At 32.6% G+C, this 124,189-nt stretch overlaps 15 protein-coding genes and 1 long non-coding RNA gene across 29 annotated transcripts; 7 read left to right on the top strand and 9 right to left on the bottom strand.

Moving 5' to 3' along the window:
• Nucleotides 1-5,823: 5,823 nt before the first annotated feature.
• On the bottom strand, nucleotides 5,824-9,657 carry LOC108334561 (RNA-binding protein L). Of its 4 annotated transcripts, none has more exons than XM_052869121.1 (10): nucleotides 9,228-9,657; nucleotides 9,079-9,141; nucleotides 8,888-8,972; nucleotides 8,709-8,777; nucleotides 8,423-8,504; nucleotides 8,144-8,195; nucleotides 6,914-7,023; nucleotides 6,750-6,819; nucleotides 6,323-6,408; nucleotides 5,824-6,198 (listed from the first exon to the last, which is right to left on the bottom strand). In XM_052869121.1, exons 1-10 carry the CDS (start codon nucleotides 9,579-9,581, stop codon nucleotides 6,156-6,158), a joined length of 1,014 nt encoding a protein of 337 aa, XP_052725081.1. In that variant the 5' UTR covers nucleotides 9,582-9,657; the 3' UTR covers nucleotides 5,824-6,155. The 4 variants fall into 4 exon arrangements, with proteins under 4 accessions (XP_052725081.1, XP_052725080.1, XP_017425894.1 ...); XM_052869120.1 differs by having other exon boundaries at nucleotides 6,914-7,026; nucleotides 9,228-9,656; XM_017570405.2 differs by having other exon boundaries at nucleotides 6,914-7,026; nucleotides 8,423-8,501; nucleotides 9,228-9,656.
• Nucleotides 9,658-11,981: 2,324 nt separating this feature from the next.
• LOC108335399 (soyasapogenol B glucuronide galactosyltransferase) lies at nucleotides 11,982-13,683 on the top strand. Its single transcript, XM_017571413.2, has one exon. It carries the CDS (start codon nucleotides 12,092-12,094, stop codon nucleotides 13,571-13,573), a length of 1,482 nt encoding a protein of 493 aa, XP_017426902.1. The 5' UTR covers nucleotides 11,982-12,091; the 3' UTR covers nucleotides 13,574-13,683.
• Nucleotides 13,684-20,054: 6,371 nt separating this feature from the next.
• LOC108335142 (soyasapogenol B glucuronide galactosyltransferase) lies at nucleotides 20,055-21,716 on the top strand. Its single transcript, XM_017571084.2, has one exon. The coding sequence runs from the start codon at nucleotides 20,102-20,104 to the stop codon at nucleotides 21,578-21,580; it is 1,479 nt and encodes a 492-aa protein (XP_017426573.1). The 5' UTR covers nucleotides 20,055-20,101; the 3' UTR covers nucleotides 21,581-21,716.
• A 3,459-nt stretch (nucleotides 21,717-25,175) lies between these two features.
• LOC108335914 (SUMO-conjugating enzyme SCE1) lies at nucleotides 25,176-34,707 on the bottom strand. The gene is made up of 6 exons (XM_017572124.2): nucleotides 34,551-34,707; nucleotides 34,350-34,447; nucleotides 34,161-34,244; nucleotides 26,252-26,404; nucleotides 26,027-26,140; nucleotides 25,176-25,513 (listed from the first exon to the last, which is right to left on the bottom strand). The coding sequence occupies exons 2-6, from the start codon at nucleotides 34,413-34,415 to the stop codon at nucleotides 25,451-25,453; spliced, it is 480 nt and encodes a 159-aa protein (XP_017427613.1). The 5' UTR covers nucleotides 34,416-34,447; nucleotides 34,551-34,707; the 3' UTR covers nucleotides 25,176-25,450.
• Nucleotides 34,708-47,311: 12,604 nt separating this feature from the next.
• Nucleotides 47,312-48,743, top strand: LOC108335146 (protein IRX15-LIKE). Its single transcript, XM_017571088.2, has one exon. The coding sequence runs from the start codon at nucleotides 47,614-47,616 to the stop codon at nucleotides 48,541-48,543; it is 930 nt and encodes a 309-aa protein (XP_017426577.1). The 5' UTR covers nucleotides 47,312-47,613; the 3' UTR covers nucleotides 48,544-48,743.
• A 2,737-nt stretch (nucleotides 48,744-51,480) lies between these two features.
• LOC108334601 (probable WRKY transcription factor 15) lies at nucleotides 51,481-53,154 on the bottom strand. 2 transcript variants are annotated; one of them, XM_017570470.2, is made up of 3 exons: nucleotides 52,281-53,154; nucleotides 52,038-52,163; nucleotides 51,481-51,767 (listed from the first exon to the last, which is right to left on the bottom strand). In XM_017570470.2, the coding sequence occupies exons 1-3, from the start codon at nucleotides 52,949-52,951 to the stop codon at nucleotides 51,605-51,607; spliced, it is 960 nt and encodes a 319-aa protein (XP_017425959.1). In that variant the 5' UTR covers nucleotides 52,952-53,154; the 3' UTR covers nucleotides 51,481-51,604. The 2 variants fall into 2 exon arrangements, with proteins under 2 accessions (XP_017425959.1, XP_017425958.1); XM_017570469.2 differs by having other exon boundaries at nucleotides 52,038-52,166; nucleotides 52,281-53,145.
• Nucleotides 53,155-64,446: 11,292 nt separating this feature from the next.
• On the top strand, nucleotides 64,447-68,158 carry LOC108336048 (beta-1,4-xylosyltransferase IRX14). Its single transcript, XM_017572347.2, has 3 exons — nucleotides 64,447-65,365; nucleotides 65,528-66,070; nucleotides 67,574-68,158. The coding sequence occupies exons 1-3, from the start codon at nucleotides 64,665-64,667 to the stop codon at nucleotides 67,803-67,805; spliced, it is 1,476 nt and encodes a 491-aa protein (XP_017427836.1). The 5' UTR covers nucleotides 64,447-64,664; the 3' UTR covers nucleotides 67,806-68,158.
• Nucleotides 68,159-74,328: 6,170 nt separating this feature from the next.
• LOC108335204 (UPF0481 protein At3g47200) lies at nucleotides 74,329-76,597 on the top strand. Its single transcript, XM_017571167.2, has one exon. The coding sequence runs from the start codon at nucleotides 74,690-74,692 to the stop codon at nucleotides 76,292-76,294; it is 1,605 nt and encodes a 534-aa protein (XP_017426656.2). The 5' UTR covers nucleotides 74,329-74,689; the 3' UTR covers nucleotides 76,295-76,597.
• Nucleotides 76,598-77,629: 1,032 nt separating this feature from the next.
• LOC128194206 (uncharacterized) lies at nucleotides 77,630-78,376 on the bottom strand. The gene is made up of 2 exons (XR_008245526.1): nucleotides 78,111-78,376; nucleotides 77,630-78,008 (listed from the first exon to the last, which is right to left on the bottom strand). It is a non-coding gene; the product is annotated as an uncharacterized LOC128194206 (long non-coding RNA).
• Nucleotides 78,377-79,016: 640 nt separating this feature from the next.
• On the bottom strand, nucleotides 79,017-81,057 carry LOC108335080 (protein RER1A). The gene is made up of 3 exons (XM_017571019.2): nucleotides 80,599-81,057; nucleotides 79,701-79,881; nucleotides 79,017-79,568 (listed from the first exon to the last, which is right to left on the bottom strand). Exons 1-3 carry the CDS (start codon nucleotides 80,940-80,942, stop codon nucleotides 79,515-79,517), a joined length of 579 nt encoding a protein of 192 aa, XP_017426508.1. The 5' UTR covers nucleotides 80,943-81,057; the 3' UTR covers nucleotides 79,017-79,514.
• Nucleotides 81,058-83,453: 2,396 nt separating this feature from the next.
• On the bottom strand, nucleotides 83,454-96,888 carry LOC108335036 (F-box protein SKIP2). Of its 7 annotated transcripts, none has more exons than XM_052869115.1 (3): nucleotides 95,194-96,888; nucleotides 90,575-90,690; nucleotides 83,454-83,796 (listed from the first exon to the last, which is right to left on the bottom strand). In XM_052869115.1, the coding sequence occupies exons 1-2, from the start codon at nucleotides 96,792-96,794 to the stop codon at nucleotides 90,609-90,611; spliced, it is 1,683 nt and encodes a 560-aa protein (XP_052725075.1). In that variant the 5' UTR covers nucleotides 96,795-96,888; the 3' UTR covers nucleotides 83,454-83,796; nucleotides 90,575-90,608. The 7 variants fall into 7 exon arrangements, with proteins under 7 accessions (XP_052725075.1, XP_052725074.1, XP_052725079.1 ...); XM_052869114.1 differs by having other exon boundaries at nucleotides 83,454-83,695; XM_052869119.1 differs by lacking the exons at nucleotides 83,454-83,796; nucleotides 90,575-90,690 and adding an exon at nucleotides 93,242-93,381.
• On the top strand, nucleotides 83,598-93,689 carry LOC108335944 (phosphatidylinositol 3,4,5-trisphosphate 3-phosphatase and protein-tyrosine-phosphatase PTEN2A). 2 transcript variants are annotated; one of them, XM_052869112.1, is made up of 14 exons: nucleotides 83,601-83,737; nucleotides 83,882-84,004; nucleotides 84,153-84,594; nucleotides 88,204-88,305; nucleotides 88,397-88,453; nucleotides 89,768-89,833; nucleotides 90,883-91,059; nucleotides 91,156-91,242; nucleotides 91,343-91,407; nucleotides 91,475-91,551; nucleotides 92,266-92,312; nucleotides 92,398-92,528; nucleotides 92,796-92,865; nucleotides 93,000-93,689. In XM_052869112.1, exons 3-14 carry the CDS (start codon nucleotides 84,172-84,174, stop codon nucleotides 93,516-93,518), a joined length of 1,821 nt encoding a protein of 606 aa, XP_052725072.1. In that variant the 5' UTR covers nucleotides 83,601-83,737; nucleotides 83,882-84,004; nucleotides 84,153-84,171; the 3' UTR covers nucleotides 93,519-93,689. The 2 variants fall into 2 exon arrangements, with proteins under 2 accessions (XP_017427667.1, XP_052725072.1); XM_017572178.2 differs by lacking the exon at nucleotides 83,882-84,004 and having other exon boundaries at nucleotides 83,598-83,737.
• Nucleotides 96,889-99,385: 2,497 nt separating the features above from the next.
• Nucleotides 99,386-101,402, top strand: LOC108335218 (cyclin-D3-2). Its single transcript, XM_017571183.2, has 4 exons — nucleotides 99,386-100,059; nucleotides 100,152-100,353; nucleotides 100,466-100,596; nucleotides 100,678-101,402. Exons 1-4 carry the CDS (start codon nucleotides 99,649-99,651, stop codon nucleotides 100,951-100,953), a joined length of 1,020 nt encoding a protein of 339 aa, XP_017426672.1. The 5' UTR covers nucleotides 99,386-99,648; the 3' UTR covers nucleotides 100,954-101,402.
• Nucleotides 101,403-103,728: 2,326 nt separating this feature from the next.
• LOC108335223 (ADP-ribosylation factor 2) lies at nucleotides 103,729-105,488 on the bottom strand. 3 transcript variants are annotated; one of them, XM_017571189.2, is made up of 6 exons: nucleotides 105,365-105,488; nucleotides 105,031-105,220; nucleotides 104,713-104,783; nucleotides 104,413-104,532; nucleotides 104,155-104,273; nucleotides 103,729-103,998 (listed from the first exon to the last, which is right to left on the bottom strand). In XM_017571189.2, the coding sequence occupies exons 2-6, from the start codon at nucleotides 105,176-105,178 to the stop codon at nucleotides 103,908-103,910; spliced, it is 549 nt and encodes a 182-aa protein (XP_017426678.1). In that variant the 5' UTR covers nucleotides 105,179-105,220; nucleotides 105,365-105,488; the 3' UTR covers nucleotides 103,729-103,907. The 3 variants fall into 3 exon arrangements, with proteins under 3 accessions (XP_017426678.1, XP_017426679.1, XP_017426680.1); XM_017571190.2 differs by having other exon boundaries at nucleotides 105,031-105,186; nucleotides 105,279-105,417; XM_017571191.2 differs by having other exon boundaries at nucleotides 105,297-105,401.
• Nucleotides 105,489-105,820: 332 nt separating this feature from the next.
• On the bottom strand, nucleotides 105,821-106,575 carry LOC108335243 (uncharacterized). The gene is made up of 2 exons (XM_017571220.2): nucleotides 106,285-106,575; nucleotides 105,821-106,195 (listed from the first exon to the last, which is right to left on the bottom strand). Exons 1-2 carry the CDS (start codon nucleotides 106,300-106,302, stop codon nucleotides 105,983-105,985), a joined length of 231 nt encoding a protein of 76 aa, XP_017426709.1. The 5' UTR covers nucleotides 106,303-106,575; the 3' UTR covers nucleotides 105,821-105,982.
• Nucleotides 106,576-106,698: 123 nt separating this feature from the next.
• Nucleotides 106,699-108,652, bottom strand: LOC108335242 (microtubule-associated protein RP/EB family member 1C). Its single transcript, XM_017571218.2, has 6 exons — nucleotides 108,431-108,652; nucleotides 108,187-108,342; nucleotides 107,979-108,082; nucleotides 107,510-107,726; nucleotides 107,317-107,430; nucleotides 106,699-107,209 (listed from the first exon to the last, which is right to left on the bottom strand). Exons 1-6 carry the CDS (start codon nucleotides 108,536-108,538, stop codon nucleotides 106,931-106,933), a joined length of 978 nt encoding a protein of 325 aa, XP_017426707.1. The 5' UTR covers nucleotides 108,539-108,652; the 3' UTR covers nucleotides 106,699-106,930.
• Nucleotides 108,653-124,189: the final 15,537 nt, after the last annotated feature.

Raw genomic sequence — 124,189 nt, 5'->3', positions numbered from 1 at the left:
AAATGTGGGTTTATTGTAGTAAAAGAATAAGAGTAATAGTAGATAGTAGGGTAGTAGCTAGGTATCCAGTAAGTAGAAGCTAGAGGCGTGTTCTGACTTTTTCGATGTTTCACAAGAAAAAAAAACAGTGAATTATGCATGCACTTAGCGACACGACCAAACCTGGTAGTTGGAAGAAATGGTAGAAGTGTCGGAAAATGAGGAAACTGATTTAATACAGAAGAAAATAATGAGCAAGTTTTTAGATTTGGGTAGTTTTTGTAGGACACATATCCTATCGTAGGGATGTTAACGTTACTCTTAACCTTAATGTGGCTCGTTGTTTCATTGTTGTAGGAAAAGTCAAATGTCGGTGAAAATTGTCTTTCCGGTATGTCCAATCAATGCTCGTGGGTGATATTAATTAAAATCAACACAGTTAAGGTTGACTTTTTATTTTTGCTCTTTTTTAAAATTACCTTTTTCACATGAGTAGTACATTTACCTACGTCCAAGAGTCTTACTGTAACATTTTAAAAAAGAAATATCAAATTTAGTTCATTTAATTATATTTTATCTGTAATTTAAAAAACATATTTTATAAAACACCTAAGCAAGATTTATTTTTTTAATTTATTTTACTTTGAACTATGTTTACACTTAAAAGGGTACTTTACTGAAGAAAAGGAATTCAATGAAATACATTATTACAAGATAGTTTTACGAGTATTTTAACAATGTTAAAAGGCTGGCAATTTGTTTGATTACGATATAAATTATTTTGATTAGTAATAAGTAAGACACTTCAAATATTTTATTTTAAGAGCTTTACGAATCATTTTAAATAAATTTTAATTTGTAATTTATTTAATTTTTTTTATATTTGAATATATTTCATTATTATCCTTAATTTTTATTTATCTATTATTATTTATAACTGCACACAATGAAGATTGTAAAGAAGAAACTCTATTTTAACAGTATTTTAAATTGATAAATAAATAATAAAAAATAAATAAAAATCAAAGATGATCAATATTGATTAAATTAACTAATTTAAATTAAGTAGTTACCAAATTAAAATAATTTATATAAATTTTAAAAAATGAATAAAACCACCAATTTTTTTTAAAAGATTAAAAAAACTAACATTATAAACTTTGAATATATATATATATATATATATATATATATATATATATATATATATATATATATATATATATATATATATATATATATATATATATATATATACATATATATATATATATTGAGTATTAAGAATGTCTCGTAAAAGACTAACATGTAACCATTAAAAGCGTTTTCTTCTGAAATTCATTTCTATGTTAAGATGGTTAATTATATATATTTTTGTATTAATTTAATATATAAACCTCATTCAACTTTCCATTAGTTAATGTTTTCATATATAAAATTTAAATAATCGTTGAAACCAAAATATTTATTTGATATCCAAAATATATTTTTTCACACACTCATGAAAGAGTTGTAATACACTATTAAATATCACCATATTACATGTATATACAAATTTTAATAAATATGTTAAGTATTCTGGACTAGGATGACAATGAGTTGGGTCGGGTCGGACAAAGATAGTGTTTACTCGTAACCTGACTCGAAAAAAAAAATCTAACCCGCTACCTATTCGCTATTCGTACACGTATCCGTTTAAAAAATATCCGTAAGTATTTTAAAACTCGCGGGTACTCGTGAATAACCGTAAAAAATTAAAAAATCTATTTTATACATTTTTTAAATAAAATTACAATATACATATATATATATAATATAAAATAAATTAAATATAAATTAAAATTTAATTTTAATTAAATTTAACCTAATAAAATATAAATTAATTTTATTTTTAATTAAATCTAATTTTAAAAAATTAATAATTTTTTATTATTTTTTGCGGATAGTGGGTACCCGCAGGACGGATAGTTTAATACTCGCACCTGACCCAATTATAAGCGAGTATTAAAATATCTGCTACCCATTTTCCGCGAGTAATAAATATCCGTGGATAGCAACTACTCATCACGAATTTTATCCATAGATTGTGGATTCTTTTGTCATCTCTAAACTAAATTCATTTAGTTTTACTAACCTAAAGTGGTTAAAAGATATTATAAAATATACTTATTAGTACAAATATTAGTATATGAATTAATACCTGTTTGACATTCATGTGAAAGCTGTGAGAGAAATAAAAGTCTAACAATGCAAAAAAATTATTGTATAATGATTTTAATTTTTCCTACCTATTTTAAACGTCCAAAATAACTTGCATTTGCATCTAAACGAATTCAAATTGTAACTAACCTATCTAGATTCAATTCAATCCAAAACTGACATACAATATTAAACCCTAAACTATCAATTCAATACAAAGGAAACTCAACATCACTCTCCAACATTCATCACATTTTCTACATATATAGTGTAACTTTAACAAACATTACTCAAAGGTTACAGGACAAAGAAAGCTATGTCTCGTGTCTAAAATTACTCAAAAAGTTTATTTAACTTTTAACATTTTAAACTACTTAAATAACACCTCTCTTGAATTATATTGCCACTATATTATCTTATATCATGTAAGTAGGACAAATAGAGATTATCGCTCCCTAATCTCATCAAAGAAAAAGATATTGAATCAAGCATAAAAAATATAACAAATTACTTCAAATAAGATTATGATTTATTTATCTTAATATATCCAATCTTATTTGTTTAAATTGTTGTTAAAATAAAAGACTAGTTAATCTAGAACTTAGAATAAAGGGTACAAATTTTTAACTATATATAAGAAATTAATTTTTACTTGAAATAAATAACAAATAAATTTTAATTTATTTATTATCTTTTTTCAAAAAAACTTTTTTTAATTTTTTTATTCACTTTAATTTTTTTTAATATAATATCTTACAATATTAACCATTTTTTATACGCTAATAATTTATTTCGTATGCACGAAACAGGAGAATGGATGGGAAATATCGCAAAATTCTATCTTTCCTTCAAATTGAAGGAAAATTGAGAGGTGTCTTCTTTTAGATCAATTTAAAGAAATTATTAAAGAAAGTAATTTGTTTGGTTAATTATTAATAAAAAATTAACCTTTATTCAACCACACTATTAGTACTATTTATGTAATGTAAATAATTATTACTTATGGTCTGCAAATAATTGTAAAAAACTAATAAATGAAATGGTCAATCAACTCAAAAAATTATTAGTTAATATGAATTTAAATTAATTAATTAATTATCATAAAACATGTCAATATAAATATCATTATATATACTAGTGAAAATAAATACATTTTAGTTTTTTCTATGATAGTATAAAATAATAAATTTATTATCATTATAATTATAAAAATAATAAATAGTTTTTAAAATTTTATTATAAATAATTTTTTATTTATTTTATAAGTAATTTTTAATTATAAATAACTATTTTAGTTTTAAAAAAAATACTTAAGTTTTAAAAAAATTATCATATTAAAAAATGGTTGAATATTGAAAAATATTTAAAAAATAAAAATGATAAAATAATTATTTAAATTTAAAAAATTAATATTTAAAAGATAAATCAAAAGTATATATATAAAGAAAATGTCATTTATATAATGATATAGATAATGTGAAAAAATTGTAAAATATCGTATGTTTGGTGATGATTCAAAGTCTTGAATATGCTCTGCCACTTCCATATTCCTTGGACCTTCAATTTTCATATTTGATGAGGGACATGCATATTTCAACCATTACTTTATGCAACAATTAGGTTCTCTGTGTTACTACAAGTTTAATTTTTATATATGCAATTTTTTTGTCTTTAATTTTTTTCATCTCTATTTCTTATAAAAATGATGACAAAAAGTAAAATAAAAAATTATTTAAAAATAAATAGTCGGAAATTATACACAGAAACTACAAACAAAATATAATTACATAGTATTTTTAAGTTTAAAATAAAGAAAAAAAAATCTTATTATATGAAGAGTAAGAAAAAAACAAAATCTTAACAAGAGGAATAACTACTAACCATTGAATTGATCACAAATAATCAAATACAATTATTTGGACTAAAAAAACATTTTTTTAGTTACAACACATTTTCTTATTACGCTAGTTCACATAAGATAATTGATTTTCTTAACTTATGTTACTGTCGGAAAAAAGCTTGGGTCCAAAATGACGTAGACAGGTTGAGCATGAATTTAGAAAGAGAGAGTCACTTGTAAAGGATTCTTCATGTAATAATGATTATATTTATTAGCAAAGATGGATAAAAAAAAATATAAGGATAATTGTAAAGGTAAATGACAGAATATTTATTTGATTTATTATTTTTATATATAATTATCAGATTTAATGAGATTAGTAAGATATTATTTTCATAATTGTATTTATTATAATATATTATTTTACGATATTATGAAAATAATTATATTATTTTATTTTATTTTTTAACTCGAATAGAGAGAAAATTAACTCTCATATGTAAATATTTCTCTACTCAATGTATCTGTCACTAAAAGAATATATATATATATATATATATATATATATATATATATATATATATATATATATATATATATATATATATATATATATATATATATATATATGATAATTGTAAAAACTGCAGCTGACCATGGCTTTTCTACGTTGAAGAAGCTCCGCCAATGCAGTAGGAGTGATTAAGAAAACATAATTTTTTTTGGGTGATTAGATTAAGAAGTTTAATCTTGTGGCCTTTCCAAGGAAGATAATAAATGTTTATTAATACAACTCATAAAAGAGTTACTTTTTTATGAGCACTTACATAAAGAATAGAAATATATTGAGGAACAAAATATCAAAATCAGAGAACAATTGTGCATGACTCACTCTTCAAGTTTTCTTTTTGCATCTTCACGTGCTCTCTGCATTTCACTATATAAAATTATAACTGTTTTGGTGGTTCTGAAGAAATATATCCAAGAAATTTAATGAAGTAGTACCATCAGATTAATTATGGCATGTATTATTATTTTGAAAAATGAAATTTCTAATTAAAAAATTTAAAAGAAATGTATATTACCTATCGAGCTATTTGTGTATCAGAAAAATCACCTTTATAATTTGTATATTTATTTTTTCAAATAATAAAACATTAAAGAATGGAAGTTTAGAATCATTGGAATGACATGGCGCTGGTTTTGGCATTATAGTAATCAATCGCACTTAAAAGAAATAAATGTTTTAAGAAATCACTGTTATGCTTATTGCAACCCAAATGCTTACCTCTGTCTTATAGATACTTATCCATAAAGTATCGTAATTGTGTTTCTTAACTATAGTATAATTATTAAATATATATATTTTACACTTTTATTATTTAAGAATATTTTTACATCGGAGGTTTCTTTATTGCTATTTATAACAAAAGAAATAATTATAACGTGCTAAAATTAGGTTAAGTTATAGAATTGTGAAAACGAGAAGATATTTTCAATAAGAAAATTTTAAAACCATTTAGGTTAAACTATAATGAGGTTAAGACATCAATTTTCACTAATTAAAAATTGCTTATTAGAAATTTCATTAGAACTTAAAATAGTATAAAACTAATGTTAAAAATAAGTTAATTTTAATTATATATCTTTAAAAATAAATTAATGTTTTCATTAAATATCCTTTAAATGGCAATGAGTCCATCTCAAATGACGAATGTTTTACCTATTAAATTTCATCATCAAATTTATAAGCTGTATTATACAAATATAAACTACACCAAATAGATTACCCCAAGAACAAAAGATAGAATACAAATAAAATTAATAATATTTTCATCAGGGTTTCCAAGAGCTGTAAAGTAAAAGGTAGTTCTATATAAATTTACAGTAGATAAAAGACACGAGAACAAGATCGATGACTGTTGAACAACAAGCATTTAACTTGTGTCCTATTTTCTATTTTCAAAACAGTGAACAAGTTCTGCAAAATTTGGATTTGGGATGAAGGCAGCAACCCAGCTTCCATTCATTCTCTGTTGTAGCCGCAAATAACAACTCATTGTGCTGCCCGAAGGCATCATGAGTGATTCTCGTGTTTTTTCACCTTTTTCCATTTTATAATTTTCCACCATGTAAGTTACTTTGGCTTCTTTCGCATGCCCATCCGCGATTTTGCATATCTAAGATTCTTATTAAGCAATACCAAACATTGGATCAGTGATAAGATTCGACCACTACCGAAATCACACAAAAAAAAAACAACAGAAGTGAATGAGAACAAAAGCGCAGGTGACCAAAGGATACTCTAAACGCATTCCCTCGCCAGTTTGCGAAGAGTGAAGAATTGTGCCTTGCAAACTGTTTAGAGCTTCAGTTGAGCTAGTGGCATCCTGCACATATACTATGGGCGTTAGCAGTACATACTTTCGTGACTGCTCAGAGTAAAAGAAAATACTCTGACATGGACGGGGGACAGATATGCAACTGTGATGATTACACATTGATTATTGATACGTTCATGTATTAACGAGCAATTTGTAATGCGAATGTCTCTTCAGAAATACTACATATAACTTTTTGTTAAAGCATCTAAACCTTTTCGTACTTTACTATGTTTTACATTCCCCCATATCCCCTGTAATGTATGAGGGCTTTATAGATGCTGCTGAGTGATAAAATACACCCGTTTAGTAGTTATATCCAGAGAAAAAATAAAATAACAAAAAGAAACCTGGAAATCAACAAATGCTACTGGCGCCCCGTATGTGCTCTGCATCTTCAGCTTCAAAAATCCATGGTATCTGATGTAAAATTTTATATAAAAACAAAACCAAATTACACTTCTACAGATTTTAATAATACAAAAACAACTCATATGCGTATATGTCTACCAACCTAGAAAACACTTGCATTAGCTCTTGTTCATTACAAGATGGCCCCAGATTTGCTACAAATAAAGTTGCACACGGGGTTGAGTTTTGAGGAATGTAAGGAGATGAAGACTTCTTCTGTCAACATATAAGATAAGAAACAAAACAATTACTGAGGTAAAATGTGTAGTCCTAGGATTAAATAAGGCACTGTCAAATACATGACATGGAGGAAGACCATGATACTTAAACACGAGAAACACATTGACTTATATATTGCATATTTGCATAAAATCACATTTCATCAATGGCAAACAAATGGCTATATGTGGCTGTGTGAATGAAAGATAGCTTTACGAGATAAGTATCATGCCATCTCCGAAAGTTACTTCTATATTATCATGTAAAGCATTATAATGTTAAGTTGAACAGCCTAATCAAAAAACTAAAGGACCTGAACATTATACAGAAGTTTCAACACAGTCTGGAAACAAAGCTCGTGAAGATTAGGAATAAAAGAGATGAAATTTACACCCAAGGGCATAGCTAGAGTAAGCTCCAATCCCTTGCGGAACTGTTGAACCAGAGAATAGAAACTCTGATTAGCTTACCATCTTACTTCCACACCAGTTTGTACCCCCACTTAAAGCACATTACACCCCAAGGACCATCCACTACTTGGTAGTCAAGAAAACAAGACTAGTGCAAATAACCAAAGAAATTTTCGGTGTTAGGTTTGGAGGGAAAAGAAGAGGCTGGAGTGAAAGGGAATTCTTTTATGAAATTTGCACTGTGTATATACCAAAATGTCCAAAAAATATATTTTACTTTCGTATCCTCTATTAAAATTATAAAAGATAGCCCCTTGTGAACCGGACACACTGTTATTCAATTACCAGAACCAACAATAGAACGATATTGTTTGTATAATAGAGGCAAAAGGGAGCATAATGTATGGAATAATTATAACCATACTTCTATACGTTCTGTATATTGTTACCACATTAAAAAATCAAATAGAATAGAAATGAAAAGCAGACCACTTATTTCCAAAGATAATTACTAAAACAAAAAGATGAAGCATTATTTTAGGAGTAGCTTTTCTCCAAGTCATCTAAAGGGAACAAAAATTTGAAGTCAGTTAAAGAGCAATTTCAGTTTAACAAGGATATATAACCAACTGAATCACATCATACTGGAAATCTTTTTATGGTTATGCTAAAACATATAAATTGTGAGCATTTACAACACTAACCATATTCAGGTATCGACCATCACTCACAGCATTCCCATCAGCACTCCCAAGACTATTACCAAAAAGAAAGAAACAAATAATCAGATGAGATTGCAACAAATACAAAGGGTTAATCTGAAAAGAATTACCCTTACTTAAAACACATTAGTTATTTTCTTCTAATTGGGAGAGTTCTACAGGAAGCTCAAACTAACAGTGTAAGTTTGGAAAATGTGCTTTATCAAAGATAGAAGCAATCAACTTCCACATAATAAACCGTGATTAAGTAGTGCAGATGACCTTTGTGCAGATGGATAACCAAACGTGTTCGTGTTGAAAGCAGGATTACCCATTCCAGGCATGTGAATGCTGCTAACACCTGCTAGTGCCGAAGAGTGCAAAACATGTGCAATGTGAGCTCATAGGCAAGTGTCCTTGGTGTGATCAATAGTTACTGGCCTCAAAGCAACAGAATAAACGATGAACTGAACATAACACAACAACAGTAAACTGGAAAAAAAAACTTCACACAACCTCTACGTATACAGACCACAACGCACCAAGTTTCAAACTAACAACATCTTACCAGAATCGGGAGTGACCCATGATGATGCAAGACTTCTAGCTTTCTTATCGGCACCGGTTCTCTCATCGTCTGTTTGTAAAGGTCAATCAATCAACAAAATTCAACTGGAAGATCTGAAATATATTAAAAATAACAACAAAATTCCTTGAATGGAGTTTAGAACTGATAAAAACACATACCTATCCTAGTGCGTTTGGATCTAGAGTTTGATTTTGCCAGATCAATAAAAAGAGTGGAGCCCTTTTCAAGATCAAACACCATGCCCTGCAAACCACATTAATCAAAACAAGTAAAACCACGAAGAGAAATGCATTTGATGTCAATGAGCAAAACAAGTAACAAACAATTAATGTTACGATAAGATCCTCACATTCAGAGCATGCATTGCCATGATTGCTGACTGCTGACTGGCGAACACAGCAAAAGCAAAAGGCTGCCAAGACACGAAAACCACATCAGTGAAACGATTCACATCAATTCATAAATAAAGATACCCAAGAAATTAAAATTCCAATCAACCTGAGACGAATTGCTGGGACTCCGGAGATGTGAAGACTCGTAGCCGGGAAATTCGCGGAAAAGATTGTAGATTTCGCGGGGCTTTACATCTTCAGGAAGGCCAGCGACGAAGAGGGTGCGAACCTCGTTCGTGGAGGGTTGAGGAGCGCCATAAGAACCGAACACCGCTTGCTGCTGATGCTGAGCCACGTATGGCGGATGCCCGTGGTGCGCCGAAGGGACAACCGCGCCGGGTGGCGGTGGTACCACCGCCAACAACGGAGGAGGTTGCGGAGGCGGCGGTTGATAGTACTGGTGGTAAGTGAGAAGGCCCGCCGGTTGGGGCTGTGAGTAGTAGGCAGCCATGTCGTCCATGGAATTCAGTTCACACGCGACAAGCCCTAGAATTTTGGTTTATTTTTTTCTCAATTGTTTCATTCGGTTTGTGGGCTTTGAAATTTCATTTTATTAGCGTCTTAGTATGCTCAAGTGGGCTTGGCCCATAAACGAAGAGGCATGCGCTGCTACTAGAAATATTTTGCAGGGAAATTTCATCCTACATCCCTCTTTTTTCTTCCTATACCCCCATGAAAAACTGTAATTCTCAAACTACAACTCATTAAAAATATAATAAAAATATTTACATCTCCTTTTCTTTCAATATTTCCAGATTTAGTTTTATGGAAAGTGTTTCTAGATTTGAGAAAAGAGCAATGGTATCATGACACACTTTTATATTCATCTAATACAGAGTACAAGGGTAAAATAGTCATAAAAATATAAATTTTTATATTTTCTCAAGAAATAAGAGAGTAAAAAGTAGAGAAAGATAGTGTCAAATAAATGTAAAAAATTTAGGTGTATCAGAATATTTTTGTTGAGAAAACCTTTGGAAACAACTACTTCGAAATATATTTTTAACTTGCAATATAAGAAAATACCTTATCAAATACTCAATTTCTAAACCAAAACTAGATACAATTGTAGTTTATTAAATTATAACATGTATTCAAACATGAATTTAATTAAAGGAAATACAATGTTAAAAGGTCCATTTGAATTTGAAGGATTCAAACAAATCATTTAAGCCATAAATAACTTAAAATTTCAGACAAATTTTATAAAACTTAAAAAAAATTACTTTGAGAATAAAATACTCAATTTCACATTCATATAATTCCGTTGTTCATCTCCTATTCATAACCAACTATTAAATTATAGAACTAGAATTACAAACTCTCCCAAAGACATGAAAATTACTTTATTCAAACAACTTTTTTCATAGTTGTTTCAAATATAAGATAAATATAAGAAGAAAGGTATGCCATGAGATGTGATTAATAACTTAAAAGGTTACCTAAGTGTAAAATATCTAATAAACGATCTATCATAATTTCACATTTTAATGTTCATATTGAGAAACGGAGTGGGATAACCGATTTCTCCACATGAGTTTTTTTTTCTAATAACGTGAGAAATTGGTTACTGATTACTCAATGAATTATTTTCTATTTTGTAATTTATTTTGAAATAGGTAATTTTGTATTGAAAATTTGATATTGCATTTTAAAATTAGTTTTTATTTTATTTAAAATGTTTGTGCTATGAAAGTTAAATTAAAAATGATTTTAATTATATGAATTTTATAAACGATTTTAGTGGCTTTTAAAATAGCGAAACCAATTTTTAAATACAAAATTAGAAAACAGAGTTTAAGAATAAATTACGAAATAAATAAATGTGCCTGTTGAGAAATCAACAACTAATATAACATATTTCAAAATATAATCTTAAAAAAATTGAATGGTGGGAAACTTTTTCCTCTAACTCATTTTAAGTATGATATTTTGTTCTTTTGTACGTTATACTTCCACACACCTAATCTCCTCGTTTTCCGTTTCCATATATATATATAGATGAAAAAGTTTTTTTAATAATTTCTTTTGACAATATTTTTCCAACCGATAGCTTGTGATTGGTTGATTTTAAATATACGAATCAAGTTGTTAAAAAAATTATTAAATGATCTTAGATGGATTTATGTAAAACCTTTAATTAAATTAAATTATAGTATTTTATGTTAATTAACAGGCACACAACAGAAGTATCTATTTTGTATTTTGAGGGTGCCACCGTTTTCTATATCTACATTATTTACTACTGCACATGGTTATAATATGTTCATTATTCTAATAACGTCGTAATATCCTACTTCCAAATATATATTAAGGAAATAGTTAACAAAGTTGGACTATTACTGTTTAATCTTATTATTTTCTTTATACTACGAGGGATTCTGTACGCTTTTTAATAAGAATTGTATTTACATAATGAATAATTAGTCGAAATTATCAAAAATAATTTTGCACTACTTCACATGAAAGTTATCATTTTTTTATGTATACTATTTATTAGCCATAAATAACAAATTTTAAAGTGCTGTAAATAAATAATATGAATAATATTTAAAAAATAACATTTTAACATGGTGAATATCTATATGCAAAACGTATAATAGCCACGTGACACACGTGGGGAATATTTATATGAATAAAATGTAAAGTTTATTGAAATAATATTTTAAAATAAGGCCTCGATTCACTCGGGCTTCAATGATTAAGCCCACACAAAACATTTTTTGAATTAAATTAAGTCTTAAGTAAAATTCGAATACATTTAAACATTTTTTGTGTGTGTGGATCTTAATGCATATAATAACATATGGAAACTTCTATATCAACAATATTATATCCTCCCAAGTGTTGGCCTGAAGAGTGAAAGTGTGATGTGACAGTATCAGTGGGGAAGAATTGCACTATATATAAGTGCAAGGAAGAAGAATGAAATATTGAAGAAAGCAGAAGTAGCAAAACATTAGCGTAGCAATGGGGAAAGAGAGTGAGCTAAGGTCAATTTTTCTTCCTTTTCTGTCGAATAGTCACATAATTCCTCTGGTGGACATTGCCAGGCTCTTCGCCATGAAAGGAGTAGACGTCACCATAATAACAACCCCAAAAAATGCCACCATTTTCCAGAAGTCCGTAGACCTCGACTCCAGTCGCGGCCGCCCCATCAGAACGCACTTGGTGACCTTCCCCGCCGCCCAAGTGGGGCTTCCACCGGGGATCGAGGCCTTCAACGCCGACACGCCTCGCGAGATGGCCCCCAGAATCTACATGGGTCTCGGCATTCTCCAACCTCAGTTCGAACAACTATTCCACGACCTCCGGCCCGACTTCATCGTCACCGACATGTTCCACCCTTGGACTGCCGAAGCCGCCGCCAAGCTTCGCATTCCCAGGCTCATATTTCACTGCGGAAATTATCTCGCTCGTTCCGCTACGGTCATGGTGCAGCAGTATGCACCCCATCTTGCAGCGAAATCCGACAGTGACCGGTTTGTGATACCTGGGTTGCCCGACAGGTTGGAGATGACGCGGTTGCAGTTGCCGGATTGGCTCAGGTCTCAGAACGAGTACACGGAGTTGATGAAAATGATTGAAGAGTCAGAAAAAAAGAGCTACGGGTCCGTTTTCAACAGTTTCTACGACCTCGAGAGTGCTTACTACGAGCACTACAAGGACGTGATGGGGACCAAGAGTTGGGGAGTTGGACCGGTTTCGTTATGGGCGAACCAGGATGCTTCGGATAAGGCTGTACGAGGGCACGCTAAAAAGGAAGAAGGAGAAGAAGAAGGGTGGCTTAAGTGGATCAACACGAAAGCAGAGAAGTCTGTTTTGTACGTTAGTTTTGGGAGCATGAACAAGTTTCCACACTCCCAGCTTGTTGAAATCGCGCGTGCCCTTGAAGATTCTGGGAAAGATTTCATTTGGGTGGTGAGGAAAAACGATGAGGATGGAGAAGGAGAGAAATTTTTGGAAGAGTTTGAGAAGAGAATGGAGGAAAGCAAGAAAGGGTATCTGATATGGGGTTGGGCGCCGCAGTTGCTGATACTAGAGAATCCTGCGATCGGAGGATTGGTTACTCACTGTGGTTGGAACACGGTGGTGGAAAGCGTGAATGCGGGGTTGCCGATGGTGACGTGGCCTCTGTTTGCGGAGCAATTTTTCATTGAGAAGCTGGTGGTGGATGTGGTGAAAATCGGGGTGGCAGTGGGGGCAAAAGAGTGGAGAAACTGGAAGGAGTTTGGTAGCGAAGTTGTGAAAGCGGAAGACATTGGAAACGCCATTGGTGTGGTGATGAGCGAGAAGGGCGAGGATACGAGGAGAAGAGCGAAGACGCTAAGCGATGCTGCTAAGAGAGCTATAGAGGATGGTGGCTCTTCTCACAACAACTTGAACCAACTGATTCGAGAACTCAACCAGATCAAACTTTCCAAAGCTCAAGAAACCTCACCCGCTCCTTGACACCACTTTTACCCTCGTCGTTTTGAATAAGACTTGTCGTGTTTTATTCCGTTGAAAAATGTTTTTAACAACTTTTTTTTATAATAATTCATGTGGTAGTGCGTGATTAATCCGTTTTTAAATATACAAATTTTTTCGGTTGATATTTTGCGGGACCGAGAGACTAACCTGCTGATGTGTCCGAACCGCTCGCTCGCTTCCAAACTCCTACTATTGGCCGATCGGTGTTGGAATAAACCGATCGGTCTCCTTCTTGACGAGGGAGGATGTACTTGCAAAAGATACTCTGACGCTCAAGTTAGGCGTGTGATTTGAAGAGCCTCGGCTCTTGGTTGAATATTTAGTGAATGGTTATCACTCTTGAGTATTTGAGAGTAACGTAGAGTAAATAATGCGTAAGTGGAACGTACCTGGCTTTCGGCCTTGGCTTTGTACTTATAATTTACCTTATGGATCCTGCTAATACAAGCCCAATAAAATATAAACAGAATAAGATATAAACAGATTACCTGGAAATCCAGTTGGTTGTTTATAACCACTCGGTCAATATTTTATACGATACATTATGCCCCCAAAGTCCGAATTAAGTGTTTGGCTTTAGCCGTGGTTAACTATAGGACTTATGAGTTTAAGGGAGGCTGCATTTGTCGAACTGAGAGCGTTTTACCGCTCGTCCTTCAACATGAACCGAGAGGGATTTACCGCTCGACCTTCAACATTTACCGAGAGGGATTTACCTCTCGTCCTTCAACATTAACAGAGAGGGATTTACCTCTCGACCTTCAACATTAACCGAGAGAGATTTACCTCTCGTCCTTCAACATGAACCGAGAGGGATTTACCGCTCGTCCTTCAACATGAACCGAGAGCGTTTTACCGCTCGTCCTTCAACATGAACCGAGAGGGATTTACCTCTCGTCCTTCAACACGAACCGAGAGCGTTTTACCGCTCGTCCTTCAACATGAACCGAGAAGGATTTACCGCTCGACCTTCAACATTTACCGAGAGGGATTTACCTCTCGTCCTTCAACATTAACCGAGAGGGATTTACCTCTCGACCTTCAACATTAACCGAGAGAGATTTACCGCTCGGTCTTTGACATTAACCGAGAGAGATTTACATCTCGTCCTTCAACATGAACCGAGAGGGATTTACCTCTCGTCCTTCAACATTAACCGAGAGGGATGTACCTCTCGGTCTTCGATTTTGACCTAGAAGCTCTTACTAAGGAACATGCTTTACTGTTCAGCTTTGAGAGGGCTTTACCTCTCTGCTTTGAGCTAGGAGTGTTTCCTAGTGAGCAGGATTTACCGTTCGGTTTTGAGAGGGCTTTACCTCTCTCCCGAGAGGGATTTACCGCTCGGTCTTTGACCTAGGAGTGCTTCCTAGGAAACGGGCTTTACCGTTCAGCTTTGAGAGGGCTTTACCTCTCTGCTTTGAGCTAGGAGTGTTTCCTAGTGAACGGGATTTACCGTTCGGTTTTGAGAGGGCTTTACCTCTCTCCCTAGAGGGATTTACCGCTCGGTCTTTGACCTAGGAGTGCTTCCTAGGGAACGGGCTTTACCGTTCAGCTTTGAGAGGGCTTTACCTATCTGCTTTGAGCTAGGAGTGTTTCCTAGTGAACGTGATTTACCGTTCGGCTTTGAGAGGGCTTTAGTGTTGACTATGAAATTCTTGATCGAAATTGGTAACCGATGATCGAGCGTGAATTGCTAGGTTTTATTTATTTCATAATGAAAGTTTAAGAAAATAACAAAAGTCTAAATCAAGAATTTAAACATGACATTAAATAGAGATTTGGATTCCTCTCTTCAGTTTATAACTCCGCGAACCGATCGTTCACGATGACGACCAGGACTGCGACTATAGTCTCGCCTCTGTTCGTTATTCCGATACGTCCGTTCGAGACTTCTTCTTTTTTCCTGTATGTACTTACGGAGATGTCCTGCCCGAATGAGACATTCTATTTCATTTTTCAGCGTAATGCATTCTTCTGTAGTATGTCCATGATTCTGATGGAAATGACAGTTCTTCCTTTAATCTGCGTTTCTTGGAGATGGTTTCGTTTGGAGTGTGAGAAGTTCAGCGTTTAGTGCTTCTTCAAGAACTTTTGCCCTAGGTGCGTTGAGGGCTGCATAATGATTAAACTTAAATGTTCGAGAAAACTCCCCGCTTTTACCATTGTTGCCAAACGGTCGTTTACCGTCCTTTTTACCTCCACTTGCCTCAGCTTCTTGTTGTCGCTTTCTTTGTGAGATTCGCATATCCTCCATGTGGATGAATTCAGCTACTCGTTCTTGGAGCTCCTCCATAGTTTTTGGCGATCGTGCATACAATTTTTCAGCAAAATACCCTGGTTTTAGACATGAAGGCAAATTAGTGATGATAAAAGATTGACTTACCTCTTTAACCCGTCGTGCAGTTTCCATATACCCTTTCAAAAAGGCCTTCAAAGTTTCTCCCTTTTCTTGTTTAGTATTTACCAATTACGCTGGTGTTACTTCCTGATTACGATTGGAAGCGTATTGCCTTCTAAAAAGGTTTTCCACAGTGGCGAAGCAATCCACTGTGTTTGGGGACCACTCTAATGCTTCGTCCTTGAGTGATAAGGAGAAGGCTCTGCACATAACCGGATCATTGTCCGTGTAGAACACCATTGCATTGGTGAAAATCCTGAGATGATTGTCGGGATCTGTCGAGCCATCATACTTATCTAATACAGGAGGGTTCTTCTCTGGCATTGGAGTTTGCATGATGACCCTCGTAAAAGGGAGTAGACTTGAGGGTCGATTGGTTTGCCGGGGTGACGATTCTCTACTTCCTCGACCGTTCGGGTCAATATGCTGAGATGATTGCCGATTACGACTTCCATCGTTATCATTCTGATGGTTGTTATCCCGATCGGCAGTGGACTCTGAGTGCTGAGCTGACCGTTCGGCACGGCCTCGCTCTGCTCTCAATGTTGCAATCTCCTCAGCGTGCCTTCACTGCATCTCTTGTTGCGCTTGCGTCTGTGCATGTATGGTTCTTGCTTGTGCTTGTATTTGCGCTTGCATCTGCACTATCAAATCTCTGGTGTTCTGTTCTTCCTCCATGATCCTCGTGGTCACCATTGGGTTTGACGCTCGGCCCCACGGTGGGCGCCAAAATGTTTCGGTTGATATTTTGCGGGACCGAGAGACTAACCTGTTGATGTGTCTGAACCGCTCGCTCGCTTCCAAACTCCTGCTATTGGCCGATCGGTGTTGGCATAAACCGATCGGTCTCCTTCTTGACGAGGGAGGATGTACCTGCAAAAGATACTCTGACGCTCAAGTTAGGCGTGTGATTTGAAGAGCCTCGGCTCTTAGTTGAATATTTAGTGAATGGTTATCACTTTTGAGTATTTGAGAGTAACGTAGAGTAAAAAATGCGTAAGTGGAACGTACCTGGCTTTCGGCCTTGACTTTGTATTTATAATTTATCTTATGGATCTTGCTGATACAAGCCCAATAAAATATAAACAGAATAAGATATAAACAGATTACCTGGAAATTCGGTTGGTTGTTTATAACCACTCGGTCAATATTTTATACGATACACAAATCAATAAAACCGACCAATCACAAACACTAGTAGATAGTTTGTTGTTAAAAGGTTGTTAAAAAAAAGTTATTAATATGTCATGATTTTGAATAAAAATTTAATAGTGTAATTTGTATCTATATTTTGTTTGATTGTGTTTTGAATAAGAACTTAATGGTGTAATTTGTATCCCTATTCTGCTTGATATTTCAGTATTGGTATTTCTATTTAATTAAATAAAATTAGTTTACATACTTAAGTGACTTCTTAAAACAGCTATTATCTCGGATTTCAATGAGAGTTCCTCCCTACATCTCATCAACATCATCCTGCACCTCCCTTCTTTTTTTTATTTACAAATCTACCATTTTCAGAAAGTATCTTTTACTTTAAAAAAGTTGACCCATTTAATGATTAAATTGAAGCAACAGCCCTACGCCCCTTTCGCACTCAGTTCAGCCTTAGCGCATTGGAGAATATTTTGTAAACTCTACACCCCTTCCTCCTCCTTGCCTCTCCTTACCGCATTTCATTTTAAGCTCACATTTTTTATCCTCCCTCACTCCTCCCTCCTCCCTCATCACCAACTTTATTTGTTTTTAAGTTTTTTTGGCGGAGTGGTCTTCACTTCCTCCCTTACTATCTGATTTGGTGGTTGTGTGGTGTTTAGTGCAACAGTGCAGATCTTTTTCTTCTCAAAGAGTTAACTTCAAGCTTTGGGCATATTTCCTTAAGGTCATTGTATGATATAACAGAGTGTATGCTGCATTAAGTGTGATAAAATGCTATATCTGTTGTTATTATAGAATATGTGTTTGATGCACGTTGATATGTGCTTGTTTCATTTTTTATCTCTTTGTTTCGTTTTTGATCTGCGTTGATTTGTGATGAGGGAAGAAATTAGGGCCTTAATCGCACTTGAAATTTCGGATCAAGCCCCGCTGCACATGGAAGTGTGGTTGGGAGGGATGGGAACCGCACTTGAAACTGCGGATGAGGCTAGCCGCACTTCGACCTGCGGTTTACGGTGGTCGCACTTGGAGCTGCACCGCTTGCGTTTTTAGGATTTTTTTTATTACTTTATTTTCCTTTATTATATTTAATGAAATTTGTATTTAATTTGTTTTAAATTTATAAATTGTATTTCCTTATATTATTTATTATTTATTGTCGCAACCGGAATCGCGACGGGACGACGATCCAAAAAGTAGAACGGGTTTTGAAAAGAGATTTCGGAGTCGTCACCATAGTTTATTCTGGAAAACTATGGAAAAACCATAAAATGATAAGGCATGGTCTGCGGAAACCGGATTCTGGGTTCGGGAGCCGGTTACGCGTAGGGAATGTATTAGCACCCTACAACGCCTGCCCGAAGACAGTACCTTTAACTAAATACGCGAATATGATGTGGTTTTCAAAATGTTTAACTATGACAAAATATATTTTTTAGTTTTTTGGGCCCGACAAGGATGGACCTTGCTCCTACGTATTCTCATTCAAAATGAGAAATCAGGGTTACGTAGTTCTTTTGGAATCTGTGCTGAAAATTTTGTTTAGGAAATTGTTTGAGAATTTTGTTTAGAAATGATTTTGGATTTTTGGGAAGTAAACCTGACAAGTACTAGCCTTGCTCCTACGTATCTCCACTTTTGATGGAGAATCAAGGATCACGTAGTTCTAGCTAAAAGATTGCTTGTTCAAAAAGGATGTTTTCATGGCTGAAAGATTGTTTATTCAAGATGGATGTTTTTAGTTTTTGAAGGTTTTTTTTATTTTTGGTATTTTTTTTTATAAAAGAAAGAGAAAAAGTTTTTAGCACAAAGACGATGCGAGCGATCATACATGTGTTTAACCTTTAAAATATATTTTTTTGTATTTTTTATAAAAGAAAGAGAAAATGTTTTTAGCACAAGGACAATGCGAGCGATCACACATGTGTTTAACCTTTAAAATATTTTTTGGTATTTTTTTATGAAAGAAAGAGAAAAAGTTTTTAGAACAAGGACGATGCGAGCGATCACACATATGCTTAACCTTTAAAATAGTTTTTGGTATTTTTTATAAAAGAAAGAGAAAAGGTTTTTAGCACAAGGACGTTGCACTCATACCATTATTTAATTTTTACATTATTATTTAATATTTTTATTTTTTTTATTTTGCAATTGTATACTATTAAAATAATATTTTCATAAGTGTTTAAAATAAAATAAAATTGTGAAAACAGTAACTATGCAGTTTTAATATTTTTCTAAGTATTTAAAATAAAACAATAACGTAATAATAATATTCACATAAACAAAAATAAAATAGAAAATAAATTAAAACTATATTCAATTTGAAAAGATATTAAGAGTTAGAAAAATCATTAAATTATTTTTTATATTCTTATAATTTATTCCTTTTTTATACTTTTTCATTTTTTCTTTTGTTCGATAAATTTTTATTGAATATTTTTCATTAGAAAAGTTAATGTATATTGAAGTGTCGCAACTAAAATTAAACATACAAACCCACTGAATAAAAATGAACACAAAACGCAAGCAGTAAAAGAAACCTAATAATCAAGCACATACCAAAACAAAACCATGAAAATAAATCAAGCACAAAAACAAACCAATAAGAGCAGGGGTGCAGGGATATAAACCAATAAGAGTAGGGGTGCACAATAACATTTTAACATGGTGAATATCTATATGCAAAACGTATAATAGCCACGTGACACACGTGGCGAATATTTATATGAATAAAATGTAAAGTTTATTGAAATAATATTTTAAAATAAGGCCTCGATTCACTCGGGCTTCAATTGTGTGGTTCTTAATGCATATATCCTCCCAGTGTTGGCCTGAAGAGTGAAGGTGTGATGTGACAGTTTCAGTGGGGAAGAATTGCACTATATATAAGTGCAAGGAAGAAGATGAAATATTGAAGAAAGCAGAAGTAGCAAAACATTAGCATAGCAATGGGGAAAGACACAGAGCTAAAGTCAATTTTCCTTCCTTTTCTGTCGACTAGTCACATAATTCCTCTGGTGGACGTTGCCAGGCTCTTCGCCATGAATGACGTAGACGTCACCATAATAACCACCCCACAAAACGCCACCGTTTTCCAGAAGTCCGTAGACCTCGACTCCAGTCGAGGCCGCCCCATCAGAACGCACTTGGTGACCTTCCCCGCCGCCGAAGTGGGCCTTCCACCGGGGATCGAAGCCTTCAACGTCGACACGCCTCGCGAGATTGTCCCCAGAATATACATGGGTCTCGCCATTCTCCAACCTCGCTTCGAACAACTATTCCACGACCTCCGACCCGACTTCATCGTCACCGACATGTTCCACCCTTGGACTGTCGAAGCCGCCGCCAAGCTCCGCATTCCCAGGATCATGTTTCACGGCGCAAGTTATCTCGCTCGCTCCGCTGCTCACGCGGTGGAGCAGTACGCACCCCATCTAGAAGCGAAATCCGACAGCGACCGGTTTGCGATACCTGGGTTGCCCGACAAGTTGGAGATGACGCGGTTGCAGTTGCCGGATTGGCTCAGATCTCCGAACCAGTACACGGAGTTGATGAAAACGATTAAAGAGTCAGAAAAAAAGAGCTATGGGTCTATTTTCAACAGTTTCTACGACCTCGAGAGTGCTTACTACGAGCACTACAAGGGCGTGATGGGGACCAAGAGTTGGGGAATTGGACCGGTTTCGTTGTGGGCGAACCAGGATGCTTCGGATAAGGCTGCACGTGGCTACGCTAAAGAGGACGAAGGAGAAGAAGGGTGGCATAAGTGGCTCAACACGAAGGCAGAGAGGTCTGTTTTGTACGTGAGTTTTGGGAGCATGAACAAGTTTCCTTACTCCCAGCTTGTTGAAATCGCGCGTGCGCTTGAAGATTCTGGGAAAGATTTCATTTGGGTGGTGAGGAAAAACGATGAGAGAGGAGAAGGAGAGAAATTTTTGGAAGAGTTTGAGAAGAGAATGAAGGAAAGCAAGAAAGGGTATCTGATATGGGGTTGGGCGCCGCAGTTGCTGATACTAGAGAATCCTGCGATTGGAGGATTGGTTACTCACTGTGGTTGGAACACGGTGGTGGAAAGCGTGAATGCGCGGTTGCCGATGGTGACGTGGCCTCTGTTTGCGGAACATTTTTTCAATGAGAAGCTGGTGGTGGATGTGCTGAAAATCGGGGTGTCAGTGGGGGCAAAAGAGTGGAGAAACTGGAACGATTTTGGTAGCGATGTTGTGAAAGCAGAAGACATTGGAAACGCCATTGGTGTGATGATGAGCGAGAAGGGCGAGGATATGAGGGGAAGAGGGAAGACGCTGAGCGATGCTGCTAAGAGAGCTATAGAGAATGGTGGCTCTTCTCACAACAACTTGAACGAACTCATTCAGGAACTCATCCACATCAAACTTTCCAAAGCTCAAGAAACCACACCCACTCCTTAACACCACTTTTTTCCTTCCTGTTTTAAACAACACTTGTCGTTTTTATTACACCTCCATCAGAACAACTGAATAATGTACTTTGTGTTTGTATTTTGCTTCAGATTTCAAGCTTGATAATAAATTATTTTAAATGAAAGTGACTTGTTAAAATGTCTGGTATGAACAATTTTAACTACTTTACTTTATTTAATTATATTTTCTAAAAATATAACTTTAATTAATGAATGACTTTTGATTACCTTATATTTTTTATTTATTTTCTGAAGATTTTGTTGTAGAAAGAATATTAATGAAATTATTTTTTATTTTTTAAGATAAACAAACAAGGAGGTAGTAATTTACGATAAACATCGTTCGCTGACTCCACTGACCACTGACTTCCAAATTCTTTCCATGCATCCATTCCCTAAGGTGAAAGAAAAATAAATAAAGTAGAATAGTAAATAATGGAGCAAACGAAAAAATATATAGAAAAGTTATCTGGTTTTAAACAATGAGAAAGAGAATGAATAAAATAGAAATAATGTATTGGTGCATTATCTAATCACTTTTTCTTTCGCATAAAATGTTAAGCTTTAAAAACCAATGTTACATATGCTGCCAAGAGACCATGTACACATCAAATAAGAAACAGTAAAATGCAACTCAAACCATCGTGTGACTGACTGCATGAGTAACTTCCGACGGGAATCCATAGCAAAAAATAGACAAATACGAAGAACTGTTTTTTTTTAAATACCTGTGTTTCCTTTTTAAGAATAAGATTGTCATAATTAGAATATATATTAAAAAATAATTTAAATAAAAAGTAAATACGAAATTAACATGTTATTGAAAAATAACTATTTATATTTTTGATGAAATCATCTTCTTCGTGAGAATAAAAATGTAAGAAAATATATAAAGAAAGTTACAGTTTCTGTAATGAAAATATGCTTGTTCTTTATATACTACAGATACACTAACGACTGTGGTGCGAGCAAAGATTAGTTTATGTTTAAAGTAGTCGAATGAGATGTGTGATGATAGGAAGCACATTATAGAGTACTGATTAAAAATTAAAATTTGAAAAATATGTTTTTAAGGTTTCTTAACACGATACTATATGATTAGTAGTAGTAAAAGATTCTTTTAATTCCTCGATCCTGGAAAGATCCTTATTAGAAATATAAGAATAGTTGACTCTTATGGGAATGTTTTTATTTGATGAGATGAATAAAATAAGTAGAGTGTTTGAGGTAGCAGAAGCTGCAACTGGGATTTGATAGCATACAGATTGTCTGTGCGGGAACTACAAGACAAGATGCTTCCGAGAAAGCTGGAGGGTGCCATGCAAAAGGTCAAGGAAAAAAAATGAGAAAAACGTGTTAGAATTTTCTGAGTTTAATTAAGGAATTTAAATGAAAAAATTTATGCCTCGAAACTGTGGGTTTAAAAGTTCTTGTGTCAGAACAAAGGAATTTTAATTTGCGAAAATGGTTGTTTGACACTACTTTTATTTTTTGACGTCCATTTGACACCAAATTTTAATGATAAAAATATTTTCAAACTTCAGTTTATGGAACTTGTAGTGTAATATAGGTCACGTGTATACAAACACGCATATATAACATTAACAATGAGACGAATATGCCATTAAATTAAAAAAATTATAGAAGATGAAAATTTTATCCAATTGGTGGTTAAAAGAAAAATATAGATAACTGGTTTATATATATATATATATATATATATATATATATATATATATATATATATATATATATATATATATATATATATATATAATTACACAAAAGCTTACTAGGGTTTTTTATTTTAATAATTGTGGGATTTATTCAATATGATATCTTATATTATATTCATTTTGACGCCACATAGTAGATTAATTGTTTCTATTTTCACAAATGTACTTAGATTTCAAATTGATATTATTAGTGTTTTTTTTAATTGCTTAGATATTTTTCTTTAAATATACGTTCAACTTTAAGGAAAGGTTTTTGTATAAGAGAATTTGGTGGTTTATGGGAGATTTAAATTTTGAAATACGTACCTTTACTACAAAATGATGTATTGTGGAAGAGGAAATTTCAGTTTTCCAATTTATTCTTTTTGTTATGATAAAACTGCTATATTATTTTATTAGATATTTTTTGTTATGATAAAAATCTATATTATTGATATTAGATAATACGGTGAATTTATAATATCTCTTTTCTCTTAAGATTATATATATTATCTAAAAATATGAATAAATTTAACATATAGAAAAATGCATATCTTATCTCATTAAATTTATTGTGAGATTAAATTATTCTCTTAATGTCGCGAAGTTGTTTCTATTTTCTTCGAACAAAAATAGAGTTATGCACTAAGTGCGTATTTTCCTTTTAATATCTCATGAAAAAAAATCATATATAAAAGCATTATGAAGTAATTTCTTGAATATAAAAAAGTAAAACAATATATCACAAATTTAAAATTGTTTGTGCCCTAATATATTATGATATTTGTTAAAATAATATTAAATTAACTATTCTAATTGGCGTAATAATTTAATATAATGTTATTATTTTTAATATCGGTATAAGCTTTGCAAAAGAGCGTTTTGAGAGTTTAATTTATCTTCTCTCAGTATTGCATTTCAAGTAAGAGTTTAAATTATTATCTTTTGAAAGCAAAATATTTAAATTAAAAAATAAGAAACATTATCGATGTTTGATTCAAATGAGAATAAAAAACCAGTGATTCAAATTAAGAATAAAAAGGAACACAGAATAATATAATTATACAATAAGTTGGGTCAAAAGTGTAAAAAAAAACACAAGTCGATAAAAATTACAATGCACAGCGACCTTTCTCTTCCGTCAAGAATGGAGAGACCTGGTGGAGGTGTGGCTCACTCCACTAGAATGGAAGCGTCGGAGAGCTGTCAAGATTTATAAAGGCACGATATTAGTACATTATTTTTTCTTAATTTTATTATTTTGTTATATTTATTTTTTAATTAAAACACATTCGTCTGTGTCACTTGAACTGCGTCTAAGAACTGGACCATATCCAACCTAATATAGAGTCTCTGGTACTTTTACATCGAAGGCTCTGCTCATATATCTTTCTATAATTTATAAACTGGGAGGCAGCACTCACCAGAAATGGGAAGCTTACTTATTCCAGTTACATTTCAGCATCAATAATAAGCCATTCAAAGCAATAATACAAAAAGGCTAATTGATCTTCAGTAATTAGAATATAAGCATTTCGAGCTAAAAATATAGTAGCCAGGCAATAACATCAATTGTAGCAATTCCACTTCCCTTTCTAAGATTCAAATCACATTCAGGTATCATCGCGTGAATTTACGTCATACATAAGCCATACCTCTCAACACCGTGAATAACTAGCATATAATGAGTCCCCCATTCGGCAAGTGCCGTCACTTAAATAGAAAATTTTCAGTGATAATTTGTACTGCAATTGGACATGGATACAGGTGAAAAATGACAAATCAATTGGCTAATAGGTCTAGATTTGATATCCAGTATAGAAACAACAAATTTTCTGAATAGAAAGTACCACGGTAGGAGTCATAATATCATATAATTCATCACAGTAAATTATCCATTCACATCGAAATGTACCAGCTAACATGAGGCACAGAAAGTGTCGCCAACAAGTATTATTGGTTGACTTTCACATTGTAATATATTAACACGTTATCCAGACCTGAGAGTAAGCAGAAACAATTAAAACCATGGAGTCTGCATATTATGGCAGCTAACAATCACATAACAGTTTCAACACGGAACAATAAATAACTGACAACAACTAACATACTAGAATAGTTTCCTAAAGTGAACAAACATAGAACTAGACAAGAGGTGGATATTGCTTTGCCTGCTGCCGGACTCTTCTCTTATATTCAGTCGCATCCTGCACAAAGAAACATTTATAAGGACTCTACTCTGGTAATGAACGCATAACAAAAACCCCATACGACAGTACGAGGAAGGCGTCAGTACTGCCTCTCCCCATTCTCCGTCGGGGTAATTTAGGTTCCCGTCTCCAACATCGTAAAATAATAATATAAAATAAAAAGTTGAAAGAAAAAATGAATATATGAATTATGTTAAAGAAAGGATTATAAATTCATATACAAATTAATTATAAGAAAATTTTCAAAACATCATTTATGTGTGTATGTGTGCCCACCAAATTGGCAAAGAAGCTCACCCTTTCTCATATTGCGCTATGTTCAACGAAAAAAGATCCGACAAGAAGTGCGAGTATATTAACAATTATTAGTGCATGCGTGAGCATGAACTGCATATTCATAAAGTTAGAAAACTGCCATCCCCCATTTTGCATTGACTAATTATGACAGCCCTTCCTTTACCCTTTGAAAACAAGTATAGGAACAATTCGTGGTGTTTTCAGGTTAGCTACCTGGATGAATAGATGATAACCCTCTGTCTGGGCAGGGTCAGCAGGATTAGGTTGATCAAGCAGGTCTTGGATGCCCACAAGAATCTGCTTCACTGTTATAGCTGGTCTCCACCCCTAAATGTAAAAGAATGATTCTATAAATATATGTGTATACACTGAAAAACATGTAGAATAACTTAATACAAGCTTCAAGATGTCATGCAATTATCAGAGGGATATACTTACACTATCTTCATTAAGTATAGACAAGCAAACAGTTCCAGATGGATACACATTAGGGTGAAAGAAACCTTGAGGGAATTTACACTTTGGAGGCTTGCTAGGGTAATCTTCACTGAAATGCATTGTCAGTGGGAAATATCCACCCTCCCAATCAGTCTGCAACAAATGACATAAAGAATAATTTCAATGAAATAAACAAGTGTCTTGCTCATTCATATGCAAGTCTAATCCAACATACTCGAAGTCATTGAGCATGATTCACTGGCATAAGCTCTAAGGGATTAAATATTTTGAGTAATTTCCATGACCTTGACCATGTTAAATGCAAAAGAATGCAAAAGGTCAATATTAAGCTACCTATAGCAGATAAGAGGTTTTCTTCTATTACAATATAATAGAACAATAACAAAATTTATAACAACTATTCCACTATTAAATTTATTATATATTAATGAACAATCTGTATTTGAAAAGCTACAACAGATTTTAAAATGTGAAAGCCCCGTGATATAAAGGTCCTTAGAGGAGTAGCAGGGTGCTGCAGCACGATATAAAGGTCACTGTTCCTCACAATTGACTACTACGATAAGCATCATTAATAATAATCACCCCCAAAAGAATTATTGGTAGATGATGTGTTGAAACTAGATCTCTTTGGTAGATTTGTTAATATATCACACCCATTTAAACCATACTAGATTTCAAAATCAATGCGTACTAAAATCCATAACACTTAATCTAAACACTTCACTGTCCTACTTCTTGTTTTCTATCCTGCTATCTATATTTTGGTAATAAGTTATATGTTGAAAATTCCTCCAATCACATGCCAAAATATAAAAACCAGGACATCCTAGAAGGCACAGAATGCCACTGTGAACGATCAAGCACATAAAAGTCAAGACAATAAGCAAATATAAGAGCCATAAAATCATATTTCCCATTTAATAGCCCAAATAATGGAAAAAAAAAAACAGCACACAAATCATCTCAGGGGAAATGCTGTTAATCTTTTTCAAGCATAATATGTTGACTATTAACCAATATATAGCTAAATACCCATGTACAGGACTTACGGTGTTTTAAATCTTGGATAGCAATACAGAGAAGCAGACCACACAATCAATATAGTGGGACAGTCCCTATTCAGAAAAATTTCATTTACTATTTCATTTACTATTTCAGTTTACTATATTAATTCAATATTATGTCATGAGCTATTTAGTTTTTAGTACTATTACCGTTAGGATATTTATCCTATTTTATCATCATTATATTGTGTTAATGGTTACCCTATTTATCATGATTATATTGTGTCTAGGATTACCCTATTTATCATGATTATATTGTGTTTAGGATTACCCTATTTATCATGTATCAATTTATTCTTATAAATAGAAGATTGAAAGGGATCAATCAAGCCCTCTAGAATTATTTTACAGTTTAATTCTCAAGTTGGTATCAAAGCGGGTCGATCCCGCTCTGGTTTCTGTCTCATAATATCTGTCCGACGTCACAGTCCGTCGTTGCCCGCCACCGTCCGCCGCTGCCCGTCGCCGGCCACCATACGCCGTCGCCGGTCACCGTCCGGCCACCGTCTGCCGTTGTCGGCTACCGTCGTCCATCGTTGTCACAGTTCCGTTCGTCTAAACCCTTAGGGTTTTCTTGTTCCTCGCTGGTACTATTCGTCTTCTTCAGAAATAGCGTCTGGCAGTACTCTTTCTTTCTCCAGAAGTCCATCAATTACCTCTGAGAAGCTAAATGGAAAAAATTATCTATCATGGTCTGCTGCCGTTGAAATGTGGTTCCTTGGCTAAGGGCATTATGACCACCTTGAGCGAGATGGAAGCCATGTGCCCACTGAAAAAGTTGATCAGTGGAAACAAGCAGATTTCCAATTGTGTGCCCTGTTATGGCAATCAGTGGAACCCAAACTTCTTGTATCTTTGAGGGCTTTCAAAACTTGTCACTCCTTTTGGAAGAAAGCCCAAAGCATTTATGCCAACGATATTCAACGTCTCTATGACACTACGAACAAGCTTGCATCTCTTAAAATGGCAGACCATGATATGGTGTCCTTCATGGCTGAAGCCCAATCTGCTGTAGAAGAACTCAGGATGTTTTTGGAAGTGGACCCATTAGAGGATACCAAAAAGAAACTAGACAAATTTTACATGGTGTTGATCCTCCGTGCCCTACATTTCGATTTTGATCATATCAGAGATCAACTTCTAACTAGTCATGAGGTCCCCCTATGGAAACATTGACCACTCGCCTTCTGCGTGTCCCGGTACCTCAAACTCAAGAAGCGCATGAACTAGTGGAACCATCTGTCATGGTTGCCACACGAGGAAGAGGAGGACGTGGCACTAAAGGAGGAGGACGAGGAGGTCGGGGACGTCCTCAATACACATACTGTAAAAGGATGGGTCATACTCAAGAGAATTGCTACTCCTTACATGGTTTCCCTTCCAAAACCGCCAATATTTCGAAGACTGAAACTTCCACTTCGAAGACGGAAACTTCCACTTCGAAGACGGAAACTTCCACTTCTATGTTTTCTGAGGATGAATATCTATTTAAGGTTAAAGTCTAACAGCAAGGCACAACCATCTCAATCTCCCAGTACATTAACAGCCTGCGTTTCTCAATCTATGAAAGGTCAAAATTCATGGGTAATTGACTCAGGTGCTTCTGATCATATTTCTGGTAATACCTCTTTGTTCTCATCTATTTCCTTTCGAGAAAAACCTCATTTCATAACCCTTGCAAATGGATCTAAAACTTCCTCCAAAAGAGTCGGCCATGTTTCTTTGTCTCCCTCCCTCAATCTCAACTCAGTCCTTTTTGTCCCTAATTGTCCTTTTAATTTAATTTCCCTAAGCCAGTTGACCAAAATGTTAAATTGTTCAATAACCTTTGATCATAAATCTTTTGTTATACAGAAGCGTGGTTCAGCGAGACAGAATGGAGAAGGATATGAAGCTGGCGAATTATACCATTTTGGATCTCGTCCAAGGGTGTCCTGTGTTGCTGCTCCTAATCCTAAAGTGCTACATGATCGACTTGGCCATCCTCATTTGTCCAAATTAAAAAAGATGTGTCCTGAACTTAGTGGTCACCAAACCTTAGAATGTGAATCATGTCAATTAGGAAAACATGTTAGATCTTCCTTTCCTAAAAGGTCTCAATCAATATGTAATTCTAGTTTTTCCATCATCCATTCTGATATATGGGGACCTAGTCGTATCTCCTCATTTGGTTTTAGATATTTTGTTACCTTTATTGATGAATATTCAAGATGTACTTGAGTTTATCTTATGAAAAATCGTTCTGAATTGTTAGCTATCTTTACATCTTTATTGAATGAAATCAAGAATCAATTTGGTCAAGTAATCAAAATATTAAGAAGTGATAATGCAAAAGAGTATTTCTCATCCTCCTTTTCTGCCATCTTGAGTTTCCATGGTATCTTACATCAGTCTACTTGTCCTCACACACCGCAGCAAAATGGTATAGCAGAACGCAAAAATAGACACTTGGTTGAAACTGCTCTTACCCTTTTACTTGGTGCTCATATTCCTGTCCATCACTTAGGGGATGCCATCTTAACTGCATGTTATCTTATTAATAGGATGTCCTCCTCCTCTCTTGATAATAAAGTCCCTTTCTCCATTTTGTTTCCTAATGTTCCTCTTTTTCATACATCTCCCCGAATGTTTGGCTGTGTATGTTTTGTTCATGACATGTCTCCAGGTCTTGACAAACTCTCCGCTCGCGCTCTCAAATGTGTCTTCTTAGGCTATTCTCGACTTCAAAAAAGATATCGGTGTTACTCTCCTGAAACTAAGAAGTATTACATGTTGGCCAATGTCATATTCTTTGAACAGACTCCTTACTTCTCTCCATCTATTCAGGATGTTTCTATCCTCCAGCAGGTCCTTCCTATTCCAATGGTTGAGTCAAATAGCTCCACTGTCTCTGTCATTCCAAGTCTTGATCACAATCCTTCTACACCCGTTTCTCCACATACTGAGATCATCCCACACAGGGTCCCAATGGATAGTCAACCTCCCCAAGACAATGGTGAATCTCATACTTCAGATTCTTCTCCCTCGTCACCTCCTCCCACGCCTCCTGGTGCAAATGATTCAACATGGCCTATTGCCCTCAGAAAAGGTACTCGTTCCACTCGAAACCCTCATCCCATTTATAATTTTCTAAGCTATCATCGATTGTCGCCCTCCTATTTTTCTCTTTTATCCTCAGTGTCCTCTGTTGTTATACCCAAGAATGTGAAAGAAGCACTTGATCATCCTGGATGGCGACAAGCTATGATTGCAGAAATGCAGGCTCTTGACCACAGTAATACTTAGGAGTTGGTGCCTCTTCCCCCAAGCAAAAAGGCGGTTGGTTGTCGATGGGTATATGCAGTTAAAGTCGGCCCTGATGGTGAAATTGATCGGCTCAAAACTCGGCTTGTTGCAAAAGGTTACACTCAGGTTTATGGTCTTGATTATTGTGACACTTTCTCTCCTGTAGCCAAGATAACTACTATTCGCCTCTTCTTTGTCATGGCAGCCATTCGTCATTGGCCACTTCATCAATTGGATATCAAGAATGCCTTCCTACATGGTGATCTTGAGGAAGAAGTTTATATGGAGCAACCTCCTGGGTTTGTTGCTCAGGGGGAGTCTGGTATGGTATGCAAATTGCATCGATCTATATATGGCCTCAAGCAATCCCCACGTGCTTGGTTTGGAAAGTTTAGCTCCATTGTTCAAAAATTTGGGCTAAAACGCAGTGAAGCAGACCATTCAGTTTTTTACTGTCATTCTTCTCTTGAGAAATGTGTTTACTTAATAGTATATGTTGATGATATTGTCATTACAGGAAATGATGTTGTTGGAATATCTCAACTAAAAGAGTACTTGTGTAGACATTTTCAAACCAAGGATCTTGGAAGTCTCAAATACTTCTTAGGCATTGAAGTAGCGCAATCAAGAGATGGAGTTGTAATCTCCCAGAGGAAGTATGCTCTTGATATATTACAAGAAACAGGCATGATTTATTGTAGACCGGTAAACAGTCCCATGGACCCAAACCAGAAATTAAGGACAGAAGAAGGTGAATTATTCTCCGATCCAGAGAGGTATAAGAGGCTGGTTGGAAAACTGATTTATCTCACTATTACAAGGCCAAATCTATCCTTTGCAGTTGGAGTGGTTAGTGGTTAGTCAGTTCATGCAGGCTCCATGTGTTGACCATTGGAATGCTCTCATTCTCATTCTAAGGTATGTAAAGAAGGTTCTCGGGCAAAGATTGATATATGAAGATAAAGGAAGCATTCAAGTCTCTGGGTATTGTGATGCAGATTGGGCAGGTTCACCCATTGATAGACGGTCTACTACAGGATATTGTGTTTTTCTGGGAGGAAACATTATTTCATGGAAAAGTAAGAAACAGAATGTAGTAGCTAGATCAACCGCGGAAGCCGAGTATAGGGCAATGACATCACTAACATGTGAACTTATATGGGTGAAACAATTCCTTCAAGAGGTTAAATTTTGTGACATCCATACTATGAAGATGTATTGCGACAATCAAGCTGCTCTCCACATTGCATCAAATCCAGTGTTTCACGAGAGGACTAAATATATAGAAATTAATTGTCATTTTGTTCGTGAAAAGTTGTTGACTAAAGAAATATGTACTGAGTTTATTGGATCAAACGATCAACTCGCGGATGTATTGACCAAGTCATTAAGGGATCCTCGGATTGAGTTTATTTGTTCCAAGCTTGGTACATACAATTTGTATGCTCCAGCTTGAAGGGGAGTGTTAGGATATTTATCTTATTTTATCATCATTATATTGTGTTAAGGGTTACCTTATTTATCATGATTATATTGTGTCTAGGATTACCCTATTTATCATGTACTTTTGTATCAATTTATTCTTATAAATAGAAGATTGTGAGAAGCAGACCACACAATCAATATAGTGGGACAGTCAGTATTTAGAAAAATTTCATTTACTATTTCAGTTTACTATATTAATTCAATATTATGTCATGAGCTATTTAGTTTTTAGTACTATTACTATTTAGTTTAATATTGTGAGTGTATCCTCTGTTAGACAATGTTACTGGTTGCTTATGTTCTTACAGCTTTGTTCTGGTTTAGTGTAACTGTTTGAGGTAGTTACTATAGTTTTTTTCCTATGTGGTTAGAGAAATGTTTTAGTTAAACACATATGACTAACTTATCCAGTAAATATGCTCTCTATCTAAGTGTGTATATATATATATATATATATATATATATATATATATATATATATATATATATATATATTTACACACACACACATCTATATATGTAAGTAGTTTTTTGTAAACAGAGTTTCACTATCCTGTCTGTATTCTTGACCATACCTAATAAAATCAGTTTATCAGTGCTTAATATCATGGTAACAGAGCACGTTGACCCTTTATCATGGCTTTTACTAGAAATATTGATGGATGTTTCTTCTTCAATTCCGGTGGTGATCTATACAGAAAATTGAAACTATTATCAGAGCACATAGCCTTCATCAGTTTGTTGATTCTCTTTATATTCCTGTCGTTTTTGTTTTTAAAAGTAATTTTAGTCAAAATCACGTCAATCCAGCATATCTAGCTTTGGAAAAGCACGACTAATTGCTTCTAGAGCAGCTTCAATCATCTTTATTGAATTCTATTGCTTGCCCAGGGTTCTTGGATGAACACATTCTTATAAAGTGAGGCACAAAATACACTTGTAGTCCCATCATAAAACTTGAGCCAGAGCAAGACAACTCAGATCTGAACTTCATCCTCCATTTCTAGAAAATAGCACTGTTAAAGAATACATATTTCGCATCAAAGCCCTCATTGATGCTCTTTCTGAAGCCGGAGACCAGGCTCCACGTGATTGTTATACAAATAGTTTATATAGTTATTTGAGTTACCATTATTACTTAGTTCATTACATTATAAGTGGTGCATTAAACAAAGAAAAACAAAAAGAAGCTTGTTGGAGATCTCATATTGATTATAATATATCATCCCTTTATCATGTCGGCTTGGCTAGGTTGAGCTAGACTTCAAAGTACACTTTCTTAAAATGTATCAGCCAAAATAGGATCATTACCCCGGACCACTTCCAAATATCTAGTCTATCACTTGTGATTGTCAGTTCTCAGCATAAAGGAATATACTAAAGATGTCGACTAGAAATAAGGCCACATCATAGTATAATGTGAGTTGAGGCTTAAATTTCAGTTTTTTAAGACGATATCAAAGTCATTAGAAGTCTATCCCAGTCAAGTTTATGGGCTATCAGGTTCTACCCTAATGACACGTTTGAGATGTGCCTTTACATGAGAAATATGCTAGAAATACCATGCCAACTAAAAATACGGATTATCATATCATGTGCCTTTACGATCAAATTTATGTCTAAGGATTAAGCCTGAAGCATCACACAACTAGAAGAGTTCCAAAGATCTTTAACATCCTCAAACTATGCGCCGCAAAAACTTACATTTCTGCTGTCCATACCACCAACAATTCCATTAAACTGATAAGAAAATTTCCTGTCGTAACATGTAAGGCTCTAAAGCACAAAAGTCCTAGAGGGCACACCATTACTAACATGTCAAGCAAACTGAATCCTTATAAACCTGAAAATTATTAACCGTGCTCCATCGATACAAAATTCATGGATGGGAAAGATCAAGACCTACAGTTTACTTCCAATCCCTAAACCACTAGGAAACGAGCACCAAGTACAAAATCGATAAAAGCCAAAGATAGTTCATTCTATCATTGAAGATAAAAGCAGAAAAAGTGCATGGAGAAGGGGATACAATAAAAAAGAAAATAACGCACCCCAGTCTTGCCAGGAATAGTGCAATGCCAGACCATCAAATTGACGGTGCCATCAGGGAGGGTCTCCGGTTTGGCAACGAAACCCTAAATTAAGATAAACAAACATAGATTGTAACGAAAGTGGAATACAAAATTAAAGAGAAATAGGCAGAGAAAAAAAAAATTAGGGAAAAGTTTTACGATACGAACATGTGGATGGTTCTTCCGCCAAGATTTTCGCTCCTCAGCAAGACGTCCACGGGCGATGCCAGACATGTTTCGGTGTGTGAATTCTCCGCTCCTAAAACCTGAAGAAGCAGAGTAGAGAAACAAGAATGAAAAAGATGATTTTTCTGACTTTATATATCTTTGTTTGTTGGATGAGTAAATAGTATAAACAATTGATTTTACCAAACCCTCCCTCTCTGCACCTATAGTTGCTTCCACTACAAATACAACACCAACTCAACAAACTCTGTTTTCTGCACCGCTTCCTTCTCTCTACAATAAAACCAACGCTCTTGAATTCATCTAAAACTGTCCCTTTATATTCTCTCTCCGTCAGGGATTCAAAAACTCTCTTCCTTATCACGCGTGAGAATCACGCTATTATGCCCCCACACGCTATCACGTGACCTTTCTTTTGTTTTTTTTTTCATACAATAATTTTTTTCAACAAAAAAAGTCATAAAACCAAACCGTTTTCTCATCTGTTTTAACAAGTAAACCTGTTTTTAAAATAAATTTCGATAATTAAATTCTGAATATATCTTTTCTTTTTCAATTAATATTGAAAAAAAAAAGGAAAACATATATCCTCCTTTGAATCGTGTATATACTTTTCTTATAATTACAAAAAAAACATTACTTACTTTATAAATGATTTTTTTATAATAAATAATTATTTTAACTTTAAATATTATTGAAGTTTAAAAAAATGTCGAATAAAAACGGTCATTTAACTATTTAAATTGATAAATTAACTATTTTAATTTAAAAAATACTACATTTTGAAGATAATTAAATTTGAAAAAAAAATTAAACATAAAACAATCTGGATATATATAATTTATAATTTTATTAATTAAAAAACTATTGATATTTTATAAGTAAATTAGTGTCACATAACAATTATAGTGTGAACCGAACCAAATGAAACCAAATCAAACTAATTCAAGTTGAACCAAATCGAATCAAACCGAACTCACCAAAATCGAATCGAGCCAAGCCGAGTCCAACCAAACCAAACCAAGTCGAGCCCAACTACATAATCTTATATTCTCTTTGAAGTACTACACAACTGACTTGATCACACAAAACTTTTATCTATTGTCAAACACTAACACTCTTGATTCACTCTTATTCACAACTACTCTCATAACATAATTAACTAAATATAAATATAAATAAACTTAATATTGTTAAAAAAATTTAATAAAAATATTAATTTTAATAAAAATATTTGTAAAGATTTATATGCAAATTAAATTTTGTTTGAATTTTGGGAGGGATAAAAATGTTTATTTTTTTTAAAAGATTAAATTGAGACAAAATCAAAATACAAAATCAAACTGAGACTAATGCAATGACACATGCTCTGACAGTGACACGTGGCACTATCAATGTCATGTCATACTCTCATTATCGCATAGTTTGACATGTGACAATTTAAAAATAATATATATATATATATATATATATATATATATATTTTAAAATAAAAAAAGACTATGAATTGAAACGTGACACTCTCATTAGCGGTGTTGGTACGAAATTAAGGGTAAAGGCATAATTGCTTCAAATTTCCAAATATAAAGACTAAATTGAGACAAAACACAAGAATGATAAATCTATTTGAGAAAAGTCACAAAATTAGAGATCATATCTATGATTAAACAATGACAAAAATATCCTTGCCCGGAGGTCTCTACAAATAAAATTTGCGACATAAAGTTGGTACCTGCAAGTAACAAGTAATAACCCCTTATAAACGGGTCGAATTTGAGTATTATATTACCCATTTCCGCGAGAATCTATTACCCATAAAATCTAAAAAACAATAATTTACATTTTATTAAGTGAAATTTTATTAAAATTAAAATTAAAATTTTATTTATATTATATTTTATATTTTTTTTATTTCATTTAAAATTTATTTTAAAAATTAATAATTTTTTTTTAAAATATTTGCAGTTATCTACTGGTATCATCGAGTTTTAAAATATTCATGAATTTTAAAATATTTGTAGGTACTTTTTAACATATATTTGTACGAGTAGCATATGGGTAGTGGAAAAAAAAAATTGTTGAAGATTGAGTAACGAATAAACACTATCATGACCCGATCTCTTATCATCCTAGTTGAATAGTACAAAAATTAAAAAATAATAATTAACCCAATTCTTTTAAGAAAATAACTGAAGATGGGATTTTGACATAAAAGTGTAACATTAGTGGTTATATAATTCAAGTCCTTAGTTTTTAAATCAGTTTGTTATTTTTGTTACTCAACTTTACTATTAGTCTACTAATGTATAAAAACACTACTCTTTTATTATTTTGTAATAGTAATACACAGCGTATGTTTCTTTCTCTCTGTTTTCTCTATCACACATTCCTTATACTCCTTGTTGTAATATCAATATCTCTGCATTACGTTTATGTTTCCATTAGTGATATCAGTTAGCCTAGGTTCTTGGAGAAAGAGACGTAGGGTGTTTGTGTGTTGGGTACAGTGCGGCTGACCAAGAAGCGTCTAAAGAAGAAGGCTCTTGAAGCATAAAGAAAGTGTGATGGCAGATCTTTCCACGACAAATCTCCCTATTCTTACAGAAAATAATTGGAGTAGATGGAGCACATAAATGCGGGTGTTGTTTCGAGTACAAGGATTCAGCAGCGTGATAGAAGGGGTGGAGTCTGCAACTGAGTCTCGTGGTTCAGAAGATCAAAAAGAGGAGTTTAGAAAGAAGGATGATAAGGCGTTACTGATTATTCACCAGTGTGTTGATGACACACACTTCGAGAAGATCCAAAACGTGAATACGGCGAGAGAAGCTTGGAATATTTTGGTACGTTGTCATGCCGGCGGGGAAAAAATCAAGAAAGTACGACTTCAAACTTTAAGAAGGCAGTACGAACTGCTGCAAATGGAGGATGGTGATAAGGTCAGTGACTACTTCAACAAAATTTTGACGCTTACAAACCAAATGAAGTGTTGTGGGGAAAAGCTTAGCGATGTGCTGATAATGGAAAAAATAATGAGATCGTTACCTCGGAGATTTGACTTCATCGTTGTTGCTATTGAAGAATCTAAAGATCTTGAAAAGATAAAAATCGAAGAGCTTTAGAGCTCTTTAGAAGCTCACGAGATGCGGCTTCTTGATAGAGATCATGTCAGAGTTGATGATCAGGCGTTAAAGGTGCAACATGTCAGAGGTGATGGGAAGAAGAAATTCAAGTCTTGGAAAGGTAAGTCCCATGCACCAAGAAAATGGAAGAATGATAATTTTGTACAAAGAAAGTGGAAGAATGATAGTGTTGATGAACAAGAAGAAAGAGTTGATTCTGCAGAAAGAAGAGGAAGCAACAGTCAACATTACATGAAGAAAGATAGAAGAAATATAGAGTGTTTTACGTGCCATAAGATGGGACATTTCTCCTATGAATGTTACTTCAACAAGGGTAGACAGTTTAAGAAGGATTTAAGCAAGGAAGCTCATATTGTGAAAGATGAATCTGATTCATAACCATTAATTCTCATGGTTACAACTTCTTCAGAAAGTGTTGCATTGTCAAACCAAGTGAATAAATCATGTTATCTGGATTCAGGATGCTCAAACCATATGACATACAACAGAGAGCGGCTAGCCAACCTGGATGAAACAAAGAAAAACAGGGTCAAAGTTGCAGATGATAGCACATTGAAAGTTGAAGGAATAGGAAATGTTATCATAAAGCAGAAGAATGGACTGCATGCTATGATAGAGAATGTTTTTCTTGTTCTAGAGATGAAATGTAATTTGCTAAGTGTGGGTCAACTAGTAGAGAAAGGTTTCACCGTGATTATGGGCAACGATGGGCAAGTGGATGTATTTGATAAAAGTAAAAGGTTGATTTTGAGAAACAAGATTTCTAAGAATCGTACCTTCCAGGTTTGTATGGATACAATTGAAAATTTGCAATGCTTATCTACCATGGAAGAAAATGAGAACTGGAGATGGCATCTTAGATTCGGGCATCTGAATTTCAGAGATTTGCAAATGTTGAGCAAAAAGGAGATAGTCTTAGGGTTACCAGGTATCTTTATACCACAGAAAACATGTGAATCTTGCATCATTGGAAAGCAAACCAGAAGATCCTTTAAGGCGCACTTGGAGATGTGGTCAAAGGAACGTCTTGAAGTGGTACATTCAGATATTTGTGGTCCACTCGAGATACCAACACTGGATGGAAATCGATACTTCATTACCTTCATTGACGAGTTCAGTCGAATGATATGGGTGTACTTCATAAAGTTAAAAAGTGAGGCTCTAGGAATATTCAAGAGGTTCAAGAACCGTGTTGAAAAAGAGATTGGTAGGCAGATAAAATTGATCAGGACAGATGGTGGAGGTGAATATACGTCAGGTGAATTCGAGGAATTTTGTCGTGCACAGGGAATAGCACACGAGGTCATAGCTCCTTATACACCTCAACACAACGGTTTGGCAGAAAGACGAAATCGAACCATAATGAATATGGCCATATGCTTGCTTAAAGAGAAGGGTGTGTCGCGTGAATTGTGGGGAGAAGCGGTGGAAACAACAGTGTACGTGCTGAATAGGTGTCCAACAAAGAGGTTGACAGACAACGTACCACATGCAATTTGGTCAGGTATTAAACCTTCTGCTAAGCACTTTAAGATTTTCGGTTCTTTGGTTTTTTTCATGTTGCAGAGCAGAAGAGAACGAAGCTGGATGACAAAGGAGAAGCAATGGTGTTCGTGGGATATCATCCTACTGGAGCGTACAAATTGTTTGATCCTATCAGGAAGAAGATGATCGTTAGCATAGATGTATTGATACTCGAAGATGAAAGTTGGAACTGGGAATACAATCAGACCAGTATGAAGAAATCAAGAATAGTATTGCAAGTGCCGATGCAAGTCGAAGAAGAAGGTGATAATCCGATGGTTATTAGCAATACTGGAAGCGATAGTAATGTAGAGTCTTCAACGAGGCCGAGAAGACAAGTGGTAAGGCCTTCACGTTTTACAGAATATGAAATGTATTCAAATGCTGGAGTGGATGAAGAAGGTGATATAATTCACCTAGCATTAATGGCTGAGAGTGAACCTTTGAATGTTGATGATGCCTTATCGCAACCACTCTAGAAGGAAGCTATGATGGAGGAGCTTAGATCGATCGAGAAGAATAAAACATGGAAGTTGGTTGATTTGCCACCCGAAAAGAAATGTATTGGAGTTAAGTGAGTTTTCAAAACTAAGCTTAATCCAGATGGTACAGTCTCAAAATACAAGGCTAGGCTTGTGGCAAGAGGATTTTTGCAGTAGCAAGGAGTTGATTTCAAGGAAGTTTACGCACATGTTGCAAGGTTAGAAACTATTCGTTTAGTTGTTGCTATTGCATGTGCTAAGAAGTGGCCATTGTTTGCTCTTGATGTTAAGTCTGCATTTTTGCATGGCTTGTTGGAGGAGGAAGTATATGTACAGCAGCCTCCAGGATTTATCAAAGAGAAGAAGCATCAAGTGTATAAGCTATTCAAAGCGCTCTACAAATTGAGGCAAGCTCCCAGGGCATGGAACAAAAGGATCGATGAATTCTTTATAAGCTATGGACTTGAGAGATGTGTTGCAGAACATAGCATGTATGTGAAGAAGAGTGATGATGATATAATGATCGTATGTTTGTTTGTCGATGACCTAATGGTGACGAGTTCCAGCCTACATTGTATTGAAGAATTCAAGCAGAGGATGGAAGCAGAATTCGAGATGACAGACCTTGGGAGGCTGAGCTACTTTCTGGGGATGGAGTTTTTACACACGGCTAGTGGCTTAGTAATGCACCAGAGAAAATACGTGAAGGATTTGTTGGAGAGATTCAAGATGACTAAGTGTAATATTACCAGGAATCCAAGTGAGGTTAATGTTAAACTAAGATTTGATATAGACGAAGAAAGCGTGGATGAGACAGCTTATAAGCAACTCATTGGTTCCCTACGGTTCCTATGCAATAGCAGGCCAGATCTGATGTATGGGGTTGGTCTGTTGAGCCGATTCATGAGCAACCCAAAGAAGAGTCATTTGATTGCAGCTAAACATGTTCTAAGGTATGTTAAAGGTATAGCTAGATATGGTATTTTGTTTCCGTATGGCATGAAGAAGGATAGGCTGGAACTAGTTGGATACATTGACTCAGATTTTGGTGGAGATCAAATCGAGAGGAAAAGCACGTCAGGGATTATTTTCTTCATGAACACAACACTTATATCATGGAGTTCTAAGAAGCAAACCATTCTTGCTCTATCAAGTTGTGAAGCAGAATATGTAGCTGGTTGTCATGTTGTGTGTTAGGGTGTTTGGTTGAATGAAGTTTTGAAGGACTTAAAGGTGCAAATCAAGAGACCATTTGTGCTACAGATAGACAACGCGTCCGCCATAAGTTTGGCTAAGAATCCAGTAAGCCATGGAAAAAGCAAACACATTGATGTGAAATATCATTTTCTACGTAATATGGTAAATAAAGGTAAAATTGAGCTGAAGCATTGCAAAATTGAATCACAGTTGACTGATCTATTTACTAAAGCACTCAAACATGACATATTTAAATGTCTCAAGATCTGAAATAGGTGTATTAGCTCTAAATGACTTGAATTAAGAAGGTGTATTGGTTATATAATTCAAGTCCTTAGTTTTTAAATCAGTTTGTTATTTCTGTTACTCAACTTTACTCTTAGTCTACTCATGTATAAAAATACTACTCTTTTATTATTATGTAATAGTAATACACAGCGTATGTTTCTTTCTCTCTGTTTTCTCTTTCACACATTCCTTATACTCTTGCTGTAATATTAGTATATCTGCATTACGTTTCTGTTTCCATTAAACATAACATTGAAAATATAAGTTTAATGGTATTTATGATTGAGTTTAATTCCATTAAATTTCGTCATGTGCATGTGACTATAATAACTTTATTACTGGCATGTGAGAAGAGTATGCCACAGTTACAAAAACCCACAAAAGGAACATCATAGGATATTTACATTAATCATGTTCTGATGTCACATGTTTAAATGAGGGTTTTGATAATTACAAACCATTATCTATATCTATAAATAAATATAAAGTGGATTTCTTTTTATTCACTTTTTTCTTAATGTTATCCTTAAAGTTATCATTTTATTTAAATTTAATTGATTTTTTTAAATCAAACTATCTTTTTAAAATTTAATTATTTTTTAAATTTAAATAAATAAACATCATCTTTAAATAAATAAAAATTATCTATAAAATAAATAAATAAAAGTTATAAAGAAAATAACACACATTCGTAATATTCGTGTTTTCACTATTATATTGAAAAAACAATTGTTTAGATTTCTTTAAATTACGAATTTATTTATTTATACATTTTCATGTTTGTTATATTTTGATTTATTTTAAGTATATTAGTAAATATATGTTTTCCGTGTATATCCCTTAACTTTTTTTATGATCATAAAATTATTATCATTATAATTATAAAAATAAATATAAATCATTTTTATTGTATTTAGTTTTTATTTATTAACATTTTTATTATGGTTTAAATATTATTTCAGTTTCAAAACATAGTAAAAAAACTATTAAATTTAAATAAATGGTCATTTATGGAATAAAATTGGTAAAGTGATTATTTTAATTTTAAAAAGATTATTATTTCAAGAGTATATTTTTTAATATATATATATATATATATATATATATATATATATATATATATATATATATATATATATATATATATATATATATATATATATACTAAAAAGGAAAAATCCCTTAAAAGTCTTTGTATATATAGATTACACATATATGTGGGAAGTTATAAATATTATTGTGATTAATTTAATAAAATTATTTTTTTTGTAGATTTTTTTTAAGTGTAAAACCAGGTTCTATTAAACTATTAATTAAAAAATAATTTTTAACTTATTTATTGATATGTTAAAATGTTACTAGTTCATCAAAATTTGAGGGGTTAAACTGAATTTTTTAATTCATCAACTTGTATTTTTTAAAATAAAAAAAAATATTAACCTTTATGTTTTAGGTTGTTTAAAAATGTGTAGACGTAATGTATTATAATTTAAATCTTTAAAATTTATAAATTAAATTTTAATCATTAATTATAATAAAATATTTTAATATATAAATATAATAATTATTTTAATTTATTCAAAATAAAAACATTACTTAGTTAATTAAAAAATTAAAAAACATTGATATAGTTAAATACACTTTTAATATATGTATATGTGTATTACAAAAATACAAAAAAAAAAAAAAGAGTTGACGTGGACTTTTTTCTCGCTTTGCTAAACACTAAATCCTATTTATGATTGTACTTGCATTTATAATATAGTGAGAATTTAACTATCTTCTAAATTAATTATTATCAATGTTCTAATTGACAACATAAAAGATAAACCATGACAACTGAAGTGTATTTTATTACGACTCTCTGTAAAAATTAAAATAACAATTTTCTAATAGAATAATTAGAATAAATTATTCGAACTATTAATCCTACAAGCAAATGGTGTAAATAATTTAATGTGATGTTTCTTGAAATTTCATACTTAAATATCACTACTCAATTAAGATAATTGGTGATCTCTCCATCACAACGAATAATGGCATGGATATATAAAGTTATTTTTGGCTTATTTTGAGGTAAGAACAAATTTATAAAGACTTTTACGATGTTGGTGTAGTATATTGAATATTGATTAATTTAAGGTTGACACGTAATTTAGTTAAAGAGATATGTCTAATACACAAATCTTAATTGACATTAACTTTTCATGCATATGATTTAATTGGTAACTGTTGGATGACAAATAATTACACATGAGTTAATATCAATTTTTTAACACTACAGGATTATCTGTCAATCTATATAAAAGATACAATATTACATACAATTCAAAATCTTAAAATAATAAATTATAAATATTTTATGTTGTTAAACTTTCTTATTTAATGTAAAATTTATAATTAAGTTTCACAACATATTTTATGTTAAACAGTCATATTTTAAAGACAAAATATATAATAACTTAAAATAAAACACAATTAAAATAAAACACACATAACAAATTATGAAACATAGTCAAGTTTGTCCTAAACTTGTTTACTCATATTAATTATTACAATTACTTTGGGGTATTTCATAAAACTAAATATTTGATATTCAACATTAACATGAATGACTAAAATTAAATATATGTAACATAAATTATTTGAATATAATTTATTATGAATATGCATGTTATTTAGTATAATTTATTTCTTTGCTTAAAGTTTCATCAAGGCATTAATTTGAACTCAGGAAATATTTTCACTGGGAAGTATAATCATTTAGTAACAGTGACCTAGTTATCGTAACATACAAATGCCAAAAAAACTAGTAAAGTCATCAAATCACTATACGGATTTGAGTCTCAAATTTAACTTTCCATTTTAGTATTTTTTTTCACTTTTAAGTCTTCTATTTTAATTAAGTAAAAGTATGAAACATGCCATAAAAAGAAAAAAAAAATTCAAACATGTTTGTAATATTGAACATGGGATTTTCTACCATGCCCAATATCCAATTAGTTTTCAAAGATAATTTCTTATTGCATTTCTATCTTACAACAACCTTGTAAAATCTAGCTACTAATAAATGCACAAAGCACAAAGTTATATCTTGAAATGCAAAACAAATTTTATTTTAGAATAATTTAATTTAAAATACAAATATATTTTAAATTGTAAAATATGAAATATATTTTTTATATTTTAGATTATAATTCTAAAATACAAAAAAAAGTATATTAATAATTATATATTTTATAATATAAAAATAAAAAATATATTTTTATTATACATTTCAAAGCATTAAATTTACATTTTAAATTATACAATTCAAAAAACAATAATTTAAAAAAAAACTACAAGTTAAAATTATGGAAGTACGAAAAGAAATGACCTCTTTCAGAATATCCATATTGTCCACTTGCACCCATTAGAAGGTGAGAAAGGACTAAAATATTTTTAAAAACTTATTATGGATTGAATAATTTAAAAAATAGTATTGATATTGTGTGTCAGTAAACCATGATATATTTTCTTAATACATATTAGTCAATTCAAAATTAAATTGAGCAATTTGAAACTCTTTCCATTATTAACAGAATTAAATTATCTAAATTTTTATATATGTTGAGTTTATCAACACATACCAGGATAAATATAAATCATATAATCAATTTATCATATTTTGTTTGAGTCTCCATAGAATGAGGAAAGTTTCAAATCATCCAGAACATACAATAATAGCAACTGGTCTTTTTCAAATTTAGGTTGAATAAAGAAATTATAAGAGTGCACAAAAAAAAGGCCATTTTTTTTTCAGATTTGTTATTTTCCACCACTTTTTCTAAGGCAGTTTATTTTTGCTCTTTTATAAGTTTTTTTAAGCATTGTCATATAAAAAAACCTTTTTATTTTATTTTCAAAATTATACAATTCAAAAATAAGAAATAATTTTTAAATCTTATAATTCAAAAGTTAAAAAATAATTAAAACGTACAATTTAAAACATTATATATATATATATATATATATATATATATATATATATATGAAAGTGCAGGAAAAAAAAACTGTCTTTTATAAAGTTAATCTTCAGTTTTTTTTTTCCAAAAACAAGGACCTTGGGAAAAACATATATGGTTGTGATTTATATTTATAACTGTTATCAATAACAATTATTAAAGATGATTACCTTTATAATTACGTTACAACTTTTATTATTCATTGTTATCTTTTGATAATATAAATTATTTATTAACTTTGTTGTTTTTAAAAAACTAACTGTAATCGATAATAATTACTTTTAAACAATATATAAATATAATATCATGTATTTATAATTATTAATAAAGATGATTCTTCATTATAATAATTTTGTGTAAAATTAAAATTATTATTATTTGCAAAGCATATAAAATGTTTAGTTAGAGTTTGCTTTCCATAGAAAAAAAAAGTATACAACGTCTAATATTTTGGGTCTTTCACGAGGTCAATGTCATATCGGGACACGTTAAGTTGACGTCAAATTTTGTCAATAGACGTTAATCAATTTTTTTTTTGTTTTTTTAATTGACTGTGATCCTTATTTACAATTCTACAAGGTCTGAAAAACACAACAATAACAAATTTCAATTTTTTGTATTTTATAAAGCATGAACTATGAACGTGTAGAGTAGTATCAACGACAAACAATAATAACCAACAACAAACAAGTTCAATCAAACCACAACAAAGAGGTTCAACCAAACAACAACAAATAAGTTCAATCAAATAACAACAAACAAGTTTAACAAAAAAACAACAAACAAGCTCAACGATTAAGTTCTTCAAAATGTGCCTATGATGGACACGAACACGAAAATAATCGGTCAAAACAAACGAAAATCATATATAAAGTAGTTAATTAACATGCACTTGTATCAAATGAAAGAAAGATTATATCTGATGGTCATCAAACTTCGTTCAAAATAAGTTTGAGAAGAGAAGAGAGTCTCGCGTGTTAAGATAAATTGAATGAATTTTCAATTTTCTGCTCAAATCTTGATTGAATTCATTAACCTTTTGACGTTCAAAGCTGGACATTCGTGACGTTTTATATCATTTTACGTCAAATTATAATTCTAAACGATGTCTAATAATTGCATTTTTAAAGTTGGGTATTTAGTAGTACTGCATTTACATTAGTGTTTTGTGAAAATGATCTGAGTTGAAATTTTGGATATTCCATATAGCTTAAAACTAAGTATAAATAGTATATTTTCTTTTAACTACTTGTCAATTTGGTATGATATAAATTATGTATATAATTCTTTAATTGAAAATATTCATTGTTAGACAAGGGTAATTGTATTAATATTTACAATGATAGTTAGTTTTCTCCCATTTACAAATGATATTTTTAATTTGTGTGGTAATTCATTTAATTTTAACTAAAATGTTTATATATATATATATATATATATATATATTATTAAAAGGATAAAGTACAGAGCATGAAAATTAGCCCCTAATCATATATATTAAATCAATTATATGTAAAATTGTTCATCTTAAAAATATAAAATTTACATGACATCTTATAAAACAGTATATACGACTCTAAAATTTAGATATTAACCCAATTCAGCTTACACAACTAACTCAAACTAAAGTAATAATTTCCACCAACTTAAATTATTATCACTAACTCGTACCTTTTAAGTAGAAAATTGTTCTTTAAAAGAGAGCCGTGTCTAAAAAATCAGCCTTGAACACAATCTTATAAAACCCCATACAACTCCAAGTTTTAGATTTTCTTTACTTGTTTTCACCACCACATTCTTATTACTAAACACCTTTTTTAAAGAAAATTAGTCCTTTTGACCGTTGATTCCTTTTATCTTTACATGTAATCTTGCAGTCTCGGCAACTGAGGCAGTAGTCGTAGAAAGTCAGAAGTAGTTGCAGAGTTGAATACTCGAAGAAAGAAGTACACGTTTTTTCTTTTTCTTTTCTTCGGATTCGCACTTTCACACTCAAACATGTTACATTGGCACTTCTTTTTACCACGATGTCGTTGTTGTATAACCAATTACAAATTTGATACTGAGAAGAAGTTTTTAAAGGAGAGGAAACGTTGCAGCAGGTACTGAGTCCCCTTCAAAGGTAGCTAGCTACTTTTATCGTAAGTTGCCAATATCCCAAAGGGGTTACTTAGAAACCAAAGCTTAAATCATCAAGGAAAAGCGACTTCCAGTTTGTAATTAGATATTGGGTCGCTACACCTTCTCTCTCACCTTAAGTCCAACCACCCCAGCATCCTTATTTGCTTCACCCCAAAACATCATTCACAACTCAAACAACACATACTGGGAATTAACTATTCTAGAATACCAACTGCATAAATCAAGCAAAACCAAATTCAACACAACATAAACAACTACCACTTCCCTCTCGTTAACATTGTTTTCAATTGTAGAACACAACCTGAATCCAAGGATATGGTCATTGTAGGGTCACTCTCAATAATATTTTCCCTTCTCATTGCTTACACTCTCCCTTCTTCTAATTTAAATCAAACCTTCTCCTCCAATTCTCCCCCAGAGCTCAGAATCTGCAGCTCTAAAATTTTCATTCAAAATTAACCCCTCCAACATGAAGAACACTAACACCAACACAAAATTCATTCTTCTCCACCCATATATCCAGAAACAAGGAAGCTCCAACCGCCTATGGCTTCTGGCCTTCATCTCCTTCTTCACCCTGGCCTTCCTCGCCACCCTCATTTACACCAGAGACACAACCTCATCCATCACCACCACCACCTCTTCCACCCCTTTATCTACTTTCACCAACACCCCTTTGCCTTCCTCCGTCATCAACACCCTCCTCCACTATGCCTCCAAATCCAATGACACCTACCACATGTCCCACTCGGATCTCAAAACCATCTCCGACGTCCTCCGAAAGTGCTCCTCACCGTGCAACTTCCTCGTCTTTGGCCTCACCCCAGAGACCCTCCTCTGGAAAGCCCTCAACCACAACGGAAGAACGGTTTTCATCGATGAAAACCGGTACTACGCCGCGTACTTCGAAGAAAAGCACCCCGAAATCGATGCCTACGACGTGCAATACACGACCAGAAGGAGCGAGATGAAGGAGCTGATAGCTTCCGCCAAAGAACAGTCGGGAAACGAGTGCAGGCCGGTGCAGAATCTTCTGTTTTCTGAGTGCAAGTTAGGACTCAACGATCTTCCCAACCACGTTTATGAAGTGGATTGGGATGTGATATTGGTGGACGGACCGAGAGGTGACTGGCCCGACGCCCCCGGAAGAATGTCGCCGATCTTCACCGCCGGCGTACTTGCCCGGAGCAAGAAGAGTGGGAACCCGAAGACGCATGTGTTTGTGCATGACTTCTCAGGGAAAGTGGAAAGGGTCTGCGGGAACGAGTTTCTGTGTAAGGAAAATTTGGTGGAGACAACGCACTCTTTGGGACACTATATTCTGGAAAAAATGGAGGAGAGTAGCGTGAAGTATTGTAAGGATCATAACCACTCATCAGGGTCTTCTTCTTCGTCTTAGTTGGTGTAATCTTCCACGTTACAATAAGCTTTGTGCAGAAGTATATCATATCAGAGTCAGCCATGTCGATATTTATGATCGTTTTAGTTCCATCGTTTACTTCTTCTTCGCTGGAGCTTGTAAAAGATAATTCTTTCTTTCTTTTTCTTGTAACTGCTTCAAAGAATTCCTACTTCTAAATGTCACTGAGGATTTGTTGATATTACTGTGTAGATTGTAAAAAGATAATTCATGCTTCAAGGAACACAGATATCTTAACTCTCTTTCAATCTGATAGGACGAAGAATTGAACGTAAAGAACAGAGATTAATCATTTTTATTTATTTTGCTGGTTTTTTTTGTTATTTTAAAGATTTTTCAATTTATTTAAGTTTTTTAACATTATTTTTGTATCAGGGGGCAAATGAACTAAATAAATAAAAGTAACAATAACTGGATAATCTTTCGTTATCTCATTTTCTCTATAAATTTGATATTTGAAATAATTTATAATTTATGGCGTCATAATTTTGTAACTTGCAGAATTTGTACATTTTACTAATAATTTTTTTTGTTTCATAATTCATTTTTAACTTTTTTAACACTATTTTGTATCATGTTGGCGAATGAACTAAAGAAAGGAAAATTGTAACTGCTAGGAAATCTTTGAAGACACGTTATCTTTTCTACTTTATTTTAAATGTAAATTTGCTACTTGAAGTAATTTAAAATGTATTTACACTTAATTTAAAATGTAATTACTCTTAATTTCGAAAAATGTATTGGAGATTTTTTTTTCTAAATTTTATAGTGATCTTTTATATGGTATTTAGATTAACTAATTCAAGAATTTGGTATATGCGCTTGTAAAAGATGAATTTCATTATTTTTCTAAATCTTGTATAATGATGCAATTGTTGGAATAACTAATATCCACATTTCCAAGTTTAATAATGTCTTGCCTGATAGTATTTATGACCAATGTAATGTAATTTAATATATATTTTTTCATAAAACATGCTACTCAATATTTACTCGCTTTATTTTTTAAGAAATTATAATTTTTATATATTTAACGCAATTATGTTAAAAAATTAAATTAAAATCACTTATTAAACTGAAATAAAACGATTCCAAGTAATCCATGCGTTATATGGTTATGGTTAGAATCACATAATGTCACATACATAGTAAAAAAGAAAAGAAGAAGAATTGACCTAGTAGTCTGACCGATTGAAACGTAGTAGTTGAACCACCTAATTTTTTATGTTAATTAATAATAATCAAGAAATGCTGACATGTTAAAATAAGAAGAAGAAAAAAGAAATCAAGCCTCCTATTCTATAAAAGTTAGCCAAAGAATCTAAATATATTGTATTTTTAACCTACATTTAATTTGAAACTAAATTTTACTATTAAAATTAGAATAACTAAATTGGTAAAATAGACTAACAACAATAATAAATCATTTTAACTTTTAAGAGATCTAAACAAAGAAAAATGATCTATGATGAAAACTCTAAACATAAGAATTTAATAAAATTCCAATGTTTAATAATATAATAAAATAAAAAGCGTAGCAGGAAGTGACCTTACTCCCGTTTAGTTCCTGAGACGGATGAAACATGTCATGATACGCCAATGATATAGTATTAACAAATGATTCAAATTGATTTAATTGGTAAAAAACATTCTAAAAATATTTACAAATGTTTTTGAAATTAATCAATAAATTTGCATTTATGTAATAATTTTTTATTATTTAGCATGTTAAATAATTTGGTCAAAATAAAATAATATGTTGATCGCTATAAAATAAATTAATATGAGAAAACTATATTGATATCTCCTCCCTAAAAACAATTTTGTGAAAAAACTTAAAAAATGTTTCCGTTAAACATGAATACTTTTATAATGTTAATTTTATAACAAAAAAACATATTTAAGAAAATCACATCCCAATTTAAAATTCACGAAAAACTAAAAAAGGTTTTCTTTTTTGTTATGTGTTTTCCACTAGGGCTGGAAGAAAGTGGGAAGAAAAACAATAGAAAGAAAATGGTGAAACGAAATGGACGAATAAGCAAAAGAGGGCTTGTACGTTGAAGAAAGAGCAAACGTTAAGGCAAAGGGAATGGAAAAGCAAACAACTACACAAATTTAAAACAAGGTAGGACCCTTATCAACTGAATCAATTCCACACCCACCCATTTTGACTTTGGCGTAGCTTTTCCATTCAGAATATCAAGTAATTCTACCTTAATTCTATAAAACTCGCTTAGAAGGTGAGACCCAAAACAGAACAGGTGCATTACCAAGTAGAAGCCAGAACAGGTATCTTCTGATTTCTTAATGCGAAACATGAATTTAATGTTTTAAACATTAAACCAAACAGACATTAAAGACGTTAGACGAATGTACTACTAACGTTGCAACAAGACTTTATGCTAGAAGCCAAAGGGTTCAAACAAAAATTGCATTGAAACTCTCTTTCTTCACCTCACCTTCCCAGTTCCATTCACTATAATTTGCCGTTCTAACTGGCAATTGCCAAGTGCCAACCACTCTCTTCTTTTAGTCAACCTTCTTTAGCAATTAACACCACATGTCCCTCCTCATCCCATCCCTTCTTTGACCCCGTCTTTTTCATCCATTAATGTTGAGAGAGATCATCAGCATCCAAGATCATAACCACATGTAAAGCAATCAACCAGAAACGAAAAGGAAAAGGAAAAGGAACAATACCAACCCCACTTCCTCCTTTCTTTTTTTTTCTCTTTAGATTTGAATCAGATTAAATTAAACCCGTTACCAAATACGCCATCTTCACCCTTTTTTAAAAGAAAAACATGTAAACAGTGGCAATGGATGGATTCAGTGTCGGTCGGTCGGTCGGTCGGTCCAAGTTTTGAAGAGAGCAGAAAAGGAAAAGGAAAAGAAATACAGAACATGTGAACATGGAAGGAACACCCACCCATCAATTAATTAATCTCCTTCGAGAGTAAAATTTTCAAGTGTACAAGCCATGAATGGCATGATCAGAATATGCTCTGTGATGGGAAATCGGTGATTAATTAATCATCTAAGAAGATTCTAGGATAAGATTAGTAGTAGCTTCGACTGCAGAGAGTGTGTGATTGTGTTCACCTTCGTAGGTTACTACCAACATAGAAGGGTCATCCAGAGCCCTCTCTACATGCTTGCGCGCTGGACACCCTCTAACACTGCTGCACTTGTAATAGCCCCTGCAATTAATAATTCAAGACAAACATAAACCTCACTTCACCTATGCAAAATTAACTCCACAATAAAAGATGGAAATGACAGAAACCAAGCCATGATAAGATCTTTCTAAATTTAGTCACACGGGAAAGAGAAAAAGGGAAACAAATCAATTTAACAGAACAAGGGTACATTTTGAAATTTGAAATCGAATGGTGAAAGAGCAAATTAAAGTGGGAATTGAAGGGGTGGATAATTTAAATCAGAACACGATGTAATGTTGTTTTATGCACCTTGGATGAGGAGATCCTTTAATCGGTTTCTGTCCGTATTTCCTCCAAGAATAATCATCCGGTGGAATATCAGCCATCTTCAAACTTATTGCGGGTACCCTCACCACCCTCTTCATCCTCATTTTTCTACTGCATCACACCAATCCAAAAAATAATGCATCAGAACCAGACATCACGGAAACAGTTTCTTCTTTCAAACGATTTTTTAGGATAAAAATAAGACAGAGCGTGACATATATCTACCTCTTCTTTGAGCAATGGCATCGGCTGGAGGAACTGCCACACTTGGCAGAACCCAAATTATCAGAGCTGCACTTCCTCTTCAACGAAGACGAAGAAATAGGAGGCTTTCCGGCGGAGGAGACCTGAGAGAGATTCGTGATCTGAAAAGGCGTTGCGGCCGCAGGCGACGAGGAAGAGGGCTGTTTGGTGTCGGTGTCGCCGGTGAGGGAGGAGACGAAGGAATTAGAATAAGAGAAGTTGATGGTCTTGGAAGAGTCCTTTGTCTCAATCGGACCATTTTTTGGGATGAAAGGGTGTTCGGTGGGCGGCGGGATCTGCTGCAGCGGCGTTGCGCGGTAGAATCTGGGTTCGGAAGGAGGTGGAGGAGGCACAGGGGCTCTTCTGAAACGCGCGTGACCGGTTCTGGTTCGGCCCAGAAGCGAAATGACCTTCTTGAACTTGGAAACCGCCACGTCAGCGACAGCTCCGTAATCGGATTCAATTTCCATGGAAGACTTTGAATTGGTCGCGTGCGATTGTTGTTGAAGTTGTTGGTGTTGTTGTTGCAGCTGAGCGTGTGACAGCAACCTGATGAGCTTCTCCACGCTCTCTAGCCCTGACGCGGCTTCTCGAACCGCATTCTCTTCGGCGAAACCATCGTTCCTATAACCCATCATGAGCTCCACAGGCATAATTGCATCAAAGAGAGAGAAAGGGTTTGGAAGACAAAAGAAAATAAAAGAGGCTCATAGGGTACCCTGGTCAAGTCATGCCAAAACAAAATTTAAATATTAAATATAAAATATAAATTAAAAGAAAAAACGATAGTGGCCTGTTTGGTCCACTAGGTCACTGTACTGTCACGCTAGCTAGCTAACCCTACTCGTCTCGTCCCTGTTTCCGTCAAAATTTGGGTGACATTGCTTTGCTTTACTTGCCTCTGTTTAATGTACTAAAATATGTATCCATGTATGTAAGATCCAAACGCTGAAACAGGGTATTTTGGTCTCTGCGGACTCCGAAAAGAAAAAAGAAAAAACTTTTTTTTTCTTTTTTTTTTTAATTTTCTTTTTTCAATGAGAAAAAGCATCTGAAGGAGGTGAGTAGTGGGGAGACAGGAAGATATTGACTTTTTTGGCCCCTGGGTCCCACCGGTGGGTTATCATTGATCTCAGCGACATTGGGGCTTTAAAATCAGGTCAAAGGCATTGTTTTAGCCGTCTGATCTTTGAGAAAAGTTTGAGATCCGTTGGTTGCCAGCATAGGTTGTAGTTGACTTGGATTGACGACCTTCCTTTCTCTGGATTCTTAATGCTTTCTTTTGTCGTCTTTGTTGTTTTTCTTTTGAATATTTTTTCCCTCATTTTGTCCCTCTCTGCTTTCTCTCCGCCTCTATCTTCTACGTTTTTTAAATGTCTTTTTCTTCTACCGGTGTTTGTCAGTTTTTAACAGTTTTCTCTGTAGTTTTTTAATTTTGTTTACATACACTATAATTACTTTATAATAATTTTAAATTTGTTGATATACACTATAATTACTTTATACTAAAATCAAATATATCCAGCAAAATTTTTTAAGTTTTTATTTTCCATTTGTACGTAAATAAACTTATTTGATTTGTCTCTTCTTGTAACAAATTCATCGAAGCACGTCTTATTTCTAAATAATCACAGCCCATTACTGGTATAATTGAATATACCTGAGATTATTTTTCTCTTGAAGAATACCCACGGTAACAAGATATATAAATACATTCAATGTATATTGTAATTTAGTTTCTATTTTTGGCACATTTTATTAACATCGGTATACTGATTTTAAGTATTTTTCAAAACTCAAAAACTATTTAACGTGTTTTCTAATATTTAAAAGATTATTTGAATAATTATTTTACTCGCAGTATTATTTAAAAGAACAACAACTATATATGTTAACAGAGATCTTGACATTTTTAGTTGATTCTTAAAATGTTGTTAAAGTTTTTTTTTCTTTTTTGAATTATAGATTTTTCTTTTACTTTCTAACGTATTAATGCTTATGTACAAATAAGAAAGTTTATATTAACCATAGGTTAAATTAATTTAAAATATCTAAGTTTAAATATTGTTTTATAAGTAATATTTGTAATACTAAGTTAAATTTTAAGTTCACTCCTTAATATGATATCATAATTATGAATTAGAACAAATTAATATAGAGTTTTCATTTGTTAAGTTTATTGTTTTATTCATTATTAAATAATTGTCAAATTATCTATTAATGTGTATAGTTTAATTCTCGAGATATACATATCCTCATGTTTGAGAATGCGTAGAAAGTCGCACATATATTAATAATAAAGTGAAATTAATATATATATATATATATATATATATATATATATATATATATATATATATATATAAATATGAGTGAGTGTAAATTTTATCATACCATAAAATTTTTGCAATTTAGTTAAACTTAAAAATTATGTTTTAAAATAATTATAAAAAATATTAGAAGTTTCATATTAACATGTATTTTATATGTAATTTGTTTAAATCACTACTTTGACCATAATAGAATTTTCACGTTTAAAGGGAATAAGATCTTACTATTCCTTTTGTTTTGTCCATCATGTTTCATTAATTTGTATTAACTAAAGACTTAATATCACTTTTAGTCCTTATTTTGGTTGACTTTGTTCGATGAGATACTAATTTTTTTCAAGTATTAAATGTGGTTTTAATTTTCCTAATTTATGTTTAATTTGGTCTTTTTCCGCGATTGTCGAAATTGTTAATGAATGAGTGTACACGTTGACAGTGTTGCTTACGTAATCGTCCTACACAATTGCATATGTGATCATACGACTGGTTTTTTTTTTCATCACCTACTAAACACCACACCACGACCATGCCAATCGGTTATTCTTCCCTACTTGTGAGTTTTTACCCATTCTTTTTCGTTTTGGTGCGTTGTAACCTACTGATTTTGTTCGATTTCTGTTTGCCACCACTAGTTTTTATTTCTTATTGATCTAACAACACTATTTTGAGGCCCACAAGCCCTTTGTCCATAAGGAATGGTCAATCCAATTTAGGGCTTCGAACAAGCTCGTGCAGTTTCTTCCATGTCTGGATGTTCACGCTTGTTGGAAACCTGTTCCAACGACAATCCACCATGACTATGGGTTTTTAAAGTTCGCAGGTTGCATTTTTTGCTTTTGTTGCGACGGTTGGAGACATTTTCTTCGTGGTTGCTTATTGAATTTGTTCGTTGACGAGATCTGGTGGTGAAGACGTGACTCCTCGTTCTTCTTGCGATTTATTCATAACTTGTTGGTTCACGATGATTTCCCTTGTATAAAGCTTGTTTTGGTACATATCTGTTTTGGAAGATTTGTATATGGTTTTTTTGTATCTGGTTTTTTATTTTTTGGTTCTATGAAGCAGTGGTGGAGAACCACATTAATATGTGCAAATCCATATAATAACTTTCTTAAACAACTTGTGTCATTATCCGTGTTTAGAGAACTAACATTAATTGACATTGTTGTGAAACTCATGATTTGGGGTTTTTTATTTAGGGTTTGATGGTTGTTGAATTATTTTGTTGGTGTCAGCGAAAGTAAACCAATAAAGTTGCAAGTGTATTTCACGTCTTTGAAGAAGACAAAACATCAACGATTTTATGCAATGGAGGTGAGTGGGGGTTGACAATGATAATTAAAGTTTCTAATGAGTTGAGAGGTTGAAGATGATGATATGACAACATGTATATTGTATTGAACATGTCACGTAATAAACACGGCATTTAGTCATTATTCACATGTATACTTTAACATTAATAATTTATTTGACATCACGAAAAAAAAAATCAAATTAAACATAAATTAAGAAAATTAAAACCTCATTAAAAAATTAAATAAATAAGTTTTATACTAAATAAAGTCAATGAAAACAAGAATAAAAATAATATTAAAACCTTAATTAAAAATTATAAAGATATTTTAAAAATAATATCAGTTAAACGTGATGAAATGAGTTAAGTTTTTTCTTTTTGGTTCTACAATTTTATTATCTTTCACGTATTTGGAAAGAATATTAATAATTTAATGTACCATTTTTTATAAGTTTGAATACATTTTTAAAACCTTAAATTTGAATAAAATTGTTTAACATTAATTATGCAATCAATGTACTGATTACCAGTTAACGACCACATAAATTTAATGATTGTGTTGATCTCAACGAACAGTATTACGTACTCCATTATCACCGAAATGGAAGAACAGTCAAAGGTATCTATCGTACTTTCTGTCATTTACTTACTACCTGTATAAATCAATGATCTTACAAGTACTCCCGGTGTTAGGTTTGAACATTGAGTTTAATATATATATATATATATATATATATATATATATATATATATATATATATAGAGAGAGAGAGAGAGAGAGAGAGAGAGAGAGAGAGAGAATAAATAAGATTTTTATTTGAAAATTAATCTACACTACAATTATTATTTTTTTAAGTTAATATTGAATATTTTTTATACAAATATGAAAATTTTGTTATAGTATAGAATATCAATTTTTTTTCAATTATAATATAAATGACAAATGATTTTTTTATTGTGATAAAATTCAATAAGAGGTTTATGATTCTCTTATAGACATTGTGCACGACTTCAATCGTTTAGTTTCTTTGATAATTTTGGAATAAAATTTAAATTTTAGATATAATGAATTAAAAATTATAAGGCTTTAGAAAATAATTTAAGAAGATGGACGATTTTTAAACATGACATTCAATTATTTTATCAATAAAAAATTAAAGTTATAGATAGATTTTTTTAACTAATTAGAGTTTTATTTATAAAAGTTATCATTTTTTTTTTAAATTTCGTTTTTAACTTCTTTCTATAACTTTGACATTTTTCTTTAACATTTTAAAAATAAAAGATTATTAGACTGATCACAATAAAAACTTATACACATATATTCTATTAGAGTAAAAAACATAATAACTTCACTTTTTTGAACCTTTTGTAGGTTAATTGACATTTTGAATTGCATACCGGTTGAATAGAATCCAAAATAACTCAAAGTTATTATTTATTTGTCTACGGTCATAAGAATATATTTAAATTTTTTATTAGATTTTTAATTTTATATTTATAACAACTTCTAATAAATTGAGCTTTAAAGAGTAGTTGTAAGTTAGGAAATTATCTACCAAAGATAATAGAAGCTACTATTATTTTTTGTTTAATTATTTTTTAATAATGAGTTATATTTAATTAGACTGTCTAATGATCTAGGTTGAGTTGCTTGATTTATATAATAATTGAATATCATGATTATTTAAATTGCTTAATTAAATGTTTAAATGTGAGTAATTGAGTTTGAACGATTGTCTTAATGATAATTTTAAAGTTAGATTCAAATACACGAGTTGCAATACTCATTTTTTTTTTCTAACAGGACGTTGCGTCGTAGGTTGGTACACAACATTTAAATGTGGACTTAGTGGACTCAAGTGCCTTTAAAATTCACAATAACAAAAATTATTTTGATAGTTTCTTCAACAAATTTAAATATTATATAGATATATATATATATATATATATATATATATATATATATATATATATATATATATATATATATATATATATAAATTTTTCAAACAATTAAAAATAGTTGTGTGTGGATTAAAAGTAATGTAATGTAATTAAATAGTTGAAATAAATAATACAGTGTACTCGACAATTAGTTTGGATATCATATAGAACATTACACCTTCGAAAGATTGAGAAGGATAACATGAACGAAGAACACGAGGTAGTTGACTTTAGTGGTAAGTGAATTGTAGTAGTCACTCTGCGCTTACAGCAGATTGAATCATTGTATATCTATCCGTGATTAAAGGTTGTCGTTATTGTAAAAAAAAATAACAACAGCAAAAAATTGAAATTACATGATTTCAAAATTAGAGTGTCACACAAAAACACCACATGTGCCTCTGCGAAACAAGAGTCTTCCAAAGTCAACAGACGAAATTTTTGACGAAAGGAATATGACAATCACGTGGCATTTTCATCATAGCTGTTTCTGATTAAATGATAAAATAAATTTTAAAAAAATTATAATCGAACTTCCAAACTCATGACCATAGATTTATGCCTCCGTGGCTTCGTTCAAACTTCCAAAATTGAGGACGAAAAACTATAAAATTAATATTTAAATATATAAAAGATAGAATATTTGTAATTATGAGGATGCAAACGTGGATAGCTGCATGAACGAAGAGACAATATTCAATACGATAGATGATTGACCCACTTTTGCATGAAGTATTGTCAAAATAATGAGATGAGAAAGCACGTTTGAAAGAGAAAAGTGATAACTATGAATAATAATTAAATTGTATGAAATATCTTTAAATGAATGTGACACAGTAGCAAGATGAACCAGCCACGTAACCTCCCTGTTTATTAATGCTAACAAAACTTACTTTCACTAAAAAATAATATATTTAATGTCGACCAATGTTTCTAAACCTAAATGGGTCATTCAAATTATAAATATACTAAATAAAGATTTAGATGTGAATATATATGTCCGTTTACCGAATTATACAATCTATTAAAAAATTAACTAATATAAAACAATAAATTTTAAATCATTATCAATGAATTATATTAAATAATTTACAAGAGATAAAAGTACAATAAATAATTAAATCATAATAACTTATATACAATCTTTTTTTTTTGGTAAAATCACGTTGGAATAAATATGCAAAAAGAACATTCTAAAGGCAAGTTCAAAACCATATAATAATAATAATAAAATGCAACTGATTTACTTGGGTTTATTTTTATATAATAATAATAAATAAATAAACTCATTCTATTTGTACTTGGACTTGTGTGCGTGTTTTGGTTGGGTCTAGCCATCGCATGGAGGGAGTTGCTCCCTCCACCCCCACACATCTCTTCCTCCACCTCCCCTTTACTTTTTTGCCCCTTCCTCCACCTTTCCTTTACTATTTTGCCCTTCAGTAAAATTTTATTTTTAAAATTATTGTTTTTTAATTTTATTCATTTATAACATATTTCACTGATAACCTACGTAGTTCCTTGTATGAGTAAAATATTTTTCTGCAAAGCTTGGTGATCGTGAAAAGAATTATCAAGCAATCTTCCTCTTGTTCTCGGTGCAATACGTGGTGCAGTGCGTTTATGGTGTAGTGTCCTTGTCGTGGTTCCTCTCCAGGTACGTAGTCATAATCCTTCCTATAATTCTAAACCCTAAACCCTTCCCATACTTCCAATAATCCTTTGAATATCCAAGCCTATAATCCTTACATGAGCCGCAAAACGTAGTAAAATAAAAACGAAACCTAAAAGGAACACTGCCTCTGGACGGATGACATCCTTCAACGGATGTCAACATCCGTTTAAGGAGAAACGGATGTCGACATCCGTTTTGCCTTAAACGGATGTCGACATCCGTTTTGCCTTAAACGGATGTTGACATCCGTTGAAGGATGTCATCCGTCCAGAGGCAGTGTTCCTTTTACGTTTCGTTTTTATTTTATTTGTTTATTTTATTTACAATAATTTATATTTAAATTTATAATTTTAAATGTTATATATGGTAAGAAGAAAGAAATGGAGAAATAGAAGTGAAAGGTTGATGAGACTTGAAGAGAAAATGATAAACGAAAATGGAAAAATGGAGAAGAAGCTTGACGGAAGAGAGAAAGGTAAACGGAAATGGAAGAGAGGAAGAGGTGTAGAGGGAAGTAAATCAGAAGTTTTAAATAAATTAAAATATTAAAATAATAAAAATAAAAAATTTTAACTTTTGAGGATATAATTGTCATTTTAGAAGGATATAATTGACATTTTAGAAAATTGGGGAGGTGGAGGAAGAGACGTGTGGGGGTGGAGGGAGCAACTCCCTCGCATGGATATGTACGTAGCCCACTTATAACTGGGCATTATTCTTGAAAGGGCAAACTCAATAATATTTACGGTTTACGCATAAATTGTCACAGAACTTTTAATAATGTAAATTATAGCTCTGAGAAACTATTTGAAAATTATTTTAATTCTAATTTTAAGGAAAGTAGTATTTTTATGGCTATACAAATTTATTTTTATTAATAAAATAACAAAAATACTTTTTTTAAAATTGAATATAAATAAAAAAAAATTAATGAATAACTTAACAAAAAAATAGTGGTCCATGTCCTTTGAGTGAGGAAAACTATAGCAGATTTTTTTTTCCTGACCAAAATGGAAGAGAAGCTCACCGTAAGAGATTCCATTTCCATATATTTTTCTTTTCTTATTTACTCCATTTTTGTATTCTCTTTTACAAAAAGTGAGTTTTTCAAAAATTAGTTTTTAGAATGTGTATTGAAAAGGCGTAATCCATGTGTTAATTACATTGTGAAAACTAGTTTTTATGGCTAAAATCACATAAAAAAAACTAGAAAAATAAATATGTTTTTTTGCTTTATTTTTTTACACTTTATTGAAGTAGAAAATACTTTTATTGGTGATATTGTTTCCATCACTAGTCGGATGAAATATTTGTTAGAAAATATTTCTTTTACCCTTCCTTTATTGAAGTAGATAGAACTAAATATGAATTTTTGTTAAATTTTTTAGTCTAAATATAAGTCAGTATGTTATAAAATATAATATCTATGAATCTATTAATTTAAGATTTAGGATTATAATAGTGATGTGCAATTTATATGAATTGGACTTAAATCTTATGAGTATTTTTTAATAAATCTTTTCGAAAAATCATTAATGATATTAAAAGATCACCATAAAAAAATTTACGTGTGCCACAAAAAAATTCTTTAAAAGAAAATTAATTATACACCATAAATTGTTCTTTCAAATTTAGATATTGAAACAAAGTTAATTTCTCTTACTTTAAATTTGGTTACTCGATACAACTGTTCTTTATAGATGTTCCACATTGTTTCTTACTTAGTTCTTTTGAGACAAGAGGGATAAAAGTTCAAGAAGAATAAAAACTAAATATTTCTAATTACTACTATACTTTACCAAGTTACTCCTTTTTTCTTTTTCCTTTCCACTAAAGTAAAAAAACAATACCCAATTTTCTTTTTAATTCTTTTAGACCAGCAAATTATTACTATAACTTTTTTCAACTTAAACATAACTATGATTTTATAAAAATAGGGACCATGATATTTTAACAACTTTTTGACAACAGACGATATGTCACTATTTTATAGATCCGTATATTTGAAACAGACCAATTACACGCTACCACATAGGTTGTTGTTACAAAATTATCAACAAAAATTGTTAAAGTGACATTTTCCTAAAAATAGAATATAAAACTATTTCGAACACATTTCACAAATATCTTAATTATGTAACTAAATAACTTAAGTTTTAAGCGTAATTCAAATTTATTTATCACGTTTCAAATTATTTTACAAAAATATACTATCACTTAGAAAAGCCAAGTCTCATATAGAGTAATTTTCATGTAAGACCACACTAAAAAAATAAGATCAAGATATAAGTTGAAAAACCAAATTCTTACACGTTTTTTTGTTTTGTTTTGGACTACTTTCAATTGGCTTGTTACGGCCATCATCTTCAAAACAAAAAAGACAATTTACTTGTGAATATATAAAAAAATAGCTGGGTCCAACAGAGTATATAAATGTCTATTCCACGTAATAGCCCACAGTTTTGTGTAGGTTTAATTGGGCTTATCATATAATTATCTCAGAGAAGGAGTGTTTACTCTCCGATTTTGGTCCACCCACATTTGGTCTGTGAAAAAGGGATTCCAATGGGTTGGTATATAAAACTTGTCAGTTAATAGATGCAAAAAAAGTATTATTTTTTAATAAAATAAAAATATTTTTAAGAAATGAGAATAAATAATAAGTTAAAAAAATGCATAAAGACTATTTTTATAGAATAAAAATATATTCTTTTTAATAATAATCAAAATCAAAACTTAATAATTTTATACGGTATACAAGCATATTCAATGTAAATAAAATTTTAATGTTTCATTTTGAAAAATCTTAATGGCCCATGCTTCAGCGTACTGTACTTGTTGATGTGAAAATAAATATAAAAATAAAGGGGAAAAGTGAAATGAAGTAAAAAATGTATAAATATTTGAATAAATGACATCATTTATTTATTATTTAAACGGGATTGAGAGGGAATAACTGGCTTGTGATAGTGTTTTTTAGCACCAGTAGATACTTAAATTTAAGAATAAGATGTTTTTAAATGATTTTTTTACTAATTAAACTTGAATTTAAGAATAAGATGTTTTTAATTGAATTTTTTACTAATTAAACTTAAATTTATTTTGACCCTATTTAATTCAGATTCAAAATTTCTCTAATACCAAACCTGTAGTTTATGATGGATTTGGCAAGCGTGTAGGTCCTACTTTTTTATTTTATAGTGGATAGTGTCGTAAACGTTAAATTCAACATATTATTTGTTTTTAATGTTAAATATAACATGATATTTGTTTTATTGCTTAATTTAACACAACATGCATTTTAATTGTCTAGTCAAAGTTTAGTAATCTATTCATGCCAGTTTTTTTTTTTTTATTTCTTTTTAAAATTTACAAACTTTACTTTTACAATCAATGCACCCCCTTCCACTTCTTTATTATATATATATATATATATATATATCTGTTAGTTTGCAGTAAAGATAAAACATATTTTTTTTTAAATTTTATTTTTAGTTAACTCAAGTGAATATTATTTATATTTAAAATTATCTTGAAAACAATGCTCACGTATAAGTTATTGATTCCAGTTATATTATATTTGATTTTCTTAAATAACGTATTGAATTTGAATAGTTTGAATAACAAAATATAAAACAGAAAGGAGATCTCAGTAAAAAGTAATTGATAATATTTTCGATAAAGACAATTATTCATAAAAGTAGTAAACATTTTGGTCTATTAATGATTATTTTAAAATCAATTAAACCTATTCATACGTTTAGTTTAGCAGATAATTGATAAACTTAAATAGATTGAGTTGACTCAAATTGAAAAAAAAAAAACTTAGTGAGATTATATGATACAGTATTTTTAAATAATTGTTTTTGAGATTATCCTCTCTCTAGAAGCAGGAGTTCCTTGAAAAATTTGTATTGTGACCTGTATTATTGTCATTCAAAGGCACCAAAATTCAAAGGCTTATATAGAAACATGTTATATGAATCAATTAATGGTGAAATGTAGTAATCAAGCGAGGCACCTAATAAAAAGAGGTGTTTTATTTATATGAGGAAGGAGTTATTGTGATGTGAGAAGAATTTCTTAGTTTGCAAGCATATTGTTCTGGCTACCGATGATTTTGACATATCACAACTTACCAACCAAATCTGTTATTTTCATGTTCCAATTTTGAAACCCAATCAAAAGAGTGAATGTGTAAATCACAAGGTGATGTTTGCAAAAGTCTTAGACGTTGTCGATGGTTTTACAGAAAGTTTGAACAAGCTGAAATAGTGGCAACTATAGATAGTTAGGTTTCACATTGGACAGAACATACCAACATGGAAAAACATAATCGTTTCAATTTAGATATCTAACGTTATAGCTTTAGCAGATTTTGACACTTTACTGTTTATAATTAACCCTTTATCACTACCACTCCTAATTTTAGGAAAAAGATTACAATTTGCATGAATATCGTGAATCTGGAAAGAGAAAAAAAAACGGAAATTTTCAGAAGCTGTAATTGTAAGAAACGGAAATTGAGTGAAAGTGGAGGGAAGCTATCGGTTAGGGTGTTGGATACAAATTATAGCACAAAAACAAATGAGATGAGATAAAAGACAAAAAGTTCCAAACATTTGGTTCCTTAAGAAACGGAAATAAAAACGAGTAATTAATTTCGGTGTCAGTCACATGTTATTTTTATGCAGAAATTTGTTTGTTTATTATTTTTGAGTTGCTTGGAATGTCCTCAACAGAGTTTTGAAAATAAGGTTGGAGATGAAATTAAAGAGTTTGTCATAACGTTGACCAGATATCACGCTAAGAGTGTTTTGAATTATGTAGAATTAATTGTGTCCGAATTGATGGTGTTAGAATAATTAAAAAAAAGAAAAAAGAAAAAGAAAGCGGTTTATCCTTAAACCCAAAGAAATGATGAATGATTAAATGACAGGGGCACCAACCTAAAGCCACCAGCAACCTAAAACCAACCACCATCTCCAACCGACAACCCTCTCTCTTATCTTTTCTGCTCCGAACTTCAATCTTAAAATTAAATCCAAACATATAATAGCGTAAGTGTGTTACCACTTCAACTCGCCAACATTCTTTCTTTGACTACGGACAGGGACAAAATGAAGCTCTCGGCGTTGCAGCAGAGTTACCTCACGCGCCGAGCCAACAGCTTCAGGGGATCCGCGCAGTTGGATTCGTCCGCCGACGGCGCGGTGAAGTCGCCGGCGGCGATTTTCTGGCTGGTAATCCACGGTCTCTGCTGCCTCATCAGTCTCGTCCTTGGCTTCCGCTTCTCCCGACTGGTGTTCTTCTTCCTGTTCTCTACCAGTCTCTACACCGCTCCGTTCCGCGGCGGAGCGGATATCGCGGCGCCGCTGAACGTCCCTCCGGCGGCGAACAGGACGGCGGCGGTGAGCACTGCGAGTCGTGTGGTGGTCGGGCGGCACGGGATCCGAATCCGGCCGTGGCCGCACCCGGATCCCGTGGAGGTGATGAAAGCGCACCGCATAATCGAGAGAGTGCAGAGGGAGCAGAGGTCGCTGTTCGGGGTGAAGAACCCTAGGACGGTGATCGCTGTGACGCCAACGTATGTTCGGACGTTCCAGACGCTGCACTTGACTGGTGTGATGCACACGCTGATGCTGGTGCCGTACGATCTGGTGTGGATCGTGGTGGAGGCCGGCGGAGTCACCAACGAAACCGCTTCGATTATTGCCAAGTCCGGCCTCAGAACAATCCACGTTGGCTTTTCTCCACGAATGCCGAATTCGTGGGATGCTAGGCATAAACTCGAGTCTCGGATGCGACTTCATGCTTTGAGGTTAACTTTTGCTACCTCCTTTTACTCGATTAATGTTATTATTGTTATGCTGAGTGTAGAAACTTTATGGAGTACTATTTTTGTTAGTGCGCGAAGCATAATCACAGAATACAGTGAAAATGCATCATGAAGACTTACTTGCGTTCGATTGATTTTGAACAGAGTTGTGAGAAAAGAGAAGCTGGACGGAGTTGTGGTGTTTGCTGATGATAGTAATATGCATAGTATGGAGTTGTTTGATGAAGCACAAAATGTGAAATGGATCGGAGCTGTTTCGGTTGGAATATTGCTTCATTCGGATGATTCTTCATCCATGGTTCAAACGGAGGAGGAAGGTGCGGTTATGCCTGTGCAGGGCCCTGCTTGTAATGCCACGGATAAGTTGGTTGGGTGGCACACCTTCAATTCACTGCGTTATACAGGAAGGAGTGCGGTTTATATTGATGATAAGGCACCTGTTCTGCCCACAAAGCTCGAGTGGTCTGGGTTTGTGTTAAATTCAAGGTTGGTTTGGAAGGATGTTGATGATAAGCCAGAGTGGGTTAAAGATCTTGATGAATTAGATGGGGCTGATGAAGGAATAGAGAGTCCACTGTCCTTGCTCAAGAGCACGTCTGTGGTAGAGCCGCTTGGGAACTGTGGACGTCAAGTTTTGCTTTGGTGGCTACGGGTTGAAGCCCGCACAGACAGCAAATTTCCTTCTCAGTGAGTCCTCTCCCTGATTTTGAAGTTTTCATTTGTGATGATCTTAAGATGTCTGGCATTCTTTTTTTATAATTTTCTGCATGATATCTGGCATGTTTAACCATTTTGAATATGTGCGAGATTTAAATGTGTTTGATAGGATGTCAAGCCCAAAGAATACAGACCTATTATCAGTTCTGTGCTTATTGTGAACCTATACCGCGGTGCTTAGAATCATCTTATTTGGAATAGCTGCATTTTGCATTCACATTTGGACATCGATAGATGTAGAGTGTAGACTTATTTTCTAGGACGATCTGTAATTTTATAGCTTAATTGAACTCTACCGAATTACCAGCTAAGATGATGATGATACAGGTATATAAGACTAAGTAAGCAGAATGTAGCGTAGAAGGTAAGCTGCTGCCAAGTTGGTGCAGAATTTTTATTGACGTTCTATATTATCATAGTTGTTAAGATTTTTCATCCTGGTTTGAAAAATATCTCACTGGGTACACACTTCCAATAATGAGAAACTGAACGACTCAATGTCATTGGGCACAAAGTTTTCTTCCCTTTTCGTCTTGCTTGTCTTATATAGGGGATCGTCTTTTAGATAGTCTACACGACTCTCTCCCTAGGTGTTGGTTGTCTTCAGGGGTTACTAAATATAAGTGTTGAAACATGGAAACATGGTTGAGGGATAGTTTCCATTACAGGCATCTTGATTATTTAATTATCTGGACAATGTGTAGAATTGCAGGTTTTCTATCAAGCCATTAGTATCTGACTGAAAGTCACGCAGTTACGTATGCAAGTTACAGTCTTTAGATAGTCTTGGTAGTCTAAGAATGCTGGTTTGTTCGATTGTATTCGTTGGTTAACGTCTGTTAGTTCAATTCCTTCTTGTCAATGATATCCAAGCATCTGTTGCGAATGCCTCGATTGGGATTTTTGTATCCTTATCAATAAAATATTTTGGTACATTTAAGATCTGTCCAAAGGTTACGTAATTAATAACTGGAAGAAGGAACATTGAGATTTTAGTTCCACGATTAGCGCAATCTTTAAAGATTTCAAGACATCACACGCAAGCAATAACGACCGTTGTTTAAGGCTGCACCGTATTGTCTTTGTCATCTTTTCTTCATCAAGTCAATTTTCTGGATTCTGAAATTTGTTCTTCCCGGGAATAACGAAAGCTATTCCTCAAATATGTGAAATATCGTTGTACATGAATTTACTCTTTTCACAAACAATTACAGAAACATCATTCTTGTTTGACCATAGTAGAAAGTACTGTATAAATAATATGACCTGTGTAGTTTTTGTGTAGAATTAAGAAACATAAACTGAAAATGTATTCCAAAACCTGTTTGACCCTAAAATTTCTACGGAAATCACGGAGTTGTTTATTTGGGCACATATCATGCAGATTTTTGTGCTTGTAATTTATGATGTGGCATCCAACAGATAGATGTATTTATGTATCCCTAACTGAGTATACGGTTCTACTTTATGCAGATGGATAATTGACCCTCCTTTGGACATCACTATTCCATCAAAACGCACTCCATGGCCAGATACTCCTCCTGAGCTGCCATCTAATGAGAAAGTGTTAATTGGTAGCCAAGAGCAGACAAACAAGCCCTCTACAAGGACCAAAACGCCTAGATCCCGGCGTAGTAGAAGTAAGAGAAAGCATGACAGCAAAGTGATAGGAGTGCAAGTCTCTACACATTCCGAGGAAAACTAAACAGGGATGTTAACCATTGTATTGTACATCAGAGGAATTTACTGCCCAGTAACTGCTACTGGCCTTCAGCAACAAGAATTTGGATTCATCAATGGAAAAAGCTGCTGCTGCATACGTTGGTGGCGTAACTTTTATGGAGGCCCGACCCGCATATGTGCATCCGAGTCTGATTTCACCCATTTTTTATATTCATTTTTATCTCTTTTTATTGGAGTTCGTCGGAATGAAAGTTTGAAAGGTAATGTCGACTTGTTATGCTGCCTTGCTGAAAGCCTGTATTCAATTGTAGGGTTGTATTGGATTGAATATAAGGTGGTGCATTGAATTAAGATTTTAAAAGATTATTCTGACAATAGTTTTCTTTTTTTTTTTTGGCAAATTTTAAAATACTCCTTACAAATATTCGGAGTTATTAATTTTTTGAAAGATTGTTTCATGATTAAGGTTTGTGTAGTTTACATTTTACTGTATTCGTATATTAAGAATTTAGAATTTTTATAGACTTAATTTTTGTTTTTGGTTGAGATTTGAAAGAATTTTAAGTTTTTAGAAAATATTCAAAATTATAAGATTTTGTGAATAGTAATTATAAATTATAAATTTCGGATAGAAAAACAGTAAGACTGACATAAAATGTTAAATCTTTTAGTAAATGATTGTTTTTAATTTCATTCTTTGTTGTACTAGTTCTTCATGTGCTAGCATTTTTTTCTTTTTATTATCATTGGATTTCAACAGTATATTTGAAATTATGAGTTTTTAGCAAATTTGAAGATGAGGATTAGTAATTGATGGAAAAAAATTAAGGTCTAAATAAATCTTAAAGGATTGAATGAGCGTGATATATCTAACTAAATGATGAAATTTAATAAAATTCTCAAAATTTTCACCATTAAAGTTTATATACTTTTTAGTTTCATCATACTTTTTATAATTTGTAAAATATGCCAATATTTCTTTATCAGCCTAGAAAATCTAATTATTCTAGTTGAATATCACAATATATGTATTTATGTATGTATTCGAAAGTTTTGATCTAATAATACCAAATACTTTTTATCTGTTCTTTTAAAAAATCTTTACAAGTTCTAATTCAACAGTCCTCTGTACTATAATACTTTGGTACAAAAAAATCTTGCCCCAGGTGTAAATATGACACGTCAAACGTTTTTTTATTAAAAAACTTATTATTACAATATTGTAGTTCATGTCTTAATATATTTAGACAGTAAGAATTATAAAGAATTTCATGAATTTATAGGATTTAAAATAATTCCATAATTTTTTATATAAATTTCAAATTGCAATAATTAATAAAAAAACTAAAAAAATATAAAGAAATAGAACCATTACAATAATTTTTTTTTTCAATCTTTGATTGTAATTTTTTGTTCTATTGTACTAACCGTTTGTTCACATTCTCTTCGTCGTGTTTTTTTACGTTTGAACAATAGATTTACAACTATAATTACCACTACTTAATAACATGAGTGAAGACGGCGATTTGGTTAGAAAAATTCATCACAACTGCGTACAACAGCGTATACTGTCTTCCACAAAGATCGAAGAAATTACATGAAATAAGAGAGAGAAAAAATAGAAAAACATGATTTAGGTAATATTATTATAATATTCATACATTCTATTAAAAAGTTGCATAAAATCCATCAAGTTCCTTACAAGAAAAGTCCTGATTAAATATCACCAAATTACATTATCTTCCTTGTTACTAAAACGAATGGAGATTTTATTTCATAGTATAGATTTACTTCAACTAATACGATTAATAAAAAATATGTTACAGAAATATGAGATTGGATATTTTTAGAAAGTAAAAAGTATGACGAGATGTGATTTTAATGTTAATGATGAATATTTTATTTATGAAATAGATAAATTAATTTTAGATATAATGCGTATGTGAGAAAAGGTTATTTAAGAAAGAAAAAAAAATGTTAAAATTTTCATTTTTAAAATCAACATATTGTTTGAAGCGTTGTTCGTCTGTTGGTACCATGATTTTGGGCCAAATCTAATGAGGCACAATGGCTAGGGTCTAAAGACCATCATATTATGTACATATCTGGGCCACGCTGGTATTGGCCCAAATTTCAATGATCCAGATTGACGTTATTCACCAGAAGAACTATCTATACTTTATCCTAATGTGAAACCAAACATATGGCCTATTTATTCGAAAATCGCTTACTAAAATTAGTTATACAAACAACGTTTATTTGATGATGTTATGCTTTTAGTTTTTGAAGGGTAGAGATGGACCTTGCGTTGGAATACATGTGATTGTTGGATGCATTGCATAGGTATAGTTTTGCGAAATGACGGTCAATCTAAAAAATATTCCTTCTAATCAAACAAGACAAAATGTAAATATTATCAAATGGATAATAGTTAGATTAATACTCGTTACCAAATTTATAAGTAGAAATTTTAGACAAAATATTGGTGATCATGTTTAATATATATTAGATATTCAAATATTGAATTCACATTAATTTTAGTATTAAAACATCTTATACAAATATTCTCTAATCGATATTGGATGAAGATGATAAAAGACAAAAAAAAAAACAAAAAACTATTTAAAGACCTTTGATCTAGATAGTATTTCCAAGAGTTAATCTTGATCTACGTTTTGAAATAGGAAGTAACAAATTTACCAAAAATATAAATAATTTTAAATTTGACAAAAGAAAAATCATAAAAAATATATTACAAAATATTAGCCAATTTAAGTTTTGGGCATGAAAGGTTACTTGCTTGCTTTTGAATATCCCTTAAAACCTAAAATGAATATAGAGGAAACAGAGAAGAGAGATGTGAGTGGATAAAAGGTTCACAGAATTACATAATAAGTTAAGATTATTACAGTTCAAATTTTAGGTTTATTAATTAAAAAGTATTTGGTATTTATTTTTTAAATAAAAAGTCACATCAATATTTAGCTGTTGTTTAAAACAAAAATATTTATTATTGTAGATCCTATTCAACATTGAGTTTATCATTACTGTTAATACTACAAGAAAATAATGTGGACGATTTCTTATTATATTAATTAAGTAGCACGCTATTATTTTTTAAATAATGTTAGCATTTCTATAGTTTAACAAGAAGTCAACTGAATTATTATTTTATTTAATTGTTATAAGTGGTTCTATTTCTAATTTTCCTTTTACTTTCTTCCTTCAATATCAAATTCAGTTAATTACACCCTGTTGAAGAATTCTCTCAATAAATATAAATAATATCTGAATGTAAATTATCAATCAAACTTCATTCCTCCAATCATCTACAAGAGAAGTTATCCTAATTAGGACCGATAATGGAACGAACATACAGAGATGAATTTTGTTATTATATATATATATATATATATATATATATATATATATATATATATATATATATATATATATATATATATATATATATATATATATATATATATATATATATATATATATACTCGTACATGTTTCTTTATTATTTTAATGTCAATTAATTATTTTTTTATAATATTCAATATCAAAGAATATATTCCCGTTTATTCAATATTAAATATTTAAAAACAAAATAATTATATATATTTCAAGTTAAAGCATTAAATAAAAGTTGATAAAATTAAAATATTTATTAAATTTTCAAAAATAATGAAATAAAGTTGATAAAATTTAAAAATATTTTAAAAAAATATAAAAAGAAAAAAAAGAATAAAATTTTAAAATATTTTAAATGTTTCTTTATTCTCATACTTCACATTCTAATTAAATGTATTTTTTACACACTAATACAAATTTTAATATATTATTTGAATGAAATCAATAAAAAGCAAATATTTAACTATTAATATTTGAAATTTAACATATTTTTTTTTATCTTTTTAACATGAATGAATTCAGAAATTCAAGAAAATAGGGTTAAAAGAAAATAAAATTAAATAACACTAAATAAATATTTAAATTGACAGTTAAACATTAACAATAAATAAAAAAATTAAAAAGAAAAAAAATATTCAAATATAAAATAAAAATATTTAATATACATATAATTATTTGAACATAATTATACAAGTATTTTAATAAGAAAAAAATATCTTGGATATATATATATATATATATATATATATATATATATATATATATATATATATATATATATATATATATATATATATATATATATATATATATATATATATAATCTAATAAATTGAGTATTTTAATGAGTTAAATAAGAATGAGAGTAAAAATCAATATTAAGATGGAATGGAGACAAAACGAATATATACATACATATTTCATCCTTATACCTAATTTGAAAAGAATGATGTATTATTACTCATATTTAACCAATATGAGAATTATTTTTAAAATGAAGACAAATTCAAACAATTTTTATGAGAATGATTTTATTTGTCAAATCACGACACAAACATAATTTAATTATATGTGAGAAAAAAATAAAAACAAAGTTATATAATTATGATAAAATAAATATAAATAAAAATGTTTGTATATTTCTAAAATAAAACTATAAACATTGAATGTTTTAGTTTAGGATCTATAATGTCTAACCCTATCATGAATAAACGTTCTAACTTGTAATTTGTGAACCTCCACTCGTGACCATTAGGTATTTTCTTTACTTGTAATTCACACAGAAGATTGTTAGTTTAGCTATTGACTAAATTTTTTATTGAAAAAGAAAAGAATTATTATGTAAAAGTTACGTAAATGTGTTTTATAAGTCGTTTATTTCATATCATACTTAACTTTTTCTATTCCTTTTCCACCTTATTCATAAAAAGAACAATAACATCTAAATATTAAACATTAGAACATAAATAAATAAAAGCTTGAATGGGTAAGGAAAACACACAACGTCACATTTCAAGTGTGAGGAATTAGAGTTGTCAAAACAGGTCATCCGGCTCGATCCGGCCCGACCCACTTTGGATTGATCATTTAGTGAGTCAACCTAACTCGATTCATTTATTAGCGAGCCAGAAAAATTCAAATCCGGCTCGACTCACCACGGGTTGGTGGATAAACGGGTTGGCTCATTGGCTCATTTAATTACAATTTTTTTTAAATAAAAAAAAATTACAAACTTTCTATAATTCAAATCTAAACAAATTTTACTCCCAAATTTCACTTCCAATTCCAATATGGGTGTTTAATTAATTTTGAAAATAAGAAACTTAAATGATTTTTTCAAACAAAAACAAAATAATAAATATTTTTTTATAAAATTACAATTAAATTTTAATAAAATAAAATTAGGTAAGTGGGTTGGTGGGCTAACCCAACCCACCACAGGTTCAACGTGCATTAGCCGGGCTTAAATGAGTTGGGTTTAAATCTAAACCACATAAAAAATACAATTTTTTCAAACCCAACCTGACTCAAATCCGTGGTGGACTGGATTAACCCACGGATTGTAATCATTTTGACCGCTCTACGAGGAATGATGCTATTTGCTCTTGCCGGCTGCTTCCATAATTATGCTCATATTTAAGTGTACTAGTTTTGTTTTTTTATTTTTATGTAAAGGTGATATAAAGGTCAAAGGTTTAGCTACTTTTTTGAAGTTATTAATAGTTTAAGATATATTGGGGTAGCCATTTAATATCTATATCCTTTCTTCTCATTTTCGCATAGAAAATCAGAAAGCATGTAGTCTGAGGTAGTTTCTTTTAATAAGTGAAATACAAATTGTACTACTTCCAATTTTCATGATGAGATTGTTTCTTTCTTAAACCTAAAATTAGAAGCTCGTGTCCTCATACAAATTTTCTTAATCAATCTGCAATTAAGATTAAAGAATTATATATTAAATTCATGGTAAATTTTACTCAGTTTCATTCTTATGACCCAGCTTAGGCAACAATCATAGAAAAAAATAACAATACGAAGATGGTCAATGTAATAACTTTTCCTCTAATCAAGGATATCTTTATTTACTAATAAATGTCAATTATAGAGAGCATCTAAGTCATTATAACTATAAGAGTTATACTCTTCCACCCAACTTTCAAATTAATATAATAATTAAAATAATCCATCGATTAGAAAATAGAGAAATTTTGAAATTACTAACTTTACTCAGCTAACTCTATAATGACCAATTATAAAGAAAAAGAAAGTAGAATTTCTTAGTTATTGTCAATAACAAAAACGTTCTTCACTTTTTAAATTATTTAGTGAGTAGGAGGATTGGTAAGAAGCTTCTGTATAAAGGTTTGCAATTATATATTCATAGTTACGGTTGTAAAGTTATCTAGCTGAATAATTTAGAACTTAAGATTGGGATATGCTCTATGCCTCATGAACATGAGAGACATTGCAGATTTTGAATTCTTCCACGTTTTCTCCACTTTTTGTGTCTGCCCCCACACCCACCTTACTTCTTTCATTTTCATATTTCGTAAACGTTGGGAATTCAAGCTTGTGTGAATAAAAACAAGAAAATTAAATATTATATAAGAACGATAACCTATATTACAAGTGCATCTGAAACTACCAGAGTTTCTCATTGAACATGTTGAAGCCACTATTACCCATGATCTGATGCCATATGCATATTTTAGGGGAAGGGTCATTTTCCAACATAATTTGGCGTGCTACAGATTGAAAGTTGAATGTTTTCAGAAAGGGTTGTAATGAGGCCCAAAGGGGTCCCATATGAGCTGCACAATTTATTCAAGTCAGTTACAACATTCTATTAAAAATGTCAAGGTCATTTCAGACCATAATCGCAATTGACTCTTTACCCTTCATCAAACACTATTTCAATTCTGTTTCTTTATGAATTGGCAGCAACACAGAGGCCATTGACAACAAACAGAACACCATTCGCTTGAAGAAATGGTGGCTGTTTTCAACAAAGAGCTCTTGAGCTGGTATCTCATCACCCTTAAACTCAAAGAAACCTTGGAATCCGGGATTCCATCTTCACCTAATTCAGGGAAACGATCAACAGAGTTTCCACAGAAGGAGCAGCAGCAAGAGGACCAATTTCAGCAGGAACCTACAGAATCATTGCAAGTTGTCATCAGTGAAGATGGTGAAAAATCACGAGAGGAACCAAACTCACCAGGATCTGAATGGGTGGTGATCATCAAGGAGAAACTAGAGCAGGCAGGTCAAGATGATGTGGCAAGTTCATGGTCCAAACTATCAATCTACAAAATCCCCCATTACCTTAGAGATAGTACTGGTGATGATAAAGCTTTTGCTCCGCAGATTGTGTCTATAGGTCCTTACCATCATGGCAAGAAGCGCCTTCGCCCAATGGATCGCCATAAATGGCGTTCCATTAACCATGTCCTTAAGCGTACCAAGCATGACATTAGGATCTACCTCAATTCCATGAAGGAGATAGAAGAAAGAGCTCGCTCCTGTTATGAAGGACTAATTAGTTTAAGCAGCAATGAGTTCGTGGAAATGCTTGTCCTTGATGGCTGTTTTGTGCTGGAGCTATTCAGAGGAGCCACAGAAGGGTTCAAGCAACTTGGATATTCCAGGAATGATCCTGTTTTTGCAATGCGTGGATCAATGCATTCCATTCAGAGGGATATGATCATGCTAGAAAACCAGCTTCCACTCTTTGTACTGGACAGACTTCTGGGAATTCAACTGGGAAACCCAGACATGAAAGGACTTGTTACAGCTCTGGCACTCAGGTTCTTCGACCCTTTGATGCCGACTGATGAACCAATGACAGAAAGTGACAGAAACAAATTGGAATTATCCCTAGGAAGTGCTATTACCTTTGACCCTTTACCTGATCAAGAAGGTCTTCACTGCTTGGAAGTGTTCAGAAGAAGTCTTTTGCGTGCAGGACTTCAACCGGTGCCTAGAATATGGATCAAACGCAGGTCAAATGCTCAAAGAGTGGCTGATAAACGGAGACAGCAACTGATACACTGTGTGACAGAGCTTAAAGAGGCTGGAATCAAGTTCAAGAAGAGGAAGACTGATCGCTTCTGGGATATCAAATTTAAGGATGGTATTCTGCGAATACCTCGGCTCTTGATCCATGATGGCACCAAGTCTTTGTTCCTCAATCTCATTGCCTTTGAGCAGTGTCATCTTGATTGCAGCAATGACATCACATCCTATATTATCTTCATGGACAACTTGATTAACTCTCCAGAGGATGTGGGATATCTTCATTACCGTGGCATAATTGAACACTGGCTTGGTAGTGATGCTGAAGTTGCAGACCTTTTCAATCGTTTATGCCAAGAGGTTGTTTTTGACATCAATAACAGTTACCTTTCTCCATTGTCTGAGGATGTGAATCGGTATTACAACCATAGATGGAACACCTGGTGTGCAAGCTTGAGACACAATTACTTCAGTAATCCTTGGGCCATTATATCTTTGGTTGCTGCTGTTGTTTTGTTGCTGCTTACTCTTGCACAAACCTACTACAGTATTTATGGATATTACAGACCACCCAGGTAAGTACCCCTGGAGGATCTTTCATTTCCTACAATGAACATACTTTTTAGTGTTGACCCTTATCAAGTTGATGTTGATGTGTTTGTTGATTTCAATAATCAAGCCTAGAAAAGATCTTGGAAGGTTGGAATATCATTAATTCATTTATTTTTGCACAGAAGGTATTGTCTTGGCTAGATGCCAGAGCTGTAATACAACTTTCTTATGTAATGCAAATGCTTGCACAACAATTTCGGTTTGATTGCTTTAATAAGCTTTCGTTTCATATTATGAAAGAGAATTAAATTGCGAGAAAGAAAAAAAAAACTCTTAATATTAGAACTGAGTAAATTGGTTTCGAACTGTGATGTGTACAGATTTGAAAGATTATGTAAAAAAATATAAGTGATATGAAATATGAACCTTTGCGTCGATGATTTAAGCTTTGGTTATAAATGTCATAAAATAAAATACTAGAAAATTTTCTTTTATAGAAAAAGAAAAATGATACCTTAAAATTTAAGCTTTGGTTATAAATGTCATAAAATAAAATACTAGAAAATTTTCTTTTATAGAAAAAGAAAAATGATACCTTAAAATAGGAATTTCATTTTAATAATAATAAGAGTAAGGAATTGAAGACCATGATACTCAAGTCAAATGAGTTTCACTTTTTACCTTCAATGTCGTGAATGACCGGTCTTATATTGATATGTTTTTAAACGAATTCTAAACGAGTGCTTCAACTTTTCATCTTATTTACTCTTATATTGATATGTTTTTAAACGAATTCTAAACGAGTGCTTCAACTTTTCATCTTATTTACTCTTTACGAGTCGAATGGTTACTGAGCCACTATTCGGTCAGACATTTATTAGGTGTTTACATTACAAATTAAACACATTTACAAGTAAAACACTTTTATCAATTTTTGGATTGTGATTAAATAAATTTTAATTAAAAATCCATTAGAAAAGTAAATTATTATATTTATTGTAAATTTAAAACTGTTTGTTGCAATACTAAAGATTTAGGAGAACTTTATAAAGAAAACCAAAAGTGACTTTAATAGATTTAGAAAAAAAGTGTGAAGTAGTGTCTTGATATTGATCTCCTATCCCATACCTGAAACACTTATACATTGCAGGAAAGACATGTTTTTTATTTTACTTTTTCAGACATGGCAAAAGGTTGATTTTGAAGTACAATCGAGCTAATTATGAATAAAAATGCATTTGAAGGTGTACTATTCAACTTTCACAGTTCGATAGAATCAAAGTCCAAGTGTGTGTCGAAGCAATACAAAACGAACCTTAATTAGATAGGGAAAGTGTTACAAAGTAACGTGTGTAAATATGATTAACATAACATTTTTTCTTGCTTCAATATAAACGTAAGCACTTGGTACTAGGCAGTTTCAAAGAAAGAACACTTTCGAAGGAAAGGTTTGGACCTACACGGAAGTTCGCCATGTTGGAATACAACTTCCAGAGTTTAACCTATGATTTTTAAATTATTTTCATAATTGGTATATTCATAAACAAATGCGGAGTTGAGATTAAAACATTGGAACTCATATTGAACATTTTTTTACCTTTATCGGTTGAACCCACGACCTGCTTTTTGAAACTAAGCACCATATCTCTCTCAGACACGCACAAACTCGATTTCTGCAAACAGTACTTCCAATTATAATTCCAAACTTCCTTCATCGATCATATGTAGCCTGTGTTGTGCCCTTCATAAAAAAAAAAAGAAAAAACACCTTTGTTCTAACATGGACGTCTGTTTCCCACACAAAATGTCGGAATAAATTGAAGGCTAGAATATGGAACATTACGTTTTTCAGTTTACAATAGTAGCACAAAATTCTTGTGGTGCGAAGATCAATACTCTAACATTCAGGCGATCACCATCGCTTCTCTGAACAACTATTTTGGTTGAACTACAAATAACCGGTGTTTTCTATGATCATGGCAACGGGGCCTTTATAATGGTGACTTTAAGCTCACTTGGCTTACTGGAATGAGGGAGTTGCAGATACCATTACATTTAGGAAAAAAGTATGTTAGTGAGCTGAGACAGTCAGATACAAAGAAGGGTCGAGACAACGAAAAGAGCATATATATATATATATATATATATATATATATATATATGTGTGTGTGTGTGTGTGTGTGTGTGTGTAATAAAAGTAATCAGTACACAAAACTGTAGTGGTACATAATATGTTTCTGATGAGAGATGCACATCAAGATCAATGGGAAATTTTCCTCAACCAATGGTGTGGCAAGAAATCCTTTGCAAAGGAAAGAAGTCCCATACCATATGACCAACCCGACCAAGTGATTCCATCAAAATAAAAAATTAAAATTGCCATTTGATATAAGATCGACCTTGTTCCATTAGATATAATCAAACCATATGAATCATACAACGCGATTCAACTCGGTTACAGAAACACCAATTAAAAAGAGTTATAAAAATATTTTATTACTGATTCATGAACAAGTACTTGGCTTTAAAAAAATATTTGTGGTTGAGGACATTCTGCAGATAGAGGGAGGTTTGAACCATGAGAAAGGCCTTGTGAAGAGCAACTTTGACACCTCCAGGGGATATCAGTCTTACAGCCAGAAGTGTGGACAAGCTCATTCATAATATATATATATATATATATATATATATATATATATATATAAGATACACACATCACAATAATGCCAAGAAAGCCTGGAGGGAGTAGTAGTATTGCATAAGCACATTTATAGAAAAAAATGAGTTCCTGAAAATCGCATGATTAGAAGAAAAAAAATACAATGGAAAAAGAGTTAACACCCCATTGCAAATAATGAAGGGGATTCCTTTAGCAAAGGCGTCTTAAATTCTCGTTATTTAACTAGAATTCAGCAATAAGAGTTTAGCATTTGACTACCTATAAAGAAAAAGAAAAGAAAAAGGATTTCACGAGAAGGGAGATGAAAGAGAGAGCCCCCAACATCTCCCCAAGACTAAAGCATCTACCAGGGAGTAGAAACATTGAAGATGTCCAAACAGTTGCTCAATAGGGAGTTGAACATCCAGATGTCATACGTCCATGCTAGACCTCAAAGCAATCTTCCACAGCCACCAAATCCTCAGGTTGCTCCAGCTGTTAATTGTAGCAAATACTGTAGATGGTATCAAGCCACATTTGGGATTGTGACTTAAATGTAGCAAATAAAGTTCAATTAAACTGAAAATTTCAGTCCGCGGTTGGACTTGTGCTATCTGCTGGTGCTCTCTTTCCATCATAGCGCTAAAAGTAAAATAGACAAAATGCTTACTATTAGCAACAAGGATGCAATCCTGATAACAACATTAATGAATGAATAACCAATATTTGCTTGCCACGACAATTTTGAATGGGAAGAAATTATACTGAATCTACCTGTTTCCCAAATGAGAATGGAACATATTTATATTTGATCATGTGTGAAATCTGTCTCCTCATTGTAAGTGTGAAAAGGACCACCCAGTAGAAAAGGAGTATCGGCCAGAATACTGGAACATCAAAGGCACTAAAGAAAGTCATCACAAATGCAATGCAAAACGCCTTTGTGATCGAGTACCTGCCCATGAACAAAAAGTTCAGAAGCTTTCAGTAAAAACAACCATCTGCACGTTAAATCCAAACCGTAAATAACAAAACATTAGCTACCCCCACAAATGACAATTACAACAAAGCACAATACTAATGCTCGTGAATGAAGATTGATCTCCTCGGAAGCGAAACCATAGACTAATAATTAAACACAGAAATGTAATAAAATCAAACACAAGATTGTTATACCCTCCTACTCATCAAGGATAACATGCAAGCCAGTATGGTCATCAGAATGTGGCATTTTCAATATCCATAATTCGCTTGAACGAAAATCTAGACAATTTCGAGTACAGTGACGGACAGATCAAGCATACAAATACTCTAAAACTTGAATTTTAAAAAACAGAAAAATATTGAGCATAAATTTGGATAAAATAAATGAAAATTTTCCTCAGCTTTTATTCATAAGGTCAGTCCCCCAGACCCTCATGTAACTTCTCCATAAGTCCAGGTTAAATTGTTGGTGTTTGTGATAAATGCAGTGCAGGAAGTTTAATTAAATTCCCTTTATTTAATTAATCTGTAAATTCTTAGGCAAGCTGATTAGGAGTCTGAAACGATAAGTCGAAATCAAATCTTGGAGTTAGAACCAAAGACGCTAACAAGATAATATTACAACAGAAGTAGGTGGTGGAGTACAAAACCCTAGGAGGAAGGGAGGATTAGTGGAAGGGAATAGTACCAGAACTTGAACTCCGGGAGGCGGCGAACGAAGGGGCGAAACTCATCGGATCCTCTGGTGGGGAGGGTGGGGCCGTCATGAATCTCGGGATCGACCTGAGGGGAGAGGAAGCCGATGAGGAGGTTGAGGATGTAAATACCGAGGGCGTAGGAGACGATGTAAAAGCCTTGAACCAAGTACACGCGGAGGACGTAGACGGCAGCCACCACCAGACACCCGATCCAGCGGCGGAGGACGTGCGGCGTCGTTTTGTCCAGCATGTGCTGGTACTGCCGCGACACCGAAAATTTCCACCGCGATATTGTGGCTTCCGGGGAATGATCGTCGGCGACTCCTACGTCCATGGTGGGTAGGGGTAGTTTTGACTTTTGGATTTGTTTGGCGTAGGAGAAATGTGCAAAGGGTGCGTGCGATGGTGGCAGCAAACAAACCAAAGCAAATGAGATGAGATGTAGAAACGGCCTAATGGACCCTCTTCCCGGTTCGCTTGTCCTTGCCTCAAGATCTCTCTCCGGTCCACATCTTACTGAACCGGATTAACGGTTTTAACATTACCCAATCCATAGACTCTATTTTATAAAACCATATACACCTTTGACTTTAGCATAATAATACTGTATTTTCCAAAGACTTTAACACATTTCTTTTTAAGAAATGAGAGGTATTTCTTTTGGCAATGGTTGCTTCGAAAAAATTTAGACTTCCATTATCACGATCATGTTATTCATTCTATACAAATTTCATTTTATATTAAAATGTATTTTATTAACAAAAATTATTTATAGGTAATGGACTTTTCTACCAAAGATATTGCCAAAGAGAATGTGGTCGACCAAAAATTATTAAGATACATCGTAAAAATAATAAAAATTAAATATTTCAATGTTATTAATTAAAATATATATAAACATGAAAATTGTTATTTGATAGAAATTATTTTTCAAGTGTATTTCACCTTATTTAAATTTATAATTATTATAAATATGAACAATGAAAAATATATACTAAGAAAAATATATCTATTTTGTACTTTTTATGTCTAAATATCCTTTGATCATCATAACATAGAACTTGATTCTAGTTGAATATATGTCGATATGTACCCAAATCACATTGGCAAAACTAACTAGTACACTCTTGGAGCCAATCTCCGAGACCAATTGATGAACACCAATTATATATATATATATATATATATATATATATATATATATATATATATATATATATATATATATATATATATATATATATATTGATAACAATATCTATTTTTAGAATAATAGAAAGAAGCTAAATAAAAAGAAGATAAAAACATAATACAATGGAAGCTGAACATACAAAAAGTATTGTCATAATGAAAACAAAATAGAACTTACAGTTTTTATGAAAGGGAGGACTTAAAGAACTAAATCTTGTAAACATTTCTTCATAAAACTCTTACACCTCTAATATATGAAATTTATACATTTATTTCTCACAACCAAAACTCTCCCTTCTCAGTTAGATGTTCTTATTTATAGATATAATAGAACACACTAGATATTACCTATTTTACAATAATACCCTTTAACCTCTTACATTTTTATCCTAACTTTTAAATATTTTCTTTTTATCAAACTTCTCATGATGAACTTCTTGTCTTCTTCTCTTTTTATTTTTCAAACTTTATGGGAAATCTTCTTTTTCTGAATGCTGTCATATCTTCTTTTCTTCTTTGTCTTCTTTTCTTTATCTTGTTTTGAGTGTTGTCACGTCTTCTATTCTTCTTTGTTTCCTTTTCTTTTTTTGAATGTTATTACATTTTTTTCTTCTTTCAATCAAACAAATAGGATGTAAAAAAACTGAGGGTTTTCTTCTTCTGAATTTGTCTTTGATATTGATGACTTTGCTTTAATTACTTTTTCGATGTCCTTCATATTTATTGTTGTTGCTAATTATGTTAGTAGTTTCTGTTTTTCAACCAAAAATAATGATTCATAGGTTAATGTTACACTCATTTTTTTTTTCTTTTGTCGATAATTGGTTTGCTATTTATCAATATTTCTCTTAGTGATGGAGTTAGTATTAAATTTGTTCATCATTTGAGTTTAAACCTTCTTGAGAGATATTTTATATCTACATTTTCATAAGTTGATTCTATAATATACTCTCAAGTTACAATCCAAATCATATATATATATATATATATATATATATATATATATATATATATATATATTAAAATCTTTATGAATGTGGTTACAAATATTATGTTTATATTATTTTAATTTTAAGTAATATAAGTGTTAGTAGAATTTTACACATTATATTATCCTGAGTAAGAATTTCTTTACAATTATTTTTAAACAAACTTTATTATAAGGTCATGAATAAGATTATGTACGTAACTTTAGTAATTAAAAGAATACTTGTATTTTATATATTATAAGAAGATAAAAGAATAAGTATGAATGTTCTTTTATATTTGAGTAAATGAAAAGTATCAACATATATGATTGATTGGTTTAACCTTTAAAATTGCAAAGGAAAACAATATCAAACCCTAATATTAGGTGAACCAATAGTTACACTGTCTCATTCGTTTCATTTACATGTGCTAACTATTTTTTTTTTCAAGCACCCAATGAAAATATTTCTAAAAGTTCAAAAGTATTTTTAAAATCATATCCAACATCTGGCTATAGCTATTTTTTCTTTCAGTAACTTACCCATTAAACAAGATAAATTATTTGTTGTCCTATTGAAGAGTACAATTTGAGGGACAAATTATTTGTTCGCAAAATATGAAAGTTTAGATATACATTCTATTTTAATATTTTACGTGGAAAGAAATTATTGAAGCGATCGAAAAGAAGAAACAAAAATGGATGAGGTTTGATTTTAATTCATCATTGTAGCTACTCTAATTTATAATTATTTATTATGATAAAATGGTGCCACGGTGGATTGTCAAATAAGCAACGGTCCGCAGCTGTTCATTTCATTTTTCCCTTTGATTTCCGATGTGTAATTGCTTATGACCTCAATCAAACTGCATTGATCCAATTCCCAAACTCGCAAATCGTGTGTTTCCCCTTAACAAAGCCTTTGTTCTCTGCAAAACAGATCGAATAGTGTGCATCAACATCGACTCACCGTAAGCGATCCACTGCTCCTGCCTTTTCCATTTGTTGAATCTATGATGTGAATGAGTATCTGCAATATTTACAAATTAATATAATTATTGTTTTCTTCAATCGAAAATCTGCTTAATCTGTATTACCGGAGACTCCATTTTCAGATCCCTCTGTTTACATTCCCGACGCCGCCGACGTTTTTGCCCTGCTTTGGTTCAATTTATGCTCCCATCCAGTTAATTTATCGGACAACCGCTTAGATTATGAGACTAATTAGCTTGTGTGGAGTAGGTGTTTTTCTTTGGGTATTATCATATTGTAATTTTCCCACCAACATTGTATGACGTGTGTTAATTTATTTATTACTTAGTTAGTTTGCTGTTAGCTGGTTAAAGGTAAATTGCTCTTCACTTAGATTGGTTCTACGCTTTGCAGAACTGCATTTGAGTGACTCATGGAACCAGCTTCTGCTTATTCTTCATCTCAACCTACTCCTCCAGTTTCTAGTGCTGAAGAACAACACTCAACCAAAGTAACAGGACAGATCAACAATGCACATGATTCACCATCAACGTTATCTGCTTCTGGCATGTCATTATGGACAAAACATCTGAAATTTCCAGGCCTTGGCCTTGGACAAGCACAACAGGATTCACAGACCGATAACACAGGCATATCAGCTTTTGCTCGCCTGACTGGTGGGCTTGGATTGCGAACGCAGTCAAAAGAAACTGCTGCTCCAGTCAATTCGGGACCTGATCAATCTAATTTAATTGAATCCTTCGCCAAAGGGTTGATGGACTCTTCCAAGAGTGCAGTAAAAGCTGTCCAGGTCAAAGCACGCCATATCGTCTCTCAGAATAAACGTAGATACCAGGTTAGTTGACAACGAAATTTCGCAACTAGTCTGGTTTTACCTCTATGACGTGCATTACATGGATTACATGTTATTTTGTCCAAATCTGCTGGTTGAGTAACTTGCATTTGTGTTAACACATGTTCAATACATGCACATGCAGGATTTGTTTTTTCAAATTGTGGATATAAAAACTGGAGCCTTATATTTACATATTTTTCTGTTGATATAGTTTTGCATCAGGATTATTTATCTGCACTGGCAGCAACTTCCGTTCAAAATTTGTTATAAAATAGGCACACCACCTGAATGATACTATTAATGTTGCAGCTGACTTGTTGTTATAACTGACATGCATGATATGAGACACACCGATTTGGAAGACACATCAATAATGCATCTCAAAACAGAACTGAGTAGAGAAGATCTCATTAGAGGATTCTAACAAATTGCACATGCCTCAGTAGACTCTGTAAGACTAGTCATCTACTCATATGTACTAATGCATATAATCACATAATCATCTAAGACATGTTAGACGGTCTACGAACCTTCTAAACAAGATTTTACTCAGCCAATTCTTCACAAATCCCCACTTGGTTAAACATAAATCTTCTGAGTATGAGTTGTTATTTGCCTATAAGTATTACAAACTTAATTGAGACCTTCATCACCTTTACAGACCCTCGTGCAATCTCCTCTTTTACAAAATGCAGATTCACATCAATATACTTAGTTCTTTCACGGTAGACTTGGTTCTTGGACTGTATAACACTATTACTGTCACAATAGACTGTGACAATTTGATCTTGCACCCTTAGTTCCTTGGCTAGACCTGTCAACCATATGGCTTTCTTCATAGCTTTTGTCATACTCTTCATAGCTTTTGTCATACCCTACTTATGAGGTTGACAAAGCCACTACCTTCTATAGACTAGCCTTCCAACTGATAGCAGTACCATAAGTAGTGAATACATAGCCTGTGAGAGACTTTCTTTCTGGTGTTCAAATACCCAGCACAGTCTAACTCAACAAACTCTTCTATGGGAGCATCCCCTATAAATAGTCTACTCCACCATAAACCAAGACTCTTCCAAGTGAGAAGAATCCACCTAAGAGCTTTTCAATGAGCTTGTTCAGGGTTTGACTTGAACCTGCTAGCAATGCTCACAACATAGGCTATATCAGGATGAGTGCAAACCATTACGTACATAACAAAACCAACAATTTTAGCACATGGAAGACTATCCATGTATTTTTGTTCCCCACCGTCTTAAGAGACTGTTCATCACTCAACTTATAGTGAGATGCAAGAGGTGCGGACACAGGTTTCAAGTTTGTTATTCTAAACTTATCAAGGATTTTTTCGAGATAGGTCTCCTGAGCCACATATAGATGCTTCAACTCACGTTGTCTAATGATCCCATTCCCCAAATCTTTCATATTAGCTCCAAGATCTTTCATTTCAAACTCCCTATTCATCCTAATTTTAACCTTTTGCACCTCAGGTTTACTATTGCTTGCTATCAAAGTATCATCTACATATAACAACAATACAACGATTAGACCTTTTTCTGGAAATTTGTTGTCAAGTATCGTATTTGCTATGTTCAAAATCAATTCTTGCAATCAATTCATACCATGTAAGGATCTATTCAACTTACAAATATAATCCTCCTTGCCTCCTACCTCAAATCCTTCTGGTTGCTTCATATATATGGTCTCTTTTAAGTCTCCATACAAGAAAGCAGTCTTAATGTTCACATGTTCCAGCTGAAGGTTAAACTCAACAACTATGGCTAACAACATCTGAATGGATTTGTGTTTTACTACAAGAGAAAACACCTCATTGTAGTCGATTCCTTCACTCTGAGTAAAGCCCCAAGCCACCAATCTCCTCTTGAGTTTTTGTTGACTAGTTTTTAGATTTCCATCTTTGTGTTTGAAGATCCATTTACAATTGACCAACCTAGAACCCACAAGTTTATGAATAGGTCCAGATATTGTTTAGACGAAGTGACTTCATCTCCTCAGTCATGGTGTCTAGCCATTGAGTCTTCTCCTTACTTGCTAGTGGAGAGGTCAAACTAGACGGTTCACCATCTAACACCTCACTAGACTTAGGAGTATGCAATTAACTTTGCATAACCATACCTCGCTGAAGCTCTTACTGATCTCCTTATTTTATCTTTGGCAAGCAAGTAAGCATCAACTTGTCTGTTTTCATTAGACATTTGTCATCTATCATCCAATGCATTGTCTTGTAGAAAATCAGACACTCATCTTGTACCATACTCCACCTCAATGTTATCCCTATCATCATCATGGCTACTTGTAGGCTTACATTTTGAGACTTTTGGCTTGTAAGCCATTCCAATCTCATTGAAGCCTGCTGGAAGTCCCACAACGACTAGTGATAGTGGATGTAACCCTCACCTTATAAGCCGGTTTTGTGGGGTTAAGTTAGGTTTAAAGTCCACTTCTTAACAAAGTCGATGTCTCGGCTAATGGTACACTTCTTGAATCTTGACTCAAGACATCATAGACTATATGCTTTTAAACCTTTTGGATAAACTAGGAACATGCACTTGACAACAAGTGCATTCAATTTTCCTTGCCTTATGTGAGCATAGGCAACACAACTAAAGATTCTCAAGTGATCAAGGTTGGGGGAGTAACTTGATCAAATTTCCTTAGGAGTCTTCATCTCCAGCGCTATTATAGAACATCTTCCAATTTTTGAAATTCTCAAAAGCTTTCTCCTTGGTCTTTTGTGGATAAATCCATAACTTCCTTGAGTAGTCGTCTACTATGGACAAGAAATATTTAGCTCCAAAGTGTGATGGAGTTGAAGATGGTCTCCATTGGTCAACATGGACGTAACCCAATGTTTCCTTAGTCATTTGCTTCCGTACGTCAATATGAATTCTACAAACTTTTCATGGACATTGCTCACAAAATCTCAACTACTCGATTTTGTTAGTGCCAAATAAACCTTCTTTCTTCAGTTCCACTAAGCCTTTCTCGTTTATATGACCTAGCCTTCTAATACCCAAAAATGTTCCTTATCAGTATGAATTCCATCAAGTTAAATATGCTAGATTTTTATTCGCCATCCCTGCATATTGTTGTTTATCAATCAAATAATTCACGCAATGTGCCAAAACTTCAAGCATGCTCTGCTTCTCTATGCACATATGTAAAAGAAACAAGGTCTATAAAACATGTTATAGGAGATTTTGATATTCGCTACAAACTATAGTTGCAAGAAGAGCATGTTCTCAAATGTATTTTCCAATCTTAGGTTTATTGCCTCCTATTAAAAGATTTGCTTTGTCTCCTAACGTTCTTAATAACACAAATGTTGATTTTCCCACTATTTATAAAGGATCATGAGGGAATTGGTCACTATCTTGACTATATTTATTAAAGAATCAAATTGGTAGCGACTTCTTAGGCAATGTATCATATTGTGTATATGATACTTCTCTGATACAATTTTACATTTTTCTACCATATTTAATGAATTTTGGAAAGAAACAATAGTTTTTCTCTTAAGAAATGAGTTAACTTCCATGTTGCTTTCGTTTTGTTGTACTTTAATATTTCAGCTCTTATCCTTTGAAACAGGAAGATGGATTTGATTTGGATATGACATACATCACTGAAAATATAATTGCTATGGGATTTCCGGGTGGTGATATTAGCTCTGGAATTGTTGGATACATTGAGGTATACTTGTTGACAGTCAGTCCTTGTTTCTCGTGTTCAAGCCAAGCTCAGTTATCATTCAATTTTGTTTTAAGGGGTAGCTTTGTTTCAGGGGTTCTATCGCAATCACATGGAAGAAGTGATCAAGTTTTTTGAAACACATCATAAGGTAACATATTATCTACCTGGATTCCTATTATCTGCTCATCCATTCGCACTCAGAATTTGGCAGAGCATTGAAATCTAATAGCTGGCATGATACTTGAGTCACACATTGGAAGTGTTGGATTCTAGTATGGGGTTTATAAGACTTTCGCTCTCTAATTGCAGTGGCTAATTTGTGTTACAGATCTCCTACGTTTCATATAAATAAGTATGTAAAAGAAATCTAGAACAGAACCAAATAGTACTTTTCTTCTAGTTAACAGCCCAGCAATATAGAAGAACACATTTTATTGGAAAATTTGAACTATATCCTCTGTTAAAGCCATTAAATCCCTTCATAGTTCATGTTGCACAGAATCCATTAGATAAACAAATCCTAACCCTTTGAATGGATAATATCCTATCTATCTAACGTAAAATCAATAGAATCTGAAAGATATTCGTAAGTAATAAGCTTGGTTGTTTTTTTAGCTCGTGTACTTGAGTCTATGTGCAGTTTTAGTCCTCTTAGTTTTAGTTTTCTGGAACTTAGTCATCATATTTTCCTAATTGTTCAAATTGATTCCCCCACCCCAAATTTCATCCATTAATTAACAGAATCTTTACATAGGTGGTAATCTATCTTTGCTATGTTTAGATTTTAGTCCTCTTGGTTTTAGTTTCTTGCATTTAGTAATCATATTTTCCTAATTGTTCAAATTAATTCCCCCACCTCAAATTTCATCCATTAACAGAATTTTTAAAGAGGTGTAATCTATCATTGATATGTACAAATTCACAAAGGAAAAAATATAAAATAATTAAATAAAATATATTTATTTTATTTCATACATTCTTTATTATTTACATATTTTATATATTTTTTTCTTTGCTAATTTATACAAATTAATTTTATGCCACACCTTTATTACATTTCTATTAATCATTGGATAACTTTTTTAGCTGAGTTGCTTTGAACAATTAAGAACCTGATATAATGGGGAGAAAAAAATATAATTAAGCCCAAAGTATAAAATAACATTGCTACATCACTTGGTTTAATTGTACAACACCAATCCACAGTATCCCAAATAACCGTTCAATTGACAGTGCTCTTGAACCCTTCTACTGCTTGTAAATAGATACGTTGAGTACCTAAGGTTCTAAAGATTCTGCCATGCTCCAACTTCCTCTACAAATTTGAATTACTCTTACTCATTTTTCTTGTGCATTACATGGTTTGCTCCAATAACTAATTTCTCCATGTATCTTTGTGTACTGAGTGTTGATAATTTATTATCTTATCACAACTTTATTCTTTTGAAACCTTGATGTGCAGGGTAAATACAAAGTATACAATCTTTGTTCAGAAAGGTTATATGATGGATCATTATTCCAGGGGAAGGTGTGATTTTCATCTTTATCTTCACTTTAGTAATCAAATTGATATACTGGTATTGATGCGTAATAATTTTGACTGTTACCTATCATTATTTACCTGTCTAGTCTGGTGCAGCTGCTCTTTAAGTGCATTTATTCTTTATGTTGTACTTAAAGTTGAAAATTTGAGTCAACTTGCCAAGAGCTTCTGATTGTTAATGTAGCTATCTAGTGTTTGGTATTTTTACATGTTTTAAATGACTGATCGTAGGACCTGATAGAAAGGAAATAGCATTTTTTTTCGTAAATTTTATCATGGGACCTGATAAAGATAAATAAGAAAGGATAGTAAATGAAAAGTATTCTAAATTGTATCCTTTTTACGAATGGACGTTCTAAATTTTAATTTAGTCTCAATTTGTAGTTAATTAATATATCTTTCTGTTAACCTTTAATATATGTATTTTGAATACTGAGCATTCAATAACTTAACAAATCAGTAAAATACTTTTAAAGGAACTTTATGAAATGATTAAAAAGACAACAAAACCATGAGGGTATGTTAGTCGTCCCTCTTGTTGGACCCCCCCTCCTCTCCTATACCTCAAACTATATGTTATGACACATTACGAACAGCCACACTTGGAGATATGACTAAGGAATAATGGATTAATGTAAAACAAAACACGAATGAAAAAGAAAAAAATCTGCATGTTTCTTTGTTGTCTAACTTTGGTGGTTGATATTGGGTATAGTTTGACAGTACCTTGCATATCCTCGACAGAAATATTTAGAAGATCCTATTGACAAAGCTTTCTTACACTCAAATGCAGCCAATTGGCATGCCATTCCCCGAAGAGCTCTAACAACATTTTGGAGTGTCTGAAAACATCACATAGGAACATTAAAAAATTGGATATAACCATGGAGAAAATAATTATTTGACTTTTTTGTTGCTGTTTGGTTTTGCAGATGTAAGAAAAATAATTAAAGAATGGACCACAATTTCTTATATCAAATTGAATTGGCGTAATATTTTTGTTTGTCCTGTTAACGTACTGGGATTGTTTTCAGGTTGCAACTTTCCCATTTAGTGATCATAATTGCCCCCCTATTCAACTTATAGCATCATTCTGTCAAAGTGCATATTCATGGTTGAAGGAGGATATTCAAAATGTGGTGGTTGTTCATTGTAAAGCTGGTATGGGGAGGACTGGACTGATGATATGTTGTCTTCTTTTGTCTCTTAAGGCAAGTCATGATAATCAACTCCAAAGACTTTGGAATTTTAGTTGTGCTCTTCTATCTGAATTTTTCAATCTTTTGACTGTCAATATTATTTTGCAGTTCTTCCCAACTGCAGAGGAAGCTATTGATTACTTTAACCATAAAAGATGTGTAGATGGAAAGGCTCTAGTCCTCCCTAGTCAAATAGTCAGTCAATAATTTTGGTTTATTGTTTTATTAAATATGGGATATATTCTGCCATTCTGGACATATTCTTCTAAAATCATTTATTTCTGTAATTTTTTAGAGATATGTAAAATACTTTGAACGGACTTTAACACAATTCAATGGAGAAGTCCAGCCCGGTCGAAGGTAAGATGTAATTTTGTCACATTGTCCCAGAATCGAAGAAGGTTCCTCTTAATTTGGACTTTGACAGGTGCTTACTAAGAGGGTTCCGGCTTCACAAGTGCCCTTATTGGGTTAGACCATCTATTACAATTTCTGATCATAAGGGTAAGTAGCAAAGTTCACTGTTTTCTCTTCATGTCATTCCAATAATACTATAGTGTGAATTTCAACACATTTTTTAGCAAAGCTAAAATCTCATACATACTGTTTGGTTAAGAGGATGGGTGAAGATGGAAGTGATGTGGTGGATTGGGTGGGAAAGAGAAGAGATAATTAAAAAAATAGTGGAATTCGTTGTACCATTACCTATTTATACTCATCTCTTTATCTCTCCCCTCATCTTATACCTATGCTATTCATCTATTTACATTTTAGCTACTTATTTCCATCTAACCTATTTGTCTCCATCTACCCAGCAAAGTATTAGATTCCAATTTTTGCATGAAGAGAAAAGGGAAAATGTAATGGTACGATTGTAAAAAAGACAAATTGTGTGGAGTCAACTAGTGCTGTACTTGCTTGGTAAAGGAGTAAATGCACGAATGGACATAAATGAGATGACAAATAAAAATAAGTTCTCAATATTATCTCATATTAGTATAGCTCAAGAAATTGAACCATTCATCTCGGGGTCTGGTTCAGAGCTTCAGGTGTTCACCTCTGCATCTTTTCCCAACTGAAAATAAACCAAAGTATTTGATACGCATTTCTACCTCTAGAAGGCTCTAGTTTCTGCGGTATTTTCTCATGCAAATAGTCAAGTTGTTCTTACGACTGACATTTTAATCTACAAAGCCTGATGTTTTAACTTATTCCCAGGAGTTTTGTTTGCCACAAGAAACCATCCCAAAACAAAAGATCTACTGGTACACAATATTTTTTATCCCTTCTTTTGAGTTTTGATATTATATGGATTTGGATTTGATTACTGAATTTAATTTCTACACTCAGCCAGAAGATTTCTGGATCAGTCCACCGAAGAAAGGAATTGTGGTTTTTGCTCTACCAGGAGAACCTGGTCTAGCAGAGTTGGTAGGAGACTTCAAACTTCATTTTAATGATAGACAAGGAGATTTCTACTGGTTTGTTCAGAAACCTGTTTCTTTCGGGCCCCTTTATTCAGAACCATTATGATTATATTGTGACATTTAGAGTGATTTTAATACATAATTTTTTTATCAGGATCTTACATTTTTAACATGATGACGTAATATTGTATCGTGATAATTATTTTCATTTATACTCCAATTTATATTATAGATTTGTTCTCTTAAAAGATGTATATAATATGAAACAAATTGTTTACACAAATTAACAGTTTTCTTGATGTAACAATTTCTTCCTGGCAGTTGGATGAATACAACAATGACAGAAAATCGAATAATTTTAGATGGTTCAGATTTTGATGGTTTCGACAAGGTAAATATTTACTTCTATTCAATTTTATTTTTTATGCAGGTTTAACCTGACTATCTTGCTGCAGTCCCTACTTAAGTTATTGGTTTATTCTCTGAACCTGACGATAATTTAAACCTTACCGTTGCACCCTTCAGAGGAAGATCCCCGCTCCAGGATTCCGGGTGGAAGTTGTCATGATAGACTATAATGGCACCCTACCTTCAAGGACAAAAGCAAATTCCGCCAGCAAAGGATCTGACCAAAACACAATCAATGCCCTACCTGGTCCAAAGCCTACTACATCTAATTCAACTGAGAGTAAACTCCCGAGAAATGAAGATGATGTATTCTCAGACAGTGATGAAGAGGAGGGCCGAGATACACAAAGCAAGAAAGCTGCAACTGAGTACAAATTTATGGCACCTCATCAAGCTTCTGAGGAGACAACAGACCACGTAGGGATGTTGAGACACTCAACTGATCGATTGTCACTAAAGCATGAGGCAGGCATGCAGAACAATACTTCTGAACAATCAACTGCAGATGAACATAATAAAATTCATACAGGCAATAGCAGCACAAACGTGGAATCTGTAGGGGCAAGTGACATCAAGGCAATTGCAGCAGATGCTTCAGTTTTTTCCTTTGGGGATGAAGACTTTGAAAGTGATTGAAAGGAGGTGAGATGAACTGCTGATCCATTTCATTCCTATTAAGGAAAGGCATTATTACAGGAATTCATTGGTTTCTCCCAATTTGTTGTGAAATGAACTTTCCTGTATTTGTTTATTTATACCTTGTATATTTTTAATTTACACATTTATGTGATTCTTTCAAGTTTTCTACGTTATGTGCTTCCCTGTCGTCTGGAGAATTCCACAAAAGGTAACAAATACAAATAATATTAGTGTATTGTGAGTTGAAATAAGAAAAAAGTAACAAAAACATACCAATATTTCTTTCCAAAATTGATAATATTGGGTAACAAATCTTAGTGCCTGCGTTTAATCTTAATTTAAAGGAATCATGGTCTTTTTCTTATTAATTGCCTGAAAATATTTGAAAGAAAAAGTTATTTTTCAACTCTAATCATTCGTCAAACTTGCAGTGTAATATTATTTTTCAGGTTCACATTCAATAATTTATGTAAATATTTTTTTTGTTAAGATCTTAAATGACATGTAATAAATAATATATAGCTTGGGAAAAGAAGTTGCAGTGTGGTAATATAAACGGACGAAATAGTACATTTCAATCTCTGGGTTGATGAAAGGAAGCTCTGTTTAAGTAACTGGTAGTGCATGTTGAAGTAATGACTTGAATATTCCCACGCTATCAGTTTTTCACCATCAAAGAATAGATGTAAATTTAATCAAAATTAGAGTTTCATCAGATCAACCAATGAAGCAAATACACTGACGTAGGACATAAAATACTGATATGGATATAACTGATATATTGCAGCCAATGTCCAAAATATAAGACATGAACACACCGATGATATATATAATCAAAAAGACAAACTTTAACCTTAATTAAGAATTAATGTGTATGATTTACACTGTAAAAACAAATTTTCTAATAATTAGTTATATCTTATAGCAACAAGCTTTAAAATGTTACTGATATTATATTACATTTTATATTTTTGTAATTGTAAGAAGATTGTCTGTGTCTGACGCTTCCCAGTTTCCAATCTTTTAAATCAAGTTAATATTAAGGGAGAGATGAAAGTCTAAACATTAATTAATGAATACCACTCCAAATACAGCACCTAAATTTTGTATCTATCTAAATTGTGGAATGTTAAGGGACTGAATATATATGGCTAGTTAATATGTTCATTCGGTAAAAACTCAAAAAAGTGATTGTCATTTCCAACCAACCATAAAATACGCTTTCTGAGTCATATAATACACAGTCAGCAACGTAGCACCTAGCAAGTATATTAAGAGAAATGAGATTTATCATAATTTGTACAATTAATTTATGGTGAAATATGCAGATTTTTATCAAAACTAGACCGAGTTTTCAGTATAGAGACAAACAGGGGAAATAATCTACAACAGATTGAAAAAAGAGACAATCAACGAGGGTAATTGACATATCTAGTTAACAATACAGATGCTGCTATCAGCTGTTCATAAGAAAACAAAAAATCACATAACCAACACCACAAAGACAGGCAATCAACATGAAAACTCATCTCACATATTGGGGGAAAGCCAACATGGCAAGAAGCTACTTTCTTACTAATATCATAAAAAGCTGCTACTGGACACATTATCAATGTTAGACAGCCTTCTGAAGGCACATGATAATATATTTCTACCAGCCAAAAGGCCCAACCTTGTTCGCAACATTGTCAATCGGGTGTTGTTATTAGTTGAAGGAGCCTCAGCCTCCGCCTCAGCGTCTGCCTCAGCCTCTGCCATACCATCCTGAGCTCCCCCAACACCATCACTTCCACTCCCATCCAAAGCTTCAACTTCACTATCATCATAATTAAACGCCAAAGAAACCCTCTTTTCTCGCACCCACTCTACCCCTCTACCAGTAATCTTTCTGCACTTCTTCACCTTAACCTTAACCAAATTGGGACACCCCGAAGCTAGAGCTCCGATCCCAGCATTGGATACAGGACACCCTTTAATGCATAGCTTCTTGAGTGCAACACACTTATCGGCAATACACTCAATCTCTGCATCACCAACCGTTCCAATCCCACAAAGAGCCAACCTCTCCAAATTCCTGCAATTGCAAGCAATCGCCGCCAAGCTCGAAAAAGTAGGGTAAACACCAATCAACACAAGCTCCTGCAAATCAGGACAGTGTTTCGCAATCGCAGCCAAACCATCATCACCAATCCTATTAGTCCTCCATCCATCTATGTGAACCTTCCTCAACAACCTACACCTCTCAGCAACCATCGCAAGCCCTACATTGGAGCATTCCGCGGTTTTCACAACGTGCAGAGTCTCCAACCTCAAACACCTGGCCACCCCCACAAGTCCCACATCGCTAACTTGAACTTTCTCCAAGTGAATCTCAACCAAACCACCGTTTAAACACCCAATTCTAACCAGACTATCATCCCAATCCCCCGTACACCCAATCACCTTCAAAGTTCGAAGCTTCTTCGAACCAATCACAAGCGGCGCAAAGCTTTGACCGTTCACGAGCTCCTTTATGCATATAGATTTCAACGAAGCCGCGGCACCAACCTCCACCTCAGTGATTTGGGGGACCCCGCGGAGCCGCTTCAGCGTTAGATCTTCTAACGTGACGCATCGATCGAGCAGCGCTGCGATTCCCTTCGTGCCGAACATGCACGACGCACACGATAGCTTCTTCAAGGCCTTGCAATTATCGCCTACGCCGGCCATTCCAATTTCCGTTACGTCACGGCACCCGCGCAACTTCAGACGCGTGAGGTTCCTGCACCGCTTCGAGATCATAATCAAAGCATCGTCGTTTAAGCTCGCGTACTTCCGGTCGATTCGTAAAGTGAGTTTTGTGACCGATTCGAAGCGGTCAAATAGGGGAGAAACGAGCTCTTGCAATTCAGGCCGAGCGACAAGCGAGAGGCGGTGCCGTCTCTCGCCGTCCACGCGGCGCCATCGCCGGCAGACCTCAGAGCACTCTTTCCTGTCGGCGTTGCTGAGAAAATGGAAAATCACGGCCAAGCAATCGTCGGAAAGACGGATTGTGTGGTCGGCATCGAAATCGGGATCGCTGCTTGAATGTAACTGAGAAATTTGTTGGCGATTGATATCCGGCGCAGGCGGCGCGGCGGTGGACGGTGACTGTCCCATGGAAATGTGTGCGGGAAGCGGCGGAGAGGTATTGAAGGATTTATTACAAAGAGAAGGCATTGAACTTAAGGGAGGAGGCGCGTGGGGCACTCGCGTAACCACCTGGAAGTGGGCGAGATTTGCGTATGGGTTCATGCATCAGAGTCAGCCCAGGTACGCTATAGTGGGCTTGCGTGTCTCTGTCATCTTGGACCTGGCCTTTCACCTTTCTTTTTCATCTTTTCACTTTTTTTTTTATTACCTTCTTTTATTTATCTATTTTATACTCTACATTTAAAACTAAAATAGAAAATATATATATATATAACATAAAAGGAGTTCGTTTGCTAAAAAAGTAAGAGCATACATACCTTCTATTAATTATTTTCTACTACCATTATTTTTCTTATATTTTTAGACATTATTAAAATGATTGTAAACATAGGAAAAGAAAGGAAAATTAAAATGTAGTATCTAGTACAGGTAAATTTCAGTTAAAGTTCGTTTCAACCCAATTGACTACTAGCAACACCTCTCTCTTTCCAGAAAACGCGCACATTACTTTACCTATTTTCTTTATTTGACTTAACATTTTCTCACAATACTTTCTTTTCTCTAAAACTTTTCTTATTACCAATATTTGAACTTCTAAATATATGGAAAATTTTCAATTTATTAGTTATTTGAATGCTATAATTTAAAGAAATTTGAAAAGGTCATCTGAGCAGTCTTGGATATGAAGAATTTTTAAAGCCAATTACGCTATTAAATTGTGCGAAATTACCTTGAAATGCCGAAATGGTCGTCTTCATCGTCTCGTGTATTAGACCGAATCTAATGGGTTTTTTATTCATAAAAAAGTTTTATTTTCATATAAATTTTATAGATGCAAAATATTTTCAAATTAAAGAAAATTATTTATATAAAAATATCTCTTTAAGAACATTTTCTCCTTCACAAACCCATAATTCAACACTAGTTGATGGTTGTGACTAGTCTGTATTAAAACTACAAAAACCACTAATTTATTACCAGTTTTTTTACATCTTTTCTTTCATCTTTTTTCTTTCCGGTCATCGTCTTCATCTCTGAAATACCCGATTTCCATCGAGGACCCAATCTTCAGTCCACCATCAGAATTTCAGTTTCCAACATCTAATAATTTTACGTAAAAATAAAATATGAAAAGTATGTTTAATTTAAATATGTTATTATAATTCCTTAAAAGTATTAATTAAGTTGTACACGTGTCTGTGTCATCCTTGCACTTGTGCGTTTCCCTTGAGTCAAAGTTATAATTGAAGATCAGAATTGATGATTACTTGGTTGGATGGGAAAAGCAAGATTATTACTGGCGGGGATTGTTTTTCAAGTTCTTTTTACTGTTGTAAACTGCAACATCATCTTCAAGTAGCTATGGCGCAGTGGAACGAAAATAATGTTCACTTATTATTCTTTCATTTGCATCCAACACACCACGACAACCTTTTAAGCTCTTTTGGTCACTCTTATCATATATAGCAAAACCATCCACTTCACACCATCATTTACACTTTCCCAATTCTAATTAACATCGTCTCAAAACCCTAAACGTGTCGTGCTTCAATAATACAGATTGCTTTTTAAGTGTGGATTATAATATACTATCAAATGATTCTGAGGGAAATCACTTTAGAACAACCTCTTTTTTCAAAAGAAAAACCAGCAACACTACTTTACTTCGTATGACAAGAGACTCGTGACTGTGTTATTTTCTTCATATCTTATCAGCGAAGAACTTCTATTATCAGTAATATTATAAAAAGTGTTTCTTTTAATTAAGCGATGTAAGATTGAATCTTAGTAACGTGTCTTACTTTAGATATGAAATAAATTATGTCCAAGAGGAAGTACTTGTGCATTCATGATCCCTCATAATACCAACAACATATGCTTATAAGAAAATTGTGATCTGATGATACAAACATATGGTTTTTCCATGAAAACAATTAGATTATTAAAGGTACTGAAGCAACCCAGTTTAATGGTTTGTCATTAATGTAAGCACATAGTTACTAGTGATTACTTAACATTTATATTACCCTTAGTAAGAAGAACATTACCACTACCACTAAATAACACCAATCACATTGTCATTTCGTCAGTAAATAAATATTGTCACTGTCAATGTTACAGTTTTATTATTATTATTATTAGTAAGAGAAAAATAGTTACATATATAATTATTATTTATGGTACAGAGGTAATCCGTTTTAGTGGTTTGTCATTGATGTTAGCAAATCCTTGCTCTAACTGAGAATTTTATTAATTACCGCAACCGTGATTATTTAACTTTCATATTACCATTATATGTTATATTACCGTTAGTAGAAAAATTATCACTGCCACCAAATAAAACCAATCACGTTTGTTGTTATTGTCAGTAAATATTGTCACTTCCAATATTCACATCTCTCCTCGTTACCAGAATAATAGTAATCAGATATATAATTATAATGGTATTTTCATATTATTTTTCTTCCATTTCACAAAAATCACTAAATTGTTGGTTATCAACATTTTCATTATTTAAATAATCATTTAAATTCAAACACTTTAACTTTTTTATACAAAAACAAGTTTAAAAATAATTATTTAAATACAGGATGTGCCCATATTATTGTTTTTAAAATGTAAGAGCTAAATTTATTTATTTTCTTGCATCCATTTTTTTTTTGGAAGTATTTTAGGAATGTGGGAACAGTTTGGCAGACAGCAAAAGGAAGAGGCGGGGAATAAAAAAAGACAAAGCTATCATAAAATAAATTTTTATTTATTTTAATTTATTTTATTAGTTTTGGTTTATGCAAACGTAACTGAGCTGAGTCCTAGTTCGAACTCTGACTATTATCTGCGTCAGTAACGTTATGAAATGAAAATGTTAAATGGCTTCTTCTTCCCCTTCCTCACACCATAGCCAAACAAATTTCTATCTTCTTATTCGTATTCTTCGTCTTCTTCGTGCAACACCATGGCTCAGCCACCCTCACCCTCCTTCCTCCTCTGTCATGAACAATACTCCTCTTTCCAACAACATTCTCCAACTCTCATAACCACCCCATCTTCACCTTCCGTTTTTTCCGACGACCACCTCTTCTCCCAACACGACCACCTTCTCTCTCTACTATCCAAAGAGACCGCAACGCATTTCACTCCCTCCCCTTCCCACCACGTCGTACGCTGGATTTCTACACTTTCCCATTTCCACGGTTTCGCTCCTCTCACCACCGTTCTCGCCGTTAACTACTTCAACAGGTTCGTTAACCGAAGGAGCTTTCAGACCGAAGATAAACCGTGGAAGACTCAACTGGCAGCCGTTGCTTGCGTCTCTCTCGCAGCAAAAGTGGAGGAAACACGGGTGCCGCTTCTTTTGGAGTTGCAAGTACGTTTTCCAACATCGCTGTTTGTTCGCTAAAGTCCCGAGTTTCCTTGTTTTTCCAATGTTAAACGTGGAAAGTTTTCGATTTTGTTTAGGTGGAGGAATCGGAATTTGTGTTTGAAGCGAAGACCATACATACGATGGAGCTCCTCGTGTTGTCCACTCTCGAATGGAAAATGAACCCCGTCACTCCAATCTGTTTCTTTCAACACTTTCTCACAAGGCTTGATTTAAAGCGTCACTTGCACTGGGAATTTATGTGTGGGTGCCAACATGTTCTTCTTTCAGTCATTGCCGGTAAGATGTAATAACGTTGATAAATATGTAATAATGTCATTGCCGGTACATTCATATTAATCTGTGACTAACTTGGTGTTTATTGTAAAATTTATAATTATTTGTTTTTCAGATTCAAGGGTTATGAGTTATCTTCCTTCTACATTGTCTGCTGCTATAATGATACACGTTATTGAAGAGATTGAACCATTGAATGCTGCGGAGTACCGAAGTCAACTTCTTGGTTTACTCAAAAGTAACGAGGTGTGTCACTTTATCTTTAACTGCTCAAATCTGCTACATTTTTGAGTGATTGATTGTAAAATTTTGGTGGGTATGTTGCAGGAGCAAGTGAATGAGTGCTACAAACTGATGCTGGGACTATTAGTCTCCTGTAAAGGGATTCACAATCCTGGTCAGAGGCGCAAACGTGTCTCTGAGCCAAGTAGCCCTGATGGGGTCATTGATGCATCTTTCTGCTGTGAAAGCTCAAATGATTCCTGGTCAGTGGCATCACTTTCTGTGGAGCCAGAGTTAAAGAGGAGAAAAGATGAGGACCAGCAGATTCGTTTGCCCCCAGTGAATCGAGTGTCTATTGATGTTCTAAATATTCCTCGTTAATAACTTAGAATCATGGTAGTTTTATTAGAAAACGCAAGAAAATATCTGGCAGTTATGTCATGGAGGAGTACTTTTGCTGTCAGTTTCTACATTGATGGCTGAACACTTGACAATGAACGAGGCAGAGAGAAACTCTATTCCTTCACTGTTATACAAGGATCTGATACTGAGTAGCAACATTACATGAAATGTAGTTTTACATGTGCATGTTCAATTACGCGTGATATTTCCCAATGAGCAACATTCAAGGGGTTTCCTTTGTTTCTTTGTTATCTTCCAATCTCTCCCTGTTAGTACAGAACAGGAACTCCACATTAAGGTTAACATGTAAACAAAGATGGCTAGAATGTCTTCTGCAATGCATTAGATGAACTAATGAAATTATAATACGAGGTCAAACAAGACCCGGAAACAAGTCAGTTAACAAAGACATACCAACTCTACATTTATGCTTTCACTTATCTCAATATGTTAATATTATGTTTATATGGAACCAATCTGTTAATAAATGGATATGTATAATTTGGTTCCATTTGAGTCATCCTCATTTGTGGACATTTGGTCTCAAAGTTGTTGGTTACCAAACCCAGCTTTCAGTTCTAACTCCATTTCATGAATATATAATAACTCCTTTCTTGTCAAGTTTTGGAAGAAAATATTGCAATTAAAAGTGTATGATGTATTTTTCAATTCAATGGTCGTATAGTCTGATCAAACTTTTTTTTCCTGTTTGACAATAAGTATGAACATGGGACTTTAAGCAATTCAGTGTCTGTGGTTGCAAATTTAATGCAGCGTTTGCTGTCACTAACTACCATATTATAATTGAAAATGCAAGTTCATATTATGAACACTATGGCTAATAATTGAAGATGCAACTCCATATGGGTTTTGAGCACTTAGAACATCTCTGACAGAAGCAACTTATTGGAGTTGCTTCATATATTAAAAGTGTAGTTTGTAATTTCTATTATGTCATACTGCTGTTAAGAAAGTTGTTCCTAATTTTGTTCTGACGGAAGAACTTTTAAGAAGCTTTAAACAATTTACAATTTTAGATAATAATATTTATTATTTTAATTGTCAAAGTAATATTTTTTTTTTTTACTTTTAAGGTTGAGATGCTTAGGGAAATAATAAAAACACCTTTTAAGCATATTGTGAGTGTTTGCATAAAACTTTTTCAATAGACAAGTTCCTTGAAGCAACCTAAGGCAACTTCTGAACATTTCTAATTGAAGCTACTCTTGTCATTATAAAGTAAAGATGCGAAAATAGAAAATGCATTTTGCACGATAGCTAAATAATGATAAAGATGGGCTCTAGCTGCTATGAACTTGAATTGGATGTAGGTGATGGGTGATCGAGTTTTTTGGAATGATGAATTCTCTCTGAACTTTTAGGAGTTTTGTCTGACTTTTATGTTTGGAAAGTGATAGAGCCATGCTCATAATATAGCTATTAATTACACAGAAGAAGAGAAAATAGGCACGCAAAAGAGGCAAAATGATCAAAGGGAAGACCAGTCATCATAGGACGAAATATTTGAAAAAGACAAACTTTTTGAAATTGGGTGCCTCTGTTACCTCTCTGTCCTGTTCCTTTCCCATTTTGAACTGAGTTATGGTCAGCTATGTGTTGCTGTTTTATCATGGCATAGTTATGATGAAAGATTTTCAATGTGCCCAACAATAATTCTGTGTGATATAATGATTCTCCTTCATATTGAACTTTTGCATGCTTTGTTTAGACTTAGGAGAAGCATTAGGCAAACCAAAAACTTAGGTTGTGTTGACCAATAGGTTACAACTTAAATTGTTTGGCAAAAACAAGTCTGCTTCAGATTTTCTATCATACCAGAAAGAAGATTGTGACATGATTGAAGTCTATTTGGGAGGAGTAGGATAGTGTTATAATTTCGATAGCAAAGGGACCACGAGTATGACCGAGGGGTGTGTGCCAAATGAAAAGGGTTCTTCTGATGTACAACCAAGAGACAGAAAATGTGCATAATGTGATATCTATCTATAGACTAAAGTTGCTACCTAGAAATATAGCATCAAAAGCTAATAAGGAGCCAGCATTCTCCACATGCACGTAATATTAGGTGCGTTATGCTTTTGGTTAAAAGTGCCAAATTTATGTAAGCCAGTTTTGTTTCCGCATAATCTACCTCTTTTAGCTACCATGCAAATATTGGTGTAGATGTTTGGTCTAGCGGCTTAATTATGAGACCACATAAGTTAAATGGAAAGGACTACCACCAAAAACAAACACTTTTTTTCCACCAACCTAAACAATATTGCTTACTCTATTCTTTATATCAAACAAATTCTTCACTTTTACATTCAAAATTTCAAACCCAGTAATAATGTTTGAATAAATTATTTAAATTAACAAGCTTTTCACATCAGAGCTTATGTTGTAAGTTTCACTACTTGAAATAGGCTAAAAGAGTAATCATTCTCTAAAGCCTTTTTCAGGGACCACCAAAAGCCTAAGTTAAACGAACACAGACCATGAATGCTTTATTTCATCTTTAACATGCCCTATCACGCAAGAGCCCCTCTAGCTTTCAAGCATAAATAATGCACATGTCCTTCCATCATGCGCTGATATTAAAGTTTTTATTAAGATAATGACAGATACATTAGGTTAAATCACGTCAATGATTTCTTCTAATCTGGACATTGTCATCATTTTACACTTTTTCCTTCTAACAGGTGTAGTCTACAACAGCTGGGTGTGCGCATAATACTCCTCATAACTTATGTACTTAAATGCCTTGAACGGCTATGTCATACATATATCACAGTGATTGACATCATAAGTAGTTCGAAGTTCAACAAATAACAGATACAATAAAACTCATTTATGTCTATTATCAAACTATATATATAATAGAGTCTGAGCATTCATATCATTGAAGATCAGAAAAGCAGTCAAATCCTGGTTCATCTTGTCTTGTTAGATATGTGACTGGATAACCAATCCAACCCTTCGTAGAGTCCTAGCCCAGATGTGGCACAGGTTGGTTGGATGAACCTTCATAAATAAATAACAAAAAACAGCTAAAATTAGTTATTCATTGAACATTATTAATTCTCACGAAGTTGTTATGTGTGATTGCTAAATGATTAGAGTTTTAAACCTATGCCTTGGTTTCTGATATTGAATCATTGTAATTAAAATGTGACATACCAGCGACGCAGGCGAAGTGAATGTAAACCAAGTTTGTCTGTAATTTCCGCAACACTTAAAGCATTAGGAAGGTCTTGCTTATTGGCAAACACCAGAACTGTAGCATCGCGAAGTTCATCCTGCAATGCTCATCACCAAACAAGATTATTGCATCATTTAACTGTCCGAGGACAAAGCTTGCTGATTTTCATTTGGGGAATCTTCTGATAAAATTTAACCATGGTTCAAAGCCTTACTTGTTTAACTAAAATTACTGACCTCACTTAGCATTCTGTGCAATTCGTCTCTGGCTTCCAAAATTCTGTCTCTATCGTTACTGTCTACCACAAAGATAAGACCTTGTGTGTTCTGAAAATAGTGTCTCCACAATGGTCGAATCTACATATATAGGATTTGGCATAGAATCGGATTATAGTAGTTTTTGTAACATGTGCATGGATCGTTACCATATACTGATGATCCCATAAAAATTATATTTTGGTAGACAAATCTGTAACCGCAGGATTTCAAGGTTCGTTTCTTAATAAATTAAGATGTATCCAGAAAAACACAAAATACCTTGTCCTGCCCTCCAACATCCCAGACGGTGAAGCTGACATTTTTGTACTCAACAGTCTCCACATTGAAGCCTGATCCATCAAACACATATGCCCAATTTTAATCATTTCATTTGTCACCCATATTGTAAATATAATTATCTTTCAATTTTTATAATTTAAAAGTGTAACTTTTTCTTTTTCATTTCTCTCAATATGAAGTTCATGAGAGAAATAAGGTGGATCAATCACACGTCCTTGAGTACAGTATATATATAGTACGAATTCAGAATATTTGTCTAAGAACAGAGGGAAAAAAGGTACGGTGACTAGTATGAACCTATTGTGGGTATTGTAGTGACGATTTCTCCCAGTTTAAGTTTATAGAGTATTGTTGTTTTCCCAGCTGCATCAAGACCCACCATGAGGATCCTCATTTCTTTCTTCGCATAAAACAATCTCATTAGCCGTGACACCGTCAAACCCATTGTTGCCTCTGTTTCAATCAAAATTTTGGCTGAAAAACCCACCTAAAATGTAAACAGTGGAAAATTAAAAACAAAATTAACCATAGAATTCTTTTCATACCAAAAATCAGAGTGAGACCTTTGAAATTCTTTTTCTCTTTACTTTTTTCTCTTTCAAACTTTGATGGAAGGAGAGGAAGGTACTACCTCAAAAAGATGTACTTTTTCGCAAGCAGAGGAAACTTAAAAATTACTCTGTTGCTCGTATATTTTATAACCATGTGACCAGAAAATAGCACCGGGAATCAATACTGCACTAGTAGAAAGAGGAATAGGATTCGAGTGTAGATAGCTGAACGAATAAAGTGGAATGATGGGCATGCCATTTGAAACCATGGGTAATAAAAAGCGACTTATTATGATTGTCCCTCCATGCAAAAGCGATCTTCTGATATGAATTTTCTAGTCCCATCCAGAAGTGAGATTCGGATGACACACTACAGAAGTTACATCAGCGTCAAACCAAAGCGAGGGTTCACGCAAAAGCAACAAACCTCGATTTTCTAAAAAACATGTTTTTGTTAATGTGGATGTGAAAATACCGAAAAATGGTATAGCTGGTTTGGCTAATCAGCCTTGGAATAGAAAGTAAAAACAGGGATTTATAGGATTAATTCGGATACAATACTGAATACATCGCACTACTTTGTCCATGTCTTCGTGACTACCGGACAACATAGCAATAACAATAAAAGAATAAATTTACACATTGCCAAACCTATTTCCTTGGCTAAACAAATGGATCAAGGACACTGCATGGTTACATTACTTTTTGGCCACGGCATCTTTGGCGGACTGTAGAGTGGATGTAACAGCAGCAGCAGCACCGGCAAGTATTCCACCACTGGTGTTTTTCGTTGTATGGACCTGGTGAATTACATCAACCTTCCTCATTTCTTGACCTTGCCCTGCTGAAGATCGATAATCCACACTTTCCACCTTTTTCTCCTCGCAATTCTGTGCATTCGCAGTCTCATTCTGACAGAAGGATTCATACAGATTCATTCATTTATCATTAGAACTGCAAAATACATAAACAGAAAAAGGTTCTGGAGTTACATACTAACCTTGGATTGTTCATTCATGTTAACCAATTAAATTAAAAATTATAGATCACTTCCTCCGGGGTTATTAGTAATGGAATTTGGGCTTTTAAGAGTGGAGGAAGGCAAATCAAGACTATCTATGAATACGGAGAACAAATGCGGAGTAAAAGGACCTAAATAACTACGCACCCCACATGTCACCGCTTGGCATGTCCTCACATTCGGTAATTGAATTGATGACATTTTTGGAAGGGAGCCTAAAATTAAAAACATTCTTTTGTTTAACCAGGTGATTATTGATTGATAGCGTATCTACAATTCAGGAATTGATTACAAATGTAATTTGACCCGATTTGACAATGATATTCGATCGTCACAAAATAATGCAAAAGAAAAGCTGAAAATGGAATTGGAGATAAACAAGCCAGAAATTGCTTGACTAGGATCAGAAACAACAATTTGTTGATGACAATAGAAAAATCTACAAGGCAAAATATATCTGGCTATATTTTTCTAGGCTGATATATGTTATAACTTGATAACACAACTATCCTAGAACACCTAATCAATATAATATCCCCTGTCAATTTCACACATGAAACATAACCAAAACAGTTGAACAGGTTGCTAATTGAGATTAACAACTAAAGGACGCCTCCCTCCTTCCTTAACAAGTCATAAGAGGTGACCCACTACAGTGAACATCCGAAATATCAGAAAGCCTCTGTCTGGGAGACAACGTTGCGATGCCAGCAGCATCAAAATCAATATTGGCAATATTCTTTCTCTTGTGAGTTTCTGAACTGCTTTTCTCTTCCGAAACCTCAGCGATTGGGCTCAACCCCTCTATTTCCTTGTGACCAACAGAAAGCATAGCTTGAGCTTCAGCCACAGCCGTCCCATCATCATCTGCAGCATATAATATCTTCTGAATCGCCCCAACGATCTGAATCATCATAAACAACAATCACAGCACACATGATCATTACCTAATAGCAACACCAGTTTTTCGAGTTCACCAGTCAATAACTAAAAACAACGAAAACACAGTACCGGAGAGTGTTCTATCTCAGGAGTCTGGCACAGTATCTCAATATCTCTCAGTTTTGCAAAGTAGAAGTCCCGTTCTTTCTCCAGACTATCGATGGACAACTTCAATTCCGTTATCTGCATCAACTTGAATATTAGAGAAATGTATTTTCATCATTCGTTTGATAATTCTCGTTTACGTGAAAACAGAAAAAACCTTTTCCTCATAGGCAGGGCCACCTGCACTAGGTGCTCTCGCGACCTTAACAGCCTGATTTGTAGGGTTTGCATTGGAAACCTCGGTTCTTCGAGAATTATGGGAAGACTGAGGTCTCTGCGACGAAGAACCCTTGGTAGAGGCTTGGGAGTTTGCAGATTTCTTACTCGTTTCTCTTCCTCCTCTGCAAACCTCTCTCCTCTCCAAAGCATTATACCTACAAACATTCAGCATATTGTATTTTAATTTTAAATTTAAATAATTTATATCCCCAATACCTAAACATTGCACTACAGAATCCAAAGTTCACAAGATTCTCCCCGCCTGGTTAGGTTTGAATTTCAATCCTAAACCCAAATTATCAATTCAAAACAACTAGCCAATGATAGCAAGTTAATTTCAGCGAATTAAAATAGGAATCTGCAAGGATAAATATATAGGTAAGAGAATCAAATTAAGATTGTATTACATGTTCTGTCCTGAATTGACAGAATCACAGTATCTTTTCATCCACTGCATGAACTCGAGGTTATCCAGTGGCCTTCCTTTCACGAGCTTGCTGACTTCGATGTGCTGTCAGACACAATGAGCAATTCAGTAACCCAATTAAAGATCGTCCAAAATTAAAGCAAAAACAGATACCATATTGAAAGAGGAGGAAGGGAGAATGTTGTTACCTTGGTGATTTTGAGTTTGTTGAAGACATCTTGAAGAACCTTGTAGTTCTGAATCATCTCATACTCGTTCTTGGCATCGAAATTGACTTTGTGCATCGGCACGATCCCTGGATGAGCCGCATCGAGAAGCTGGCAGTGAACTGCGCCAGAACATGCCTGGAAATTTTTCGATCAAACGAAATTAACAGAGTAAGAAACTGTGAAAGAAAACTTAAACAAAGTATAAAAAGAACTGGATCAGGACCTCTTCGACTTTGGAGAGACTGAGTTGCAGAGTCGAGTTGATCCAAGAAAGAATCTCAGATCTGCCGACGAAGTAAGCCGCATCCATAATTCCAATGTTGGTCGCCATTTCTCTCTTTCTCTCTCTCTCTCCCTATGCTCTTTTGTGTTCTCTTTCTACTAACGGCTCTTTCGCAAAGAAACAGAGGTGGTATATATATGGAGAGTGGAGCGGGAGTTTTCAAATTCAAAATCTCCTGATAGGTGATAAACGTCTCTAAGCTGTCTTAATAAGGAATCCACGCAACGTTCGTCTAAGCTGAATGTGGTGTGGACCGAACATTTTGGGTTGGGCTTTAATTTCAGTACTTGGGCTTATAGCAATTTCTTGCATAGTGGGCTTTAACAAAAACACTCTAAATCGCTTTCATATCATACATCTCAAAACTTGCGACCTTAAATAATTACTACTATTTGACCATTAGTCGGTGCAAGACTATAGTCAACAAATAAACAAACCTAATTTTAATGACAAAAAATATACAAGTAATAAAATATAACAATTAAAGGAAAAAAAAAATTTGATAATGTTTTTTTACAAATAAAAATGTTTTATTGTTATTCATTAGTATCTAGCCTTCTGGTGACGTGATAAAAAGTATCAGAATAAGTGATCTTCCTTCTAGCCTTTTTTATTCTTCCAAGTCTTCGTGATTATTTATAAGTTCCCTTTCAAATCAAATCTACTAATTATTTTTACCAAATATTATAACTTAATTTATAGCTTTTCAGCCAATAAATAATAAATATTCCACATTAACAATATATATCATTTTTCTGTCTCTTAATATAAAAGGTGACTAGCCAGCCACATGTAATTGATTACTCAGTCGAAAAGTTGTATGCTGAAAATGATTAGATAATAAGTCATAATAATTTTAAAAAAAATTACTAACTTTTCACATATTTGTTGATAACTAAATTATTTTTAATTCTCGTGGATTAATCAAAAGGTCTTTTGTACACAAAAATGAAGATTAACATACAAATTAAATTCATAAGAAAAATTATAATTCTGGCAATTATTTTTCTTTTGCCTCTTAACGAATTTGTTTAATTGTTTATTACATGACTAGGTTTGATTTGGAAAAAACGTATACGTTGGAAGAAATAAAGGAGACAGACTGTCTCGGACGGTTTGTCTTTAAGAAATTTGGATGCAGCATCATTTTAATACTGAAATTTAAGAATAAAATAACAATATACAATTATCTCGGTATTTATATATAAAAAGAATTAAAAATATTAACATAGTGATAAGAACAACCAATATTAGAAAAGTTTATCATTGTCAATTTTAAACTTTCAGAAAATATTATGGTAAAGTGATTACAAATATAGTTCTTATGGCATTTTCAATAATTGTGTTCCTTTTATTTTGGATCCCACCGAGAAAAATCAGTCATGTTATTACTGTAAATAACTGATCGTTTGGATTGGGCTTTCCCTTCTTAATTACTTCGGCTTATAACAATTTGTATTCTAATAGCCTTTAGAATCTTCTTAGAGAGACATTCCCTCTATCACGGCTTTCTACACCTTTCCAATTTTTTCTAATTACAAACATATCATATTTTCTTTTATCCTTTACCTTTTTTAACTCTTTTTTTAAAACCCTAATTTTTTACTTTCTTATCCACTCATTCACACATTACACCCCACCCCCACATTCTTACTTTCTCTCTTCCTCTCTTATTCTCCTCTTCCTCTTTCCCCAATTTCTCATCTTTCTCTTTCCTCAATTTCCCATTTTTGTCAAGATTCTTTGTGAACATGTATTGTCTATGTGTTGAATGTTGCTATGTGCTTCTGTTTTGTGTTAAATGAAGAAGAGAAATGCGAAAGGCGGCAACAAATATGAGGTACCCATAGAACACTTAAACGGATCTCGAAATCCGTCCACGGACATCGACATCCATTTACCCTTTAATGGATGTCGATATCCGTCGACGAATTTTGAGATATGTTTAAGTGTTCTATGTATACTCCATATCCGTTTAAGGGTACTGAATTTTGTATTCACATCTGGGAACCTTCTGCTTGGCACCACCACTTGACCACCTTCGACCACCATAATAGCACAATTAGAGGGAAGAAGAAGCAAGATAAATTTGATTTCCGTGGAAGTGCTTGCGTGTGGGACTGCATTGATACAATGGGTGGATGTTGGTGAAGGTAAATATATTTTAACCATCATGAATTAAATATCTTACAAGGGCAAAAGAGAAATAGGAAGTGTAATAAGTAATGTGAGGTAGTGAAGGAAATAACACTCATCACCTTATATCTTGCATTGTATCCTTGTGGGCTTTAGGACATTCGACGAGACATAATTAGTATTATTTTATCATTGGTCTGTGCAATACCCTAGTTAACAAATAAACAAACATTAATTTATTAGGAGAAAACATATGTAAAAGGATAAAAAAATATTACAATTTGAGGGAAAAATATTATACTTTTAATAGTGCCTATTTATAAATAAAAATATTTTAATATTATTGGTTAGTATTTACCATTTAGGTGACCGTGAGTAAAATTATTAGAATAGGTGGCTTTCTTTCTATCCATTTTAACTTATTTTCAGACTTTATGGACTATTCATAAGGCCCAATCAAAATAAATGTATTAATGATTTTTACCAAATAGTATTAGCTAATTAATTATTCTTAGGAAGAAGGTTAGAGGTAGAGGAAGGTGAAGGAAGAAAAAAAAAATCTTGAAGACTACTAATATAAATATGACGAGTTAATGATAATTTGACAAAAATAATCAAATTAATTTTTCTTAATAAATATTAAGATTTAATTCAGTAAAAAAGATACATAGGAATTAAAGTGAATCATACCAAATTACTAGGTAAGCTTAAAATTTGTATTAAAATTCTATCTAAACAACCAAATGAAAATTATTCTAACCATGAGATAAATTATAATTTGTTATTTTTTTTTTCTTATACTCATATCTATATTCATATATACCATACATGGACATAGTGATATTAGTACAAAATAGACTTATAACGTCTTACATCCAGTATTAGCACAAAAATAACCAACCTAAAAGATTATTAGTGGTTTTTTTGTAAATAAAATGAAGAGTTTGACACCATACATTAATCATGGCCAATGCCATGTCACATTTAAATGTTTGTTTGCAAAGGCGACATCATACGATTTTTAAACATTTAAAAAAGTCGGTTAAAAGGCATGTTCTCAAGGAATATAACATCTGATAATGAAAGAGCCAACGTCATATATTCTTTAAACATTTATTTAGAGAGGGGTTAACATCTAATGATGTTTTAAACATGGTAAGCCCCATTGACAACTAATATTCATCATACAAAGAGAATGCAAAGTTGAATAAATTTATTCCATGCACAAAAAGAGAAAACCTAAGTTGAAATCCATGTTACAAACGCGAGCGTCGCTTTTTTTCATATCATCTACATAATTGTTTTAATATTAACCTATATTTTAAATGTTTTCAAATTAATTAGAGTTGTGAGTAAGCTCAAATTACAACAAATTCAAGTACTGTATCGAAAGTTTCAAACTCATTCATATTAAAGTTATTAATATTTGCATGTCAATTTATGACCTTGAAATTGAATATTTTATGTCATGTTTAGCGTAACAAGCAACCATATTTATGGGCATTTGATTATTATGTCATCTCTTGGATAAAAGTCATCATTCAAGTAGGTACTAGACATGATTGGGTTGAGTTAATAATATTTATCTTTCACTTATTACAAATCACATCAAAATCTAAACATTAACATGCATACATAATAAAGTTATGTTATTTTTGCAACACTTCAAGAATCCATCACCTATAACGAATGACATAATAAAAAAAATAAGACAAAAGTGTATAAGATATCTAGTAGAACGGTGGAATTAGGATTCACAATAACAATTGTGTTTTCCTTGAAAGTTGTCTAGGACAAGTTTTTTATTATTTTAGTTTTGTTCTAATAGTCTTAGTTTTGATAGTTTTGGTATTAGTTGTCTCATTTTGTTTGTTTTAATGGTTTTAGTTTTGAAATATAATGTGTGTTGGGAATTTTTCAAACAATTCTAAAACGTTTTCTGTTTTTCAGTTTGGGTAAATTGTAAATATTAAAATAATTGAAAAAAGACATTATTTGTTGTTGCCCCTTTAAAGTTAGATGTGTCACCAATTGCCTGTCGATCTATTGTGATGTCTATCATTAAGAAAATCATACTTTCTTACCACCAACATTTTTTGACCTTTATTTTTAAAACTGAGATTAATTTGATATTTTTGACTAAAATGTTGAAGTTTCTTCTAACATTAAATATCAAAACTAACTAACATATTTCAAAAGTCTTTTTTGTAGTAGAGTAAAAAAAATGTAAATATGTATATTTTTTATTGTAAATTTTATCAATGAGATTAGTATAGATAAATTGTGTGTACATTTGTATCTCATAAGTGATAAAAATATTAATGTAATTTTGAAATAATATTTTAATTTTACTCATAATAATCGTACTTTTATTAATTATTGATTTTATTATAGGTAAATGTTGTTTAAAGGTGAACTTTTTCAATAAGATTTATTACTACTTACTTATATTTACTTTTTTTAACTACATATATAACATATACACATCAATAAAATACTCAACAACTCTAATAAGTGTTTTTTTTTATATTTTCTTTCATATTATTTTTTTCTTAAACAATTTTAGTAAACGGGTTCAGAGATCATTTACTTAATTTGGTTCATCTGATGAATTGTTTTATATAGGAAAAGGAACACATTATTTTTGTCTTATGGATCGCAATGCATGTGTTTTATTTTTAACGATAGTGTCATGCGTGCTTTAATCTAAACTCTTCTTAATCTCTTATTGTATTGATATTGTTTTTTTTTTTATAATAATTGTTTGACTTTATCAATCACATTTATTTTTTTATGTGTGTTTTCTCTAACATTCTTAGATAGAAGATCTATTTATTAAACCTTTTAATGCAAAATTAAAAAGGAATATTATATAAGTGAAGTCACTCAAGCAACCCTAAAAAATTTTACGGATGAAATTGTTTTTACTCACAAAGCGAAGGAATTTTTGGCTCACTGTGTCAGAACCCATTAAAACCCGAACTCATTAAAACCCACTAAAAACCCAAGTAGTGGGAGCCAAGTGCCAAGGAGAGAGTCAACGTTTCAGATAGTGAAAAACAGGTGGTTGCAGGAGAGTGGTCGTTCGGTTTTGGTGACGGCAATATTTAAGGCCAAATTTCAAATGTCGTGCTATTTCTCTGCATGCTTTCCTTCTTCTCCAAACTGCTGAAACCATTTCCTCCTCCTTCTCTCTAAATCTCATTCATCTTCTCTCTAAGAAAATCTCATCTTTCTTCTTCCGATCACCTCTCAGGCATCGTTTGAACTCTCCCGGCGTCAAGGGCTTTCATTTAAACCGATCGGGTTGTGGTTCTAAGCCAGTGAGTTACTTTCTCCTTAGCACGTTCGTTCTTTTCACATGCAAACCCAGATTTCTGGTTGCATGAGCGAATCGTATTCTTCTGAGTATTTCTGGTCTTCTGTTTGGTTCAGTTTCTTAAAGCGTGACATTCAAATGTTAAGGTCTTTGGTAGTGGTGAGCTTTATTCTGCATCTGTGAGCGTTCGATTACGTTTAGAGGTAAGGAAAGCTTATATAATTTGATTAAGATTCTTGTTTTGAACGTTTGTATGTTTGTATGATACTTTGTTTGATTATTTGATGAGTATGAAATATGCGTGTTACTGCATGGTTGGATGTGTGGATGGATGATTGATAAATGGTGTGAACTGAGTTGAGATAGGGTTTGATATTCAAACTGAAGTATTCTGAGTAAATGTTGTAGTATGGTCGAGCGTCATTAGTGATCTTTCTATTCTTCCTGGAAGTACATGGTCTTAATTGATTTCTGATGCTTTAGGGATATTGTCTAACAGTCACTCTGTAATACTCTGCAGAATTTTGTAAACTATAACCGAGAGTCAGTATTGACCGTTCAGTTTTCCTTTGAGCGTCCGTCTAAACTAAATTCTTTTTCTGGAGATAATTTCGTTCACGAAGATCGTTTTGTAATATTAGGTATATATATATGAGCGTTCGGCCTAAGTGTAGTTCTCCTTTAGGTTTCCTAAACAATTTAGTTAATGTATACTATACTACTTAAAGTCGTAGATGTTATCGTTATTTCTCATTAAAAATAAGTGTGGGCAAGTGTGTGTATACATATATATATATATATATATATATATATATATATATATATATATATATATATATATATATATATATTCATTTTATAAGTTTAGCAGTGCTCGATCTTGGACCAAACGTTCGGTCTCAGTAGCGCTCGTTCTTGATAAGTACTTGGTCTTGGACCAGTGCTCGTTCAATAGTGTTCGGTTTCTACAGGGTTCGGTCTTAAACCAAGCGTTGGGTCTCGTTTCTGTAATCTATTATTATCGTTTTTAGAATAAGAGTCTTAAGTCAAACTCAATAGCGTCCGTTACTTCATAGTTTCTCATCAGTTATTAGTATTGGGTGTCAAACAGTGTTGGTCTTTAAAAGGTGTTCGGCCTAGAGTCTTAGTACTCGGCCTATGCTTCCTGGCGTCCGGTTTGAACACTTAGGGGTCTATTTATTGAAGTGGATAAATTCGTAAATAGCGCTCGGTCATGTTAGTTTCTAAGAAGTGTATTCCATTCGGACTTGTGCTATGATGAGAAAGTGTGATCTTATTTCAATTGAATATATTAATGATGAAGTATAAGAGAATTTGAAATGTGATGCGAATGAAATAGTTTGGTTATGAAAGAGTATTCCAGGGAGGAATATCTCAGAAAGTGGTTATTGATTGGTAAAGTATGAATGTGGGCAAAGCTTAGCGGGCGTTTATCCTGATATTCCATGATTACTCATTCTCACGTAGAGAGGAGTAAGTCATGTGTGGGAATGACAGGAGGTCCTAGTCCATAAGGTTAACTTGGACGGAACGGATTAACCTCAGGTGGCAGCTGTTGAGGGTATCCCAGTTACTACATCACCCGGGTGCACAAACGTTGTAGCTACACAGGATTCATACAGTCCGGACAGTCAGAGTCAAGTGGTCGGTCTTTGTATGTCATGATGTATGAATTATGATTTGGTGGTTGTTTGATTTAATCACGAACATTGTATGTTTTTATTGAAACAATTAAATTACATAAGCTTACCCTATTTATCATCTTGTCTGTATCGTACTTTCGGTCGTTGTCCTGTTGCAATGATCATCCGTGTGGATGTGAGCAGAAGGACAAGAGTTGCTGGAAGAAGCACTAGAAGAGGTGGAAGTGAAGGCCGAACCTTAGGAACGTTTGATTAGTTGTTAGCCTCTTCTTTTGTAGGACCGTTCGGTATAAGTTTATTTTGTAAACCGTTCGGTGTAGTTGTAGCCAGTGTGCGATTTTTTTTTATTCTATGCTATTATGTAAGGTCGTTCGGCCATAATAGTATCTCGTTATGTTTAGAACTGATCTGTAGTATTATTAATGTAATTATTCTATTATATGGTTTTATACTGTACTTTTTGGATGTTACTGAAATATAACTTTTTTAATATGTAAATTGATTATTCTAGAATAATTAGAGATGGTTAAATAATTTTTACTCCTAAACATAATTTATGATAAAGAATTTTTTTTATTATCAATATATTTTAAATATTTCTTGTGATAAATTGTTTTAGCATGTTAAAATTGTTATTGAATTATGAAAAACATTGGAATTAAAAGGTAAATACGTTGAAAAAGATTTATTATTGAGAAATGAATTAATTTCAAGTAATTAATAATATATTTATTTTTTATCACATTCATAGGTTTAAAAATATTATTTACAACTTGAAATTAAAAGGAATTGTTTTTTTGCACATCTTGATTGTGGTTTTTATGATTTGAAAGTTATCTCCATCACATATGATTGTGCTTGAAATTCAAAATATAAGCTCAAAATATCCACTTTTAATTGTAAACTAACCTATTAATGTTCTATTCTTAAGGCGGGATGTGTGACAATAATAAGATTACAGTTTTACTTTGATATATTTGAAATGTTTCGAATGATAACATAATAGAATATTAATTTTTTATCAATGTAATTATTTCATTATATACTATTAATTTTTGCGAAGTTTTATTTTTAGATTTTTTTAAAGAAAATTGTTTAAATTTTCATCAATTTTAAATATTACAACACCGAGAGTAAGGGTCAACGATAAAGAAAATTTTCATCAACTTTAGTATTTTTTAATTATTTACTATTGAGTTTTGTGATTTTTGCATTTCTAAAATTTATTATGAAAAGGTAATATAGAATAAATTTTCATTAATTTTATGTATTATTATTATAGACAAAATAATATGGAATTTGACATGATACTCTATTTAAACAACAGTTAAGAGAAAATAGAAAACATTGAAAGAGTGAATTTCTTAAAAAAATAACAATAAACAAAATTATGTAGAGATTTGTCATGGCAGGGCAGCAAAAAATCAACTAAAAAACCCACTTAAAATGTTCGTAGATGCATAAGAGGCTAAATTTATCTTTCCTTTCACACTGTCCCACGCGACCAAACCAAAGTTGAAATTTTACACTGCTACAGCTCAGCTTTATTTGTTGGTTACCGCAGTAAGAAATAGAATTCACAATTAAAATAAAATAAACAATAGATAATAATACAATTTCATTAAAAATAAAAATAAATTATGTATTTTTTTAATTCTAAAAGAAAAACCATAACCCGCCGGTTTATAAATAAGAAAACGAAGTGTTCCACTCGCATTAAATTGTTAATCAAAAGAGCGTTCAATCAACGACAATATATTATTATATTTACATTATATCGCATGATAATACAATAAGAGAGAAAAACATTAGTGTTGTTTGTTAACGTGACATTTGCATTATCCAACGTCGAAGAACTTGTCGGCGCCCAATTGAATATTCTTTTAGCTGCTGAATGTGGATACGTTAGAAGACGATTAAACTGAAAAAAACAACCTGAAACGTAGGATGTGGAGTTGAACTGAGTTAGTACATAGTTCATTGATTGCATCTTTGAATGAACTAAATAGGTCGAAACTGAAGAAGATGGTCATATTTAAAAAGTGTATGGATATGGTTGGTTTCCAAAAGAACAGCCGTGGTAATCATAATATTCCAACTTACAAAATTGTCCTTCATACTCTTATCACTACTTTTTGTTAGTGTATGAGTGTGGGTAATGGTTATGTTAACAGTTTAAGATAAAACTGAATAATAATGAGCAACTAAGCTCCCAGAATTGAAAGGATGGTGACCCTTCACCAAACCACACCACCTAATATAGGGGACACTGGGCTGGGCTCCACTCTTTGACAAAACACCCATATTATTGGAGGACCATCATCTCTCTACTTTTTCTGCATTCCACTCTTTAACACTTTTACCAAATTTAATTCTCAGATCTATTTTCATACATTTAACATATTCAATACATTTACTAAAAATTAGTGTTGTGAAAACATGTCATTTCACTTTCACTCATTTCGTTAGTCACCTTAATATGATTTAATTAATAGTAAGTCAAAAAATTTAAATCCAACTTGATTCATCATGGATGGATGATTAAAAGGATAAACTCATTAGGTTACTTAATTATATGTATTTTTTTTATTTAAAAAATAACAAATTTTATCTAATTTAAATCTAAATAAATTTTAGTTCAAAATAATATTAAATTTTAAAGATAATTCAAAATATAATATAATCCAAAATCATTTTAAACTTCAAATACAATAAAAAATAAAACTTTAAGATACAATAAAAAATAAAACTTTAAGATACAATAAAAAACAAAACAAACAAACACTTAACATTAATAATTTATTTTTCACTTATGCATTTAATGTTGAATGGATAAATATATAATATTTCGTTCTCTTGAACCATTTTTTTCTTTATTCCCGACTATAATATAATAAAAATGAGTTATGATTAATAATATTGAAATACAAAATAATAATTAATTAAGTTGGTGAGTCAATTCAGCTCACTACGAATTTAATTCGAATAAGTCGAATTTAAAATTAATTAATATTAAAATTTTTAATTTTTAATTTAATTTAACCAGAACGTGTGATAAAACAGATTGATTAACGAGTTTCAAATATATTTTTACACTAGTAAAGTTCTTATTATATAAAATTATGATTAATATTTTCTTCCATTAAAATATAGCTTTATTACATAAAAATATGATTAATATTTTTATCCATTAAAATTTCGCTTTTTTTTTGTACACGGCAACGGAACCTTCCATTTTCACTTCATCCCTCATAGACTTTAGCCAGTGTCAATTTTATCAACTATATTAAGGATAACATTTAATGCACATTTTTACTGATATAACCCAAATTCAGGGTTGTTCTTTATTTTTGTTTTCTTTGGCCATGCGTCTATAATTAGCTCCACACCCACTGACATGTATGACGTATCCAAAATTATATCTTCATTTTAATATCCACCGTTTTAGTTCGATGTGTCTATGATGGCCCCTCTTCTTTCAACAATCATTGCATTTTTAGGGTTTTCATCCCCTGCATCAGATTGCATGTACAAATTACTTCAATTTAGCATAAAAAACCTCTTCCTATAACATAAAAGAAAAGAAAATTTAACTCTCTTTTTTTTAAAAAAAATGATCGATGAAAGAAAAATATAAAATGCTTGTAATTTGCAAAAGTAGCCACAGTCGATGTATTCTAGCAGTTTTTATATTTCTACATTCTGTCTTGTTTTTTCTTTTCATTTCTATTCTGTTTCTGCTTATTTTTATTCTTATTTTCATTATATTATTATATGGCATCTTAATAACCTATTCCTATCCTTTTTTCTTCCTCTCTTTATTTCACCTGTACACCCAAAAATGAAATTAGTTGGTATTGCTTTTTCCTGGAGTTTTAGTGTTTGTGGGGGAGTCAAAGGCTGTATTTGCATTTATGACAAAAATATGGAGTAAACATAACGCTATTCTCCAAAAATATATAATGATACTATTTTAGAAATTTTTAGAAACTATGTAATTTAAATATTCAAAAATTTGATATATAAATAATAGTATCTCCGTATTAAATATTGTAAAAATCTTAAAATTAAGAATAAGGTACTACACAAGATCTTGAGATCTTAAGAGTAAAATAAACATTTTAATAATTACTTTTTCAGGTGTTAAAATTTTGGAACACAAATAAAAAAGAGAGAAAATATATTTTCGATATCTTACTTTTAAGTTTTTTAAAATGTTTGTAATACTTAATTTTTTATTTATTTGATACTAGTATTAACATCAAAGGTGATAGAGTAACTAAATCTATATACTTTTAAAGTTAAAATATTAATTAACCAATATTTAAACATAAAAATATTACCAAAAATACAAAGAATATAAACTAATATATCATCTAATTAAAATTGTAAAATCTCATAAAACCTTGTTATTAAATAAAAATCTGTAGAAAAAACAACATAAATTAGTTAATTCCAGTGAATAAAAAGCTTATAGAAAATTGATAAGAATCTTGCATTATGTGGTTTAATGGAGCGGAGAAAGGTGGAAAAGGAAACGTGTTAGAGTAAAATATAAGAAGAAAAAGAAAAGGAGATTGCGGATATCGAGAATGAAGGCGATACAAGAACAAAACGATGCCGCATGGGGGAAGTAGGCTTTACGATAGATAGCGGGAATCGTGGGATATAAATACGAGGGTGTCAGTCTCACCTATCATCACACTATTCTACTCTGCAAATCCCAAGCATAACATTAAAGTATTAATATTTTTTAAAACATGTTATCTTTTTCCAGTTAAAAATAAACGTTAATTACGAAAGATATTATAATTTAAAGCAGATAAAAATACAAAAATATGTAGATTAAAAATAATTAAGAAATTTGTACATTATTGTTAGAAAAATGGCAGCAGATGAAAACAAGTTATTGCAATGCGATATAGCTGGCAGTGTGGCCCATGACGTTGCCTCCGGAACGCTTAATATGATTGACGGTTCCAAACCGGACAGAAGAACAGTTTCCAGTTTCCACCAGACAAACCAAACCTCTCTCATACACAGACAACCTCAACAAATAATTGTAGACACACAAACCATAACCACTTCCTCAGATTGAGGCTACTAATCAATCACCTTGCCGGTGTGCTCACTTATAAAGTCAACTAAATATCTTCATGCATCTGCAAAATTAAATCACTCACTTTCCAATCAAAACCACCAGTATTCATATGCTAAAGGAGGGAACATTTTATTTTATTTTTACAATTTCCTTTGCCATGCTGAAATGTTTTGAAGAGCTTAAAAGGTCAGATCAACTTATTCGGAAATTTTTAAATGAAACCGTAATAGAAGTATAGAATTCTAAAATAGAGACTACTTAAATATAAAATGTACAATATCTTAATAATCTTGAAATTGGAATACAATTATTTTGCTAAATAAAAAGTAGGATATGGTAAAATAACATGTATTCATTTTATAAAAGAGTAAATTTTTATATTTAAAAAAAAAGTAATGTTAAATAAATATATAAAAATTGTGTGTCAAAATATAATTTTCATTGGTTATATGACTGATGTAGAAATGTAGAAAAAACTAAAACATTGTACGTCATTTTTTAACTTATCCTAAGAAAAAAAATGTAACAAACAATATAATAATTTTCTAATATAATAACATATTTAATTTTTTTTTTTGAAAAAATTAATGTTAAATCTAATATGCCCTATAAAAATGTAATCGAAAGAATTATAAACTTCTAACTTCATCAAAGGATATAATTAAATTTAATCAAAGGATTTTAAATCTTATCACTGGCTAATTTTTAACCTCTAAATAATAAATTTAGAATAGTACATAAATTTGTCATTACATAATTTATAAGTAAATTAAATAAATTGTGAGAAAATAACTTTATGGAAAATTATAAAATATTAAAGCGCTTATTTTATTTTGTTTAATGTATATATTTGTGAGTGAAAATATCTTACACATAAGGTTCAATCCTTTATCGTTTGGTCAGTTGGACCACGTTCAATCTTATCAGATTCTAATGATTTCTCATTATAAAAACAAATATTGAATATTTTATTTAACAAATATTTTTGTAAGTAAAAATATCATGTACCTTACAGCTTGGTCAGTTGGACCACCAACGTTCAATCCTGTCAAGTTCTAATGACCTCTCATTATAAAAATAAAATATTGAATGTTTTATTTAACGCATATTTTTGTGAGTAAAAGTATCCTACACACAGGAAGTTTCAATCCCTTATCGCTTAGTCAGTTAGACCACCAAAGTTCAACTTTGTCAGGTTCCAATGACTCTTCATTATAAAAGAAGATTATAAAATATTAAATATTTTGTTTAACCCATATATATTTTTGTGAGTAAAAATATCCTAAAGGTTTAATCCCTTACCGCTAGGTCAATTGAACCACCAACGTTCAACCTTGCAAGGTTTCAATGACTTCTCATTATAAAAATAAAATATTGAATATTTTATTTAATGCATATTTTTGTGAGTAATAATATCCCACACAGAAAGGTTCGATCCCTTACCGCTTGGTCATTTAGACCACCAAAGTTCAACCTTGGGAGGTTCTAATGGCTTCTCAAATAGAAATAAAATATTGAATATTTTGTTTAACACATATTTTTATGAGTGAAATATCTTACAGAGGAAAAATTTCTAAAGAGAACTCCTAGCGTCTACTACTCAACACCGAAAAAAGTTCCTAAGAGAACTCCTAGCGTCCTCTGCTCAACATAGGAAAAAGTTATGAAAAAAGAACTCCTATCAGTTGCCGCTCGACCTAGAGAAAAAGTTCAAAAAAAAACTTCTAGTGCCTAGACTCGACATAGGAAAGAGTTCTAGAAAAAGAACTCCTATCAATCGCCGCTCGGCCTAGAGAAAAAGTTCGAGAAAGAACTTCTAATGCCTTCGCTCAACATTGGAAAAAGTTCTAAAAAAAGAACTCTTATCAGTCATCGTTTAACCTAAAGAAAAAGTTTGAAAAAGGACTTCTAGTGTCTTCACTTAACATTGGAAAAAGTTCTAAAAAAAGAACTCCTATCAGTCGTTGCTCGACCTAGAGAAAAAGTTCGAAAAAGAACTTCTAGTGTCTTCGCTTAACATTGGAAAAAGTTATAAAAAAAGAACTCCTATTAGTCGTCGCTCGGCCTAGAGAAAAAGTTCGAAAAAGAACTTCTAGTGTCTTCGCTCAACATTGGAAAAGTTCTAAAAAAAAGAACTCATATCAGTCGCCACTTGGCCTAAAGAAAAAGTTCGAAAAAGAACTTCTAGTGCCTTCGCTCAACATTGGAAAAAGTTATAAAAAAAGAACTCTTATCAATCGCCACTCGGCCTAGAGAAAAAGTTCGAAAAAGAACTTCTAGTGCCTTCGCTCAACATTGGAAAAAGTTTTAAAAAAAGAACTCTTATCAGTCATTGCTCGGCCTAGAGAAAAAGTTCGAAAAATAACTTCTAGTTAGCTCAACATGAGAAAAAGTTCTAAAAAAGAAGAATTTCTATCAGTCGCCGCTTGGCCTAGAAAAAAAGTTCATATAGAACTTTTAGTGCCTTCGCTCAATATTGGAAAAGGTTCTAAAAAAGAACTCATATCAGTCCCTGCTCGGCATATATATAAAACCCCTTCGCATCTGTACTCAGTTGTTTGGGGCTTGGGGGCTTATGTACTAGATAACGCATGAGAAGTTTATGATTCGTTATGAACAACCGACCCACTCATGATGGAAGCAATCAGTCGATCGGTTATGCGGCAACACAATTAGCAGGTAAGGTAGAAAGCATTAATGGTTAATTAATGGTCATATTAAGTACGAATATACGATATTAATGAGTAATTAACAAGTTATGTCACCAAAAAAATATACTATGTTAATGGTTAATGAATGTGTTTGGCTGCCACAAGCTCTATAAATATATGATATATATTCAGGTAAAATAACCTTGATCTATCCTAATAAAATAAAGACCTATTTGAAAAAGATATATAACTTGAGCGTCAAAGTGTCTTTTGCAGGTCAACAACCCATGAGAGTATATTGCATTTTCGGAGAGGATTGAACGATCTAAAGATAACATAATAAAGAAGGACAACCGACCCTCTAACCAATTCAATCGAAACAACTTCTAACATTATCTTGTATACTGTATTTCTTATTTTTAGGTGTTATTGTTTTGTTCTTCAAATTAGAAAGAAATATATGTAGTTTTTTTTTTCTCTTAGTAAAACTATATTATTATTTGTTGTCTGTTATGTTTCTCAATCACAATAAATTGTCTAGTTCAACAATAAATCTAAAACTATAGAAAACAATGAAAAACTTAAATACATAGTACGATAGTATTGTCTTCCCAATCCTTTCCATTGATGTTTGAAGTGCATTTGAAAAACAACATCAATATTTTGGACAATGACTAGAACAATATAACTATCCAACCAATAATAAAATAAGCATGCACACAAAGATTAAAATTATGATTATGCTAATTATTAGAAATTTAAACAACTTTGACTTCGTTTTGGTTAGGTTTAAATTTTGTTCATATTATATTTAGATATGTAAACTTT

This window comes from Vigna angularis, chromosome 10 (genome assembly GCF_016808095.1).
Source record: "Vigna angularis cultivar LongXiaoDou No.4 chromosome 10, ASM1680809v1, whole genome shotgun sequence".
NCBI classification, from domain to species: Eukaryota; Viridiplantae; Streptophyta; class Magnoliopsida; order Fabales; family Fabaceae; genus Vigna; species Vigna angularis.
Note: the sequence above shows the minus strand (reverse complement) of the source record. Positions and strands in the feature narration are given on the sequence as shown.

What these genes read in the sequence shown, in the direction of transcription:
- LOC108335944 (XM_017572178.2), top strand. Translation starts at nt 84,172, where the DNA reads ATGGAACCAGCTTCTGCTTATTCTTCATCTCAACCTACTCCTCCAGTT. An exon ending in TACAATTTCTGATCATAAGG is followed by an intron (nt 91,552 to 92,265) that starts GTAAGTAGCAAA and finishes ACTTATTCCCAG; the next exon opens with GAGTTTTGTTTGCCACAAGA. An exon ending in ATTTTGATGGTTTCGACAAG is followed by an intron (nt 92,866 to 92,999) that starts GTAAATATTTAC and finishes TGCACCCTTCAG; the next exon opens with AGGAAGATCCCCGCTCCAGG.
- LOC108335204 (XM_017571167.2), top strand. Translation starts at nt 74,690, where the DNA reads ATGGTGGCTGTTTTCAACAAAGAGCTCTTGAGCTGGTATCTCATCACC.
- LOC108335399 (XM_017571413.2), top strand. Translation starts at nt 12,092, where the DNA reads ATGGGGAAAGAGAGTGAGCTAAGGTCAATTTTTCTTCCTTTTCTGTCG.
- LOC108335146 (XM_017571088.2), top strand. Translation starts at nt 47,614, where the DNA reads ATGAAGAACACTAACACCAACACAAAATTCATTCTTCTCCACCCATAT.
- LOC108334561 (XM_052869120.1), bottom strand. Translation starts at nt 9,581, where the DNA reads ATGGACGACATGGCTGCCTACTACTCACAGCCCCAACCGGCGGGCCTT. An exon ending in TGGCAATGCATGCTCTGAAT is followed by an intron (nt 8,973 to 9,078) that starts GTGAGGATCTTA and finishes TGTGGTTTGCAG; the next exon opens with GGCATGGTGTTTGATCTTGA. An exon ending in CTAATGCAAGTGTTTTCTAG is followed by an intron (nt 6,820 to 6,913) that starts GTTGGTAGACAT and finishes ATTTTACATCAG; the next exon opens with ATACCATGGATTTTTGAAGC.
- LOC108335242 (XM_017571218.2), bottom strand. Translation starts at nt 108,538, where the DNA reads ATGGCGACCAACATTGGAATTATGGATGCGGCTTACTTCGTCGGCAGA. An exon ending in GTCTCTCCAAAGTCGAAGAG is followed by an intron (nt 108,343 to 108,430) that starts GTCCTGATCCAG and finishes AAAAATTTCCAG; the next exon opens with GCATGTTCTGGCGCAGTTCA. An exon ending in GTCAATTCAGGACAGAACAT is followed by an intron (nt 107,727 to 107,978) that starts GTAATACAATCT and finishes GAATGTTTGTAG; the next exon opens with GTATAATGCTTTGGAGAGGA.
- LOC108335223 (XM_017571189.2), bottom strand. Translation starts at nt 105,178, where the DNA reads ATGGGTTTGACGGTGTCACGGCTAATGAGATTGTTTTATGCGAAGAAA. An exon ending in ATGTTGGAGGGCAGGACAAG is followed by an intron (nt 104,533 to 104,712) that starts GTATTTTGTGTT and finishes CTATATATGTAG; the next exon opens with ATTCGACCATTGTGGAGACA. An exon ending in TCACTTCGCCTGCGTCGCTG is followed by an intron (nt 103,999 to 104,154) that starts GTATGTCACATT and finishes TTATTTATGAAG; the next exon opens with GTTCATCCAACCAACCTGTG.
- LOC108334601 (XM_017570469.2), bottom strand. Translation starts at nt 52,951, where the DNA reads ATGCCTGTGGAGCTCATGATGGGTTATAGGAACGATGGTTTCGCCGAA. An exon ending in TGCCATTGCTCAAAGAAGAG is followed by an intron (nt 52,167 to 52,280) that starts GTAGATATATGT and finishes GGTGTGATGCAG; the next exon opens with TAGAAAAATGAGGATGAAGA. An exon ending in AAAGGATCTCCTCATCCAAG is followed by an intron (nt 51,768 to 52,037) that starts GTGCATAAAACA and finishes TATTAATTGCAG; the next exon opens with GGGCTATTACAAGTGCAGCA.
- LOC108336048 (XM_017572347.2), top strand. Translation starts at nt 64,665, where the DNA reads ATGAAGCTCTCGGCGTTGCAGCAGAGTTACCTCACGCGCCGAGCCAAC. An exon ending in ATGCGACTTCATGCTTTGAG is followed by an intron (nt 65,366 to 65,527) that starts GTTAACTTTTGC and finishes GATTTTGAACAG; the next exon opens with AGTTGTGAGAAAAGAGAAGC. An exon ending in GACAGCAAATTTCCTTCTCA is followed by an intron (nt 66,071 to 67,573) that starts GTGAGTCCTCTC and finishes TACTTTATGCAG; the next exon opens with ATGGATAATTGACCCTCCTT.
- LOC108335218 (XM_017571183.2), top strand. Translation starts at nt 99,649, where the DNA reads ATGGCTCAGCCACCCTCACCCTCCTTCCTCCTCTGTCATGAACAATAC. An exon ending in CGCTTCTTTTGGAGTTGCAA is followed by an intron (nt 100,060 to 100,151) that starts GTACGTTTTCCA and finishes GATTTTGTTTAG; the next exon opens with GTGGAGGAATCGGAATTTGT. An exon ending in GTTTACTCAAAAGTAACGAG is followed by an intron (nt 100,597 to 100,677) that starts GTGTGTCACTTT and finishes GGTATGTTGCAG; the next exon opens with GAGCAAGTGAATGAGTGCTA.
- LOC108335142 (XM_017571084.2), top strand. Translation starts at nt 20,102, where the DNA reads ATGGGGAAAGACACAGAGCTAAAGTCAATTTTCCTTCCTTTTCTGTCG.
- LOC108335080 (XM_017571019.2), bottom strand. Translation starts at nt 80,942, where the DNA reads ATGGACGTAGGAGTCGCCGACGATCATTCCCCGGAAGCCACAATATCG. An exon ending in CTCCCGGAGTTCAAGTTCTG is followed by an intron (nt 79,882 to 80,598) that starts GTACTATTCCCT and finishes GTTCATGGGCAG; the next exon opens with GTACTCGATCACAAAGGCGT. An exon ending in CATTCTCATTTGGGAAACAG is followed by an intron (nt 79,569 to 79,700) that starts GTAGATTCAGTA and finishes TTTTACTTTTAG; the next exon opens with CGCTATGATGGAAAGAGAGC.
- LOC108335036 (XM_052869113.1), bottom strand. Translation starts at nt 96,794, where the DNA reads ATGAACCCATACGCAAATCTCGCCCACTTCCAGGTGGTTACGCGAGTG. An exon ending in TTGACAATGTTGCGAACAAG is followed by an intron (nt 94,781 to 95,193) that starts GTTGGGCCTTTT and finishes TATACTTGCTAG; the next exon opens with GTGCTACGTTGCTGACTGTG.
- LOC108335914 (XM_017572124.2), bottom strand. Translation starts at nt 34,415, where the DNA reads ATGTCTGGCATCGCCCGTGGACGTCTTGCTGAGGAGCGAAAATCTTGG. An exon ending in CTATTCCTGGCAAGACTGGG is followed by an intron (nt 26,405 to 34,160) that starts GTGCGTTATTTT and finishes CATTTGTTGCAG; the next exon opens with ACTGATTGGGAGGGTGGATA. An exon ending in CTATACTTAATGAAGATAGT is followed by an intron (nt 26,141 to 26,251) that starts GTAAGTATATCC and finishes TTTTACATTTAG; the next exon opens with GGGTGGAGACCAGCTATAAC.